The 144,179-nt window shown below is 42.1% G+C and overlaps 1 long non-coding RNA gene across 3 annotated transcripts; it reads left to right on the top strand.

Moving 5' to 3' along the window:
- Nucleotides 1-53,786: 53,786 nt before the first annotated feature.
- On the top strand, nt 53,787-116,147 carry LOC134347068 (uncharacterized). Of its 3 annotated transcripts, XR_010018068.1 has the most exons (5): nt 53,787-53,869; nt 53,965-54,032; nt 55,895-56,005; nt 112,618-112,676; nt 113,676-116,147. It is a non-coding gene; the product is annotated as an uncharacterized LOC134347068 (long non-coding RNA). The 3 variants fall into 3 exon arrangements; XR_010018067.1 differs by lacking the exon at nt 112,618-112,676; XR_010018066.1 differs by lacking the exons at nt 112,618-112,676; nt 113,676-116,147 and having other exon boundaries at nt 55,895-56,087.
- The last annotated feature ends 28,032 nt before the right edge of the window (nt 116,148-144,179 follow it).

The following is a 144,179-nucleotide window of genomic DNA, read 5'->3' as shown; positions in this document are numbered from 1 at the left end:
TTTTCTTGCACCTCCATTGAACCCTCCCCAATTTCAGCAGATGCGTTCTAAGATAAGGGGCCCAAACCTTACAACCTTACCCTCCTGTAAACTGGTTTTATGGATGCTCTTAACCTTAAACTGGTCGGAAGCCTCTTTGGCCAAATGACTTACTACATGTGAGTCCCATTTGTAAGCTAGCCAGCAGTCAGTTTTTGAGCCAATGACTATAAGAACCAGGAACATAACAGGTTACCTTCATCATTGCCTAAGTCCTTGACTTTTTGTAATAAAAAAAATGCACAGTGTGAGAAGAAAGGCAATTTAGGGTACACACCTGCACTTTCCGCAGCTTGCAATAGACTGCAGGATGCCATAAAATGAGACAGGTATGAGTATACTGCAATCAACATAACTGATTTATGAGCAACTTCAAATGTTAAGTGCAAAAGAAAAGAAAACAATTTGTGCAAGTCAATTGAACTTCATGATATTAAAGATAGACGTCATTGCAGGGCAGGACTGAATACAGTTCAAAGGTCTCTCTTCCCAGCTCATTTGCAAAGAATGGTTCTGTCAGACATACACTAATTTGTTTCCCTTCATCCGTTTCATTCACTAAATAAACATTTAATTAAAGCCCATTTTTATGAAGAGTTTTTAAAAATGTTTGTACGGCTTTACAGTCACCGTAAATAAAGTCTGGGGATCAATATTCTCATCTCGTCATGGTTATCTCATATTACTGTCTCCAATTAACAATGCCAGAGACAATACTCAGCCACCAAATACATCAAATGCAGGGCACCTTTACAATCAAAGAAGCAAATAATACATGGTTATTATAATTATTTTGCTTCTGTGCTTTGTGATATGTTCTAATGCACTGAGCCCATTTGCAGTAACATTATACCAAGTGCATTAATTTATTTTTCCTTTTATTCAGTTAATTCTTTCTTCATGCCTTTCCTCTGATTAATTTACCTAGTACATGATGCTGAAGATTTAATTACTTGTTATCTGATGAGGCGGTGTACTTTTCAATAGAAGAAAAAATGATTCAGATACAAGATATTCCATTGTAAATTTGCATCTAGGAGCTCACTTACGGTCAATTTTATTCTGTTTTTTTTCCAATTTTCGTGTATGTAGTGCCTGTCCATTGTGAAGTGCAGAAAGAATTTTTCCAACATTACCTGCAATACGATTTCATGAGTAAAACCAGAAGGCAAACTGACAACCTTAATTATAGAAGCTAATGGATTTGTTTTCAGAGTTAATTATGTGGTTGTATATGCAAAAGTTGTGCATCGAACTTAATAAAATATGGCGATTCCAGAGGGTCATGTTCGTGCGTCAGTGAAAGCAGTTGACTTTTGCGATAGGGTTTGCTCAGATGACTATAACTACAATAGGACAGATAACTACCCCAGTCAAGACTTATCCTTTTGCATCGCTTTCCACCACAACCACTTACTTCATAGCTTTCCCTTTAATGTTTCTTCAAATCCTCCTCATGCGTGCCACAGTAGCATAGCGACTAGTGTGGATGCTATTGCAGCTCAGAGCGGTGGAATTCAGAGCTCAATCCCGGTGTCCTCTGGAATGAGCTTGTATGTCCTCCCTGTGGAATCTGGGGTTTTCCTCTATTAGCTCCGGTTTCCTCCCACAGTCCAAAGACGTACCAGTCAGCAGGTTAATTGGTTATTATAAATTGTCCTGTGAGTAGGGTAGGGTTAAACTGCAGTTTGTTGGCAGTACAGCTCAAAGGGGCGGAAGGGCCTACACAACATAGAAAATTTTAAAAAAATTAAGAAAATTTTCTACATATACATTGCTTTTATAAGATGAAGGGAGAAGATTGAGTCCTATTTACATATAGATTGTCCCATCAAATACAAATTGGCATTTGTCTTTACTTGAACAGCATTCTTAACCTAGTGTACATGGCCTGTTTCTATAACTCTATCTATCCTTCTAATTATCTTCTTATAACTACAGATGGAGTACCCCGTTTCAGATTTTGGAATATATAATGAGGATAGCTTGTGATCAACGTCATTTCTGACTCTGAATTTATGTGCTACCAGGAAGCAGTCTTTGCCTTACACTTGTTCATCACACATACGTACTGATTGTGTCAGTCAACGTGTTAGATTTTCATCCTCGATGATCTTGGCAAATTCATCAATGAATTTTTCTGCTGCTTTGTGATCAGCAGATGCTTTATCACCACCAACCTTTCAAAATTTAAAGCTGTGCCTATTCATAAATTTCTGGAACCAGAATATTCACAATTACCTTCAATTTTTAATTTGTTGTAATAGATCTTTGCTTGTTTGATGGTCAGCATACTGTTAAGTGGCATACTGCAGGTTCACTCCAGCACTGACGAATGCACTCTTTCAATACAGATGGAATACAGTGTCAGGAAATGTGTGATAAAGCATTTTTGTAAAGGAACAATAGTGCGGACTATTATCTGAGTAGGGAGAAGGTTCAAACATCAGAGGTGCAGAGGGACTTGGGAGTCCTCATGCAAGATCCCCTAAAGGTTGAAGGTTAATTTGCTAGTTGAGTCTGTGAAAGGATGCAAATGCAATGTTGGCATTTATTTCAAGGGAAACAGAATATAAAAACAGGGAGTTAATGCTGAAACTTTATAAGACACCAGTCAAGCTGCACTTGATGTATTGTCGCAACACACATCAAAGTTGCTGGTGAACGCAGCAGGCCAGGCAGCATCTCTAGGAAGAGGTACAGTCGACGTTTCAGGCCGAGACCCTTCGTCACGACAAACTGAAGGAAGAGTGAGTAAGGGATTTGAAAGTGGGAGGGGGAGGGGGAGATCCAAAATGATAGGAGAAGACAGGAGGGGGAGGGATGGAGCCAAGAGCTGGACAGGTGATTGGCAAAGGGGATATGAGAGGATCATGGGACAGGAGGCCCAGGGAGAAAGACAAGGGGGGAGAGGAACCCAGAGGATGGGCAAGGGGTATAGTCAGAGGGACAGAGGGAGAAAAAGGAGAGTGAGAGAAAGAATGTGTGTATAAAAATAAATAACGGATGGGGTACGAGGGGGAGGTGGGGTATTAGCGGAAGTTAGAGAAGTCAATGTTCATGCCATCAGGTTGGAGGCTACCCAGATAGAGCATAAGGTGTTGTTCCTCCAACCTGAGTGTGGCTTCACCTTTACAGTAGAGGAGGCTGTGGATAGACATGTCAGAATGGGAATGGGATGTGGAATTAAAATGTGTGGCCACTGGGAGATCCTGCTTTCTCTGGCGGACAGAGCATAGGTGTTCAGCAAAGCCATCTCCCAGTCTGCGTCAGGTCTCACCAATATATAGAAGGCCACATCGGGAGCACCAGACGCAGTATATCACCCCAGCCGACTCACAGGTGAAGTGTCGCCTCACCTGGAAGGACTGTCTGGGGCCCTGAATGGTGGTGAGGGAGGAAATGTAAGGGCATGTGTAGCACTTGTTCCGCTTACAAGGATAAGTGCCAGGAGGGAGATCAGTGGGGAGGGATGGGGGGGACGAATGGACAAGGGAGTCGCGTAGGGAGCGATCCCTGTGGAAAGCAGAGCGAGGGGGGGGAGGGAAAGATGTGCTTAGTGGTGGGATCCCGTTGGAGGTGGCGGAAGTTACGGAGAATAATATGTTGGACCTGGAGGCTGGTGGGGTAGTAGGTGAGGACCAGGGGAACCCTATTCCTAGTGGGGTGGCGGGAGGATGGAGTGAGAGCAGATGTGCGTGAAATAGGGGAGATGCGTTTGAGAGCAGAGTTGATGGTGGAGAAAGGGAAGCCCCTTTCTTTAAAAAAGGAGGACATCTTCCTCGTCCTGGAATGAAAAGCCTCATCCTGAGAGCAGATGCGGCGAAGACGGAGGAATTGCGAGAAGGGGATGGCATTTTTGCAAGAGACAGGATGAGAAGAGGAATAGTCCAGATAATTGTGAGAGTCAGTAGGCTTATAGTAGACATCAGTGAATAAGATGTCTCCAGCGATAGAGACAGAAAGATCTAGAAAGAGGAGGGAGGTGTCGGAAATGGACCAGGTAAACTTTAGGGCAGGGTGAAAGTTGGAGGCAAAGTTAATAAAGTCAACGAGTTCTGCATGCGTGCAGGAAGCAGCGTCAATGCAGTCATCAATGTAGTAAAGGAAAAGTGGGGGGCAGATACCAGAATAAGCACGGAACATAGATTGTTCCACAAAGCCAACAAAAAGTCAGGCATAGCTAGGACCCATACGGCTGCCCATAGCTACATCTTTAGTTTGGAGGAAGTGGGAGGAGCCAAAGGAGAAATTATTAAGAATAAGGACTAATTCCGCTAGACGGAGCAGAGTGGTGGTAGAGGGGAACTGATTAGGTCCCCTCCCCCCACTTTTCCTTCTCTCTGGGCCTCCAGTCCCATGATCCTCTCATATCCCTTTTGCCAAACCTGTCCAGCTCTTGGCTCCATCCCTCCCTCTCCTGTCTTCTCCTATCATTTTGGATCTACCCCTCCCCCTCCCACTTTCAAATCCCTTACTCACTCTTCCTTCAGTTTGTCGTGACGAAGGGTCTCAGCCTGAAACGTCGACTGTACCTCTTCCTAGAGATGCTGCCTGGCCTGCTGCGTTCACCAGCAACTTTGATGTGTGTTGTTTGAAATTTCAGCATCTGCAGAATTCCTGTTGCTTGATGTATTGTCAACAGTTTTGGGCCCCATATCTTAGAAAGGATGTATTATTATTGGAGAAAGTCCAGAGGTGCTTCACAAGGGTGATTCCTGGAATAAAGGGGTTAACATATAAGGAGTGTTTGGCAGCTTTAGGCCTGTACTCACTGGAATTTAGAATAATGCTAGGTGATCTCATTGAAACCCACTGAATGTTGAAAGGACTAGGTAGGGTGGATGCGGAAAGGATGATTCCTATGTTGGGGATATCCAGAACTAAAGGGCATTGTCTCAAAATTGAGGGGCGACCCTTTAGAACAGAGGTAAGGAGGATCTTTTGTTTTAACCAGAGAGTAGCAAATCTATGGACTGCTCTGCCACAAACTGTGGTGGAGGCCAAGTCCAAGTCCATGGGTATATTTAAGGTGGAACTTGATTGTTTCCTGATCGGTCAGGGCATCAAAGGATATGGCGAGAAGACAGGTGTATGGTGATGAGTAGGATCTGGGATCAGCCATGATGGAATGGCAAAGTAGATTCAATGGGCTGAATGGCCTAATTCTGCTCTCATGTCTTATAGTCTTATACATGATTGAGATTTTCATTTTTCACTTTACGCAGTGATTTTCTATTTTTCATTAACTTCTGTTCATTATGTACGTGAGGTCACTTCACAGAACTGTCTGTGGTGTGCAGAGGCCTGTGCATCACCTAGGAACCTTCCCGGTGCCTTGTGGAATTTTCCATTTGTGACATCGTGTAAGCGCTCAAAAAATTTTCAGATTTCAGAGGTTTTCAAATTTTGGAATTTCAGATAAGGGGTGCTCAACCTGTAACTATCTGAATGGAAACTAAATATTGGACTGACACCAGCATCAGCTACCAACTCTGGAGAGTATTTAAATCCTCTAGATTGAAAGTTGGTCCTGTGCTTTCTCCTAAATATTTTATATTTAAGCATATGTCTATGTCATTTATTACCAGATCCCTCTGTGGGAAAAGTGGCTTGAAAGCTGAAGTAAGTTTTCATTAAAGTGATGACTTGTATTAAAGTTGTCTGTAAAATAAAACTGTTTAATGACTCTTAGAGCCTTAAAGCAAAACAACAGTCATTTTGACCCACCATGTCCAAACTTTTCAACAAGTACCAGTCTATATTAATACTAAAGCTTTCTGTGCCATGGCAATCCAAGTGCTTGTCTCTTTGGCTGTGTTCCAGATTCCAACTATCTTCAGGCCAAAATGTTCTTTTTCAGTTCCCCTCTAAAGCTCTTACCCTTTACCATTATATTCTACAGATTTTGGCTGTGAGGTTTCCCACTACTCATTCCCTCAAATATCCATCTATTACAGATAACATTTTTTTTCTGTTTGTTTCTATCTCAACCATTTCCTAAACTGCTTTCCTTTTATGCACAGCCAAACAGGTATCAACCAACATACATCAAAGTTGCTGGTGAACGCAGCACGCCAGGCAGCATCTATAGGAAGAAGCGCAGTCGACGTTTCAGGCCGAGACCCTTCGTCAGGACTAACTGAAGGAAGAGTGAGTAAGCAGGTATCCCCTGTTTTTCGAACGTTCGCTTTACGACACCTCACTGTTATGAAAGATCTACATTTTCGCTAACAGAAGGTGTTTTCACTGTTACAAACAAAGGTAGCGTGTGAAAAAAGGCGGCACGTGCCCTGAGCAGCCAAGCTCCTCCCCTGGAACTGCATTCTAGCTGGTATTGCTTAAACATGTGCCTGTGAGCATCTGTGCTTTATGTCGATTTATTTTGAGCATCCGTTAGCAAGATGAGTTCGAAGGTATCCGAAAGGCCTAAAAGAGCCTGTAAGGGTGTCACACTTAGCATAAAACTAGACATAATTAAGCATTTCGATCGTGGAGAACGAAGTAAAGACAAAGTGACACACATCAAAGTTGCTGGTGAACGCAGCAGGCCAAGCAGCATCTGTAGGAAGAGGTGCAGTAATCCTAAGGGATTACTCACTCTTCCTTCAGTTAGTCCTGACGAAGGGTCTCGGCCCGAAACGTCGACTGCACCTCTTCCTACAGATGCTGCTTGGCCTGCTGCATTCACCAGCAACTTTGATGTGTGTTGCTTGAATTTCCAGTATCTGCAGAATTCCTGTAGTTTGCGTTTAAAGACAAAGTGAGTTTGGCTTGTGGAAGTTGACGAAGATGATGTTGAAGAGGTTTTGGCATCCCCTGACCAAGAACTGATAAATGAAGAGCTGATGCAATTAGAAGAGAAAAGGATAACAATCGAAACCGAATGCAGTAGCGAACAAACCGAAAGTGAAGTTGTCCAGGAACTGAAAGTGAAGCAACTGCGTGAGATTCTCGCTGCAATTGACAACGCTGAAATGATTGCAGAAAAGTATGAGTTTAATTTTGAAAGGGTACGTAGGTTGAAGGCATATTTGCAGGATGGTTTGTGTGCTTACAAAGAACTATATGATAGAAAGATGTGCGAGACTAAGCAGTCAAGCATACTGTCGTTTTTCAAGCCTTCCTCATCAGCCACAGCAGATGACGAACCTCAACCTTCGACATCGAGGCAGGCAGACATAGAAGAAGATGACCTGCCTGCCCTGATGGAAACAGACGACGATGTGATTACACCCCAGTGTCCCACCACCCCAACCTCCGACGACTCAGCTTAACACACCATCATCAGTGTGCTTGCTGTCTTCCCGATTCCAGTAAGTGATACTACACTGTACATACATTATTTCTACTTTATATAGGCTGTGTATTTTTAAGTGTTATTTGGTATGATTTGGCAGCTTCATAGCTTAAAGGTTACTGGAGGGAGTGCTTCTGCCGAGAGCACTTGCGCTGAGTGATTCTGCCTAGAGTGCTTGTGTGAGATTTTCACTACGGTGGACAGTGCGGCAATGATTGTGGAAAAGTATTTCTACTTTATACAGGCTGTGTACTTAACATATCATTCCTGCTTTTACTATATGTTACTGTTATTTTAGATTTTATGTGTTATTTGGCATGATTTGGTAGGTTATTTTTTGGGTCTGCGAACGCTCACAAATTTTTTCCATATAAGTCAATGGTAATTGCTTCTTCACTTTACAACATTCCAACTTGCAAACCGTTTCATAGGAACGCTCTACCTTCCGATGGTAGGGGAAACCTGTATAAAGTTTCGTCAAAATCTCCCCTGAGCCTTAAGAAGCATCACCTAATTTAAGGGTTTACATTAGACTCACTGAAATATTAAAGAATTGAAAGAGCTTACTCGGGAAAGCAGAGAAATTTGATCCTATCAAAGCAACAGGAGAACCCACATTCCTCTGCATTGTGCAATCGGTGCATACTGTAAGCATCAAAGCATAAAAACAATATACTCAGGGTCTTTACCTAACATATCCGCTGCAGCCTCTGAATTTGAAAATAAGGAAAATAACTTTAGAAATCATTAGAAGTTAGTTTAGCATCCTCTTATTAAAACTGAACTACACTTAGTGGCCACTTTACAAGTATCTCCTGTACCTAATAAAGTGGCCACTAAGTATACGTTTGAGGTCTTCTGCTGCAGAAGCCCATCTATTTCAAGGTTTGACATGTTGATGAAATCTAAGAAATGTCAGTATCAAAGAAAGATGCGAAGTTTATCTATTCCTCACACACAATCACAAAGAGGACAGTGCTATTGAACTATCCATTTCTCAGCATCGGTAAATCTTTAATTCTGAAGATGCCGGAGCTGTTGATTATTAACACAAGAGTAGTACCTATGAAATAAAGCGACTGTACATTGAGAGAGAGTTAGGAATGTGTAAGCATGAAAAGTTGGAAAGAAGTATGAGCAATGTCAGCAATTTCATTAAACAATGGGGGATATCACATATCTGCATTTCTTTCCATTTTTCCATAAGAAGAGTCTACATCTGATTGAAGTGAATGTGTGCTTTTATGTTAAGGTTTGCTTTCATGTGGTTACATGCACTTCAAGTTGTAGGACACACAATTGTGTTTCAAGTTCCAGGCAAGATATATGATCTTAACATGCTTGAGAAAATGAAAGATTAATTTCATCCGACCAATGCAGGTGATTCAAAATATTTAAATATTTTGGTATGAATTAAAGTATCAACAAAGATAGGAGAAACAACAAGACAGGAAGAGCAAAAATGTAAACAGGAAAATTGCCGATGGCGGGAACCTATGGGATAAGGCTCTGGAGAGAAGTTCTACAAAAGGGTGCTGAGTGTTTGGAATGCATTTCTAATACTGCACCTGCAATAGGCATAACAGCAAATTCAGAATATCAAACAAGGGATGTCAATGTGCTATTATTTTGAAATCTTTAGCTTGCTCCTTCTAATTAACTCAGAATTTTATTTCTGTCTGGCAAAACTCAGCAAGTGCATTTCCTGATTTGTCTTGATCAAATCCTGAAGTAGCTGACAAGCAACTTGCACGCCTAAGGACTTTGTAGCACATTTCAAAGTTCAAAGTACCCACAGGTGAAACAATTAACATGGTAATAAATAAATAAGCAGTAAATATCGATAACGAAATGAAGAGCTCTTGAAAGTGGAATCATAGGTTGTGGGAACTGTTCGGTGTTGGGGTTAGCAGAGTGAAGTTATCCCCTCTTGTTCAAGAGCCTGAAGCTTAAGGGGTAATAACTGTTCCTGAAGTTGGTGGTGTGGGTTCTGAGGCTCCTGTACTTCCTACCTGATGGCAGCAGTGAGAAGAGAGCATGACCTGGATGGTGGGGTTCCCTAATGATGGATTCTGCTTTCCTGCAACAGTTCTCCATGTAGATGTGATCAATGGTAGGGTGACCTTACCCGAAATGTACTGTGCTGTATCCATTACTTTTTAAAGGATTTTCTGTTCAAGGGTATTCGTGTTTCCATACCAGGCAATGATGCAACCAGTCGATAGAATCACCACACATCCATGGAAATTTGTCTAAGTTTTAGACGACATGTCAAATCTTAACAAATGTCTAAGAAAGTTGAGGCTCTGCCATGCTTTCTTTGCAATGGCACTTCTGTGTTGGACCCAGGACTAAACCTCTGAAATAATAACATCGAGAAATTTAAAGTTGCTGACCTCTCCACCTCTGGTTCTCTGATGAGAACTGGCTCTCGGATTTCTGTTTTTTCCCTCCTGAAGTCAATAATCAGATCTTTGGTCTTGCTGACATCGAGTGAGGGGCTGTTGGTGTGAGACCACTGCACCAGATTTTTAATCTTCCTTCTATTTGCCGACTCATCACCACCTTAAATTTGGACAACAACAGTGGTGTCATCAGTAAACTTAAATATGGCATTGGAGCTGTGTTTAGCCTCATATTCATAAATATAAAGTGAATAGAACAGGGGCTAAGCACACAGCCTTGCGGTACACCTGTGCTGATTGGGGTCTTCAAGTGAGAAAATAAGGATCCAGTTGTACAAGGAGGTATTGAGGCCTAGGTCTTGGAGCCTAATGATCAGCTTCAGGCTTATAGCTTTGAATCCCTATTCATGGCAGGAATAAATAAAAATATGAATGCCAAAGGAAGAGGAACATGAATGCATAGAATATCTGTTCTTATTTGATCATATCCAAGAATAACAGGGGTAACATTACTAGTTTTAGCTCCAATTATGTGTACTGATGGTGCCATTTTAATGAATTACCTTGACTTGTATTGAAATTATAAGAAGGTTAAATCCAAAAATTTATTAAAGAATTACTGTACCTATTATTATTATTTTATCTCAACTCAAGCTGATAAAACCTGAGGTACAGGCAAAAGACAAGCACACATATTTCTCTATTGCTATGAACTTTCAGACTATTCTAATGCTGTTTAATTTCAAAGGTTTCAAAGGTACATTTAATATCAGAGAAATGCATACAATATACATCCTGAAATGCTTTTTCTTCACAACCATCCATGAAAACAGAGGAGTGCCCCCAAAGAATAAATGACAGTAAATGTTAGGAGCCCAAAGTTACTTCCTCCCAGCTTGCCTCCCTCTCTCGTGTAAGCAGCAGCGAGCAGCAATCCCCCCCCCAGCAGCAAAAAAAACATCGATGCCCATCACTGAGCACTCAAGCATGAAGCAAAACAACAGCAAAGACACAAACTTGCAGTACCCCAAAGACTATTCATTCACCTGGTATTCAACATACCACAGTCTCTCTCTCTCTCTCTCTCTCTCTCTCTCTCTCTCTCTTTCTCTCTCTCTCCTCTCTCTCCCCCCCTCCCAATAACAAAGAAAGGGATGTCTCCATTTCACAGCAAGAGGGGAGACATAACAAACAACTCGCTGGTTTATGATGTTAAAAGTCCATTGCGTTGCTCTTTCTGAACTCTGTGCCCAAAGACCTCAGATCTTTCAACTCCCACGACACACGGATCTTTCAACTCCCATGGCACACCATTCTCCTGCTGGGACACTGACCTTCGATCCACCTGTCTCCCAAGCCACGAGACCTCAGAACTCCGAAGGTGAGCTAAGCTCTTAGGCCATGTCCTTGGCATGTCAAATAACAGCTAGTCGTGAAACCCTGAGAGCAGATCCCATTGCCGCAAGGAACCGAAGTGAGCGTGTAACTGCAGGTCAAGGTTTTCAAAAGAACCCTAAAAGGGAAAAATAGAGATACTAAAGATGGAAATAGAGCTGTTTCTGAAGATGCAAGCAAAGGAGTCACTGTTTAGCACCATCTTGACTAAACTTCGCCCTTCAGAAAGTATAGAGGTTTTCTGGAGGTTTGCATAAATGCTGCTGTGTAGGCCTAATTGCTTAACACTATTGTGTAGTGACCTTGGGATGATAACAATTGTAGATATTACTATTGGAACAATGTATATCCTGTTCATGTTCCATAGCCTTTCAATTACCTCTTTTAGTTCAGCATATTTCCGATGTTGTTCGCTTATTGATTTCTGGAAGTTATGTGTTTTTAGAATGGCTATATCTATTAAGTAAGTTGTTCTTGCTGGTTTATACTGTAATATTATATCATGACAATTATTCTGGATTTTCCTATCTGTAATAATGGAAGAATTGTAATATAATTTGTAGAATTCTGACTCCAAAACTGGATCAGGCTTGTATTTATAGTAAGGTATGGTGTCTTTTGTGAGTTTGTATTTTAAAGCAAGATTTTGGTGAATGATGTTTGCCACTTGTTTGTGCTTTCATAAGTAATCAGATTGAGTTAAACTGCTGCAGTATGTAATGCTGTAAAGTGTTGGATTGTTTCTAGCTTCTCTTGGTATTATCTACATTTATCATCTTGAAATTGTTGGTATTTTATTATCAATTTTTGATATTTTTGTGATAACCATCTGTTCCTGTATTATCATAAGGAACTCTTCTGTTTCTGGGAAGAGGTCTCCAGCTCCTTGCCAGGTGTTTGACACTTCTTTATCAACATCTAGTCTGCTCAAGTCATGGGGATGTCTTCCGTGAAGGGTTATGCTCTTCCATTGGTTCACCTGTTCTTCTATAGTGATAACTTCTTAAGACTTGGTTATCCGACCAGAAGGTTTTGTGGTTTTCAGAATGGATTGGACCTGGAGTTCTGGTAAGGAAAGAGGTGGTACCGTATGCTTTTCAGTCAATTCTCATTGGTGCACGGATGTTGGGGTTATGTCCCCTTGTATCCCTGAGTTAGAACAACTAACGATCAAATGTAGACTATTCCATTTGCCCCAAGAGTTCTCATCCGTGATCCTGACGACTATGTATATACAACCAATGGCTGATTATAGGCAAGCACTCACAAAACTGTACAATGCAGTCTGTAAACAAGAAACAGCCCATCCCACTGCATTTCAAATTATAGTCAGTGCCTTTAACCAGGCCTGTTTGAAAAAATTCCTGCCCAGTTATCACCAGCATGTGACCTGTAGCACCAGAGGTCCCAACACACTACACCACTGCTGCACTATGATAGGCAATACCTATCGTTCCTTCCCAAGACAACATTTTGGCAGTCAGATCATTTGGCTGTACTCCTGCTACCTGCATAGACAGAGAATAAAGAGCAAGGCCCCTGAGATAAAGACAGCCAAGAAGTGGTCACGAGAGCTGAGGGATGGTTACAGGATTGCCTGAGTCAGTGGACTGGGCCATGTTCAAGAATTCATTTGAGGACCTGAATGACTACACCAGGGTGGTTACAGATCTTATTAAAACAGCTATGGATGAAGGTGTCTTCACGAAATTGTTCAGGGCTTTCCCCAATCGGAAGCCCTGAAATCCAATCTGCTGAGAGCCATGCTAGCCTGGAGATCAAGAATGCTACAGGAGGTGTAGGTATGATCTCCAGAAAGCCATCTTTCAAGAAAAGTGGAGATTCTCTCTTGGAATCAAAGAGAGATGCTCAACAGCTGTGGCAGGGTTTCATTTCTATAAACTCCTACAAAGCTAAATCTTGCGACATAGGGGACAGCAGAGCTTTGCTTCCAAATGATTTCAATGCCTTCTATCCTCATTTTGACCACCAGAACAGGAAGGAACCATCGCGCACCCCTATGTTTCCCGATGAACCTTTCATCTCACCATCTGAAGATGACGTGTGGGCTGCCTTCAAGAGAGTGAATCCAATGAAAACATCCGGTCTGGATGGAGTATCTGGCTGAGTACTGAAGACTTGTGCCACCCAACCAGCTGGTGTGTTCACGGATATCATCAAACTCCCATTCCGGCAGTGTGTGGTACCCACCTGCTTCAAACAGGCTTCAATCATACCAGTGACTAAGAAGAGTGTGGTAACCTGTCTAAGTGACTATAGCCCAGTGGTTCTTAAATCCACAGTGGTGAAGTATTTTGAGAGGCTGGTGTTGAAGCTGTCTGGTCCCAGTATTAGTTTCTCAAGAAACGTATATCTTTCCCATCTATGTCAAGATCTTAAAGCATTTCCAGAAGATCTTGGTGTCTGACAGTGTAACAAGCTTTAGTATAGTCGATGAAACATAGGTGGAGTCTTTTTGTATCTGGAATGGCTAGTTCACAGATCATCCATAGCATGAAAGTTGCATTTCTGGTTCCAGTGTTTTCCACAAAGCCGCATTGTTCTTTACTGATTTCTGGTTTTATACAGTGTCTTGCTCTCATCATGCGGGCATCAAAGCCTCATAGAGCGGGCAGCGTAGTTTGCGGGCGACGGAGTGAGCCGGGAGCAGAGTGAAGACCTAAGGGCTTCGGCTCACCGGGCTCAGGCGGAAGCGGGCGAGGCGAGGAAGGTTTGACATTCATTTTCTGTTGTTATTTGAGGAGAGGGGCATTATGAGTGAGAGGGCAGTTTGCTGTTCTCGGTGTCGGATGTGGGAGGCCCTGGAGTCTCCAAGCCTCCCGGACGTCTACATCTGCGCCAAGTGCATCGAGATGCAGCTCCTAAGGGACCGCGTTACGGAACTGGAGCTGCAGCTCGTTGACCTTCGTCTGATCAGGGAGAGTGAGGAGGTGATAGAGAGGAGTGGAAGGCAGGTGGTCACACCGGGGCCACGGGAGGCAGACAAGTGGGTCACGGTTAGGAGGGGGAAGAGGAAAGTCAGGTGATGGGGAGTACCCTGGTGGCTGTGCCCCTTAACAACAGGTACTCCTGTTTGAGTACTGTTGGGGGGGACAGCTTACCCAGGGGAAGCGACAGTGGCCGTGCCTCCGGCACAGAGTCTGGCCCTGTAGCTCAGAAGGGTAGGGCAAGGAAGAGGAGGGCAGTTGTGATAGGGGACTCGATAGTAAGGGGGTCAGATAGGCAATTCTGTGGACGCAGTCCAGAGACCCGGATGGTAGTTTGCCTCCCTGGTGCCAGGGTCCGGGATATTTCTGATCGTGTCCAAGATATCCTGAAGTGGGAGGGTGAGGAGCCAGAGGTCGTGGTACATATAGGTACCAATGACATAGGTAGGAAAAGGGATGAGGTCCTGAAAGGAGAATATAGGGAGCTAGGAAGGGAGTTGAGAAAAAGGACCGCAAAGGTAGTAATCTCGGGATTACTGCCTGTGCCACGCGACAGTGAGAGTAGGAATGCGATGAGGTGGAGGATAAATGCGTGGCTGAGGGATTGGAGCAGGGGGCAGGGATTCAAGTTTTTGGATCATTGGGACCTCTTTTGGCGCAGGTGTGACCTGTACAAAAAGGACGGGTTACACTTGAATCCTAAGGGGACCAATATCCTGGCAGGGAGATTAGCGGGGGCTACTGAGGTGACTTTAAGCTAGAATGGTTGGGGGGTGGGAATCAAATTAAAGAGGCTAGGCGTGAGGGGGTTAGTTCACGACAGAGGGATGGGAACCAGTGTAGGGAGACAGAGGGGTGTAAAGTGAGGGTAGAAGCAAAAAGTACAAAGGAGAAAAGTAAAAGTGGCAGGCCGACAAATCCAGGGCAAGCATTAAAAAGGGCCACTTTTCAACATAATTGTATAAGGGCTAAGAGAGTTGTAAAAGAGCGCCTGAAGGCTTTATGTGTCAATGCAAGGAGCATTCGTAATAAGGTGGATGAATTGAAAGTGCAGATTGTTATTAATGATTATGATATAGTTGGGATCACAGAGACATGGCTCCAGGGTGACCAGGGATGGGAGCTCAATGTTCAGGGATATTCAATATTCAGGTGGGATAGACATGAAGGAAGGGGAGGTGGGCTGGCGTTGCTGGTTAAAGAAGAGATTAACGCAATAGAAAGAAAAGACATAAGCCGGGGAGATGTGGAATCGATATGGGTAGAGCTGCGTAACACTAAGGGGAAGAAGACGCTGGTGGGAGTTGTGTACAGGCCACCTAACAGTAGTAGTGAGGTCGGAGATGGTATTAAACAGGAAATTAGAAATGTGTGCAATAAAGGAACAGCAGTTATAATGGGTGACTTCAATCTACATGTAGACTGGGTGAACCAAATTGGTAAAGGTGCTGAGGAAGAGGATTTCTTGGAATGTATGCGGGATGGTTTTTTGAACCAACATGTCGAGGAACCAACGAAAGAGCAGGCTATTCTGGACTGGGTTTTGAGCAATGAGGAAGGGTTAATTAGCAATCTTGTCGTGAGAGGCCCCTTGGGTAAGAGTGACCATAATATGGTAGAATTCTTCATTAAGATGGAGAGTGACATAGTTAATTCAGAAACAAAGGTTCTGAACTTAAAGAGGGGTAACTTTGAAGGTATGAGACGTGAATTAGCTAAAATAGACTGGCAAATGACACTTAAAGGATTGACGGTGGATATGCAATGGCAAGCAGTTAAAGGTTGCATCGATGAACTACAACAATTGTTCATCCCAGTTTGGCAAAAGAATAAATCAAGGAAGGTAGTGCACCCGTGGCTGACAAGAGAAATTAGCGATAGTATCAATTCCAAAGAAGAAGCATCCAAATTAGCCAGAGAAAGTGGCTCACCTGAGGACTGGGAGAAATTCAGAGTTCAGCAGAGGAGGACAAAGGGCTTAATTAGGAAGGGGAAAAAAGATTATGAGAGAAAACTGGCAGGGAACATAAAAACGGACTGTAAAAGCTTTTATAGATATGTAAAAAGGAAAAGACTGGTAAAGACAAATGTAGGTCCCCTGCAGACAGAAACAGGTGAATTGATTATGGGGAGCAAGGACATGGCAGACCAATTGAATAATTACTTTGGTTCTGTCTTCACTAAGGAGGACATAAATAATCTTCCAGAAATAGTAAGGGACAGAGGGTCCAGTGAGATGGAGGAACTGAGCGAAATACAAGTTAGTAGGGAAGTGGTGTTAGGTAAATTGAATGGATTGAAGGCAGATAAATCCCCAGGGCCAGATGGTCTGCATCCCAGAGTGCTTATGGAAGTAGCCCAAGAAATAGTGGATGCATTAGTGATAATTTTTCAAAACTCGTTAGATTCTGGACTAGTTCCTGAGGATTGGAGGGTGGCTAATGTAACCCCACTTTTTAAAAAAGGAGGGAGAGAGAAACCGGGGAATTACAGACCGGTTAGCCTAACGTCGGTGGTGGGGAAACTGCTGGAGTCAGTTATCAAGGATGTGGTAACAGCACATTTGGAAAGCGGTGAAATGGTCGGACAAAGTCAGCATGGATTTGTGAAAGGAAAATCATGTCTGACGAATCTCTTAGAATTTTTTGAGGATGTAACTAGTAGAGTGGATAGGGGAGAACCAGTGGATGTGGTATATTTGGATTTTCAAAAGGCTTTTGACAAGGTCCCACACAGGAGATTAGTGTGCAAACTTAAAGCACACGGTATTGGGGGTAAGGTATTGATGTGGGTGGAGAATTGGTTAGCAGACAGGAAGCAAAGAGTGGGAATAAACGGGACCTTTTCAGAATGGCAGGCGGTGACTAGTGGGGTACCGCAAGGCTCAGTGCTGGGACCCCAGTTGTTTACAATATATATTAATGACTTGGATGAGGGAATTAAATGCAGCATCTCCAAGTTTGCGGATGACACGAAGCTGGGTGGCAGTGTTAGCAGTGAGGAGGATGCTAAGAGGATGCAGGGTGACTTGGATAGGTTGGGTGAGTGGGCAAATTCATGGCAGATGCAATTTAATGTGGATAAATGTGAAGTTATCCACTTTGGTGGCAAAAATAGGAAAACAGATTATTATCTGAATGGTGGCCAATTAGGAAAAGGGGAGGTGCAACGAGACCTGGGTGTCATTATACACCAGTCATTGGAAGTGGGCATGCAGGTACAGCAGGCGGTGAAAAAGGCGAATGGTATGCTGGCATTTATAGCGAGAGGATTCGAGTACAGGAGCAGGGAGGTACTACTGCAGTTGTACAAGGCCTTGGTGAGACCACACCTGGAGTATTGTGTGCAGTTTTGGTCCCCTAACCTGAGGAAAGACATCTTTGCCATAGAGGGAGTACAAAGAAGGTTCACCAGATTGATTCCTGGGATGGCAGGACTTTCATATGAAGAAAGACTGGATGAACTGGGCTTGTACTCGTTGGAATTTAGAAGATTGAGGGGGGATCTGATTGAAACGTATAAGATCCTAAAGGGATTGGACAGGCTAGATGCAGGAAGATTGTTCCCAATGTTGGGGAAGTCCAGAACGAGGGGCCACAGTTTGAGGATAGAGGGGAAACCTTTTAGGACCGAGATTAGGAAAAACTTCTTCACGCAGAGAGTGGTGAATCTGTGGAATTCTCTGCCACAGGAAACTGTTGAGGCCAGTTCATTGGCTATGTTTAAGAGGGAGTTAGATATGGCCCTTGTGGCTACGGGGGTCAGGGGGTATGGAGGGAAGGCTGGGGCGGGGTTCTGAGTTGGATGATCAGCCATGATCATAATAAATGGCGGTGCAGGCTCGAAGGGCCGAATGACCTACTTCTGCACCTATTTTCTATGTTTCTATGATTGCTCTGAGAATAATTTTTGCCACGTGGCTCATCAGGCTTATTGTACGATGTAACTCACATTCTGTTGCTTCCTCTTTCTTTGGAAGTGTGATGAACACTGATTTACTTAAATCATCAAGAATCTCCCTGTGATCATAGATTTCATTTGCTATTTCTGTTATTTTCTCTATTCCAAAATCATCTAAGGCCAGTATCATTTCAACAGCGATGTTGTCTGGACCAGTTGCTCTATTATGTTTTGTTTTATTTATGGCTGCTCGAATTTCTGATTTCAGAATGCTAGGTCCTTTAAGATTCTTCTACATGTTCGGTTTTTCTCCTCTTTGGTCTTCAATAAGTTCTTTTATATATTCTGTCCATGTGTTTAGGATTTCCTCTTTGCTCAGAATTAAACTGCTGTCTTTTGCCTTGATGCATCCATTTGCTGAACAAGGTAATTTCCCTGTTAGTTTTTTAATCTTACTGTCCATCAACTTTGTTCCAGGGTTATGGGTTTGTAGCATTTCTATCTCTGAACAACAGGAATTCTGCAGATGCTGGAAATTCAAGCAACACACATAAAAGTTGCTGGTGAACGCAGCAGGCCAGGCAGCATCTCTAGGAAGAGGTGCAGTCGACGTTTCAGGCCGAGACCCTTCGTCAGGTCTAACTGAAGGAAGAGTGAGTAAGGGATTTGAAAGTTGGAGGGGGAGGGGGAGATCCAAAATGATAGGAGAAGACAGGAGGGGGAGGGATGGAGCCAAGAGCTGGACAGGTGATAGGCAAAAGGGATACGAGATGATCATGGGACAGGAGGTCCGGGAAGAAAGACAAGGAGGGCGGGGGGGAGGACCCAGAGGATGGGCAAGGGGTATATTCAGAGGGACAGAGGGAGAAAAAGGAGAGTGAGAGAAAGAATGTGTGTATAAAAATAAGTAACAGGTGGGGTACGAGGGGGAAGTGGGGCATTAGCAGAAGTTAGAGAAGTCGATGTTCATGCCATCAGGCTGGAGGCTACCCAGACGGAATATAAGGTGTTGTTCCTCCAACCTGAGTGTGGCTTCATCTTTACAGTGGAGGAGGCCGTGGATTGACATGTCAGAATGGGAATGGGATGTGGAATTAAAATGTGTGGCTACTGGGAGATCCTGCTTTCTCTGGCGGACAGAGCGTAGGTGTTCAGCAAAGTGGTCTCACAGTCTGCGTTGGGTCTCGCCAATATATAAAAGGCCACATCGGGAGCACCGGACGCAGTATATCATCCCAGCCGACTCACAGGTGAAGTGTTGCCTCACCTGGAAGGACTGTTTGGGGCCCTGAATGGTGGTAAGGGAGGAAGTGTAAGGGCATGTGTAGCACTTGTTCCGCTTACATGGATAAATGTCAGGAGGGAGATCAGTGGGGAGGGATGGGGGGGACGAATGGACAAGGGAGTCGCGTAGGGAGTGATCCCTGCGGAATGCAGAGAGAGGTGGGGAGGGAAAGATGTACTTAGTGGTGGGATCCCGTTGGAGGTGGCGGAAGTTACGGAGAATAATATGTTGGACCCGGAGGCTGGTGGGGTGGTAGGTGAGGACCTCCACTATCAACTCTGCTCTTAAACGCATCTCCCCCATTTCACGTACATCTGCTCTCACTCCATCCTTCCGCCACCCCACTAGGTATAGGGTTCCCCTGGTCCTCACCTTTTATATATTGGCCTTTTATATATTGGCGAGACCCGATACAGACTGGGAGACCGCTTTGCTGAACACCTACGCTCTGTCCGCCAGAGAAAGCAAGATCTCCCAGTGGCCACACATTTTAATTCCACATCCCATTCCCATTCTGACATGTCTATCCACGGCCTCCTCTACTGTAAAATGAAGCCACACTCAGGATGGAGGAACAACACCTTATATTCCATCTGGGTAGCCTCCAACCTGATGGCATGGACATTGACTTCTCTAACTTCCGCTAATGCCCCACCTCCCCCTCGTACCCCATCTGTTACTTACTTTTATACACACATTCTTTCTCTCACTCTCCTTTTTCTCCCTCTGTCCCTCTGAATATACCCCTTGCCCATCCTCTGGGTCCCCCCCCCGCCCTCCTTGTCTTTCTCCCCAGACCTCCTGTCCCATGATCCTCTCGTATCCCTTTTGCCAATCACCTGTCCAGCTCTTGGCTCCATCCCTCCCCCTCCTGTCTTCTCCTATCATTTTGGATCTCCCCCTCCCCCTCCAACTTTCAAATCCCTTACTCACTCTTCCTTCAGTTAGACCTGACGAAGGGTCTCGGCCTGAAACGTCGACTGCACCTCTTCCTAGAGATGCTGCCTGGCCTGCTGCGTTCACTAGCAACTTTTATTTCTATCTCTGAGCATTTCTCATTCAGCCATCTGTCTTTAGTTTCTCTGCATTTTCTTTTTATTGTCTTATCAAGTTGTTTGTATTCTTCGCTGTCTCTTGGTTTGGTGGTCTGTTTTTGTTGCATCAATTGTATTATATCTTCAGTTATCCATTTCTTCTTACCTCTCTGTTCTTTTCGTAGGATGGTTTCTTTTGCAGCTTCAACTATGGATTCCTTCGGTATGTCCCAGGAAGATTTGCCTCCTTCATCCTGCAGCAATTGAGAACAGTTTTTCACTTTGATTCTGTATTCTGTTTTCAGATGAGGGTTGTTTTGTAGTTGTTGATAATCCGGTGGTTCTGATTTTTTTCGTTTCTTATACTGGGACCAGACAGCATCCATCAGAATAAAAGGAGAAGTGAGTGAGTATGTGAATATCATGAGAGGAGTCAGGCAAGGTTGTGTCTCTTAGCCAGACTTATTCAACCTGTATAGTGAAAATATCTTGAGAAGTATCAAAGACATCAAAGGATTCACAATTGGAGGCCATAATATAAATAACATCAGATATGCTGATGACATCGTACTAATAGCTGACTCAGAAACAAAACTTCAAGAACTACTCACTATAGCAGCAGCAGAAAGTAATCGCAGAGGCCTCTCAATCAACACCAGGAAGACAGAAAGCATTGTCATCTCCAGAAAGACAAACATCCCACAATGTGTGATCAAGATCGGAAATACAAACATCAAACAAGTCAACGAATCCAAATATCTTGGCAGCCTAATAAGTGATGGCAGGTGCGACACAGATATCAAATACAGAATAGCAATGGCGAAAGAAGCTTTCTAAAAAATGAAGAACATATTAACAGACAGAAAGATAAGCATGTACACTAAAAACAGAATACTGCAGTGCTACATTTATTTTATCCTGAATTATGGCAGTGAATGCTGGACCATTTCCCCAGCAATGGAAAAGAGACTAGAAGCAGCTGAATTATGGTTCTACAGGAGAATGTTAAAAATATCATGGACCACACACACATCAAATGAAGAAGTTCTCAGAAGAGCCCAAGCAGTTCGATCACTCATACCAACAATAAGAGAAAGACAACTCAGATTCCTAGGACACATCATGCAGAAAGATGAACTAGAAAAACTCATACTCTCTGGAAAGATTGAGGGGAGCAAACCTAGAGGAAGACCTCGGCTTATGTACATCAAAAGCCTAGCCAAGTGGCTACACATCGAGGAAATGGAAGTCATCCAGAAAACCATGGTCACCAACGTCCGCGTCAGATATGGTACCTAGACAGACAGACTGGTGTTGAAGCATATCAGCTCCTGTCTGAATAGTCACTTGGATCCACTCCAATTCGCCTACCGAGGCCACAGGTCTACAGCAGATGCTATCTTATTGGCTCTTCACACAACCCTGAAACATCTGAACAGCAAAGATGCATACATTAGCATGCTCTTTGTCGATTACATCTCAACATTTAACACCTTCAACCCCTCAAAACTAATCAGTAAGCTCCAAGACCTGGGCCTTAAAACCCTTTTGTGCAATGGGATCCTGGATTTCCTCACTTGTAGACCACAGTCAGTTTGAATTGGTAAAAACAGCTCCTCCACAATCTCCACCAGCACAGGAGCACCACACCAATGTGTACTTAGCCCCCTGCTCTACTCGCTTTATGCCTAAGACTGTGTGGCTAAGGTCAGCTCCAACACCATATCCAAGTTTGCTGATGACACCCTGTTATGGGCTGTATCAAAGGGGGCATTGAATCAGCATACAGGAGGGAGTTTGAAACTTGGCTGAGTGATATAATAACAACAACCTCTCATTCAATGTCAATAAGTCCAAGGAACTGATTGAAGACTTCAGGAGAGGGAAACCAGAGGTCTGTGAGCCTATAATCATCAGAGGATCAGAGGTGGAGAGGGTCAGTAACTCTAAATTCCTGGATGACATTATTTCAGAAGACCTGCCCTGGACCTATCATGTAAATATTATTGTGAAGAAAGCACCACAGTGCCTCTACTTACTCAGGAGTCTGAGGATGTTTGGCATGTCATTGAAAACATTGGCAAACTTCTATAGATGCGTGGTAGAAAGTGTGCTGACTGGCTGCATTACAGTTTGGTATGGAAACACCAATGCCTTTGAGCAGAAAATCCGACAACAGATAGTGGATTCATCCCAGTACATCATGAGTAAAATCCTTCCAACCATTGAGAACATCTACATGAAACGTTGTCGTGGAAAAGCAGCATCAATCATCAAAGACCCCCACAATCCAGGCCATGCTCTTTTCTCGCTGTTGCCATTAGGTAGAAGGTACAAGTCCCTCAGGACTTGCACCACCAGGTTCAAGAACAGTTACTAACCCTCAACCATCAGGTTCTTGAACAAAAGGGGATGTCACACTTATTTAAAGACTCATTTAATGACTGTTATATTGTTATTTTATGATTGTTATTTATTGCTGTTTATTTATATCTGCATTTGCACAGTTTGTTTACAGCTCCTGATGTTTACAGTTATTGTTCTGTAGATTTGCTAATTATGCCCGCAGAAAAAGAATCTCATGGGTTGTATGCGGTGGCATGTATGAGCATTGATAATAAATTTTACTTTGAACTTTTCTCGTTTCTCTGGGTTGTGCTTTTATTCAACTTCATTCAACTTTCATTCAACTCTGATACTTCTTATCAGAGTTGTATATGCTTGCATGGAGTGCTGAATCCTATTTTCATTGATGAAAATACATCCTGAAGTTTTATCTGACTGTTGTGTAATTTTTTAAAATATCTGTTACTCCTCCTCCTCCTTCTCTTCTAGAAAATGTTCATCTAAGACGCTTCATGTGAAGTTAGTGTTTTCTAAAATTTGTCATTTCAGTACTTATTTTTCCTTGTAAGTTTTTCAGATTGGTTTCGGACTAAGATATTTTGCCAAAAGAATATGTTAATATGCATATAGCAAAACTGTTTATTGTCTTTGTTATATTTTTACTTTTGAGTTCTGTTTGGCAGATTTTCTTAAGCATTGAAGAAAATTCAATCGTAAGTTTTCCCTTTATCACGCTATGATCTATTTTTGTTGCTTGTTGATATTCCAGATTTTTATATAATTAATATTCATCCATTGTTCGTATTGTATCCTGCTGCTCTGTTTTGTATTCTATTAATTCTATTGCACCTTCCTTTATGTTTAGTGTTCTGTATTTATCAAGTCTAAATTCATGTTTATATCTTTAGAAAATAGGTCTACTATTAGAATTAGTTGCTTTCGCTTTACTGATGAAGGAACATATAATTTCAAATCATCCATCTGTAGAAGGTGTGTCAAAGTGTACTTTGTGTGGTTGTCTCTGATTTGATACCCCATTTTCAGCTGATTCAGTAAATTGGAGAGCAAGTTTAAAGCTAGAGTGAACCACAGTAGGCTTCGGTGGTCACTTGGAATATGCCTCTGTTTATTTTGATAAGGGTAGTTATTCTTTTTAATGGATAGGGTGATTATAGTAAGCAAATGGTTCATCAGGTGTTGTAGGAATTTCATAAGTATTGGGTGTAGTTTATATATATTAAGAGCTTCTATTAAATATGAGAATGGGACAGAAGCAAATGCTTTTTGTTGGTCAATATAATAAACTGCATGTCATTTATCATCCTTCCAGCAGCTCCTCCAGCCAAACTGATGCCAAGCATAGTGTTTCATAGAGGATGCAGGGTGACTTGGATAGGTTAGGTGAGTGGGCAGATTCATGGCAGATGCAATTTAATGTGGATAAATGTGAGGTTATCCACTTTGGTGGCAGAAAATGAAAACAGATTATTATCTGAATGGTGGCCAATTAGGAAAAGGGGAGGCGCAACGAGACCTGGGTGTCATGGTACACCAGTCATTGAAAGTGGGCATGCAGGTACAGCAGGCGATGAAAAAGGCGAATGGTATGCTGGCTTTCATAGCAAGAGGTTTCGAGTACAGGAGCAGGGAGGTACTACTGCAGTTGTACAAGGCCTTGGTGAGACCACACCTGGAGTACTGTGTGCAGTTTTGGTCCACTAATCTGAGGAAAGACATTCTTGCCATAGAGGGAGTACAAAGAAGGTTCACCAGATTGATTGCTGGGATGGCAGGACTATCATATGATGAAAGACTGGATAGACTAGGCTTATACTCGCTGGAATTTAGAAGATTGAGGGTGGATCTTATTGAAACATATAAAATTCTAAAGGGATTGGACAGGCTAGATGCAGGAAGATTGTTCCCGATGTTGGGGGAAGTCCAGAACGAGGGGTCACAGTTTAAGGATAAAGGGGAAGCCTTTTAGGACCGAGATGAGGAGAAACTTCTTCACACAGAGAGTGGTGAATCTGTGGAATTCTCTGCCACAGGAAATAGTTGAGGCCAGTTCATTGGCTATATTTAAGAGGGAGTTAGATATGGCCCTTGTGGCTAAAGGGATCAGCAGGTATGGAGAGAAGGCAGGTACAGGGTTCTGAGTTGGATGATCAGCCATGATCATACTGAATGGCGGTGCAGGCTCGAAGGGCCGAATGGCCTACTCCTGCACCTATTTTCTATGTTTCTATAAGTTTTCCTTTGGACTGCACTGGTGAGGCCAAGAGGGGGATGTTAACAAATGGTCATCTCAGGATCTCCCTACCTACTGCCCAGGCATGTGATGATGACGATCATAAGACCATGGACCATAAAACAAAGAAGCAGAATTGGCCCATTGGGTCTGCTTGGTCTTTCAGTTATGGCTGATACTTTTCTACCCTCCTAAACCCCATTCCCTGACCTTCTCCCCATAACCTTTGATGCGTGTCCAACCAAGAACCTATCAGTCTCTGCTTTAAATACACCCAATGACCTGGCCTCCACAGTTGCCTGTGGTAACAAATTTCACAAATTCGCCACTCTCTGGCTAAAGAAATTTCCTTGCATTTCTGTTTTAAATGGACACTACTCTATCCTAAGGCTGTGCCTTCTTGTCCTAGAATTCCCCACCTTGGGAAACATCCTTTCCACGTCTACTCTGTCTAGGCCTTTGAACAGGGTCAGGGACATCTCTGATTGTGTCCAGAGCATTTTGGAGGGGGAGGGAGAGCAGCCAGATGTCTTGGTACATATTGGTACCAAAGACATAGGAAGGAAAAGCAAAGAGATCTGAAGACAAAATTGCAGCCAGCAGGGTGAGTATCAGTGCATTGAAGATGTAGAATCAAAAATGGTAGCAAATACAGCATTCAAAATGTTATATGTCAATGCATGGAGTATAAGAAATATGGTGGATAATCTTGTTGCACTATTACAGATTGCCAGATGGTGTTATGGCCATCACTGAATCGTGGCTGAAGAATGATTGTAGTTAGGAGCTGAATGTCCAAGGTTACACATTGTACCAGAGGAATAGGAAGGTAGCCAGAGGGTGTGGTGTGGCTCTGCTGGTAAGGAATGTATTCGAATCAGTAGAAAGATGTGACATAGGATTGGAAGTTTTTGAGTTCTTGTGGGTTGAGTTAAGAAACTGCAAGGGTAGAAGGACCTTGACGACAGTTATATACAGGCCTTCCAACAGTAGCTGGGATGTGGACCATAGATTACATCAGGAAATAGAAAATGCATGTCAAAAGGGCAATGTTATGAGATTTTAACATGCGGGTCAAATGGGAAGATCACGTTGGTAGTGGATCTCAAGAGAGTGAATTTGTTGAATGCCAATGAGATGGCTTTTTAGAGCAGTTTGTCATTGAGCCTACCAGGGGATCAGATATACTGGATTGGGTATTACATAATGAACTGGAGGTGATTAGGGAGCTTAAGGTAAAAGAGTCCTTAGGAGCTAGTGATTACAATATGATTGAATTCAACTTGAAATTTGATAGGGAGAAAGTAAAGTCTGATGCAGCAGTATTTCAGAGAGGGCAAACAACAAAACAAAAATTAGCAGGAAGATAGAGGATTAGAAAGCTTTTAAAAACCTACAGAGAGCAACTAAGAGAATCATTAGAAGGGAAAAGACGAAATAATAAAGCAAGCTAGCAAATAATATCAAAGTGGATACTAAAATTTTTTCAAGTATGCAAAAAATAAAAGAGAGTTGAAAGTGGATATAGAACCGCTAGAAAATGAGGCCGGAGAAATAATAACAGGGGACAAGGAGATTGGAGATGAACTAAATGAGTATTTTGCATCAGTCTTCACTGTGGAAGACACTAGCAGTGTGCAAGTTACTGAAGGGTGTAATGAAGAGAAGTAAGTGCTCCTACTATTACAATGAAAAAGGTGCTTAAAAAGCTGAAATACCGAAGTCACCCTGACCAGATCTGCATCCTAGGGTTCAGAAAGAGCTTGGGGTGGCATTATCAAATATCAATGGAATCTGGCAAGGAGCCAGAGGACTGGAAAACTGCAAATATCACTCCACTCTTTAAGAAAGGAGGAAGGCAGCAAAAAGGAATTTATAGACCAGTTAGCCTGACCTCAGTGTTGGAAAGATTGTTGAAGTCAATTGCTAAGAATGAAGTTATGGAATACTTGGAGACATAGGACAAGATAGGACAAAAATGTCATGGTTTCCTTAAGGGAAAATATTGCCTGATGAACCTGTTGGAAATCTTTAAGGAGAGCACAAGTAGGATAGATAAAGGGGAAGTAGTAGATATTGTATATTTGGACTTTCAGAAGGGCTTTGACAAGGTGCCACACATGAGGATGTTTACCAAGTTAAAAGCCCATGGTATTTTTGGAAAGTTACTCATATGTTTAGAGTATTGGCTGATTGGTAAGAGGCAGCAAGTGGGAATAAAAGGACCCTTTTCTGGTTGACTGCCTGTGACTAGTGATATTACCCAGGTGTTGGTATTTGGACTGCTTCTTGTTATGCCGTATATCAATGATTGAGATGATGGAATAGATGGCTTTGTTGCCAAGTTTGCAGATGATATGAAGATTGGTAGAGGGGCAGATAGTGTTGAGGAAACAGGCAGGCTGTGGAAGAACTTAGACAGATTAGGAGAATGGGCAAGAAAGTGGCAAATGAAATACAATGTTGGAAAATGCACGGTCATGGGGGCAGTGTGGAATCCGACCAACTCCCCAACAAATCAAGAACTTTACACCAAAATGGATGCATCATGGAATACTCCCAACTCCTGTGAAAGTATGTGCCCACCTCATTTTTACATTTCCAGCATAAAGAGCATTTCCACACTGCCCTTTTGCCCATGGCTTTATCTCCTGGGTGATAGGACAATGATACCTAATGTAAACAATGACAAGTTCACTATTTTAAAGGTGGGTCTCATCACAGCTGCAAGAATTATATTGCAAAACTGGAAAAAACCCAGATGTCCCACTGAGAAGGAATGGACAGAGGAAATGATTAAGATTTCATCATATGAACACATGTTGTGAAAAATTAACAGTGCAAGACACATGGAATCAATTTTGATTGTATGTTAATTTAATCTTAAATTAGAACTTCTTTCTGTTTCTAAGTTTTACTTGTTTTCCTGTCATGGGATGGCTGTGTAAATATGCTGTACTTTATCTGCTCTATGACATGCTACGCTGCTTTGTAAAATAAGAATGAATAATAATAATAATAATTTGAATTACAAAAAAAAAGAAAAGAGTGCATGATCATACACTCTGGCAGAAGAAATAAATGTGCAGACTATTTTCTAAAAGGAGAGAAAATCCAATACTCTGAGATACAAAGGGACTTGGGAATCCTCGTGCAGAACACCCCAATGGTGGTGAGACAGGCAAATTTTCAAGAGGTCTAGAATACAAGAGCTGGAATGTGATGCTGAGGCTTTATAAGGCACTGGTGAGGCCTCACCTTGAGAATTATGAACAGCCTGGGCTCCTGATCTAAGAAAATATGTGCTGGCATTTGAGAGGGCTCAGAGGAGGTTCACAATGATAATTCCAGGAATGAAGGGTTATCATACAAGGAACATTTGATAGCTCTGGGTCAGTATTCACAGGAATTTAAAAGGATGAGGCAGATCTCATCGAAACTTTTCAAATAGTGAAAGGCCTAGACAGAATAGATGTGGAAAGGATGTTTCCCATGGTTAAGGAGTCTAGGAAAAGAGGGCACAGCCTCAGGTTAGAGGGGCATCTCTTTAAAACAGAAGTGCAGAGTAATTTCTTCAGCCAGAGGGTGGTAAATTTGTGGAATTTATTGCCACAGGCAGCTGTGGAGGCCAGATCATTGGGTATATTTAAGGCAGAACTTGATAGGTTCTTGATTGGATACAGCATCGCATGTTACAGGGAGAAGGCGAAGGGGCTGAGGAGGGGAAAAAATCAGCCTCGATTGAATGGTGGAGCAAACTCGATGGGCTAAACAGCTTAATTCTGTTCCTTTGTCTTATGTTCTCATGGTCTTATTATGGATTGTCCTATCTGTAATAATGGGTCAGTTATAACAGGGGTGGCCAACCTTCTACATTCCTTTCATCAATTTTTTTCACGCACATGTTCTATATTAACATATTTTTACAAGAATTGAATGGGGGTACAAGAGTTGTATGGTGCATCTGAACTCGTGAGTGAAAAAAATGACACATGGAATGTAAAAGGTTGGCCACCCCTGAGTTATAACATCATTCATAAGACTCTGACTCTAAAATTGAATCAGGCTTATATTTGTAGTAAAGTATGATGTCCTTCATGAGTTTGTATTTTCAGGCTAAATTTTGGTGAATGATCTTTACCACTTGGTTGTGCCTGTGTAAAGAATCAGATTGAGTTAAACTGCTGCAGGATCCTGTGATACTTATATGTACTGCCTGTTTCATATTCATCCATCGGTCATATTGTATCCTGCTGCTCTGTTTTTCATTCTACTAGCTCTATTGCACCTTCCTTTATGTTTAATATTCTGCACTTAATTAGTCCAAAGTTCATGCTTATATCATTCAAAAATAATTCTTCTCTTTGAATTTGTTTATTATTATTATTTATTTTTTCTCAGCTCAAACTGGTAAAGCCTGAGATAAGGGAATAACCAAGCACACGCGATTTCTCAATTGCTAGGAGCTTTCCGACTATTCTAGTGGTGTTTAAGATTGTGTTATGTCCTTGAGCAAGGTAGTTAATCAAACATTGCTCTGCGACCACACTGGTGCCAAACTGTATGGGTCCTAATGCCCTTCTCTTTGACAACATTGGTGTCGTCAAGAAGGGAGACTTGCAGCATGGGCAACTGCTGGTCTTCCATACAACCTTGCCCAGGCCTGCGCCCTGGAGAGTGAAGACTTTCCAGGCGTAGATCCATGGTCTCGCAAGACTAATGGATGCCTTTAAAATTGTGGCTTTCTGAAGATTTACGTAGATATTGCTGTGTAGCCCTAATTGTTTAATACTATTGTGCAGTACCTTTGGGATGATACCAGTAGTAGATATTGCTGTTGGGACAATGTATACCCTGTTCATGTTCCAAAGTCTTCCAACTTCCTCTTTTAATTCAGCATACTTCTGGTGTTTATCACTTATTGATTTCTGTAAGCTATGTGTGTTTGGAAGGTCTATATCTAATAAGTAAGTTGTTCTTGCTTGTTATCTTATATTATTATATTCAGGTGGTTGTTATGGATTGAGCTATCAGTAATGACAGATCAGTCATAATATCATTTGTGGGACTTTGATTCAAACACTGGATCAGGCTTGTATTTATAGTAAAGTTGATTTCTTTTATGAGTTCATATTTTAAAGCAAAGCAAGGCTCTGGCAATTAATGTCTTCCATTTGATTATACCTGTGTACGTAGTCAGGTTGTGTTAAATTGCTGCATGATCCTGTAATGTGTTGGATTATTTCTGGTTTCTCTCGGCATTATCTATATTTATCATCCTGAATTTGTTGGTTTTGGGAATGCCTAAAGCAGCAGCGTCTATTATTAAGGACCTCCAGCACACAGGGCACGTCCTTTACTCACTGTTCTCACTGTTACCATCAGGTAGGAGGTACAGAAGCCTGAAGGCACATACTCAACAATTTAAGAACAGCTTCTTCTCCTCTGTCATCCAATTCCTAAATAGACATTGATATTGAACATTGAACCCTTGGACACTACCTCACCTTTTTAATAGATATTATCTCTGGGGGTTTTTTTGCACAATGTTTAATCTATTCAATATACTTACACCGTCATTTAGTTATTTATTAATTATTTTTCTGTATTATGTATTGCTTTGAACTGCTGCTGCTAAGTTAAGAAATTTCACAATGCATGCCGGTGATAAATTTGATTCAGGTTCTGATTCTGAATATATACTGGGAAATAATATGTAGGCTTTACTGAAGCACACTGGTTCAGAGATGATGAAATTGAAGTTAATGTTGGGTAATGTGAAATAAGAAGAGGCATTCTTACCAGTGAGATTTGGGTGGTGGTGGGATGGAACGAAAAGACTGAGTTCAAATGGTCACAATTGTAATGTTATGCTCCCCTTTTGTACATGATTTTCATAAGCACCATCACCACCTTCTTATATTTCTTGTCATTATAGACTCTTGCTAATCCCTGTTCAGAGTTCGAAACAGCTTTGCAGAATTGATTGACCTTGAAATAGCCCTGAATGCAGCTTTCTGCAAATCAACAGTTTAAGCAACTGTCAATTACTCTCAGAAATAACTGGTTGTGATAAGCATGATTGAAAAAAAATCAACATTTGTTTAAAAGTAGCGCTGTACTGCTTTACGTGTGCTGCACTGGTATTCAATAAAATTGCAGCAAGGCTTCGATTAATGAAAATGGTGACTGAATTTAATAGCATTAGAAAACTGGATGTAGGGATTGTAATGTGTGATTAACCCATGCCCATTCAGTGCTTTGGAGGCATCCTGCCAATTTCTTGTTGTTTGTTAATTATAATAATCCTAGCACATAGCTAGTGTTAATCACACTGTTCAATGATTTGATGCTTCAACAGCAAGCCAGTAGCACAGCTGACATCAATTAAAGGCAAACTTTACTGTTTAAACCAGTTTGCAGTTCAAAGCAGTGGGTCACTATAGCACAGTTCTCCCTGGGTTATAAGAGGATTCCATTCCTGTGAACAGTCCGTAACACAAACTGGTCACAAGAGGGAAATGTGGCCACAAACCATGTTCCCACATTTCCGAAGATACCTATAGCCTCATAGCAGGGTGAAAATCCAGCCCTCTGGTCTCCTAAATGCCTGTTTGCAGGATCAGGCCTTCTTAAGCTGGGGCAGATCTATATCCTTGTGGGCCATCTACCAGCAGGTCCATATCCTCTTTGCATTGCTGCCGTCAGGCAAGAGGTACAGGAGCATGAAGACCCACACCTCAAAGTTCAAAAACAGTGCCTTCCCCCATTGCCATCAGGTTCCTGAACTGACCTGAAAAACCCTTATGCTACTTTGGACTATAGTTCCCCTAACTCGCACTAATGTTGTTGTGGATACCTTTGTTTATTTTGTCAAGTAAGTTCTGTATAATTTATGTAATTTATGTTAGTCATGTTTGTACCATGTTGTTGCTGCAAAAAGCTAATTCTCGTGGCATTTACACTATAAAATCTCTATTTCTCTTCATCAATCTTGGACTGCAAACAGAGAGAATGTAAATACCTCCCCCTTCAGTTAGAAACAAGAGGTTCAACAGTCCTTTGCCATACTGACAACTGAAAAAATTGAAGTCCATATTCTGTTCCGTGACAGATGTGTGACAGTTCCTCATAATACAGCAAGGATTTACAAATATGAATCCAGAAATAAGAAGTATGACTGTAGGGAAAGTTTATGACTGGGTACATTTCAGTGGAAGATGTTCCTAATAACTTATCTTTAAAATAATGAAAGGACTGGTCCTCTAAGACCAGAGGGCATGACCTCAGAATAGAGGGGCATTTTAGAATGGTAATGAGGAAAAATTTCTTTAGCCAGAGGGTGGTGAATCTGTGGAATTCTTCGCCACAGGCAACTGTGGAGGCCAAGTCTTTGTAGAGCAGAGCATAGTCATGATGGCACTATATGGTGACTCCTTTGCTTGTATCTTTGGAAACAGCTCTATTTCTATCTTTAATGTCTCTCTTTTTTCCCTTTCAAGGTTCTTTTGAAGACCCTGACCTGGAGTTACACGCTGACTTCGTTTCTTTACGGGATTGGGACCCGCTTGTAGGGACTCACAACCGGCTGCTTTTTGATATCTCAAGGACGGGGCCTGGAAGACTAGCGCACCTTCAGGGTGGGGTGCAGGATCTTTGTGGCTCTGGAGGAGGGCTGATTCAAGGCTGGTGCCCCCAACTGAGGCACCGCGGGAGAACACAGAAGATCGGAAGGAGCAGGCTAGCTGCCGTGGGTTATTTGCCCAGAGTTCTTTGGGCACAGAGCTTGAAAAAAGCAATGCAACAGACTTCTAACACCATAAATCAGCAAGTTGTTTGTTATGTCTCCCCTCTCGCTGTGAAACATGAAATCAGGACACCTTTTTTTCCCTTATTAGGAAGAGAGAGAGCCTGTGCTATGTAGAATTACCGGGTGAACAAGTAGCCTTTGGGGTACTGCAAGTCTGTGTCTTCATTGATGCTTTGCTGCATGCTGGAGATCTTGGTGGAGGCCGATGCTTTTTTGCTGGTGGGGAGGGGGCGTCGTTGCCTTGCTGCTGCTTGTGCATGGGAGGGGGGAGCAGGTGGGACAGGCTTCGGGATTCTAACGTGTTAACTATTATTCATTCTTTCGGGCGCTCCTCTGTTTTCATGGATGTTTGCGAAGAAGAAGAATTTCAGGATTTGTATATTGTATACATTTCTCTGACATTAAATATATCCATTGAACCTATATTTAAAGCAGAGGTTGATATATTATTGATTGGTCAGGGATAAAGGGATAGGAGGAGAAGGCAGGAAATTGGTGCTGAGAGGAAAATTGGATCAGCCATGCTGAAATGGCAGAGCAGACGTGATGGGCCAAATGGCCTAATTCTGCTCCTATATCTTATGATCTTATAGCATCAATAGGGATCATAAGTGTAAAATTATCACTAATGCATTCTACAATGAAGAGGATGAGACTTGTAGCAGGTAAATCAGTGTGTAGATGTGGGAGAAAGTAACAGCATGGTATGTTTAAAGACTGAGGTGAAATAAAACTGCTGAATTAGTGTGGTGACAAGATGCACTTCCTGACATACCATATACAATGCACAAGATAGGCATGCAATGGAATACTCTCAAAGCTTGGTATCATCACTTGATTGACAGCCCATCCACTATGCACAGTGTTCATTCCATAACTACAGGGTACACAATGCAGTGTAATTTTTCACCTGGGATATGCTGGTAGCACCTCCCATGCCATCAGTATCAGCATCATGAAGAAGAATCAATGGGTTGATGGTGATCAACACAATATACAGATGCTCCTGCAAGCAACACACTATACTGACAGAGATATATCACTGTTTTTCCTTCTTTACTGGATCAATGTTCTAGAAATCTCCACTCAGCAACACTGTGAGAGTAACATCGGGAGATGAAATGCAGCAGTTTAAAGTGGCCTACCCCACACTCTCGAGGGGAATTAGAATGGGCATGAAGTTCTGTGCTTGCCAGTGACACAAGCATTCCAAAATAAGTTTAGAAATGGTGTAGAACTAAAGGATCCATCCACCCTGCTCACGGTCTGCTTGTCCTACTCCAATCAGGGAGGAGGCTACATACCATCGACACCAGGACCACTGGATTCAAAGACAGTTACTTTTCCCAAGCAGTAAGGCCGATCAACACCTCCATCCACTAACCTTCCATCTCCACACCCGTCACCACCACTACTTTATCATTTCCTGTAAGATGCACGGTATGTACAGACAATCCTGTACTAAGTGTCAGTTTATGTACATACAATCAAACTATGTATATAAGCTATTTTATGTATTTATATTTGTTGTGTTTTTATTAGTGTTCTTTATCTTATTGCGCTGTTTTGTGCTGCATCAGATCCACAGTAACAATTTTTTTTTAATTCTCCTTTACAATTGTGTACTGGAAATGATATTAAACAATCTTGAATCTTGAATCGTGAAATACTAACAAGAACAGTGGAGTATAATGTCCTGTTTCTCCACTGCATAATTCACACAATTCTATGTAAACTTTTATCAGGCTTCAGAATTTTTCTTTATGTGACTTCATGACAAATGTTGTCCAATAAGACTCAGTTGCATGTCTTGGAATTTTTTATACCCTATTATACAATTGCACATTGCAAGTTGTTGAATTTTGTCAGCTTAAATAATCCACCATGTCCTTTCAATTTCAAACATTCTGATCCAATGTGCAGAATTGCTAAACCCTGTCTGACTTAATCCAACCCAGAACTTTTTAATACAACTGAACCCTTCTTTAGCAAAACAGAGATGAACATTAAAAAAAATTTAGTACATAACAGGCTTATTTTAAACACAAGATAATCTGCAGATGCTGGGGTCAAAGCAACATTCACAACACGCTGGAGGAACTCAGCAGGTCGGGCAGCATCCGAGGAAACAATGAGTCGACATTTCAGGCCGGAACCCTTCGCCAGGACTGAAGAGGGCAGGGGCAGAGGCCCTATAAAGAAGGTGGGGGAGGTCATGCCAAGGAGCTGGAGACTACCTAGATGGTATATGAGTTGTTGCCCCTCCAACCTGAGTTTAGCCTCATCATGGCAGTAGAGTTCCCGCTGCGGCCTCCTCTACATCAGTGAAACCTAACACAGATTGGGGGACCGCTTCGTCGAGCACCTCTGCCACAACAGACAGGATCTCCCAGTAGCCACGCACTTCAACTCTGCTTCCCATTCCCATTCAGATATGTCCATACATGGCCTCCTCTACTGCCATGATGAGGCTAAGCTCAGGTTGGAGGAGCAGCACCTCATATACGGTCAAAGTAGTCTCCAGCCCCTTAGTATGAATATAGAATTCTCCAACTTCTGGTAATTCCCTCTCCCTCCCTTCCTCTATCAACATTTCACTCTGCCCCCTCCCCCAGCTGCCTATTACCTCCCTCATGGTTCCGCCTCCTTCTACTACCCATTGTGTTTTCCTGCCTATCGCCTCCCCGCTTCCCCTCCCTCACCCCTTTGTCTTTCAAATTACTGGTTTTTCAACTGAACCTACCAGCCTTCTCCTTCCACCCCTCCCCCACCTTCCTTATATGGCCTCTGCCCCTTCCTTCTTCAGTCCTGATGAAGGGTTCCAGCCCGAAACGTCGACTCATCATTTCCATGGATGCTGCCCGACCTGCTGAGTTCCTTCAGCGTGTTGTGAGACAGGCTTATTTTGTTACTTTAAAATTAGAACCTAATAATTTGAATGATAATTTCAAACTACACTACAGCACACGATGGCCTGTCCTAAACTAGCATCTTGGTGACTTAATATGTTGAAGAGAACATTCTCTTTCAGATGAGATTCCAAATATTTCCCTTTGGTTACACTTTAAATAAATTTAAACACTGGATTTGGCTAGAATGGACAAATAAAATCATGTACGTGCACATCAGTGCTTTTGAAACAAGATCACTGATGATTCAGATTAATCTACTGATCTCAGGTTACTGATGTAATGTTGTAACATGGTTTAGATCTTCAGTGTTATGTTAAGTCAGCTGTAACAAGTGAAGTCTGCACAGCGGTTTCCACAAAACCGCCCATTTGAGGGTTTCAGTTGTGAGAGCACCAAGTATTCACAATGGCACTCAATAACTTTTGAGTGAAATTTCAAATTTCAAAGAAAATTTATTACCAACGTACACGTATGTTACCATATAGCACCCTGAGATTAATTTTCCTCAGGCATTCACAGTAGAATAAAGAAAGAAAGAATAGAAAGAATAATACAATTGAATCAATAGAATAATAGAATACAATTTGGTATCTAAACTAAAATAACAAGTATATAAGTGGTCCATTTTTTGTGCAGAGGAAGCATCTGGCTGAAAATACTAGTTCTCTATTAATCTGTAAATGAATACCCTGTTTTGACATATATTTATGCCATACCACAACATCAAACTAATATGTCCTTCCTAAGTATTTACTGCTCGTCTTCAGTTCAGGTGAAATCCTGTTGTGATTTCTGTAACGTGTTTGAATATCTTCACGCATTAGCCATTCAAGAACTCCATTCACATTTGCCAGCGTAATGTAGTCACATGTAAAGAAGTCTACAGCATAATATAAAAACATGTAGATACATGTAGTTTGAAATGTCAATGTGGTGTGTTTATATGCGCATTTCAAGGTAGATGTTGAGCATTCCTAATCTTAAGAATTTGTAAATCTGAAAGAGCAGAACTGCAGTTTATATGTGACTCAGAAATATTATTTAAATAAAAGTTTCAGCTAAACTATTTATCTGGCCAGAGTCATTGAGGTAGATCAAGTAATGTCATCTCATCTGCACCAACACTTTACACTTATTACTTGTGCAACTTAGAGACCATGCCCCTGCAAATTCACACTGTACACAACTGCAAACTAACACCAGCAAGTGAATTCATGCAAGTACACAGCAGTGCTTTTGAAACAAGCTCACTAATAAATTCAGACAATTGCAGGATTAAACTGCTGACTGCAGATTACTGATAATGTAATGTCATGACAAAGTTTGGAACTTGGGTGCCACGTTAAGTCAAGTGTAACATGTGAACTCCACACAAGTGTTCCCACGAATCCACCCGCTTGAGGAGATTTCAGTTATGAGAGTACTGAGAATTCCCAGAGGCACTCAGAAACTTTTAAATTAAATAAGGTATGTAAACTAGCCTAGCAAGTATATAGGTGGTTCAGTTTCTGTACAGAGGAAGCCACAGGCTGAAAATATTACTTTTTTTTATTAATTTGGTAAGTTAATTTCGCTATTTTAATGACCTTAAACTAGTACTGAACTCTTTCTTTAATAAGTGTGCAGGGGAATATCATCAGATTGCATATTACATTATTTAGAGGTACAGTATAGAAAAAGCCCTTCCAGATCTTTAAGAACCACCACCCACCAACCCACCTATTTAGCCCGAGCCTAATCACAGGATAATTTGCAATGGCCAACCAGTCTACAAGCTGGTACATGTTTGGATTATGGGAGGAAACTAAGGTGCCCAGAGAAAACCGATGCACACATGGAAGTACCGGTGGTAGAAGGTGAAAGGCGGGCTAGTACTGCACAAAGAACCTGTAAGTCTGTTCAGTCGCACTTTTACTCAGCCACCTTATTATTTTGCTCCCAGCTTTCCATGCAGATGGCAGAGATGTCACCAAAATGCTGTTAATGTCACAATGGGGGTGCAGGTAGCGGACCCAAATGCAAGACACAGACACTGAAGTACAAGGAACAGGACTTGACTAGAGTAGGGACGTGACAGAATACAGACAAGGAGCAGGGACAAGAACGCATCCTCGGGCTTGGACCCTGAGCCAGAGACTGGACAAGGACCCAGAACCTAGGTCTTGCCTCGGGCTCAGGCCCCAGAACCAGACAAGAACATGACATGACTGCAGAACTGGAGGCTAGAAGCTTGAGGCTTGGAGAAAGGCTTGGGGTCTTGAGGCTTGAGGCTTGCAGACAGGCTTGGGGTCTTGAGGCTTGGAATGCAGAGGCTGATAACTCTGAGGCTGGAGCTCGGAGACAGACTGGAAACTGTACAACAACATGGAGCCGGGACTTATTCTTCGAAAAGCCGGGACTCATCTTCAACACAACACCAACAAGAGACAGGACAGTACATAGATAGAGCTGGGACTTATCCTTCGAAAAGCCAGAACTCAACTTCATCTCCACACCAAGGTGGGACAGGACCACCTGTCGGGTAATGGCAGAATGGCCAGACTTACCCAACAGAGGCAAAGACAAGACAGATCCCCCAGCAGGGCAACAGCAGAACAGCCAGACTTACCCCACAGAGGCAAGGACAAGACAAGGCAGATCCCCCACAGGGCAATGGCAGAACAGCCTGACATACACCACGGAGACAAGGACAAGAAGAGACAAACACCAAAGAATGACAGACAGTTCCATCTTTGCTTCGGCGATTGAACTTGACAGTGGTGCAGGCGAGGTATCCAGGCAGAGAGCCAGGCGAGGGGGGAAAAGACAGGGAGGGGAACAGAACAGTTCAGCAGGGAATCACTGGTTTGCAAACGTATTTAAGTCTCAGCCCCAAAACAAGAATCATGTGCCCACAACAGAAACTGGGGAAAACCAGAAACCCGGAACAAGGAACCATGGTCCGGATCGTGAACCGGAACACAGACTTCACGGACCGGACCATGACAGTTAACTCACCTCTGGTATTAAAGGGGAGTGTCAAGTAATGTAAACTGGAGGATTTGGAGTAGAAGGGGAAGTTTCTTTCTGGCATCTGCCTTGGGGACCTGCTGATGAGTCAGAGTGAAATATACTTTCTAAGTCTGAGTATGTTTTGGAGTCAGAGTATATCCTGGAATCAGAGTATGCTGTAAAAAATAGCAGGTATAGTCATAGTATTGTAGAGCACAGAATTTGGTTTGTCAACTCAATAAATCCTTACCAACCACGATACTTATCTGTGCTAATCCCATCTGCCCACTTCACTCTCCTACTTTCCTATCCATTCACCTGCTCAAATATCTTTTAGTTGTCGGTGTAAATTCACACGCAGAGGTCCTTAGAGATTCTGCATGATGAATACTCAGAGGAGATGTCAGGGGTAAGTTTTTTACGCAGATTGGTGAGTGCATAGAATAGTCTGCCAGCGACAGTCGTAGGGGTGGATATGATAGGGTCTTTTAAGAGACTCCTAGATAGGTACGTGGAGCTTAGAAAAATAGAGGGCTATGGGCAACCCTTGGTAATTTCTAAAGTAAGTACATGTTCAGCACAGCATTGCTGGCTGAAGGCCTGTATTGTGCTGTAGGTTTTCTATGTTTCTATGAGTAGAGTACTCAAGGTGCACTAATGTAATAGTCAAACAATCCATGCATTAGTGGATCATGTGCTGAGCCCTCATCTGTACTCACTTTTCACCTACGACTGCGTTCTGGTACATGGTTCTAACTTCATAATCAAGTTCACAGACGACACCATGGTGGTTGGCCTGATCAGAGGGGATGGCGAGACGGCCTACAGGGACGAAGTCCAGCACCTGGATGCATGGTGTGTCGACAACAATCTGGCACTTAACGCTTATAAGACCAAGGAGATCATTGTGGACTTCAGGCATGCCAGGAGTCACACTCACATCCCCATCTACATCAACGGAACTGTAGTGCAGTGTGTATCAGGTTTCAGATTCCTTGGTGACCACATTTCTGAGGATCTCACCTGGTCCCTGAACTCCTCCATCCTGATCAAAAAGATGCAACAGCGCCTTTATTTCCTGCGAAGCATGAAGAAAGCTCACCTCTGTCCCAGGATACTGACGGACTTTTACCGCTGTACCGCTGAGAGCATACTCGCCAACTGCATCTCAGTGTGGTATGGCAATTGTCCTGTATCGGACCGCAAAGCACTCCAGCGTGTGGTGAAAACTGCCCAGCAGATTATCGGCACCCAATTGCCCACCATTGAGAAATCTACCATAAACGCTGCCTGGGCAGGGCAAAAAGCATTATCAAGGATGCATCTCACCCTAACCATGGACTTTTTACTCCCCTCCCATCCGGTAGGTGCTACAGGAGCCTCCGCTCCCGCACCGGCAGGCACAGGAAGAGCTTCTTCTCTGAGGCTGTGACACTGCTGAACCTCTCATCACAGCACTAAGCAGTATTGCATCCGTATTGTACTGTCTCAGTACTTTTATATTTGTGTGCTGTAGCACTTTTTTATTTGCAGTTATTTTGTAAATAACACTATTCTTTGCATTTCTATGCTAAATGCATTTCATTGGCTTTGTATCTGTACTCGGCACAATGGCAATAAAGTTGAATCTAATCTAATCTAATCTAATCTAATCTTACAGTGACACTGGTAATGCAGTGAGGGGCTTTCCATCTCACAATTTACAAGAAACAAAAAAGTGGATCATGATGATCCAGGCAGCAATAAAACCTCTCTATTAGAGTTTTGTAATGTGCAATATAACATTCCAAATCATATAACCTATGGACCAACCTTGTAATGTTTTGTAACTCCAAAACATAAAACTAATTGAAGAAAAAACATGGAGCCAAGAATAACGTGTCTACTTTGTTCTTCCTTAGTGAGGTGCACAGATGTGATATGGTGGTGTGATGACGTATGCCATTCACATACTTTTACATATACCCTATCATGAATTACATAAGCAAACAAAGAATGCTTAATCAAACAATATATTTACAATATTACTCAAATATTACTGAAATATTAAATACACAACACTCATCCCTGCTTAGCTATAAGTTCCAACTCAATATAGAATGCATCTCAACTCAATATGTAACATTTTGCTCTCTAGTCATCTATATACTGTATACGCACACAGTAGATTTCAAACTGTCTAATTCAGGTCACTGGGGTGGATTTTGTACTCTTGTGGGATAATATTTTTCCTGACAAGGGAGCTAACTCGCCTTAGCTGTTAAATCATCTCAGATTCTGAGGCCTCCTCTGTGCTGGTTGTAAGAATTGACTTAGGGACTGCAAGAATTGATTTTGACAGCTTTGGACAACTCTCTTCCCTAACAGTTGACATGGCTCTTCTCAACTGATCAATATGTCATCGCCAGATGATATCAGACATAATGTCCACTGTGTAGGAGAGTGGTTCAATTCCGTTCTCATTCTTTCCAATTATCCACATTTGATTATCTCTGTAGTCCCTCTCCAGGATTCCTTGTTTAGGAGTGAAACATCGAACTTCCTTGTTTGAAGAGCCCTCAGTTTACTCCGCTGTTTGTCCTGCATACTCCTTCTGAGACTGGGTTTGAGAAGATCCAAGTATGACCTCGAGGGACGACCCAGGAACAGAATAGCTGGTGATTTATTGGTTATGGATTGTGCTGCATTGCAATATACAAGGAGGAAATTGGCAAGCTTCGTATTCAGTGTTAGTGTAGTGTGTTCTACTGATAGCATTCACAATGCATTCCTTAGACTCTGGACATACCTTTCCACCAAGCCACTTGTAGTTCGGTGATACAATGTAGATGTAATATGTATTATTCCATTCACTTTCAGGAGTAAATGAAACTGTCTGCAAAAAACAGTGGTCCATTGTCACTGACTGGGTGCTCTCAACACATCAATGGTGTGCAATGCGGTAGTGAAGGGTATTGGAAGGCTTCTGGACACCTTATAGCTGTATCCACTAATACCAAGAAATTATCCATCCATGAATGGTCCTGCAAAATCCACAAGTCCTGTGCCAGGACAATGCAGGCTATTCCCAGGGATGGAGAGACGTTGCTCTAGGTGTCTTCTATCTGTTGGCATCTGCTCAATCGGCTGATCTATCCCAGACCACCAGACAAAATGAAGAACCAATGCTATCATTTTGACCATGCCTAGATGACCAACACTTTAACTCTCAGCTTGAACATACAACAATTCTCAATCCTCACATAAGGCAACCTCAGTCAAGGGCAAGTTTATCCCAGCGCTGGTAAAAATGGGGGAGCTGAAGTTTATGCTGCACATTCTTGGATTTTGGGTGGCCATGTAGACCTGAGACAGAGTTGGATCTTTTATGGTTTCCCTTTGGATCATCTCTGCCGTAATAGGGAGACTTTCAATTTGTATTAAGGGAGAATACATCAAGAGGAGTATCCACTTGTGTAATTTTTTCAGGTATTTCCTTTTCTAAGCGTAAACAGGACAATCTATCAGCATTTCCATGATCAGTTGACTGTTTGAATTCAATCTGGTAATTGAGTCCTCCAGGAAACATCCCAGCATTTGTGCTACTGCTGTTAGTGGAACACACTTCTGTGGACTGAAAATGGACATTAGCTGATTAGCTGTTGATGATCAATGATGAGGGTAAGCTCTCTCCCATGCAAGTACTGCTTGAAATGTTTTACACCCCTAACCTGGCTCTGCCATGGTCCGGTCCATGAAGTCCGTATTCTGGTTCACAGTCCGGTCCACGGTCCAGTCTGTGGACTCAGGACTCTGGGTCTTCCAGCTGTCCTTTGTTTCGGTTTGGTTAATCATAGGCACCTGATTCCCATCTTAGGGCTTGGAATATAAGTAGCTTTGGGGTTGAGTGTGGGCTGCTGGTTTGTCTTGACAAGATTCCCTCAGAGTAACCTGCTGGTGGAAGGCTAGAGCGGCCACTTGACATCTTTAGGCTGTGTTGGAAAACCATTGCTTCATGGAGCCTTGCTGTTGGTAGTTGGAGCTGTCTTTGCGGTATGGATTTGGCCATTTCCTGGGCCAGCCCGAGCTAGATAGGTATCTGACTGTTTCTGTAACCAGCTGACGTTGCTGGCCGTAACTGCAACTCGGAGCAACCCCGATGCAGAGATGGAACTGTCTGTTGTTCTTTGCTGTTTGTCTTGTCTTGCCCTCACCTCCGTGGGGTAAGTCAGGCTGTTCTGCCGTTACCCTACGGTTGGATCTGTCCCCGCCTCCATGGGGTAAGTCAGGCTGTTCTGCCATTGTCCTGTGGGAGAACCGGTCTTGTCTTTGCCTCTGTTAGGTAAGTCTGGCCATTCTGTCATTACCCAATGGATGGACCTGTCCCACCTTGGTGTGGAGATAAAGTTGAGTCCCGGCTTGTCTAAGGATAAGTCCCTGGTCTATGTCTATGTACTGTCCCGTCTCACGTTAGTGTTGTGTTAAAGATGAGTCCCGGCTTTTCAAAGGATAAGTCCCGGCTCTATGTTGATGTACAGTTCCCAGTTCGTCTCCGAGCTCCAGTCTCCAAGTTATCAGCCTCTGCATTCTGAGATCCCAGACTTGGGCCTCGGGCCTCGAGACCCCAACCATATCCAGTCCTGTCACCTTTTCATGTTCTCGCCTGGTTCTGGGTTCCAAGCTCGAAGCAAGACCCAGGTGGTGGGTCCTTGTCCAGTCTCTGGTTCGGAGTCCAAGCCCATTCTTCTAGTTCATAGTTCCCTTCCAGGTTCGCTGTCTAGTCCTTGTCCTAGCCCAAGTCTACGTTATTGTCCCTGCTCCTTATCTGTATCCTGTCATGTCCCTACTCAGGTCAAGTCCTGTTCCTGGTTACTTCACTGTCTGTGTCTTACATTTGGGTCTGTTTCCAGCGTCCCCCATTGTGATAAACTCAAAGCCTTTCTGTCAATCTGTAAATATTTTTCTCTGCAGCTGTAAGAGAACGTGATGCAAAGGTTATGGGGTGTCCACTTCTATCACTCATAACATGTGATAGGACTGCACTTATAACATAAGGCAAGGCATCACAGGCAAGCTTCACTGGATGATGTGGATCGTAATGTGTGACTACAGTGTCTGTTATTACTATTTCTTTAACCTTTTGGAAAGCAAGCTCACACTGCTTTGTCCATTGCCACTTCTTCCCAATCTGTAGTAATGAGTTCAAGGAGTGGAACACAGTACTGGGGTTTGGCAGCAATTTGTTATAGTAATTAACCAATCCTGAAAAGGACCTCAACTGTTGTACCTCTTTTGGCCTTGGGGCATCCATCATTTTTTGAATTTTCTCAGCACACTTGTGTGAAACTTGTGCATCAATGGTGTGACCACAGTAAGTGATTTTTGGTTTAGAAAATACACACTTCTTGCATCATACTCTGAGTCCATAATATTCTAAACTTTTTAACACTCAGTTGAGAGTTTGGAAATGCTCCTTGTCATCCTTACCAGTAACAATGATGTCATCCAGTTAATACTGAGTGCTGGAATGCCTTGCAACACCTGGTCCATCGCTTTCTGCAAAAGTGCAGGTGCAGTTGTGACTACTAAAATAAGCCTATTATTGTGATAAACGCTCACAATGGGCTTTATGTTGAGAAACAGTTTGGACTCTTCTTCCATCTCCATCTATAATAGGCCTCAGCTAAGTTCACTTATCTTAAGTTTTCCCTCCAGAAAGGTTTGCAAAGATACCCTCAATCCTGAGCAGAGAGTATTGATCTTCTTTCAGTACTGGGTTGTTGGTGATTTTAAAGTCACCACAGATCCTGACAGACTCATTTCTCTTGGTTACTGGGACCACTGGCATTGTCCATGGGCTCTACTCAAACTTAGAAAGAATTCCTTCAGCTTCCAAGCAATCTAACTCACTGGGTACTTTATTATGAATAGTGTAAGGAACTGGCTTTGCAAAACTTGAGTAAAGCATCTTCATTTAACATTTTTTTTACCCTTGACATGTTTAAGTTTTCCAGTGCCATCCTTGAACACTGCTGTGGCATCATCCATACCTTTCTTAATTCACTTTCAGTTGACTCTATTGCAGGGGAAGTGGCATGCAAATGGTGGATGGATTTCCAATCAAGTTGTAGTTGTCTCATCCACTCACTGCCCCTCAATGCTGGCCCTCCTGTTTTTACCACATACAAACTCAGTCTGGCTTGTTGGTTGTTGTACTTCACTGTTACAAATGTCATTCCCATTACATATTTTCTCCGGTATAAGTTCTTTGTTGTATATCTACTGGTTTCAGTTCAATATCTTTGAAACACCATTCAAACCCCTTTTGTGAAATGACTGAAACAGCTGAACCAGTGTCCAATTCCATTTAAATGAATTTCCATTCACTTCTGGTGGAAGCTATATTGCTTGTCTCTTGTTAGTTTTCACATTCTAAATCTCAGTCCTGTGTTACTCTGTCATCAGATTTTTCATCAACAGCTTGGAGATTAGTGCTCTTTTTGAAACTACAACTTGACTTTTTTTCTTTTACTCTTCCCTGTGCAGTTCATTTATTTTGGTCTGCCCAACATGCTCTTTATATGTGTTCCACTTTGTTGCATTTTCTGCACGTTATTTAATTCTGCATTCGTCTGGTGTATATAAACCCCTACAACAACGGGTAACACAATTTGTTCAGCCAGGATGACCTCTGTTTCGACAATGCAATTTTGATCTCGCACTTTTATTCCTGACTGCAATTCAATTATTGCTGGCTGCTTTTTCTATTGATACAACAATTTCAACTGCTCTTTTAATTGAGTTGTGCTTCAATTGTCAATTGTCAATGGTTCCATTTAATATCAGAGAATGTATACAATATACAAACTGATACTCTTACTCTCTGCAGATATCTTCAAAACAGAAAAAAGCACCAAAGAATGAGTGACAGAAAAAAACTTAAGAACCCCAAACTCCCATGCCCCCTTCCCACACATAGGCAGCAGAAAGTAGCATCAACTCTCCCTTCACTTATTCTAGCAGAAAGCATTGACACTCCCAGCTCCCACCATGCAAGCAACAGCAACAGCGACTGTTCATCCCAACAGTTCAATATCCCGCAGACTCTCTCTCTCACTAACGAGAGAGGGAGGTATCTCTCCTTCCACCGCAAGAGGGGAGACAAACAGTCCCTACTCCAATGTTACAGTCTGCATCGCCACTTGTATTTCAAATTCCTCCAGCTTGAGAATTGGCAGCAAGCTCTTACTCACCTTCGAGAGAGCGAGAGAGAGAGAGAGAGAGAGAGAGAGAATGACCACCTGAGTGCAGAGTCCTCCAACAGCCACACACTGTCTCAATGTTCCAGCTCCCTGCTTCAGTTCACGACACCGGTGAGAAATTCAGTCCACAGGGCCGCACCAGGCCGCACTTCAAAGGCGCTGTTTTCCAGGCTGTGGAGATGTCAAAAATGCAGCAAATCAATGAGCTCCAGGAACAGGAACACGCAGCCGTGAGAACTACAATTTGAGTGCAGCAGTAGATATGTGCAGCTGTTAGGAGCCATTTTTGAATGCTTCCTTGTAAGATTCCACAAACTAGATGATCTCTGTGTATTATTAAGCCCATCACTGAACTGACAATGCTCAGACAACCTCTTCAATTCAGCCACGTAAGCTGAAATCAACTCCCCTTGCTTTTGATTCCACTTCTGGTACCTAAATTGTCCTGCAACGAACAATAGTTTTAATTCTAAATGTTCCTGCAATACTTTCATGATATCAGCAAAGCTCATAAAACTAACTGAAAGAAAAATACATTCCTACTACATTCTTACTTTGGTGTGGCGTGCACATATCACGTGGTAGTGTGATGCCGTATGCCATTCACAAACCTTTACATATAACCCTTAATGAACCTTATAACCCTTATAACCCTTCAGCACGGACTAGAAGGGCAGAGATGGCCTGTTTCCATGCTGTAATTGTTATATGGTTATAATTGAGTAAACAAACGAGGTATGCTTATTCAAGTAATATATTTACAATATTACTCAAATATTACTAAAATATTAATTACACAACAGACCTTTCTACTGGTGTTGCTATTTTCAGGAAACTATGGACTCAGGTGTCATACCCCGCAAGCCTCTTCTTAGAAAGGAAGAATCATTCAAACTCTACAGATAACATATGGTAATATAATTAACTGACTTCATGTGGACTCTGACTGCCATTGACACTCGTTATTTTAGACAAATAGGATTACAGTAAGCACAGTGGTTGATGAGCTGAATAGGGCTGAAGGGCCTGTTTCCATACTGTATGAAAAGCATGTTCATACTTTACACAAAAGTACATTTCTCTATGTCAGGATGCCGTTTATTGACTACACCTCTGCGTTCAACACCATCATTCTTACAGCTCTGATGGAAAATCTCCAAAACCTGGGCCTCTGTACATCCCTCTGCAACTGGATCCACAACTTCCTAACTGGAAGACCGCAGTCTGTGCGGATCAGAAATAACATCTCCACCTCGCTGACAATCAACACTGGCACACCTCAGGGACGTATGCTTACCCCAATGCTATACTCTCGCTACACCCATATCTGTGTGGCTAGGCACAGCTCAAATGCTATCTATAAATTTGCTGATGACGCAACTATTATCGGCATAATGTCAGATGGCGACGCGTGGGCATACAGGAGCAAGATATATCAGCTAGTTGAGGGATCAGAGCAGAAAGAGTGACAAATTTCAAGTTCCTGAGTGTTAGTACCTCTGAGGATATATCCTGGGCACAACATAATTGATGCAGCTACAAAGAAGGCATGACAGTAGCTACATTTCATTAAGAGTTTGAGGAGATTTGGTTTGTCAACAAGGACACTCACAAATTTCTACAGATGTACTGTGGAGCGCATTCTAACTGGCTGCATCACCATTTGGTACGGAGTGGCTACTGCACAGGATCAAAGTAAGCTGCAGACCGTTGTAAACTTAGCCAGCTCCATCATGGACACCAGCCTCCGTAGTATAGAAACATAGAAACATAGAAAATAGGTGCAGGAGTAGGCCATTCAGCCCTTCGAGCCTGCACCGCCATTTATTATGATCATGACTGATCATCCAACTCAGAACCCCGCCCCAGCCTTCCCTCCATATCCCCTGACCCCCGTAGCCACAAGGGCCATATCTAACTCCCTCTTAAATATAGCCAATGAACTGGCCTCAACTGTTTCCTGTGGCAGAGAATTCCACAGATTCACCACTCTCTGTGTGAAGAAGTTTTTCCTAATCTCGGTCCTAAAAGGCTTCCCCTCTATCCTCAAACTGTGGCCCCTCGTTCTGGACTTCCCCAACATCGGGAACACAAGGAGCGACATCTCAAAAAGGTGGCGTCCATCATTAAGGACATGCCTTGTTCTCATTGCTACCATCATAATGGAGGTACAGAGGCCTGAAGGCACTGACTTGGATATTCAGCAACAGCTTCTTCCCCTCTGCCATCCGATTTGTGAATGGGCATTGAACCCATGAACACTACCTCACTACTTTTTTATTTCTAATTTTTGCACTACGTATTTAACAACTATTATATATATAAAACAATATTAAAACTGATTCTAATTTTGATTCTGATTTTGATTCTAGCCTTAACCTTACGGAACTCACTAACCTCCAGCTAAAGTGTTCCCCAACACAAAAGTTGTGGTGAAATATGGCCGCAATATGCAAGATAAAGAAGTTAATGTCTACAGGGAGAAGGCAGGAGAATGAGGCTGAGAAGAATTGGCCATGATTGAATGTTGGAGCAGACTGAAAAGCCTAAATGGATTAATGGTCTTAAGTTAAGGGAGTGAGAATACAAATGGAATTTAACTTACTAAGAGTCAGTACAATTGCCAAGGGCAGACAGGCCTTCTCACTGCTATACATCTTTATGATTACATCATTCATAATGTAGATTACATCATTCATAATGTTAATGATACATAATGTAAATGCAGCATAAGCACTTTCCGCCTGCAGCTCACCTCTCAATCCCAGTGTGTTTGAATAAACCTTCAAATTATACTCTCAAAGTTTAGAAAATAACTGATCTTCAAACAAATCAAACAAATCTTTTCACAATCAACATGCACAAAATGCTGGAGGAACTCAACAAACCAGGCTGCATTTATGGAAAAGAGTACAGTTGACATTTCAGGCCCAGACCCTTTAGCAGGACTGAAGGTTTTTCATAATAATCAGTGCAAAAGTAGTTCTGAGCACAAGGTGTTCACCAGCATTTCACTTTGGAACTGCTCCGGGTGCTTCAGTTGATTTCATAGGGAATCAGGAAGCAAACTTTAAGTTTGGGTTTATTTATTGAATGCCTCTTCCAAAATAGAGGGAAAAATATTGGAACCTAACAATGCAACCATATCTTGACCTTGAGGTGCATAAATGTAACTGGGTGATCGTCGGATCTTATTCAGTATTGTTAAAAGTGTACTTAGACATCCATCTGGGTAATGCTAGAATAATTGTCTGTGCCTTTAAGGGAGACAGTGATGTCATTACGCACGTGCAGGATAGTGGGGAGACCATTTTGTTTCTGCTGAAGACGCTGCTGGGGCGTTGGAATTGAGTTCCTCCCCAAGACTCGGCATGGTGAGGAAAGGTGAGCATTAATTGACAATATCCATGTGAATTCGTTTATACTTGTTGGCGAATTGAGAATATCAGTAATTTGACATGATTTACATGTGGATGCTTTAGATTTCCACGGGTGAAGAAATCGACGCTGACTTTGCCTGACTTATGCAAAGTTCCTCACCAGCCAAGTAGGTCAGCCTTCCTATAATTTAACTACCAAGCAATACCTTGTAAAAGTTGTGCCAAAGTGTACCTTTTGTCTAACTTTATTGTATTAGGACTGATTGTGCATGTAACCGCGTAATGTGAATGTTTAGTCTCTGTTCAGAAGTTCAGCACATGTACGTCTTAGATGAGATGCATTCGCTTACATTTTTGTTGCTATGTATAAGATGCAGGGTTGGTGGGATTCTAACGTTGTTTGTATTGTGTTCCTTCAGAATTGCCACTACCTTATTAGTTCTGGTATTTTTATACTGCATACGCAACTCTGTCCATACACAAGGGTGTGGATCGAAAGTTGAACTGAGATTGTAATGGCAAGAACTGGTTGTAAATTTGTTCGTTTTGTTTTGCAACCCCCTTCTGAAACTTAAACATCTAAAACAGATAAAACAGAATTAAAACCCGAAAAAGTATTTGTTGTCTTGAGTGTGTACTTTACCCCAGGCTACAAAATTTGGTACCAGGAGTGGGGCTAATTCCAAGCCAGTTTGGCTGGTCTCTGATTGTTGTATGCAGTAAAATATACAATACCTAATATGGTAGTGGTGAAGACAGGACTGTGTTCCCATCGGGCTGAAGGAGAGAGCGCGGTAGAGCCTCGTGGAGAGTGCGGTGAAGCCTTGGGACTAGGCCGGGACTTCAGCGACTGACGTCAGGACGCAGAGCGGAGACGTCAATACAGGAAACTGCAGGCCCTGAAACTATCGTGTTTGCAGCAAAGGACGGCAGCAACTCCCTTTTGCAGGCTTGTGAAAACCTTAAAGACTTGAGCTTTTACTATGTCACATTCAGAGGACACACCAGTTGATCTTGATTTGAGTGAACAAATTAGGGAATTGCGTAGTAGGTATGATGAAGCCATGACAACCATCGATAAATTAAGCAAAAGGTCCTATGTATATGTCCCAAGGGAAAGACACATTATTCCATTTACGGGGGATGTTGTGAAAAATGGGAGATGTGTTGATGACTTTTTTGAAGAAATACAACGTGCACTTCATAGTAGAAATCAGTCTGACCAGGATCAGTATGACTTTGTTATGTCCCTGCTCAGGGGTGCAGCCTTAGAGGAAGCACGTATGCGCAGTGATGCTGGGGAAGACCGGGCTGCTGACTTGTTCACCTATCTCAGGGAAGCCTTTAGAGACGAGCGTAGTGCACCCCAGCTGTGGCATGGCTTCTACAGTCGCAAACAGCGTGAGGGTGAAGAGAAAGACCCACATGCCCTAGCCCAAGCTCTTAACTCAATACTGAAGCACTTCCCCGATGCTGTGACTGATAGGAGGGTGGTGCTAAGAGATCAATTTATAGAGGGGATCTGGGATCCTTCCCTCAGAAGGGAGCTCCACAGATTCGTGAGGGGCCACCCTGAGTCCTCAATGATAAAAGTGCAAGAGGAGGCTTGTCTGTGGCTCGTAGAAGAGCCCCTGGGAAATACAAGCTCTGGAAAGTCAAAGTGTAGCAGGGGCCAGGCACAGTGCTCGATTCTTAAAGCTCGGGAATCTGAGCCTGTCACACTAGATGACGTCCTTAAAGTGGTCGCAGAGCAGGGCAAAGCCCCTTGTGATTTGACTCAAGCAGTGAAAGATCTCTCTGCACAGAGGGATTTTACACGTGCTACTAGTGGCAGACGTAATTTACAGCCAAGGTTCACAGTGGATGGGCAACCAATATGTTTCAAGTGTCAGGTGGGAGGACATTTGGCCAAGAATTGCCCACAGAAGTGGGGTGCAAGGGAAGTGGAGCCTGCATCCTCCCGCCCTCAAGAGGTTGGGAGTCAGGCAATTTGGCGGAACCTCATAGATACAGATAATGTACAGCTATCCCGTGGCCAATTGCTGCAACGCACCATAGAGACATGTCCAGTTGTGGAGCTTGAAGTATCAGGTGTCACTGTCCATTGTCTGTTGGACACAGGTAGTCAGGTAAGCACCCTCACTGAACAGTTATTTCGAGAACATTTGAATGGAGAGGATGAGGGTATGTTGTCCACTGTTGGCTGGCTTAGGCTAGCAGCTGCAAAGAGTCTTGATATTCCTTACCTTGGGTATCTAGAGCTAGAGGTTCAAGCAATGAGCATGAAGATCCCGAATTGTGGCTTTCTAGTAGTCAGGGATCCTGTTAGCACTGAACCACCCATCCCATGTATTGTAGGCATGAACATTATCAGCCAGTGTAGGCAACTTGTCTACGCAGTGTTTGACTTTGATGTCCAGTACTATATTGTCTGGGTCAGAGCAATACCGTGGCTGATGCACTCTCTAGGCAGCCATTTGCAGGGGAGCCTGAGCCTGTCTCAGAGGATGCGGAGTTTGATGGGGCTGTGGCAATCTGTAGTTTGATCAATCGCGGCACTGCCCTTGACCAGGCACTGGTTACCACTGGTCTTAACAGCTGTAGGGTTAAGCAAATTCGAGCCTGGGAAGCTGGTACTAGTGATGTAAGTGGTCCAATGCAAGGGAACACTTCAACCCTCCCAGGTTATTCTAATGGAGACTTGCGTACTTTTCAGCAGCAAGACCCTGTGTTAGGTGTCTTAAGGGACTTATGGGATCGGAAAAGAAAGCTGAGTGGCCAGGAGCGTAAAACTCTGCCTAAACCCGTTTTGTCTCTGTTAAGGTACTGGGACAGTATCAGGGAGCATAAAGGGTTACTGTATAGGGTAGTTGAGGATGAGAAGCTTGGGGAGTGTTACCAGCTTCTGGTAACTATCAGCTTGAGGAGCAAAGTGTTAAAGTATGACTCTATGGGCCATCAAGGTATAGAACGTACTCTGCAGTTGTTGAGAAGCCAATGTTTTTGGGTGGACATACATGAGGATGTAGCACGGTGGGTCAAAAATTGTCCACGTTGTGTACGAACTAAGATGCCGCAGCCTAGGATCCGTCCCCCCATGATGTCATTTCTGGCTGTAGGCCGCTTGAAGTTGTAGCGGTAGATTTCACTGTGTTGGAGCCGGCAAGTGACGGGCATGAGAATGTCTTAGTGGTCACAGACGTTTTCACTAAATTCACCCAAGCATTTCCGACTCGGGATCAAAAGGCGGATACCACAGCAAGAGTGCTCTTGAGGGAATGGTTCATGAAGTACGGTGTTCCTGAGGGATTGCACTCTGACCAGGGCTGTAATTTCGAAAGCGAGGTCATAATGGATCTTTGCAAACGATATGGGCTAAAGAAAAGCCATACCACACCTCATCATCCTGCTGGAAACGCGCAGTGCAGGCTTTTCAACAGGACAATGCATGATTTGTTGCATATGTTGTCTCCAGAAAAGAAGCGCAGATGGCCAGAACATCTACCCAAGTTGGTGTTTGCATATCATGCGATGCCTCACGCAGCCACCGGGCATTCACCTTACTGTCTGTTGTTTGGGGTGGATCCCTACTTGCCCATGGATGCTCTGCTGGGGCAAGAATGGACTGCAGACCAGAAACATGACTGGCTAGCTGTACACCAGAGCCAACTGAGGAATGTGCATGCCAGAGCAAAAGAATACTCTGAACAGAAGGCGGCAGAATGCATTGCCCGGCAGGAGGACAAAGTTTACTGTCCCAAAGTTGATGGGAATGCGCTGGTTTACCTGAGGAACAGATCATTAGGCCGTAATAAGATCCAGGATGCTTGGAACTCAACCGTCTACAGGGTGGTAGAGGTACTGGGCAACACGTACACTGTGGAACCTTGGGAGGGTGGGCCTAGCAAGAGGGTGAACAGGGTAGACATCAGGCCCTGTGAGAACCATCCCACTCCAGCTACCCAAAGGAGACTGCAAACTCCAGTATCTCAGGTCAGCTCCCCCCAGGGCATGAATCAGATTCTGAGGATTCAGAAAATGGTGTGATATTGGTAGAAAATATGTCAGAACAGGATGTACAGAGTCTTGACCCTAGCATAGACAGCATATCTTCCAAAAATACGACACCTTCTGGAACTGAGACTGGGGACCCAACGATGGCTAATGCAGGGGCAGAGGTCGGTAGCCCTCTTGTAGCAGCACCACACAGGAGTAAATGAGTAAATGCTGGACAGCACCCCAACCCACATCGCGAACCAAGGTCAGTCCTTGACGAGGTTTCCATAAGTCCAGCAGCAATGTCTGAGATACTGGCTGGTCTCAGTTCAGTTCTCTTCAGAGAAGCAGTTAAGGAGGTTAAAAGTACCCTTGCAGTGAGCGAGTAATCGAGGACGATTACTTGAATGCAGGGGAGAATGTAACCGGGTGATCGTCAGATCTTATTCATTATCATTAAAAGTGTATTTAGACATCCATCTGGGTAATGCTAGAATAGTTGTCTGTGCCTTTAAGGGAGACAGTGATGTCATTACGCACGCACGGGATAGTGGGGAGACCATTTTGTTTCTGCTGAAGACGCTGTTGGGGCGTTGGAATTGAGTTCCTCCCCGAGACTCGGCATGGTGAGGAAAGGTGAGCATTAATTGATGATATACATGTGAATTTGTTTATGTTTGTTGGCGAATCGAGAATATCGGTAATTTGACGTTTTCATGTGGATGCTTTAGATTTCCACGGGTGAAGAAATCGACGCTGGATAGCCTGACTTATGCAAAGTTCCTCACCAGCCAAGTAGGTCAGTCTTCCTGTAATTTAACTACCAGGGAATACCTCGTAAAAATTGTGCCAAAGTCTAACTTTATTGTATCAGGACTGATTGTGCATGTAACCGCGTAATGTGAAAGTTTAATCTCTGTTCAGAAGTTCAGCACGTGTGTACGTCTTAGATGAGATGCATTTGCTTACATTTTTGTTGCTATGTATAAGATGCAGGGTGGGTGGGATTCTAATATTGCCTGTATTGTGTTCCTTCAGAATTGCCACTACCGTATTAGTTCTGGTATTTTTATTCTGCATACGCAACTCTGTCCATACACAAGGGTGTGGATCGAAAGTTAAACTGAGATTGTAACGGCAAGATCTGCTTGTAAATTTGTTCGTTTTGTTTTGCGACCCTCTTCTGGCACTTAAACATCTAAAACAGATACAGGAATTAATACCTGAAAAAGTATTTGTTGTCCTGAGTGTGTATTTTTCCCCAGGCTACAAAATAAATTAGAATGTTTCTGCCCTGGGTTTGATGGGAATTCTGGGTGAGTAAATGAGAATCTGCCTGAAAATACAGCCAGAAAACAAGCTGCTTGTGGAACTCAGCACCTGTGGAGATAAAGTGGTAGTCGCCATTTTAGTTGAAGCACTGCAACAGAACTGAAAATTGGACAAACTAAAAACAAAAAACACTTATTGCGGGTTGTTTGCTCATCTAATTTTCCATTTAGTTTTTGATCATCTGTTGAATTTTACCCTTGTTACAGTGCTTCACCTTCAGGCATTAGAGACTGGTTGGAGGTCACAGAAATTTATCACAGAGTACACAGTACATTCATTCAATTCACCATCGAGATTTTTGTGGTGATGTAGGCATATACTTCCTGAAGTTCTTGTCTTCTTCTTGTTTTCATTCCTCTTCTTCTACAGTCCAAGATTAGTCTTTTTCATTCATGTTCTGTGGTTTGTTAAGTGTCTGAATAGTCTGAGTTAAACTCCGTAGACTGTAGGACAGGCGGTGGTTGATGGCATGGATGGGTGACTTTTTTGGGACGTTTACTGTCTTTCAGTTGATAATGCTTGGAGTCTGTGTTCTCCCATCCTGGAGACACTCATTCTCCATTTTTAGGGAACACTGGCCAGAGAATGGGTGGGGATATAACTTTTTTTCAAGGAGACTTTGAGAACATCCTTGAAGTGTTTACTCTGACCTTCTGGAAAACCCTTGCTGTGCCGGAACTCAGAGATCTTTCTTTAAGAATAAGATCATAGTTCTTTAGAAACCCCTCTCCTATTTCCTGAAAAGAAGTAGAATGTGTCTTTTAGCAGCAGGAATGCACTTTTGACTTTCAGACTGGCCAGAACTGATGAAGTCTGCAAAAATAACAACAGTAATTTAGCTCAGTTTTACAAAAAGGCAAAGAGATTTGATTTCAAAAAGTTTAAAGCTCAAAGCTGCCGTGAAGGTGAGTATTTCATGGGTGGTCCACTCAAAAAAACCTAATGCATTGCAAACTTAATACTTCCTTTGTTGGGCATCGGTCAAGAGCACTAAGCCCCTTGGACCTTGTCTTAAGCAAATAGTCATCAATCCTCTGTCAGTGGATACTGTCTAATGGCTGCATTCAAGCTGAACAATCTGGTGGTTCAGCTAACATCTCTCTTACATCTGAACATTTTTGATGTTGCCAAAACAACAGAGCATCCATTAGGATTAAGTGGCAATTGCTCACAAGATGGCATCAGTTGTGTTTATGTAAAGGAGATGGTGCAAATTGTGATACTACTGTGGCTGCAAGTGCATTGCAAGGAGAACCTTAAGAGGCACATGTAAAACATAGCTCCTTCTAAATTGTTGCAAAATAAACAGTATCATATGTCTCATTTCAGCAAAAAAAAAACACATGAGGCTCAATGATCACAAAATGCTGGAGAAGCTCAGGCAGGACCTATGGAAATGACATTTCGAGCTGAGACACTCCACCAGGATTGAAAAGGAAGGTGAAGAAGCCAAAAAACATATGAAGCTCAGTGATTATGATTTCCTTCTAATTTGTCCAGTTTTGTAACAACCTCAAAGATCTAATGCTTCAGTCTTAATTTCATAATCGTAAATTGAGGGTGATATGTATAACCTAAACCAATCATTGTCTTTTAATGTGCTCATTTATGTCAAGAGCCTAACGATCAGTTGTATTCATTTAAAAGTTTTAACATTAACACATCATATTATAACTATTAGAAGAAACACTCAGTGGTCACTTAATTAAACCATAAGACATAGGAGCAAACTGAGTCCATTTAGCCCATCGGGCCTGCATTGCCATTCCATTATGGCTGATATATTATCCCCCTCAACCACACTCTCCTGTCTTCACCCTGTAACCTTTGTTGTCCTGACTAATCAAGGATCTATCAACCTGGGTTTAAAATATACACAGAGACTTGGACTCCAAAGACTTCTGCGGCAATAAATTCCACAGATTTACTACCCTCTGGCTAAAGAATTCCATCCTCGTCTCTGTTCTAAATGGAAATCTTTCTATTTTGAGGCTGTGTCCTTTGATCCCAGGCTCTTCTACGAAAGGAAACAATCTCCACATCCCCTCCATCTAGACCTTTCAATATTCAATAGAATTCTATCAGATCCTCTGTCATTCCTCTAAAGTCTACATGCCCAATGCCATCAAACACTGCTCATACATTAACCCTTTTATTCCTGGAATAAATCTCTTCAACCCTCATCTAGACCCTGTCCAATGCCAGCACATCTTGTCTTAAATAGAGGGCCCAAAACTGCTCACAATACTCCAAGCGAGGTCTGAACAATGCTTTATAAAGCCTCAGCTTTGCATCCTTGCTCTTATATTCCAGTCCTCTCGAAATGAATGCTAACATTGGATTTTCCTTCCTTATCACCAACTCAACCTGTCAGTTAACTTTTAGAGAATCCTACGCGAGAGCCCATAGGTCCCCTTTTAAATTTTCTCCCTATTTGGAAAATAGTCTACCACTTTATTTTTTCTACTAAAATGCATGACCATACACTTCCCTACACTATATTCCATCTGTCACTTCTTTGCCCAATTTGTCCAGCTCCTTCTGCAGACTCCCTGCTTCCTTAACATTACCAGCCTCTCCACCTATCTTCATATTGTCTGCCAATATAGCCAGAAAGCCATCAATGCTATCATCCAAATCATTCACATATTACATGAAAAGAGATGGTTCCAACACTGACCCCTGCGAAATACCACTAGTCACCGGCAGCCAATCAGAAAAGGCTCCATTTATTCCCAATTTTGTCTCCTGCTAATCAGTACTTCTGTATCTTCTGTACATGCTAGTATCCTTCCTGTAATAAAATGGGCTCTTGTCTATTTTAGTAGCCTCATGCCCAGCACCTTGTAAAAGGCTCTCCGAAAATACAAGTATACGACACCCACTGACTCTCCTTTGTCTATCTTGCATGTTATTTCTTCAAAGAATTCCAACAGACTTGTCAGGTAAGATTTTCACTTAAAGAAACTATGCTTACTTTCACCTACTTTATCCTGAAACCTCATCCTTAGTAATGGATTCCAATATCTTCCCAACACTGAAGTCATGCTAATTAGCCTACAAGTTCCTTTCTTCTATCTTCCTCCTTTCTTATAGAGTGGAATGATATTTGAAATTTTCAATTCCTCCAGAACTATTCCAGAATCCAGTAATACTTGAACTTTCATTACCTATACCACAATCTTTTCAGCTACCTCTTTCAAACCCTGGGGTGTACTTCATCTGGTCTAGGTGACTTAATTACCTTCATATCTTTCAGCATTCCAAGCACCTTCTCTTTAGTAACAGCAACTACACTCAGTCTACCCCCTGACACTCTCAAATTTCTGCCATACTGCTAGTGTCTTCCACAGTGAAGTCTGATGCAAAATACTTATTTTCATCTGCCACTTCTTTGTCCCCCACTACTACCCCTCAAGTATCATTTTCCAGTAGTCCAAAATTCACTCTCACCTCTCTTTTACACTTTACATATCTGTAAAAAAGACTTCTGGATCCTCTTTTATATTATTGGCTAGATTACCTTAATATTTCATATTTTCTCCCCTTATGGCTTTTTAGTTGCTTTCTGTTGGTTTTTAAAGACCTCCCAATCTTGTAACTTTTCCCTAACCTTTGCTATATTATATGCCCTCTCATTTGCTTTTATGCTGTCTCTAACTTCCCTCATAAGCCACAGTTGTGTTACCCTCCCTTTAGAATACTTCTTCTTTGGGATGCATATATCCTGCACCTTCTGAATTGCTCCCAGATACACCTACCATTGCTGTTTTGCCACCATCCCTACTAGTGACCCCTTCCAATCACCTATGGTCAGCTCCTATCTTGTGCCACTGTAATTCCCTTTACTCCACTCTAATATGGATACATCTATGTTTAGCTTCTCCCTCTCAAACTGCAGGGTGAATTCTATCATATGATGATTACAGCCTCCTAAGGATTTTTTTAAACCTTAAACTGTCTAATAAAATCTGCTTCATTACACAACAGCAAATACAGCCTTTTCCTAGAAGATTCAACCACAAGCTGCTCTAAAAAGGCATCTCATGGGCATTCTACAAGTTCCCTCTCTTGGTATACAGTACCAACCTGATTTTCCCAATTTACTTGCATATTGAAATTTCCCCTATCGTAATATTACCCTTTTGACATGACTTTCTATCTCCCATTGTAATTTGTATCCTACATCCTAGTTACTGTTTGGAGGCCTGTATATAACTCTCATCAGAGCCTTTTTACCCTTTCTTATCTCTACCCACAAAGATTCTACATCTTCTGATCCTATGTCATCTCATTCTAAGGAATTGATTTCATTTTTTACCAACAGAGCCATGTTATCCCCTCTGTCCATCTGCCTTTCTTTTCCATACAACAAACTCTTAACTATGATCTTCTTTCTGCCACAACTCAATGATGCCCAGAATGTTACATCTGTCAATCTCTAACTGTGCAACAAAAAAAGATCTCCCTTATTCTGTATACTGCCTGCATTCAAACATAACACCTCAGTCCTGTTTTCATCATCCTTTTTGATTTTGCCCCCATTTTACACTTCAACTCATCCCACTGACTACAATTTTGCCCTGTCATCTGCCTGTCCTTCTTCACACTCTCACTACAAACTGCACCTACTTGCATATCCTCATCCTCAGCCCTATGAATTCAGTTCCCAGCTCCTGTCAAATGAGTATGAACCTCCCCAACAGCTCTAACATAAGAAAATATATAAGAAATAGGAGCAGGAGTAGGCCATCTGGCCCATCGAGACTGCTCCACTATTTAATAAAATCATGGCTGATCTGACCATGGACTCGCCTCCACCCACATGCCTTTTCCCCATAACCCTTAATTCCCCAACTATGCAAAAATCTATCCAACCTTGTCTTAAATATATTCACTGAGGTAACCTCCACTGCTTCATTGGGCAGAAAATTCTACAGATTCACCACTCTCTGAGAAAAATAGTTCCTCCTCATCTCTGTCCTAAGTCTACTCCCCCTAAATCTGGCAAACATGTCTGCAAGAATATTGGTCCCCTCAGATTCAGGAGTAACACATTATTTTGGATAGGTCATACTTTCCCCAGAAGCGATCCCAATGATCCAAAAATTTGAAACCCTGTACCAATTCTTCAGCACACATTCATCTGTCGTATTATCCTATTCTTTCCCTCAATGGCACATGGCACAGGCAGCAATTCAAAGATTACTAGCCTTGAAGTCCTGCTTTCTAGCTTTATGCCTAGCTCCCAATATTTTCTCTTCAGGATTCCTCCCTTTTCCTCTCTATGTTGTTGGTACCAAGATATATCATGATGTCTGGCTGCTCACCCTATCTCCTTAGAATGCCATGGACAACATGAGACATCCCTGATTCTAGCACCTGGGAGGCTACATTCCATCCAGTTGTCTCTTGCATATCCACAGAATCTTCCATTTGGTCCTCTAAATTTGGAATCCTCTAACACTACTTCACCTGTCTTCTCCCCGCTTCTCTTCTAAGCCACAGAGCCGGACTCAGTGCCAGATAGCCAGTCACTGCAGTTGTCCCCTCAATAATATCCAAAGTGATATACTTCTTACGAGGGGAATGGCCACGGGGTACCCTATGCTATTCCCTTTTCTTCTCTTGACAGTTACCCAGACACCTGCCTCCCTGCAAATTAGGGGTGACTCCTTCCCTGTAGCTCCTATCTATCACCTCCTCATTCTGCTGTATGTGCTGAAGGTCATTAAGCTTCAGCTCCAGTTGCTTAACATGGTCTCTAAGGAGCTGCAACTCGATGCACTTAATGCAGATATAGTTATCCAGGAGACAGAAGGTCTCACAGACTTCCCAAATCTTACACAAAGAACATACCACGAACTCTGTACACATTCTCTGCACTAATAGACAGAAAAAGATAGAAAAAACTTACTAGAAACTTTCCAAAAGCCTTCACCTGTTCTCGCCCAAACCTGTTGAGCCAAAGCCTGTAACTCTAACAATGCTCACTCCAAAAATGGTTGCACCTCCTATAGCTATTAAAGTGGGCACTCAGTGTACACTATAGCCCATCCACTTCAAGGTTCGACATGTTGTGCATTCAGAGATGCTCTTCTGCACACCATTGTTGTAATGCACAGCTGTTTGAATTGTTGTTGCCTTCCTGTCAAATTGGCCATTCTCCTCAGTCCTCTCTCATTAACAAGGTGTTTATTGCCCACAGAACTGCTGTTCAATGGATGTTTTTGGGGGGGTTTTTTGCACCATTCTCTATAAGCTCTAGAGATTGTTGTATCTGAAAATCCTAGGAGATCATCAGATTCTGAGATACTCAAACCAACCCGTCTGGCACAAACAAGCATTCCACAGTCAAACTCACTTAGATCACATTTTTCCCTTGATGTTTAGTCTCAACAACTGAACCTCTTGAATTCTACATACTTTGATGCATTGAGTTCCTGCTTGATGATTGCCTGATTAGATCTTTGCATTTACGAGCAGGTGTACAGGTAAAGTGGCCACTGAGTGTACTATATGTTCAGGTTTAATTGATCAAAGGTGTTAATTTTTGACCTTTGATTAACATCTCCATTGCCCTGTAGCTTTATTATGTACAATCAGTTAGAAATAACTCCACAGAAGTAACAGTGTGCCTTGTAAACTTTTGGGAATTCTGGAGATAATATCTCTTCTAATAAACAAACAAATCCAATAGATATAGCTTATTCTTTATACATCAATCAATATAATTTCATTTCTGAGAAATTTATTGAATATTTTGCTGCTTGTAATTATTAACAAACTATCTGGCTGAATTGAAGACTTTCCCGTTAAAACAAGAAAAGCAGATGAGAATGCAGGTTCTATTATGTTGTTATAAACAATAGTCACAACTTCAACTTTCCCTCCCATTTAACAACTATCTCTTCAGATTTGCTGTTCTCTCAGTTGCAACAGTGTCTTGCAAAAATTTCAACAGTGTGTAAAAAGTATGTAAATAGAGTACAGACTTTCAGCTTGTCATTTCTCATTAACATTCATTTGTACACTCTGCAATAGACTGCAAGGTTAGGAACTCACTAACCACATTACAAGCAGTGATTTCCCCTTTGTTACCCTGTAGAAACAGTTGACAAGAAGCAGATTGCATTGTAGTCCTTGAAAATAATACCAATAATTACATAAACAGCTAGGAAAGAGGCAATTTGGCCCAAACTATATCATTATGTTAAAAGCTTTCTCCCAGACTTTCTCATTGAATTCTCAACAGCAAATAAATTAGTAAATTGGTAAACTGTGGAGATTCGGCATGAAATCTAAAACATTGACAAACTTCTATAGACGTGTAGTGGACAGTGTATTGACTGGTTGCGTCATAGCCTGATATGGAAACACTAGGCTCATGAGTGGAAAATCTTACAAAAAGTAGTGCATAGGGCCCAGTCTATCAGGGTTAAAGCCTTCCCAATTACTGAGCACATCTACATGAAATGCTGTTGCAGGAAAGCAGCATCCATCACCAGGTACCCCCAACACCCAGGACATGCTCTCTACTCCCTGCTGCCAAAGGAAGAAAGTATAGGAGCCTCAGGACTCACCACCAGGTTCAGGAACAGTTACAACCCTTCAACCATCAGGCTCTTGAACCAAAGAGGATAACTTCCCTCAACTTCACCTGCCCCATCATTGAATTGTTCCCACTTTCAAGGATTCACTTTCAAGGATTCTTCATCTCATGTTCTCCATATTTATTGCTTATTTATTTATTTATTATTATTACTTTCTTATTGTATTTGCACAGTTTGTTCTCTTTTGCACACTGATATGACACCCTAGTTTGGCGGTCTTTTATTGATTCAGTTATGGCTATTATTCTATAGATTTATTGAGTATGCCCACAAGAAAATGAATCTCAGGGTTGTATATGGCGACATATATGTACTTTGTTAATAACTTTACTTTGAATTTTGATTTATTTTGAAATTGGTTTATTGAGAGGACATTTCCCATGGTGAGGGGGGTGTCCAACACTAGAGGACACAGACTCAGAATAGGGGGGCATCCTTTTAGTATGCAAATGATGAGGAATTTCATTAGCTAGAGAGTGGTGAACCTGTGGAATTCATTCCCACAAGTGGCTTTGGAGGCCAAGCCATTGGGTATATTTAAGGCAGAGATTGGTAGATTCTTGATTAGTCAGGGCCTGAAGGGATACGGGGGAAAAAGGCAGGAGATTGGCACTGAGAGGGAAAATGGATCAGCCCTGATGAAATGATGGAGCAGACCTGATGGGCTGAATGGCCTAATTCTGCTCATGTATATTATGGTCTTACGGTCTTATGTACGGAAGTGTGGTGAAAAGCTTTGTCTTGCATGCTATCCTTGCAGATAATTTCATCAATCAATATACTGAGGTAGTACAGTGGAAAAGTATTATCAGAGTGCAAAATAAAGTATTACAGTTACAGAAAGAGTGCAGTGTAGGCAAGCAATAAGGTATAAGGACATGATAAGTTAGGCTGCGTCCACACTACGCCAGATAATTTTGAAAACGAAGCTTTTTCTCTTCATTTTGACCCTCTGTCCACATTGAAACGGCATTTTCATCCCCCGAAAATGGAGCTTTTCTAAAACACTCTCCAGAGTGTGTAAATTTGAAAACAATTGTTGCGCGCTGTAGTATGGACGGGGTAAACAGAGAGATTTAAAAACGCTGTCATGACAACACCACAACAATGCTTTTCCTGCTTCTGCTTGGTACTGCGCAAGCACTGGCGGACAGCTGTTATAACGCGCAGTCGGTGTGAATGGCGTGAGAGTTAAAATGTAAAGTGAGCTTTTTGACTATATAAAAACGCTGTCATGACGTGCCGGAACAGATGGCCGCAGCGCGGCATTTCATTGTTTTCTTGAACGCAACCCCCCACACAACCTAGCAATTTCAGAACAGATGGCAACGAGACTGAAGCCAGAAGAGTTAGAAATGTACTCACCAAATACTTTGACCCATAGCTTACTGAATAAATAAGTATACTCACTTTGCCCGGTTTTCTGTCCTTGCTTGTATGAAGGTGGTTTACCTATTTACGCAAGTACTTCTCTGACAATAGATGTGTAACAGCCGAATGTAACATTGTATGGAAATACAAGATAACACTGATGCAGACATGTCGTATACATTTAACAAGATGCTTTATTAATGCAACAGAGTTAGTCAGTTTTTCAATGTTCGTCGTCAGCGGGTCATACTGTCTGTGAACTCCCTGTCAGTTGCCTCCATACGCTCCAGTAATTGTTGTTTTTTAATTTTAAGATCTCCTGCACAAGAGCCAACAGCAATTCCTTTAAAGTGTTTCTAGTCTGTAACTGGACAAACGCGCGCCAAGTATACCGTTTCCTCTTTGCTTGTTTTCTGTGTGTCCTGCGCATGCCCAGTAGGAGGAGATTCACCCAAATATCCGTCTAATGTGGACAGAGATATTTTGAAAAACGCTTGGTGTGGACGCCTATCGTTTTTACTCGAAACCGACATTTTCAAAATTATCCTGTCTAACAGAGAAGATTTATTAGAATGTTACCTGGGTTTCATCACCTAAGTTACAGAGAAAGGTTGAACAAGTTGGGTCTTTATTCTTTGGAACGTAGAAGGTTGAGGGGGGACTTGATAGCGGTATTTAAAATTATGAGGGGGATAGATAGAGTTGACGTGGATAGGCTTTTTCCATTGAGCGTGGGGGAGATTCAAACAAGAGGACATGAGTTGAGAGTTAAAGGGCAAAAGTTTAGGGGTAATATGAGGGGGAACTTCTTTACTCGGAGAGTGGTAGCTGTGTGGAACGAGCTTCCACCAGAAGTGGTTGAGGCAGGTTCGATGTTGTCATTTAAAGTTAAATTGGACATCTATATGAACAGGAAAGGAATGGAGGGTTATGAGCTGAGTGCAGGTCGGTGGGACTAGGTGAGAGTAAGAGTTTGGCACAGACTAGAAGGGCCGAGATGGCCTGTTTCCGTGCTGTAATTGTTTTATGGTTATATATAGTGTGGACGTAGCCTTCGATTGAGGTCAAATGTCCATCTTATACAAAAGATGCATAGAAGGGTTTTATAATAGCAAGATAGAAGCTGTTCTTGAGCTCTAGTTCTTAACACCTCATACCTATTCAGCATCCATTGAAAGTAATTATAGTGTTTACACAATCACTTTTTGTGGTAACATATTTTACATTCGCTTGCTGGCTGGATAAACTACTTATTTTGAATTTCCGTTATGATTTCCTTTGGCTTTGCTCCACGGCACAGGCTGCAGCTCCATCTGTCTAGTCTAACATCATTCATAATCATTACGATATTTAAAATATCATCTCTTTGCCTTTTCTTTCAAACTGAAAATAACTCCACCCTGTTTGGTTTTTCTTAAGAAACACAACTTTTTATTTCTGGTGTAATGGTTATGAATCTTATCTGCACCTGCTGCAGTATTCTTATCTCCTTTAGCTAGTATGACACATTTCCAGATCGCCTATTAAAAATGGAGGCATGGGAGGCTGAAAATGCTGGAAATCCAGAGCAACACACATAGATACAGGAGGAACTCGGCAGGTCAGGTATAATTGATGCAGGGAAATGGACACTCAGATTTTTGGATAGAAACCATTCATGTGATCTGGATTAAATTGATAATGGTGAAGGACCACATGATTAATATTAAAGGTGGATTCCCTGCCTTGCAAAGGGTATCTTCATAAAGAGGAGCAAAAGGTTTAGTGTTAGATCTTGACCTGATGTTGTCCAGAAGTTTCTTTGGAAGTCAAGTTTGTGGTGAAAATCTGATGATTAAAGCTGTTCCATCCGATGTTCATCATAGTACAGGTCAGACAGGACCAGTCTGTTCCTGCAATCAAAGCATTAACAAAAGGACTTGAACATGTGCTTTCCTTTTATACTGAAAACTGGTCTGAACCAGTTTTGACAAGAAACTTGTGAACATGTACTGAGTGAGTCACTCTTCAGCCTTGCAGGCAAAGAATGTACAGAAGTGCAGAACTAAATATACTAAAGGTTGCTACAAGTTTACAGACAAACAGATTAATAACTAAACATATAAGGATACATTAAAAAAAGTAAAGTTACAAGGAAAAACAATAAAAGGAACAATCTGGGCCCAAATCCAACATTAGTATGATAGGGAAAGCAAAAGATAACAATAAATTGCAAAATAATCACCACATCAGTGTATTTTAATACAATAGTTCATATTTCAAGTTTATTGTCATTCAATCATGCATGAATAGAGCTAAACAAAACAATGTTACTCTGGGGCCAAGGTGCAGAACACAGTATCAACATTCACACTCTGCTCAAAGCACATATAGCACATATAACACATATAACATATCAGTAAAATACAGTCACACAAAAATATATAGTCCAAGACTCTTGAGTACATGAATGTTGCAGAATTCTGCAAACACAAAACAGCTTGTCTTCTGCTGAGTGAACACTAGGGGCAGCACTGACTCCAGCTTGGATGCCATGCCAATCCGCCTGCAGTGGAGCGCACTGACTCTGACACCTCTCTACTGGGAGGCTGTAAACAGGTGACACCACGGCTTGAGTCTTAGTCCGCACTACGATCAAGGCCACGCAGCACCCCCCAATTACCCGCCAGTAAATCAGTGAATCGGACTTGCAGCATTCCACATTAATAATGTCCGACAAGGTCTTGCGATCTTAGGCTGTGTAGCTCCTCTGCACATTGATGCCTTCAATACCTCTCTGACACATGCAGCAGCACAATCCACACCAAGTCCAGCTCCTTCACTTTCTCTGCCAACAAGCAACTCACTGATGCGATAGACCTGCAGTACTTTAAGTTCTTACTGTCCAGAAGGGTCTTGTGATCATGAAAAAAAAGATTTAAAAAGACATTAACACTTTTGTTTGACCCCATAGAAGCCGCTATGATCAAACACACCACCATCTCTCCAGATGGATAGGGATCTGATTGAGAATAATTACTATCAGATTTCATGGAAGAGGCAAAGATTTTAATGACCTTTAGTGAACTATCAGCATTTCAAAGCTACTCGCCTCAAACAGACACTCGATGATAGGCAATGAGGGTTGCTTAAATCTGAATATGAGAAGCACAAAATTCATGAAGATTTAAAGAAGTTCAGATTTCTGGTATGGTATGAGAAAAGGTCAGCCAAACCTCAGAAATTTCCCCATTTATTTACACAAGCAGGAAGTCCAGCAGTGAAATCACCCAAGAGTAAAAAGTCTCAGAAAATATATTATTCTTCATAAAGTAACTTAACTATTCAATGTAAATCTTACAAATATCAATTGCATTACTTGGTCCTGGCTATTTGAATTCCACAAATTTTCCATCAAACCTTTAATCATCTTGTTTAAATTTTCCAACGGGATGAGATTCCCTCCTGGGGTAGATTGAATTGTTATCCACAGTAATTTCTCCAAAGGTCTCATTGTACTATTTCAACAAGTGTCAGCCATCAGCATTGTTTCAGAAGAGAGTTTTCATTGGGCAAGGACTTAAAGGCCTATAATGGCTTAAAATTTGCATCTTTGTTATTGACAAACTAAAACCATGATTGAAAGTAAGTGCCTGGAAGGTGGAGCCCCCAGAATACTTTGTTGTTACTGAAGGGATTGGGAGTTAATCTCAGCAGCAATGGAGGGATCACTGCACAGGATCAGAAAAAGATGCAGGAGGTTTAAAACTCAGCCAGCTCCATCACAGGCACGAGCCTTCCTGGCATCAAAGACACCTTCAAAAGACAATGCCTCAAAAAAGTGGTGTCCATCATGAAGGACCTTCATCACCTACGACATGCTCTCTTCTCTTTTCTACCATTAAGGAGGAGGTACAGGAGCCTGAAGACACACGCTCAGAAGTTTCTGGAGCTCCTTCCCCTCAACCAGCAGATTTCTGAACGGACAATGAACCCATGTATACTCCCCTCCTTTACGTTTTTTTCTTTATTTTGCTCTCTTCTTTGCACCCCTTATTTAACTGAAATGTTGTTATATATATTTCCTACTTTAATTTATAGCTTGTTAATTATTATGTATTGCAAAGTATTGCTGCTGCATAGCAACAGATTTCACTGCATGTGCCAGTGATATTAAACCTGATTTGATTCAGATTCTGGCAGTATATCTAGTACATATTAGCATCCCATACTAGTGGACAATATGAGACACTGTGAATGTGCATGTGTGTATGAGTAGACATAATGGAACTGGTAGTGTCAAATGACAGATAACAGATGCTCCTATCCTACATTTTGCTGCTAAGATTCCTACCTGGCTTTTTGGAGATCTTTCAGGACAGAAGGAAATAAACAGATACTTAAACTTTTTAAACAGGTTCTTGATCAGCCCACCCTAACACATGAGAGGGTACAAGAAGTTTACATGCATGTAGAAGACTAATAATAATCTCTTGCAATTGGTTGTACATTCGGGGCCAATAATTTTAAGGAAAGTTGAAGGTTAAGTTTAATTTTCTTTTGACTCTAGTGATGGTGCTGAATATTGACTGTTCCTCTAGCCATTTGCACTTTCCACCTTGAGGCAATGCATTAACATTGGGATGGAATGATTAAAACCAATGATTTTTTGTGAGGTTATCGGTTTCCCCATAGACCCCTGCAGCGCTTTGGTTTTGCATAGTCTGTGTTGGGTTGATTACCCACAGTTTTCCTGAGTCACTGTACTGCAATGGTTATCATGTACAAGCTTTGCAATTTTGGTCTTGTCTCACTGTGATGGGGAATATTAAACTCCAGCCAGAAACTTAATTTTCAAGGTATATATTCCATTTCTGCACGTGACCATTCAGAAGATTGATGCTGCATATACTAGTTGACAAGGACTAAACACAGTTTTGAAATATTTTTCAACATATTTGGATAGTGAGGAGGAGGAAGAGAAGAAGTCAGAGAGTCACCTTGAAGTAAAATAAACGAAAACTGAAGATAGATACAGATTCTGGAGAAAACTTAATGGGCAGAACTTCTCCATCATTTGACAGGTTGTGAAAAGGGACATGGAAGTTCATTAAGACAGGGTATTTTTGTCTGCTCTGATGCTTCCTCTCGCTTTCATTTATAAAATCTAGTTTGATGGAGATGTCCCAATAGTCCGGACTATACACAATTGCACAGACATCTCAACATCCGCAACATGCTACATAGGCAAAGGAATTTAACTGCCTCTTAGTAGCATTAATAAGGTCAAAGTTAAAAGTAAAAGTTATTATCAGATTCATACGTACCACCACATCCAACATTGAGATTTGTTTTCTGCAAGCATACTTCACAAATCTATAGAACAGTAACTGTAAACAGTATCTGTAAACTGTAAACAAACTGCGCAAAAGCAGATAATAAATTAGTAACAATAAATAAATATCTATTATTACTAATTTATTATTGTTATTATTATTAACTAATAATAAATATCTCATCCCCTCAGCAGGAAGTCCCTTTGTTCTACCTACTGTCCACCCCCCACCTGCCCCCCACTGCCCAATCACATTCTCTCCTACCCACACAAATCTTCCTCTCCCTTTCCCAGTCTTTCTCTTTCTACAGATGCTTTTTCACCGATTGAGTTTTCTACCACTTTCTGCGTTAATTTGTGAAGTGGAAGATGTCTACAATAAAATAGAAGATTATGCTTGGAATTCCAGAATATCCTTATCTCAGGATTTCACTGGGCAGGCTTTTCTATCCTGGCTATCTTTCCGTTGCACTCTTAGTTGTAAAGCAGGTTCTGAACCCAAAATGTTTATCATCCCTTTACCACCACAGGCACTGTTTGACCCATTGAGTTCTTCCAGCAGTTTATTACTTTCTTTTTGCTCCAGATTCCAGCATCTGCAATCTCTTGTGTCTCCTGTGTACCCAAGATGGTTATATATTTACAGATGACCAGTGGTATGGCCTCCTAGATGTCTTCGTATCCTCAATTTGATTGCAGGAAATACTCAGTATTTCAAACAATATCTGCAGTTAAAGAAAGAGTTAATATTTCAAAACCCCAGAAATTGGAAAAGTTTAGAGATGAATGTTTTAACATGGAGAGATTGAAAAACCAAGAAACAAACAAGATCAAAGTTCTTTGATACCTAGACCTTGGCTTGCCCCTCTAACCATTGCATTTATATAGCTATTCAATGAAAATAATCGGTTGTAGAGCACTTCAAAGAGAATCAGCTCAGAGTTGAGGCAAGTGAAGTCATCCATACTGGTTCAAGAGCCTGATGGTTGAAAAGTAATAACTGTTCCTGAACCTAGTGCTGTGGGACCTAAGGCTTCTTCCCAATGATGTCAGTGAGAAGTGAACATGGTCTTGATGGTGGGGGTCCTGCAAGTCTATCCATGGTGGTATTACCAAGCCACTCTTGTTGTCATGAGGTCCCTCCTCAAAGTATATTCTGTGTCTTTTTTACTTTATATTTCCAGATATTTTTAACTTCTTCCTGCTTCAGGCCGTAGTTTGACTCTGAAATTTGCTTATCACCAAAGTAGGTCTATAGTACATGTTCTACACTCATCTCTGGAAAATCTGGACAGTAAAGTTATGTTAGACTATGTCAAACTATTGTTTACTGACTACGGCTTTGCCTTCAGTATTATTATTCCAAGCAAACTCATCATCAAACATTTGACATTGGGAGTTAATGGCCCCATCTGCAACTGGCTCTTTAATTTTCTGACCAACAGATCACAATCAATAAGGAGAGGCAGCAACATCTCTGCTACGATTGTTCTAAACACTGGTGCTCCACAAGATTCCATCCGCAACTCCCTTATCTATTCCCTGTACACTCATGACTGGGTGGACAGATTCTTCTTAAGCTCCGTCTGCAAGTTTGTAGATGATACCAGCATACTGAGCCACATCTCAAGTAACAATGAGTCTGAGTACAGGAAAGAGATCGCATGCTTAGTGACCTGATGTCATGACAACAACCTTATCCTTAATGACAATGACTTCAGAAAGGGGAATAGTGCACATGCTCCTATCTACATCAATAGCATTAAGGTTCAGAGGGTTGAAACCTTCACGTTCCTACATCTGAACATCATCAATAGCCTGTCCTGAACCAACTACATTGATGTCATGATCAATGTTCCCTCTAATTTTTAGTAGTCAATGTGCGCAAAACTCTTAAGTTGTGCAAATTTTTTTCCTGTGACAAAAGTATGTGTGCACTAAATGCACACATGCGACAGTTTATGTAGGTTTACAAAATACTTGACATAAAACTACGCAGAATAACAACAAAATAACATACATATTTAAGTCACACACACAAAAACTGCTGGTGAATGTAGCAGGCCAGGCAGCATCTATAGGAAGAGGTACAGTTGACGTTTCGGGCCAGGACCCTTCGTCAAGACTAACTGAAAGAAGAGCTAGTAAGAGATTTGAAAGAGGGAGGGGGAGGGGGAGATCCAAAATGATAGGAGAAGACAGGAGGGGGAGGGGATGAAGCTAAGAGCTGGAAAGTTGATTGGCACAAGGGATGCAAGGCTGGAGAAGGGAGAGGATCATGGGCCTAGGGAGAAAGAAAGTGGGGGGAAGCCTAGAGGATAGGTAAGAATTTATAGTGAGAGGGACAGAGGGAGAAAAAAATAGAGAAAAAAAGGGGGAAAGAAAAAATCACAATGATGATAATAAATAAATAAATAAATAAATAAAGGGATGGGGTACGAAGGGGAGGAGGGGCATTAACAGAAGTTAGAGAAGTCAATGTTCATGCCATCAGGTTGGAGATATTTAATTTTTATCATATTTAAGTCACTCAGTTATTTTTTCTCTCTCCTGTCTTTGGCATTTACCCATTCTTTGTAAACTCTATCTCGACTAATAGAACTTCCATCGCATTGATAGCTTTTGATTTTCATTAACATATCCAAATGACATTCACCTAAACGGTTTCTCAGATTGTTTTAGAGTTGATTCATTAGGCTAAAACCTCGCTCACAGTCCGCACTAGACGCAAGAAAGGTTCCCCACGTCCGTCAACTGTGCAAGGTCGCAAAACTGTTCATTTTGAAGTACAAATGCCACCATTTGACAAAAGTTTGAAATCGGTTTGGATTTAATTTTTTCTTGCATGGAAAATTTGAAATCATTAAACTGTCTAACTATTACAATATTTTCAGCTAGAAAATCATGATATTTTAGACACAAGGCATTAACTTGTTCATCGCCAAATGTGAAGTCACAACTTGCAATTGCAGTGAAATCAAAAGCTGACCATTCTTGTACCTCAACTTTGATCTCCTCTGAGTTTGATCATTTTCACTCTCGCTCATCTGCACTCAACCGTAACATGCGTAGCACTCCTGTAACGGGTAATGACGGGTTCTGTCGCCTGAGCTTTTGTACACCAAGTGCGATTTATTTGCCAAATGACGCTTCAAAAAGTCAAGTTCCCAAATATCATCCCACTTCTTTCCACTAGCAAATTCTCCAGCAAATTTCGCACCACGACAGTACAAACAGATAACTCCAGTTTCCGAATCATACATAAAATATTTCTCGTAGCTGAACGTTCATGATCTCATGAGCTTTCGGTGTAGCAGTTTCTACTATTTTGTTAAGCCATTGAACTTTAAACAAATTTGCAGTTCTTTTGCACTTCACGCCCTTCACTTCTTTTGAATTCGACATAGTGAATCAATATTTTTTCCAATAAAAACTTAGTAAGCTACCTACAGGATACCTACGGGGGAAGCGACAGTGGCCCTGCCTCCGGCACAGAGTCTGGCCCTGTAGCTCAGAAGGGTAGGGCAAGGAAGAGGAGGGCAGTTGTGATAGGGGACTCGATAGTAAGGGGGTCAGATAGGCGATTCTGTGGACGCAGTCCAGAGACTCGGATGGTAGTTTGCCTCCCTGGTGCCAGGGTCCGGGATATTTCTGATCGTGTCCAAGATATCCTGAAGTGGGAGGGTGAAGAGCCAGAGGTCCTGGTACATATAGGTACCAATGACATAGGTAGGAAAAGGGATGAGGTCCTGAAAGAAGAATATAGGGAGCTAGGAAGGGAGTTGAGAAAAAGGACCGCAAAGGTAGTAATCTCGGGATTACTGCCTGTGCCACGCGACAGTGAGAGTAGGAATGCGATGAGGTGGAGGATAAATGCGTGGCTGAGGGATTGGAGCAGGGGGCAGGGATTCAAGTTTTTGGATCATTGGGACCTCTTTTGGCGCAGGTGTGACCTGTACAAAAAGGACGGGTTACACTTAAATCCTAGGGGGACCAATATCCTGGCAGGGAGATTAGCGGGGGCTACTGAGGTGACTTTAAACTAGAATGGTTGGGGGGTGGGAATCAAATTAAAGAGGCTAGGTGTGAGGAGGTTAGTTCACAACAGAGGGATGGGAACCAGTGCAGAGAGACAGAGGGGTGTAAAGTGAGCGTAGAAGCAAAAAGTACAAAGGAGAAAAGTAAAAGTGGCAGGCCGACAAATCCAGGGCAAGCATTAAAAAGGGCTAAGAGAGTTGTAAAAGAGCGCCTGAAGGCTTTATGTGTCAATGCAAGGAGCATTCGTAATAAGGTGGATGAATTGAAAGTGCAGATTGTTATTAATGATTATGATATAGTTGGGATCACAGAGACATGGCTCCAGGGTGACCAGGGATGGGAGCTCAACGTTCAGGGATATTCAATATTCAGGAGGGATAGACATGAAGGAAGGGGAGGTGGGGTGGCGTTGCTGGTTAAAAAAGAGATTAACGCAATAGAAAGGAAGGACATAAGCCGGGAAGATGTGGAATCGATATGGGTAGAGCTGCGTAACACTAAGGGGCAGAAGACGCTGGTGGGAGTTGTGTACAGGCCACCTAACAGTAGTAGTGAGGTCGGAGATGGTATTAAACAGGAAATTAGAAATGTGTGCAATAAAGGAACAGCAGTTATAATGGGTGACTTCAATCTACATGTAGACTGGGTGAACCAAATTGGTAAAGGTGCTGAGGAAGAGGATTTCTTGGAATGTATGCGGGATGGTTTTTTGAACCAACATGTCGAGGAACCGACTAGAGAGCAGGCTATTCTGGACTGGGTTTTGAGCAATGAGGAAGGGTTAATTAGCGATCTTGTCGTGAGAGGCCCCTTGGGTAAGAGTGACCATAATATGGTGGAATTCTTCATTAACATGGAGAGTGACGTAGTTAATTCAGAAACAACGGTTCTGAACTTAAAGAGGGGTAACTTTGAAGGTATGAGACGTGAATTAGCTAAGATAGACTGGCAAATGACACTTAAAGGATTGACGGTGGATATGCAATGGCAGGCATTTAAAGGTTGCATGGATGAACTACAACAATTGTTCATCCCAGTTTGGCAAAAGAATAAATCAAGGAAGGTAGTGCACCCGTGGCTGACAAGAGAAATTAGGGATAGTATCAATTCCAAAGAAGTAGCATACAAATTAGCCAGAGAAAGTGGCTCACCTGAGGACTGGGAGAAATTCAGAGTTCAGCAGAGGAGGGCAAAGGGCTTAATTAGGAAGGGGAAAAAAGATTATGAGAGAAAACTGGCAGAGAACATAAAAACGGACTGTAAAAGCTTTTATAGATATGTAAAAAGGAAAAGACTGATAAAGACAAATGTAGGTCCCCTGCAAACAGAAACAGGTGAATTGATTATGGGGAGCAAGGACATGGCAGACCAATTGAATAATTACTTTGGTTCTGTCTTCACTAAGGAGGACATAAATAATCTTCCAGAAATAGTAAGGGACAGAGGGTCCAGTGAGATGGAGGAACTGAGCGAAATACATGTTAGTAGGGAAGTGGTGTTAGGTAAATTGAAGGGATTGAAGGCAGATAAATCCCCAGGGCCAGATGGTCTGCATCCCAGAGTGCTTAAGGAAGTAGCCCAAGAAATAGTGGATGCATTAGTGATAATTTTTCAAAACTCGTTAGATTCTGGACTAGTTCCTGAGGATTGGAGGGTGGCTAATGTAACCCCACTTTTTAAAAAAGGAGGGAGAGAGAAACCGGGGAATTATAGGCCGGTTAGCCTAACGTCGGTGGTGGGGAAACTGCTGGAGTCAGTTATCAAGGATGTGATAACAGCACATTTGGAAAGCAGTGAAATGATCGGACAAAGTCAGCATGGATTTGTGAAAGGAAAATCATGTCTGACGAATCTCATAGAATTTTTTGAGGATGTAACTAGTAGAGTGGATAGGGGAGAACCAGTGGATGTGGTATATTTGGATTTTCAAAAGGCTTTTGACAAGGTCCCACACAGGAGATTAGTGTGCAAACTTAAAGCACACGGTATTGGGGGTAAGGTATTGGTGTGGGTGGAGAATTGGTTAGCAGACAGGAAGCAAAGAGTGGGAATAAACGGGACCTTTTCAGAATGGCAGGCGGTGACTAGTGGGGTACCGCAAGGCTCAGTGCTGGGACCCCAGTTGTTTACAATATATATTAATGACTTGGATGAGGGAATTAAATGCAGCATATCCAAGTTTGCGGATGACACGAAGCTGGGTGGCAGTGTTAGCAGTGAGGAGGATGCTAAGAGGATGCAGGGTGACTTGGATAGGTTGGGTGAGTGGGCAAACTCATGGCAGATGCAATTTAATGTGGATAAATGTGAAGTTATCCACTTTGGTGGCAAAAATAGGAAAACAGATTATTATCTGAATGGTGGCCGATTAGGAAAAGGGGAGGTGCAACGAGACCTGGGTGTCATTATACACCAGTCATTGAAAGTGGGCATGCAGGTACAGCAGGCGGTGAAAAAGGTGAATGGTATGCTGGCATTTATAGCGAGAGGATTCGAGTACAGGAGCAGGGAGGTACTACTGCAGTTGTACAAGGCCTTGGTGAGACCACACCTGGAGTATTGTGTGCAGTTTTGGTCCCCTAATCTGAGGAAAGACATCTTTGCCATAGAGGGAGTACAAAGAAGGTTCACCAGATTGATTCCTGGGATGGCAGGTCTTTCATATGAAGAAAGACTGGATGAACTGGGCTTGTACTCGTTGGAATTTAGAAGATTGAGGGGGGATCTGATTGAAACGTATAAGATCCTAAAGGGATTGGACAGGCTAGATGCGGGAAGATTGTTCCCGATGTTGGGGAGGTCCAGAACGAGGGGTCACAGTTTGAGGATAGAGGGGAAGCCTTTTAGGACCGAGATTAGGAAAAACTTCTTCACACAGAGAGTGGTGAATCTGTGGAATTCTCTGCCACAGCAAACTGTTGAGGCCAGTTCATTAGCTATGTTTAAAAGGAAGTTAGATATGGCCCTTGTGGCTACAGGGGTCAGGGGGTATGGAGGGAAGGCTGGGTTCTGAGTTGGATGATCAGCCATGATCATAATAAATGGCGGTGCAGGCTCGAAGGGCCGAATGGCCTACTCCTGCACCTATTTTCTATGTTTCTATGTTTCTATGAAACAGATCTTTGTAAACTTTATGATATGAACACTATCCGCCAAACATGGCTGACGCCGTGATGCAGCTGTACAAACCGGAACAGGCTAGGTAAGGTGACGTAAATTAGTGACGTGCATTGTGGTATTTGAAAAACCGACTAACTATTTAACAGAAACAGTTAGCTAAAAGATTATTTTCAATAAGTATAATTATTAACTACTACATTATTTTAGGTAACTAACCTTCTGTGCGCACATTAATTTCCTTTGTGCACTGGATGAAAAACATTCGTGTGCGTGCACACGCGCACAGCTTAGAGGGAACTATGGTCATGACCAACAAGATTCAAGATTGTTTAATGTCATTTCCAGTATACAAGTGTAAAGGAAAACAAAATAATTGTTACTGCAGATCTGATGCAGCATATAAAAAACACAATAAGATCAAGATAAATTTAAGGATCTCGGAGCAGAACAGGAAGCACAGTTTGGTTCAGAATGCTATTGGCTTGCTTCTATCATTTGCATGATTTGTGTTTTTTCTCTCTCTCTTCCTCTACGCAATGGTTTTTGATCTTTTCTTAATTGGGTTATTCGAGTTTCTTCCTTTGTGGCTACCTGTAAGCAGACAAATTTCAAGGTGTATAATTTATACATTCTTTAATAATAAATGTGCTTTCAATCTTTGAATCCTTGAATTAAAATCACAATAAATAGAAGTACATAAGATAGCTTTGACAGGGAAATGATAAAGTAGTGGTGATGGGGGTGTGCAGGGATGGATTATTGGGTGGGGGTACTGATCAGCCTTACTGCTTGGGAAAATAACTATTTTTGAGTCTGGTGGTCCTGGTGTGGATACCATGTAGCCTTCTCCCCAGTGGGAGTGGGTGATGCCGGTGAATCATTGAGCAGTTTTAACTATCTGTTGTAGAGCCTTCTTGACCACCACAGTGTGGTTTCCATACCATGCAGTGATGCAGCATGTTAGGATGCTCTCTGTTGTGCATCTGTAAAATGTCATGAGTATTGAAGTGCATAGTCCAGCTCTCTTCAGCTTTCTCAGCAAGTAGATACATCGGTGAGCTTTCTTGATTGTGTAGGATGTGTTGTGAGAGACATGCACTCCCAGGCCTTTGAAAAAGTTCACAGCTTCAACTGCTGTTTCACAAATGTAAAGAGGGGTATGAGTGATGTTAGTTCTGATGAAATCAATAACCACCTTCTTTGTGTTGTTGACCTTGTTGTTTCCAATTTTTATCAATGCATCAAATAAAGCATTTTGACTGGATGTATGACAGCTTGGTATGTGACCACAAGAAATTGCAAAACCTAATAGATACAGCTCAGCGTATCACAGGAACAAACCTCCCTCTATGAACTCTGTTCTTACCATCTCAATAATGCAGCCAACAAAGATTTCACTCACGCCAGGTATTCTCTCTTCTACCTTATCCCATCAGGAGAAGGTACAGAAGCCTAAAAGCAAATACCACCAGGCTCAAGGACAGCTTCTATCCCATTGTTATCAGACTCTTGAATGTAAAATAAGGTGCACTCTATCCCATAATCTACCTCATTATAATCTTGCACTGTAATGTTTACTTGCATTGCATGTGTTTTAAACAAGAGAAAATCTGCAGATGCTGGAAATCTAAGCAACACACACAAAATGCTGGAGGAACTCAGCAGGCCAGGCAGCATTTATGGAAAAGAGTACAGTCAACATTTCAGGCCGAGACTTTTTTGGTAGCTTTTACACTTTATTCTGCATTGTTATTGTTTTACCTTATTCTAGCCTAGTGCACTGTGTGACGATTTGATCTCTATAGACAGTTGTCAAGACAAGCTTTTCATTGTATCTTGTTACATGTGACAATAATAAATCAATAGTTTCAATACTGAGTACTATTCAAACAATGAGGAGTCTGTTTCATCAGCTGAGGGGAAACAATGGTTATTATTAGCTAAATGTTTCCTGCTCAATATCATGAGACTTCATGAGTTCTGAATCATCTGAGAACTTCCGGGGGCATTCACACTTCATTGTACATGGTGCTATGACTTCTAAGATATCAGTTCCACCCATTAGACAAGGTATGCTTAAACTTAGTGAAAGAGAAGTGTGGATTATTGGCTAAATCCCATTACTTGACTCATCATTGAGACTACATCAAGAATAGAAGATTCAATATTTGTCTGAAGTACAGTATGGTTTCACCCAAAGTAAAGGACATTATTGAATGTGTACAACTCCCCCCTCCCCCAACAATACAACGAAGCGAAAAAAAAACACAACAAATTGCATCAACTCCTTGTCCCTTCCAGAAGATTTGACACCTCAAACCTACTTCCTGGAAGAAAATACTCGATCATTGAACACTCAAATCTATCTGTGCAAAGAATTTACCATCAGAGTAGCAACACTAATCACCCCAATTTTAGATAACTTATCTTGAGAATTTTGTTGAGTACTTCCAGGATCACTAACCATCTCTTTAAGCACCCACACTGTAAAACTTTACAAAAATATTGTAAATTTCAATGAGCTCATCTCACTCCAAGAAAATGTTGCTCAATTTAAATCCATCATTCCCCTCAGGATAACTCAATTATCATCCAAGTCAGTTTAGAGACCGCTTTACACTAGTTCTAAGGTTTTTATCTCAATAAACTAAAGCTGCAAACCTGCAATGATGTCCACAATTGCTACATAGGTGTAGCAAGACACCCTTAGTTATATAGTCTAGTTTCCTTGCATCAACATAATTTATCCTGTTTCAGTATTTGCTCTGTAGGTCACAGGTCTTTTTAATAATTAGTTGTGAATTAGATGGCATGGACTGTGTTATTTCATTTAATAGAGTATGTTGCAGCAAAGTTGTCTTTTTTCATGTAGAATTATTTCACACAGGAAATATTAACCATTTTTCAGGGGAACCTAATCAATAGTTTACTTGATAATTAATTCATAATGAATACAAGGTGGTCCATTGCTGCTTTAATTTGAAAGGATTGATGCCATCCATACTTTCTGAATTAGGCTTGTAAAGTTATTTTTCTGTTTTGCACTTCCTCTTTCTTTTCATTGTACTTACATCACATTGATGTAATTTAAACAGTCATAACATGCTCTATTGAAATATATTTAACATTATGATATAATAAAAAGATAAACAACTTGATAAAATCCAAAAATATGCTATTCATAGCTTCAAAGAGCTCTTTTACAATTAATTCTATCATACAAACATCAAAATAGTTTGGTTTACTAGAAACGGATATTTGCAATAAGTCTAATCTTTCTATATCTGGTTTGACACCTGATTTATTTTGGATGTCTTCATTCTCTCTGAATTCTGTGTGATTTCCACTTTTGTGTTTCACCCACCACTAAGATTTGAGATTGGTATCACAACGACTATCTTTTGATCATGGATGAACTTTTGCTTAGGTTCCCAGTCAGGTAAATCACAATATTCTGCAGAAGTGTGTGCTCATGTGTCAGCAACTCCTTTGAAGCCTTTCCCTATTGTTATTTCCACTGATTGCACACACTGGTACTAGTTTAGTCACTTGCAAAATTCACAATTAATTTCTTTAGCTTTCTAACAATAGCAATTTTGCAAATGCAAATTTTTGCAATTTTGGCATTCTTAAAAGTTAGCTTCCTTGAAAAGTTAAAGACGTGGTTGGTCACGCACAATAGTACATCTGCAAAATGATTGCTTCCCTGTTTGGTGCTACCAGGTTTTCCTGGCAGAAGTTGATAAATGAACAATCTCTCAAACAGAACAAAGTGAATGAACTTAAGAGTGTGGATCAGTACTTGGAGCTATGATGTTGCGGTCATTACAGAGACTTGGATGGCTTAGGGGCCGAAATGGCTACTTGGAGTGCCAGGCTTTAGATGTTTCAGAAAGGCTAGAGAGGGAAGAGAAAGAGTGGGAATGTGGCACTGCTGATCAGAGATAGTGTCACGGCTGCAGAAAAGGAGGAAGTCATGGAGGGATTGTCTACTGAGTCTCTGTAGATAGAAGTTAGGAACAGCAAGGGGTCAATAACTCTACTGGGTGTTTTTTATAGACCAGCCAATAGTAACAGGGACATCGAGGAGCAGATAGGGAGACAGATTCTGGAAAGATGCAATAATAACAGGGTCGTCGTGGTGGGAGATTTTAATTTTCCCAATATTGATTGCCATCTCCCTTGAGCAAGGGGCTTACACGGGGTGGAGTGTGTTTGCTGTGTTCAGGAAGGTTTTCTGACACAATATATAGATAAGCCCACAAGAAGAGAGGCTGTACTTGATCTGGTATTGGGAAATGAACCTGATCAGGTGTCAGGTCTCTCAGTGGGAGAGCATTTTAGAGATAGTGATCACAATTCTATCTCCTTTACCATAGCGTTGGAGAGGGATAGGAACAGATAAGTTAGAAAAAGTGTTTAGTTGGAGTAAGGGGAAATATGAGGTTATCAGGCAGGAACTTGGAAGCATAAATTAGGAACTGATGTTCTCAGGGAACTGTGCGGCAGAAATGTGGCAAATGTTCAGGGGATATTTGTGTGGTGTTCAGCATAGGTACGTTCCAATGAGACAGGGAAAGGATGATATGGTACAGGAACCATGGTGTACAAGGGCTGTTGAAAATCTAGTCAAGAAGAAAGGAAAAGCATACAAAAGATTCAAAAAACTAGGTAATGATAGTGATCTAGAAAATTATAAGGCTAGCAGGAAGGAGCTTAAGAATTAAATCAGGAGAGCCAGAAAGGGCCATGAGAAGGCCTTGGCAAGCAGGCTTAAGGAAAACCCCAAGATATTCTACAAGTATGTGAGGAGCAAGAGGATAGGATGTGAGAGAATTGGACCAATCAAGTATGACAGTGGAAAAGTGTGTACGGAACCAGAAGAGATAGTAGAGGTACTTAATGAATACTTTGCTGCAGTATTCACTACAGAAAAGGACCTTGATGACTCACAGCAGACTGAAAAGAGTGAGCACATAGATATCAAGAATGAGGATGTGCTGGAGCTTTTGGAAAGCATCAGGTTGGATAAGTCAGGCCAGACGAGATATACCCAAGGCTACTCTGGGAGGTGAGGGAGGAGATTGCTGAGCCTCTGACAATGATCTTCCCATCATCAATGGGAATGGGAGAGGTTCTTGAGGATTGGAAGGTTGCAAATGTTGTTCCCTTATTCAAGAAAGGGAGTAGAGATAGCTCAGAAAGTTATAAACTTGTGATTCATACCTCAGTGGTTGGTAAGTTGATGGAGAAGATCCTGAGAGACAGGATTTATGAACATCTGGAGAGGCATAATATAATTAGGAATAGTCAGCGTGGCTTTGTCAAAGGCAACTCGTGCCTTACTAGCCTGTTTGAATTTTTTGAGGATGAGACTAAACACATTAATGAAGGTACAGCAGTAGATGTAGTGTATATAGATTTTAGCAAGGCATTTCCGAGGGAACCTTGCTTTGTGGATCCAGAATTGGCTTGCCCACAGAAAGCAAAGTGTGGTTGTAGACCGGTCATAATTCAGCATGGAGGTTGGTGACCAGTGGAGTGCCTCAGGGATCAGTTCTCGGACCCCTACTCTTTGTGATTTTTATAAATGACCTGGATGAGGAAGTGGAGGAATGGGTGAGTAAATCTGATGATGACACAAAGGTTGGGGGTGTTGTGGTTAGTGTGGAGGGTTGTCAGAGGTTACAGTGGGACATTCATAGGATGCAAAACTGGGCTGAGAAGTGGCAGATGGAGTTCTACCCAGATAAGTGTGAGGTGGTTCATTTTGGTAGGTCAAATATGATGGCAGAATGTAGTATTAATGGAAAGACTCTTGGCAGTATGGAGGATCAGAGGGATGTTGGGGTCCATGTCCATAGGGTACTCAGAGCTGTTGTGCAGGTTAAGAAGGCATATGGTGCATTGGTCTTCATGAAACATGGGATTGAGTTCTGGAGCTGAGAGAACCCTGGTCAGACCCCACTTGGAGTACTGTGCTCAGTTCTAGTCGCCAAACTACAGGAAGGATGTGGAAACCAGAGAAAGAGTACAGAGGAGATTTACAAGGATGTTGCCTGGATTGGGCAGCATGCCTTACGAGAATAGGTTGAGTGAACTTGGCCTTTTCTCCTTGGAGCGATGGAGGATGGGAGGTGACCTGATAGAGGTGTATAAGATGATGAGAGGCATTGATCGTGTGGATAGTCAGAAGCTTTTTCCCAGGGCTGAAATGGCTAACATAAGAGGGCACTGTTTTAAGGTGCTTTGAAGTGGTTACAGAGAGGGGATGTTAGAGCTAAGTTTTTTTACGCAGAGAGTGGTGACTGCATGGAATGGGCTGCCAGCGACTGTGGTGGAGACTGTGGTCTTCTAAGAGGCTCCTGAATAAGTACATGGAGCTTAGAAAAATAGAGGGCTATGGGTAACCCTAGTAATTGCTAAAGTAAGTACATGTTTGGCACAGTGTTGTGGGCCGAAGGGCCTGTAATGTACTGCAAGTTTTTCTATGCTTCTATGTTTCTATGTTTCTATCTCTGGCCGTAACTTTTGACATACAGACTTAATCTCTATTATTTCTTTGCCTAGTTCTGCATCAGGCTGTCTTACATGTATTTTTTGTGTAATCTACTTAGACCTAGATGCAATAATATTTTCACCTTTGAACCCTTGTTTAATTCAGCTACTTTATTAGCCAATTGGTTGCTACATGGTACAGACCCCTCATGTGTTCCTTTGTCCTTTTATCCAATCTTTAGATTCTTAAGAGCAAATGCCTTTTTTTTGATCCATGTTGGTCATTTAAGTTTGACTTAATATATTTTCAGATCTTCAATTGTGCTGTTTTAAAGATCTTACTGTATATTTTTTCACTCATCTGAAACATGAAGCTTCCATGTTGACCAGCCCCTCCTCCCCCCATACAGAGTTACCTATATCATCTTGCCTTTTCCATTGGCTTATAAGTTTGGTAGCAGATGAAAGCTGTAAACCACATGTTTTGTTATAATGGAAGGTCGCAATACCAAACCAATTAACTGTTGCTTCATCTCAAAGTATTGTAAATTTGATCATAGAGATTCTACAAACAGTTGCTTTGTTTTTCAAAGGCATTGTGCAGTTGATGAGGCATTGAAAGAGATTGCTTTTCCATTGGATGGCATGATATTCTGATACTTGTTTAGAGAAACTTCCAGACAATATCTTGGCATATCCATTGATATGTCAATTACTGCTTTTGCTTTGGATAGGGCTTCACATCTGAAAATATTTTAACCTTTCTAGGATCCAGCAGAAAACACCTAGCTGTGATTGTCTCTCAAATAAATTACATTTGGAATCTTAATATATCATTTTCTTTTATTGGATCTCATTTTGTCTTCAAAATATTACTTAAGTAATACCCAGAGGTTTTTGTATTTGGCATGTTGTGTGACCTGATTCGTTAAAATGTTATTTACCTGCCAGTACTTCTTTTCATAGGCCTATTCAAGATGAAATATATATTTTTAGTGGATAAGTTTCTGAATTAAAATATTAGGTGTGTATATCTTTGACTTCTAAAGAGGAATTATTGCTTAATTTAGCAGAACCGTGTGAACTTGATATCTTGAAATTGGGTTGGAATTTGGCTGAGGAATCAAAGAATCCAAAAAGACGCTCAAATATATAAATCCCACAGAAATTCATCTTCATGATATTTACCCTACCATCTATTTGATTATTCCATTTGCCCATGAATTCACGTTTTTCCTCTGTTGTTTGAAGTTTACTAAATGTATTCGCAAACTTGGGGATTTTTGGAACTTTTTATCAGCATTATTTAATAAGCATCTAAATAGAACTGTAATCATCAATCAGCTGACAGTAGCCTCTGTTTATAAGTAAGTTTCCATACTGAGTCTAGTTGTACAAGTTTGGTCTTACAAGAATCAGTATAGTATCAAGGTTAATCACTTCGAGCTGCTTTTTCCCTTATAAGATATTGCTTTCCTGGTTTAATATTGTCCAGTTAATTGTGACTGGCACACGTTTCCTGCATTCTATGATTCTTAAAAGAGGACTCTCGTTTAGTACCTTAGTGGAGTCATGGTGCTGGAGAGAATGATTAGGCTTGTAGTGTCGCTCAGTCATCCCTCCAAGCCTCTTTTGGTATTCCTGCAGCTAACGTCTTGTTTCTGTCTCTTCATGGGGATTCTGCCATTCCTCTGCTCTTGGGTCCAGTCTGCCATCTGCCACTCCTGAGTTGAGTCAGTGCTAGCGAATCCTGTGACGGAGAAAGCCGGCTGTTCCTCCACACCTGGGTACAGTCCAGCAAGCATACACCATGATGCTTATAATTTCCCAATCATGTAATAATTGTTATTTGCAAAAATGTATTTTTTTCCTTTCTTCATGACTGCTGTCAAAATCTATCCTGAACTTACAGGACTGAATTTTGTTCTCAAAACAAACAACCCTTTATTTTGAGAGTTTGCACTGAACCCAATGAGAAGAGAATAGTGTTCTTTCTAAGTGCTTTATAGGTTCACAAAAGGGGTTTCTGTAATCAGTTCATTTCTCTGTAATCAGTTAGTTTGAAGAAATTCTCATGAAGAACAAGAAGTTCTAAACAAGGAGTAATCACTTTGAAGGAATAATGCAATATCTTATCGTGTGCCCAAATATAATGAAAGAATGTTGTGGTTTTAGAGTAAAAGATCAAAGGAATAGAAAGAAAATGTTGAAAATATTAGTTAAAATAAGGAAGAATGAAAATCTATATCTGTAAATGTTAATACTCTGTCCTTGAGAAGTTGGTTGGCTGCATTTGAGGTTTAGCAAACTAAAATGGATAAGATTTTCAATTGAGTTGAGTGTCTATTTATCACCTATATACAAATTCATTTTTAAATACTATGCAGGATATTGTTATGGTACATGTTCTGGAAGCAAAAGGTAATACGCAGACAGCAGCTTACTGATTTCTGTGCTGAACCTCCTTGCATCTGTGGTCATGGGAAATTTCAGTCTAGTTTTGTAAACGCTGACTGAGTACTGTTATCCTCACTAGTGTTTCAAATGCAAAATTATACTTTGTGCAAGAAATAACGTACTTCATAATGAATCCACTGATTGCATCTTTAAAGCTAAATCAATGCAAGTTGCTGTTAAGAATGTGCATTATTTTATTTCAGCAATATTTGCTGCATTCTTCCTTTCTAACATTTACTCTTCACTGATGTTTTTACTGGATTTGTATAAGCTACATCTAACGTACAAGTATTTGTAATAAAAGTTTGTTTTTGTTAATTTGCTCTTCTGTGAAATTTCATTTTAAAGCTATTATAAACCAAAAACTGTTTTTTTAATAGAACACATAAACTTTTAATGTGATATAGCCCACAAGCATTCCTAACATTGAAAATAATTTTATGTTTATTTTCTTTAAAGTTAAGTACCATTGAAATATCCTCTACTCCCTACTGATTATTTATCTAATATAAGGCGTGAGAGAAGAATTGGCCAGAACTGATTTGAAAAGAACACTGACAGGGATGACAGCAGAGCAACGATGGCTGGAATTTCTGGAAACAATTCGGAAGGCACAGGATATGTACATCGCAAAGAGGAAGAAGTATTCTAAAGGAAAGATGCCACAACCAAGACTTACAAGTGAAGCCAAAACCAACATAAAAGCCAAAGAGAGGGCATATTAGTGGGAAGTTAGAGGATTGGGAAACTTTTAAAAACCAACAGAAGGAAACTAAATAAGTCATTAAGAATGTAAAGATGGAATACGAAAGTAAGCTAGCTAGTAATATTAAAGAGGATACCAAAATTTTCTTCAGATACATAAAGTGTAAACGCGAGGTGAGAGTGGATATTGGACTGCTGGAAAGCAATGCTGGAGAGTTAATAATGGGGGACAAGGAAACAATGGATGAGCTGAATAAGTATTTTGCATCACTGTGGAAGACATTAGCAGTGTGGTGGATGTTCTAGGTGTCAGGGGTCATGAGTGTGTGAAGTTACCATTACTAGAGAGAAGGTTCTTTGACTGAAAGATTTGAAGTTATATAGGTCACCTGGACCAGATGATGTACACCCCAGAGTTTTGAAAGAGATGGCTGAAGAAATTGTGGAGGCATTTGTAATGATCTTTCAAGAATCACTAGATTCTGGCATGGTTTCAGAAGAATGGAAAATTGCAAATGACACTCCACTCTTCAATAAGGGAGAGAGGAAAAAGAAAGGAGACTAGACAAAGGAGAATTGTTTGATTTTATGTACATGGATTTTCAGAAAGCTTTTGACAAGCTGCCACATATGAGACTGCTTAACGAGTTATGAGCCAATGGTATTTCAAGAAACAATCTAGCATGGATAAAGTAGTGGCTGATTGGCAGGAAGCAAAGAATGGGAATAAAGAGAGCCTTTTCTGGTTAGCTGCCAATGACTAATGGTGTTACATAGGGGATTATGTTGAGACTGACTCTTCTTACGTTATATGTCAATGATTTGGTTGATGGAATTGATGGCTCTGTTGCAAAGTTTGCAGATGATATGAAGACAGGTGGAGAGACAGGTAGGGTTGAGGAATTAGAGAGGCTACAGAAAGGCCTTAGACAGATGGGGAGAATGGGCAAAAAAATGGCAGGTGTAATACAGAGTTGAGAAGTGTATAGTCATGCACTTTAGTAAAAGAAATGAAAGGATTGACTTTCTTCTAAATAGCGCAAATATATGAAAAACTGAGGCACAAGAGACTTGGAAGTCCCTGTGCAAGTTTCCATAAAGGTCAATTTGCAGGTTGAGTCTGTGGTAAGGAAGGAAAACGTGGTGCTAGCATTCACTTCAAGAGGACTACAGCATAAAAGCAAGGATATAATGTTGAGACTTTATAAAGCACTGGTGAGGCCTCACTTGGAGTATTGTGAACAGTTTTGGGCCCCTTTCCTTAGAAACAATGTGTGGAAACTAGAGAAGATTCAAAGGAAGTTCACGAAAATGATGCCAGGATTGAATGACTTGTTGTATAGAGAGCATTTGATGGATCTGGCCCTGTATTCACTAGAACTCAGAAGAATGAGAGGTGACCTCACTGAAACCCATCAAATGCTGAAAGGCTTTGATAGAGTGGATGTGGAGAGGATGTTTCCTATTGTAGGGGAGTCTAAGACCAGAGGACACAACCTCAGAATAGTGAAGCATCCTTTTAGAATAAAGATGAGGAGGGATTTCTTTAGCCAAAGAGAGGTGAATCTGTGGAATTCTTTGCCTGTGTGGCAGCTGTGGAGGCCGAGTCTTTATGCATATTTAAGGAACAGGTTGGTAACTACCTGATTTGTCGGGGCATGAAGGGATATAGGGAGAAGGCAGGAGACTGGGGCTGAAAGAAAAATTGGATCAGCCATGATGAATTGGCAGCACATACTCGATGGGCCAAATGGCCTAATTCTGCTCCTATATCTTTTGCTCTTATGGTCTTAAGTTAGCAATATTAACTTCTTCTGTAATAATGTGCTGGTACTATTAATCATCCTTGCAGCTGAGCCATTCCTCAAGATTAGAGAGTTAGAACAGTATTGAAGGGATTGGGGCAACACATCTTCACTTGGGAGTGTAAGCATTAAAACTCAGTTTCAAAATATTCAAGAGGTCTCACATGGCTTTTAAATTATTGCTACTGAGAGCATTTCAACTCTTTGGAAAAAATTTACAGAGTGTTGTCCATCACAGAAGCCAGCCTCCCCTCCGTTGGCTCAATTTATTCTTCCTGCTGCCTCAGGAAAGCAGCTGATATAATCAAAGATGACACCCAGTCTAGTTATTCTCACTTATTGCCCCTTGTCTTAAGCAGAGGATACAAAAACTTGAGAGATTAGCTATCATCTGGCTCCAGGACTGCTTCTATCTCAGTTTCCTAACTCTTGAATTGGGGAAGAGAAGATGGTGGCGCGACGCAGCGCGCACGGCCGCTCCGAATTGATATTGTATTTGTGAAGTAGGATGCCGTGCACAGTCCTGATTTGATGGAGACAGCGTGAGAACCACGGAGGAACATCTGGAGAAACTTCTGAAATGCCTGCTTTGCTGCCGCTGTTACTGTGCGATTGAGAATCTCCGGAGGGGAAGGCCCCAAGTCCTCTGCTTTGCCTATTGCCTATTGCCGAGGCCGGGGTCGAAGCACTTGGCAGAGATGGTGCTCGGTGCTCAGTGTAGGAGAGCTGGTCAGAGGCTCGAAGTTTTCGGCCTGACTCAGAGTCGGACTGTGGTCGGGTGCTTCCAGGATGCTACATTGGCAAGTTTGCGGCGCTGGAGGCTCATAGCAGGAAGAGTTTTCTTCATTCAACCATCTGCATGAGATGATGGGCCTTCCGAGAGACTTTGAGATTTTTTTTACCGTGCCCATGGTTTGTTCTTCTATCAAATTACGGTATTGCTTTGCACTGTTGTAACTATATGTTATGGTTATGTGGTTTTTGTCAGTTTTTTTTTAGTCTTGGTTTGTCTTGTGTTTCTGTTTTATCATTCTGGAGGAACAAATTCTATCATTTCTTAATGCAAGCATTACTAAATGACAATAAAAGAGGACTGCGTGTCCTCATAATCTAGTCTAATCTAATCTGTACAATATCAATGACCTTGTGATCTCTCAACCTCATCCTGGCCTTTGCACTTTGTCTACCTGTACTGTACTTTCTCTGTATCTATATTCTACATTTGTTTTGTTGCTTTTTGTAGACCTTGAAGCACATTTGCATGAAATTATCTGTTGGTATGGCATGTAAAATAAAAATGCTTCTCATTGTATCTCAGTACATGTGACAATAATAAATCAATTATCAATTACAAACAACTATGTGTGCAATAAATAAGCTCAATATTCAGATATTATGTCAGATTTAACAGTGCATCTTTTGATAGCATCTAATAATACAAAATGAAATACTTACAGTAGTTTTATTTCCAAGGAAAACAAATCAGTCAAAGAAACATACAAAATTAATGCGAATTCAAATGCAAACTAAATCAAAACAAATATTAGGACGCATATTTTCATTTTCTTTTTCAAAATGAGTTACTCATTTTGATTTATACACATCCTCCCAGTCTCTCTTCATTTAGATAATAATCTATTTGCCCCTCCACTCAATACATCAATGAGATTGTATTCCATTAGTATAGATAGGTATTTGAGAGGCAGCATAAGCACAAAGGACTAAAGGGGCTGTTTCTGTACTGGGTGACTCTATGAATCAGTGAACATTTTTGAAAGCATGTAAACTAACATCAGCTGGTAGATTTTTAAACAGTGGAGTTATGTATTCTCGGGATAAAATTATGGCACATGGAGTTGGAAGAATGCACACATTACAATAAAGTTGCGAGTGTAACTAGTTTACCTGAGAAAAAAAGTGATAATCTGCTCTGATATCCCAATATATATTGTTCTATTGGAACAAAACACTGAAGAAGAAAATTAAATATTGAGAAGGGCGCTCTCCCAATTTATTCCATTAAGATGCGAGTACTGGAGTGAATTATTCAATCATACAAGTAATGTTAATAGGTAATACAGTTCATTTTACCATATTTCAGCTATATGCAAAATGTTTTCTTTTGCGCTAAACTTGATTTGACCTTAGCGGTTTTCCTTGCCTTTATATTCTATTCTACTCAAAATGCATGCTGACTATTCTGCCTTTATCTCAATTTTTCCAGCTACTGCTACTCCGTGGTTTTCAACAGCTTTTCAGAATTGCTCTTACAGAATCAATCAGAAGGACGAAGGACTTCCAAGACCTCAAGCTTTACCCAAAATCTGTATAAAGGTGGTGGAAAGGTGTGTGCTTAATGTAGCAGTAAATCCAAAATGTGTGTTGGCGTGTGGCCAACTAGTTAAGGCGTTCGTCAAGTGATCTGAAGGTCACTAGTTCGAGCCTTGGCTATGGCAGCGTGTTGTGTCCTTGAGCAAGGCACTTAAACACACATTGCTCTGCGATGACACCGGTGCCAAGCTGTATGGGTCCTAATGCCCTTCCCTTGGACAACATCGGTGGCGTGGAGAGGAGAGACTTGCAGCAGTCTTCCATACAATCCTGCCCAGGCCTGCGTCCTGGAAACCTTCCAAGGCGCAAATCGATGATCTCGCGAGAATAACAGATGCCCATAAAATCCAAATTCAATCACTGAAGTGATTAGCTACCAGTTTTTTTGTTTCCAAATAGGAGAATCTAATAAAACCATAGATACTTCAGAAAACCACATGATGTCTAAGAGGCATAACCCAGCTAAGAGAAGAAAAACAACAAAAAGAGCAAAATTTCTAGGATCTCAGATGGACCCTTTTGAGAAAGGAGATTGTCCTTGTTTGTCTTCCACACTGGTCAAAGCCATCTGTAGTTCTACTCTCTGCCTTCTTTGTGCTCAAGAACTGGGCAGATTACAGCAGATCAGTTGGCTCCCTCCATCTGTGCCACATAACTATCCAGATAGTCATTTTAAAATGTTTTTTAAAATATTTTTCATTCTCCTATCTTTCCCCATTTATTCCCTTCAGGCATTTTTCAAATGGCCTTTCAAGAGTTACTAGTAAATGTATTCAATCCCTAAATTAAATTGGAAAATGGAAATTCCTGAGTACCTTAAAGGAAGAAGACTCTGCTGAGACTTCTTCACAAAGTTTTGTATGATGTAATGTCACAAATTTTATTGGGAGTGGTGCTGCAATTAGACACTAAGTATTGCTGCTACTTAGCAATGTTTTACTTGTATATTGATAAACAGGAGACCAACAAGATTGCAGCACACCTTAGTTTAGTGGATTGCCTTGGCAATTGTTAGTAATCACATTCAAAGACACATGATCAGGGAGATGATCCTGACCAATCATTTCAGAGTTTCTAATATTAAAGTGTTTATATCATTGTTCAAAGTTATGTATCGTAAGACTACCTAAAGTAGATATACAACATGAAAGTAATCTATTAAGTGACAGAGATATTATACAAAAGATATGGAACCCACAGCCAGTCAGCTCTTTCCAGCTAGTATTTTTGATTAATGCCCAGAATAGAAAGCTTATCACTAATTCTATTTACACTAAACACTGGTCCTTGTTGAGGAGCAGGAAAACTCATCCACATCAATCCATAAAACAACAAAGCATCCACTTAATGATTTGAGTCACCCAGATTATATTTCAGGTAAGCAAACAAGGTGACGTGACACATTTTCCCGCACGCTTTCCAAATACACTGTATTCTAAACATTTATGTTGAGAACAGAGCTTCTTTTGATAGGTGCGACAGAATGCTATATCTCTGACCTTTCCAACATTCTTACTAGACCTGTCCTAGTTATTCACAGGATCACAGGTTCACAGAGTGGCTACTCCAAAGAAGAGAGAAGATTAGCCTTCCATGCCTGGGGTGGCTGTGTGTAAGCACCATCCAGCAGTCCAAATTCCCTGCTTCTCTCCTGCACTACTTTTATTTTCAGATTGTCATCCACTCTCCTTTTCAGTGTCATAATTGAAACTACTCTTGGTGGTAAAATCCAGGTCCTCTACACTATCTGCATTAAACAATGTTAAATGTAATCTTAGGTCATGTTTCTTCTTTTGCCAAAAAGAAATTCTTTCTCCTCTGTCTCTTGATCACTCTTCCCCTATACTCAGAATACTTTGTCTATCCTTAATGATTTTGTATACATCCATCAGAACTCTTCATCACAACTCTTCCATACAACGGAACTTGCTCATCCTTGTAATTTGTTTGTATGTGCCATGTCGTACGACATGAGCAACCATGGTCTTTCCATGACCATGATTGTTCTTACCGAATTTTTCTGCAGATGTAGTTTGCCATTGCCTTCTTCTCAGCAGTGTCTATACTAGACGGGTGACTCCAGCCATTATCAATACTCTTCAGAGATTGTCTACCTGGCATCAGTGGTTGCATGACCAGGATTTGTGATATGCAACAGCTGCTTATATGACCATCCACCATCTGCTCCCATGGCTTTACGTGACCCTGATCGGCAGGCTAAGCTGGTGCTACACCTTTGCCAATGGTCAACTCAAGGCTAGCGGATGGAAGGAGTGTCTTACACCTCCTTTGGTAGAGACATACGGTATCTCCAACCTGCCACTCCTTCACCCTGGAATTCTGTGACAGCATTTCATGTAGATGTGCTCAACGTTTGTGAGGGCTTTACCGATGATGGACTGGGCTGTATCTATTTCTTTCTGCAGGATTTTTGATTTAGGGGCTTTGGTATTCCCATACTAGGCTGTGATGAGGCCAGTCAATCTACACTCCACTACACATCTATAGCAGTATGTCAAAGTTTTAGATGTCATGCCGAATTTCCTCAAACTCCTCCCTTGGAGGGTCAGACACCCTGAGCCAATAGGCTGGTCCTGGACTTATTTCCTGGCATAATTTACATATTACCATTTAATTATTTATGGTTTTATTACTATTTAATTATTTATGGTGCAACTGTACAGAAAACCAATTTCCCTTGGGAACAATAAAGTATGACTATGACTATGACTATAAGGAAGTAGCAGCGCTGCCATGCATTCTTCGTAATTTCATTTACGTGCTGGGTCTATGACAGGTCCTCTGAAATAATAACACCTAGGAATTTAAAATTGCTAATACTCTCCACCTCTGATCATCCGGTGTGGACTGGTTTATGGACCTCTGGTTTCCTTCTCCTGAAATCTGTAATCAACTCCTTGGTTTTGCTGACATCGAGTAAGAGGTTGTAGTTGTGACACCACTCAGCTAGATTTTCTATCTCCAATCTACCTGCTGATTCATCACCACCTTTAATTCAGCCTACAACAGTGATGTCATCAGCAAACTTGAATATGGCATTGGAATTGTGCTTAGCCACACAGTCATAAGTGTAAAGCAAGTAGAGCAGGAGAATAATCACACAGCCTTGTGGTGCACTTGTGCTGATTGAGATCGTGGAGGAGATGTTGTTGCCAAGCCGAACTGACTGGGTGTCATAACAGGGGACGCTGGGAGCGGACCCAAATGCAAGACACAGACACTGAAGTACTAGGAACAGGACTAGGTGAGTCAAGCAAGCAAGGGAAGTGGGGAAGAAATGACGCTGGAGAAGACACAAGTCCTGGATGAGGCTAGGATACAGGGCCTGGGCTAGGACTAGACTAGGGCAGCGGGACCTGGACAAAGAACTAGGAACTTGAAACCTGGACAAGGACTCTGAGCCAGAGACTGGACAGGGACCCAGAACCTGGGTCTTGACTTGGGCTCGGACCCCGGATGTAGGCGAGGACAAGACGTGGCTACAGGACGAGGAGTGACAACAGGACTGGACATGAGACTCCTGGACAGGACGAGGGAACCCCAGAACGGGGCTGGGCGAGGTACACCTAGGCTGGGCGAGGCACATGAGCATGATGAGAACACGAAGCCTTGACTTGGTCGAAGGAGACAGGAATGCAGAGCCTTGGTCGAGGGAGAACAGGAACACAGAGGCGGGACCTCTTCCTGGGAACAGGACTTGGGACCAGGGCTCTACACAGAGTCAGGACCCCTCCTAGGGAGCAGGATGTAGGGCCAGGACTCATACACAGAACACTGAGAGACAGATCTCCACTCAAGGTAGCGGCAAACGGCCAGACCTACCCAGCGGAGGCGAGGGCACAAAGAGATGGTTCCCAGCACAAGGTAGCGGCAAACGGCCGGACCTACCTGGCAAGGCGTGGACACAGAGACAGTTCCCAACTGAAGGTAGCGGCAAACGGCCGGACCTACCTAGCGAAGGCGTGGACACAAAGAGACAGTTCCAAACAATGAAAGACAGTTCCTTATCTAGATACAGCAAGGCTCCGGTCTTGCTCCAGCAGTAAAACTTGTCAGTGATACAGGCGAGAACGCAGGCGAGGTTGCAGGCAAGTCGTCAGGGCAAGGCTTCAGGCAGACGTTGCAGGCAAGGCTTAAGGCAGAGGCTTCAGAAGGAAGGGGAAGGGAACAGTCCAGCAACTGAAGCTGAGCCCAGGAGCTGTTTATGTAGCCACCCCAAAATGAGAATCATGTGCCTCAATTAAGGCACACAACAGGACAAGGGAAAACTGGAAAACCTGGAATAAGGAAAGATGGACCGGAATGCGGACTTCACAGACCGGACCATGACACTGGGGTTTGCAAGTGAAGAAATTCAGGATCCAATTGCACAACAAGGTATTGTGGCCAAGGTCTTGAAGCTTATTGATTAATTTCGAAGGGATGATGATATTGAATGTTGAGCTGTATTTGGTAAAAGGCATCCTCAGTTTTGTTCTCCAGCAAATGCACATTTGCCAACAAGATGTTGGGTAGAGGAGGACTCATCTATCTGTGTTTCAGCCTGGTTATAGCACCTCACCCAAGCTTCACTTCCAGCCATGACGATGAAACTTTGTCCTCTTAAAGTTATTGTACCTGACTGGTCCCCTGAGCCCTTCATTGAATAGTGAGATCTGAAGATCATTAAGTTGATTTTAAAACATATTGCTCAAGAGGAGGTTATATGCAGTAAGAGTAATTCAAAAGGGGTATATTTAAAAGTATATCTGCAGCCCACAGAACATCGTCGATGACCACCAGTGCCATCTTGTACCAATGCCCTTGAATGGAAATTCCTACAAAAAGTCTTGGGTACAGCCCAGTCCATCACAGGTAAAGCCCTCCCAAACACTGATCACGTCCACATGAAATGCTATTGCAAGACAGCAGCATCCATGATCAGAGACACACACCATCCAGGACATGCTCTCTTCTTGCTACTGCCATCAGGAAGAAGATACAAGAGTCTTAGGACTCTTCCTGTAGGTTTTTTGCAAATAAAACTGAGTGAGGCATTTTATGTTTAAGAAAAACCGTAGCAACTCATTTATTGTAATGAAAATACCGAACACAAAACATGGTAACAATACTTCATGTAATTATCACGTCAGACCAGCCTCTTAAAGTGAGCCCCAACTCAATGTCGGTGTTGTGAATTATGCATGTTTCCACCAATTACCTCACTCTACAAAGGCCCCGTCAGAATTCACTAAACTGGCATTGTGAGTCTGTCTGGAGCTTGGAAGAGCCACCTGACTCGGGTCAAATTCCATAGGTGGAAGAACAGAAGGTACCTCTGGCTATCCAAAGGTGTGTTGACATGCTCATGGTCATGTCATGACGACAGGGGCATGGTATCAGAATCCTCCAAATCTTGGTGGGCCGGTTTAAGGTGATCTACCGGAACATATTCAGGTTTACCCCTGATATCTATGGTAAAATTTTCTTCTTTCCATTCCGAAACACAGAACGGGCCATCGTACGTGGGCCTAAGGGGATGTTGGTTTGCATCATGGCGGACGAAAACAGACAATGCAGAATGTAGGTCGATAGGAACCAAGAGAGTGTACGTCGTGATGGAAGGTGCAAAGGAATTGAATTTACTGAGGAGGATGGAACACTGTTTAGAGGCCAACAGTTGTGGTGTCAGGAATAAAACACCTGACACTCGCAAAGGCTACCTGTATACCAACTCAGCAGTGGACAGTCACAAGTCCTCTTTGTTCTGAGCCCCAGCAGGACCATAGGAGATGATCATGCCAACACTCATCCAGCAGGGAAGCCCTCAGAGCGGTCTTTAAGGAGCAGTGAGACCGCTCGCACAGGCCATTGGACTGTGGGTGATAAGCCTGATGCCAAGGTTCTGGGCCATCGCTGCCCAGAGGTCTGATGTGAATTGGGGACTGTGGTCAAAGGAAATATCTGATGCGCTGCCAAACTGAGCAACCCGGTGCTAATGAACACCTGAGCCATGTTTGCGGCTGTCATCGATGCTTGAGGGATGAAGACTGGCCACCGTGGTAAGGAGGTGCACGGAGGGTGGGGTGGAGTGGGTGGTGTAGAAAAGAACCAACAATGTCCACACTGATATGGTCAAACTGTCGCTCAGGGACCTCAAACAGTGACAATGGCACCTGGACATGACGGTTAATTTTCGCCTGCTGGCACTCCAATCACACATATCCTTTCTAAAGCCATGCCACACAAACTTTAGTGCAACTAGTTTCTGTGAGGCCTTCTGGCCCGGATGCCAGAGGCCATGTATGGAGTTAAAAACTGTCCGCCTCCAGTTTGCAGGCAGTCTGGGGAGAGGGCGACCAGTTGAAACATCACCATAGCTTCCCCGAACTTAATGTCAGCCAGCCGCGGGCCTGTGACTGCTGTTCGGTAAGCCTGGGTCTCTGGGTCAGTAGCTTGGTCAGCTGCCATGCTGGTACACTCAACTCCAATGTGTATGGCTTCAACAGCTGGACGTGAGAGGAAATCAGTCGCACCATTATTTTTCCCCTGATATATATATATATATATATATATATCAGTTGTGAGCTCAGATATGTAGGCCAAGTGGTGTTGCTGCCATGCAGACCAAATGTCTGATAGTTTGGCCATTGTGCACACGAGGGGTTTGTGGTCAATGAATGCTGTGAAATGGCAACCTACTAGAAGAAAAGAAAAATGGCAGACAGTGAGATAGAGACCAAGAAGCTCACAGTTAAAAATGCTGTACTTCCATTTCATTTTTAAATCTTTTTATTAATATATAATCTACAGCTATAAAATACAGAAATTCAACAAATTAGTATATATATAATTAATAAAGCAGAAACAAAAACATATATACGCTAATGAAAAAAATTTATAAAAGAAAAAGAAGGAAAAAAGAGAACCCCAGCTAACTAAAAAAAAACCCACTAACTATAAAACAAAAAAAAAGAGAAAAAAAAAACATTAGGAACCAACTCCTGGAGCAATACATCTTACAATCATTTATATATATAAAAGAAGAAAAAGAAAACAACAACTACCAAATCACATTTATGTAACATAAAATTGGAAGGAAACCATGTAAATTGATTCAAATTAAATGATAATATTTAGCAAAAGAGCCCCATCTTCTCTCAAAATCAAATCGGGGATCAAAAGTTCTACTTCTAATTTTTTCCAAGCTAAGACATAACATTACTTGGGAAAACCATTGAGTTAGTGTCGGAGCAGTGGTATCTTTCCAATTCAATAAAATAGCTCTTCTTGCCAACAATGTAACGAATGCAATTACATATTGGTTTGAAAATGAAATACCCTGAATATGATGCGGAACTATTCCAAATAGAACAGTCAATGTATTAGGTTGTAAATTAATTTTCAAAGCTTTAGAAATTTAAAAATGCTGTACTTCCTTTTGAGGTGATGGAGCTACTGACTGAAAAAGGTAAGCGGCTGCCACACGCCTCCAACCAACCGGTCATGCACAGCACCCACAGCATAGCCTGAAGCATCAGTAGTAATGGTTATAGGTACATTGGGGAATGGGTGTGCCAGTAGGGTCGCATTGGAAACAGCTTGTTTGTTATCATCAAATGCCCTGGTCATGTCCACTGATCTGTCAAGCACTTGATTAGGGATATTGCCTTTAAGTGTACTGTGCAGAGGAAGCTCACAGAATGAAGTGGTGTCAGCAATTCACCATACCTTAAAAACTCCTGTAGTTTGTTAGTAGCGGCTACTTTTGTTGGGAAGTGTTTCAGACCTTCTACAGAGATGCGATGGCCAAGAAAGTCAATGGCCGACAACCCATACTGGTATTTACCAGGGTTAATAATCAACCCGTGTTGGCTTAATTACTCGAAGAGAGTGCAGACATGAGATACATGTTTGGATTTGGATGCACTGCTGACAAGTATGTAATCCAGGTAAACTAAAAAAGGAGAATTTGTCTTTTACTACAGAGTCCATCAGCCATTGGAAAGCCTGTGCTGCATTTTTCAGCCCAAATGGCATGCACAGAAACTTAAAGAGGCCAAATGGGATTATCACAGCCATTTTAGAAAAGTCCTCCGAGCACTCTGGTGCATTATAATAGCGCCTCACTATATTGACTTTGGGAAAAATTAACTTTCCAGCTAAACATGCTGAAAGGTCTTGGAGGTGTGGGACCATGTAACGATCAAGGGTGGTGACCTCGTTAAGGTGTCGGTGATCACCAGCGGCAACCAGGGACCGTATTGAGGGATGAAGCCCAGGGTCAATTCAACTGGGATGCAATTTCAAGTCTTTCCAAGCTGGCAAACTCAACCTTTGCGGTTGTCAGCTTTTCTGGATCTAGTCTAGGCACGTGGGCATGGACTGGTGGGCCACTTGTGGAAATGTGGTGCTCAACGTCATGTTTTATGACTATAGTGGCGAAAGGGGGCTTGGTAAGATTTGTACAAATCGAGCAAAAGCATTTTGCTCCCAAAGCTCCAAAAGTTTCAAAGTGACTGCACTGGCTGACATGTTCAATAACTCTGGAATTGTCCTAGAGTTTTGGGTTGCCAATGCAGTTTTTCGCAAATAAAATGGGGTGAGACATTTTATTTTTAAGGAAAACCGAAACAACTCATTTATTGTAATGAAAACACTGAACACAAAGCGTGGTAACAGTACTTCACATAATTACATCATCACGTCAGACCAGCCTGTTAAAGTGAACCCCAACTCAATGTTGGTGGTTGTGAATTATGTACTGTTTCCACCAATTACCTCACTCTACAACCCCTCCAGGTACAGAAACAGTAATTACTCTTCAACCATCAGGCTCCTGAATCAAAGGGGATAACTTCACTCAGCTTTATTTTTCCTCATTGCCAAACTGGACTCAACCTCTGGACTCAATTTCAAGGACTCTTCATTTCATGTTCTCGATATTTATTGCTTATGAATTTACCATTATTGTTATTTCTTGTTTTTTTCTTTATTTTTGTATTTGCACAGCTTGCTGTCTTTTGCACATTGGTCGTCCACACTGTTGGTGTGGTCCTTCATTGAATCTATTATGGTTATTGGATTTATTGAGCGTGCTCACAAGAAAATATTTCTCAGGGTTATATATGGTGGCATATATGTACTTTCATTATAAATTTACTTTGGACTTTGAACTGCAAACGCTTTCCAAGAATTCTACCACTTCTCTACTCTCCAGGAGTAATTTACGGTCCAAAATTCAAAGTAAATAGGTAGTAGATTCCGTTTAATTGGGCCTTCAGTTCAGCAGAGCAGCTACTTATTTGGGACACCTCTTCAATAAAAACTAATGGAGAATGTAGCCAGGATTCCCTCCATTTATTTGGGACATTATGCCACTTAATTGGGGGAGGAGACTTTTGCCGAACAATTTCTTACTGGCATCAGTTGTTATGTTCTTGCGTGGCCATTGGATACTACACTGTGCTTAGAGTGAACTGTTTTTAAAGAGCCTCAGTTATGTATGCCTGTGTTCAAAAAGCGGTGATTTTTGTCACTAATAGTTGGTGAAAAATAAGTAGGAAGAAAATTTGGAACCGTTTTGCTCACTGTGGTTTCAAGCTTGGAGAAACCAGAAACTACCAGGAGTTAAAATGAAATGATTTCAGTACTTCAACTCTTCTGAAATCTTCACTGAACTATGCATCAGAAATCTTCTGTTCTTCTTTTAGGAACTACAAAGAATTTGAATGTATTCACAACCAGCTTGAATATTACATTGAAAATAAAGGTTTGGAGGATGCAATTGCCAAAAATATTGTACGATGGTAGTCCCCTATCTACACTAGATGCCTATGCTGATTTTGTTCATTTACAGTCAATTAAAATAACATGGCAGCATACACTGGATGAATTCCTCCGTAATTAATTATTACAAACTAATACAGGATTATAGCACCATAGTAGCAGCATTGAGAGTGTTTTAATTTATTCCGTATTTCACTTAATACATAATTTGTTACTTGGTTAAATGGTAGTTTGTCTTAATTATACCTATTTAATCATTTCCATGGAAGTCCAGCAGATTGGGGAAGCCACTTAATTAGGCCAAAATGTACTCATTCCTGTATGTCCCAAGTAATCAGAATCCACTGTATTATCAAAGTATGTATATGTCCCCATATACTACCCTGAGATTCCTGAGATGCTTTTGTTGCAGGCATTCATAGTAGAGCAAAGAAATACAATGAAAATCAATGTAAAACTACACACACACAAAGACTGACAACCAATGTGCAAAAGAAGACAAACTGTGCAAATAATAAATAAATAAATACATACATACGTACATACGTAAATAGAGAGAGAAAGAAAGATAGATGGATATATAGGTAGATAAATAGATAGATAAAGAAAGAAATACATACATACATAATACATACATACAGTTGAAGTCAGAAGTTTACATACACATTAGCTAAATACATATAAACTCAATTTACATACATTTCTAAGAGACAGAATGTGTCTCCTTCCTGAGCAGTATGACGGCTGTGTGGTCCCGTGGTGTTTATACTTGCACACTATTGTCTGTACAGATGAACGTGGTACTGTCAGGAGTTTGGAAATTGCTTCCAGGGATGTACCAGACTTGACATCATTTTTTGACCTCAATCCGATAGAAAATTTGTGGACGGAACTGGAAAAGCGTGTGCGAGCAAGGAGGCCTACAAACCTGACTCAGTTACACCAGTTCTGTCTGGAGGAATGGAACAAAATTCCAGCAACTTACTGTGAGATGCTACCCAAAACGTTTGGCCCAAGTTAAACAATTTAAAGGCAATGCTGCCAAATACTAACAAAGTGTATGTAAGCTTCTGACTCACTGGGAAAGTGATGAAAGAAATAAAAGTTGAAATCAATCATTCTCTCCACTATTATTCTGACATTTCACATTCTTAAAATAAACTAGTGATCCTAATTGACCTAAGACAGGGAATGTTTTCTAGGATTAAATGCCAGGAATTGTGAAATACTGAGTTTAAATGTATTTGGCTAAGGTGTATGTAAACTTCTGACTTCAACTGTACATACTGAGATCATGAGTTGAAGAGCTCTAGAAATGTAGTCCACAGTGGACAATTAACCAAACAACCTGCACGAGATTCAGATGTGCAAGGAAACCAGAGAACCCAGAGGAAACTCACAGGGTGACAGAGAGCATGTGCAAACTCCATATAGAGTGTGCCCAAGGTCTGAATTGAACTCTGGACGCGAGAGCTGTGAGACAGCATCACTACTAGCTGCACCACTGTGCCACCTTGTGTTTGAAAATGTTCAGGACTTCTTTGCTCTTGTACTCTATATATTACTTTATTTATAAAGCCATTTACTTTCTGCACATTATCTTGACCGTTTCTGCCACCTTCACTGAACTAGGCATCAGAAATCCCTCTGTTCTTCCACCCCTCTTACAATTGTGCTCTCTAGATCAGACATTAAACCATCTGTCACCTATACTTCTGTTCCACCAGCCTATCTCTATCTACCTGAAGGTTATTACTACCCTCCTCATGATTTATACACCTCCAGATACTGAGTCATCTACAAATTTAGAAATTGTGCCCTGAACATCCAAATTAAATCATTCATATATAATAAGGAAACTAATGGTCCCTGAGCGACTCCACTCTATAATTCATAATAATCTTTTATAAAAATATTTTACTCTCTGTTTGCTGACATAGCTGATTTTCTATACATGCCAATATGAACTATTTTGTTCAGTTCTGATGATAATACCTAGCACCTTGCCAAATCAACCAGAGTGACAGGTGAGGACCGGAGGTTTGGAGAATAGCTAATGTTGTTCCTCTGCTTAAGTAAAGCTTTGAAAATAAATCAGGAAATTGTAGGCTGGTGAGCCTGATATGGTAAAGTTATTGAAAGGCATGCTAAGGGACCAGATATATGAATATTTGGATAGACAAGGACTGATTAGGGATAGTCAGCATGGCTTTGTGCATGGTAGGTCATGTCTACCCAATCTTACAAAGTTTTTTGAGGAAGTTACCAGGAAAGTTGATGAAGGCAAGGCAGTGAATGTTGTCTACAGGGACTTTAGCAAGGCACTTGACAAGGTCACATGTCGGAGGTTGGTCAGGAAGGTTCAGTTACTTGGCATTCAATTTGAGGTAATAACTTGAATTAGACATTGGCCTTGTGGGAGAAGCCAGATAATGGTAGTAGATGGTTATCTCTCTGACTGGAGGCCTGTGACTACTGGAGTGCAGCAGGGATCAGTGCTGTGTTCATTGTTGTTTGTTATCTCGATCAGTGATCTGGATGAAAATGTAGTAACTGGATCAGCAAATTTGCAAATGACTCCAAGATAGGGAGCGTAGTGGACAACGAGGAAGACTATCAGAGCTTGTAGCAGGATCTGGACCAGCTGGAAAAATAGCCTGAACAATGGCAGATGAAATTTAATACAGATAAATGTGAGGTGTTGCACTTCAGAAGAACCAGCCAGGGCAGGTCTTAATCAGAGAACAGTAGGGCACTGAGGAGTGTGGTAGAACAAGGGATCAAGGAAAACAGGTCCAGAAAGTAGTGGTGCAGGGAGGTAGAGTCATAAAGAAAGCTTTGGGCACGTTGGTCTTCATAAATCAAAGTACTGAGTACAGGAGATGAGATGTTATGTTGAAGTTGTATAAGATGTTGCTAAGGCCAAATTTAGAGTATTGTGTGCAGTTTTAGTTAGCAACCTATGAGAAAGATGTAAATAAGGTTAAAAGAGTACAGAGAAATTTTACAAGCATGTTACCAGGTCTGGAGGACCTGAGTTATAAGTAAAGCTTGAATAGGTTAGGACTTTATTCCTTGGAACACAGAAGAGTGAGGGGAGATTTGATAGATGTATACAAAATTATAAGAGGTATGGATAGGGTAAATGCAAGCAAGCTTTTTGCACTGAGGGTGGGTGGTGTTAGAGCTACAGGTCATGGGTTAAGGTGAAAGATGAAATATTTAAGGGGAACATTTCTTCACTCTGAGAGTCATAAGAATGAGGAATAAGCTGCCAGTCCAAGTGGTGCATGCATCAGAGAAGTTTGGATAGGTACATGGATGGGAGGGGTTTGGAGGCCTATGGTCCAGGTCGATGGGACAAGGCAGCTTAAAAGATTTGGCATGCACTAGATGGGCTGAAGTGCATGTTTCTGTGCTGTACTTTTCTATGACTCTATGACTCTCTGACCACAGCAGCCCATTTTATAGGTACCCCATTCTGCGAACATTAACTCACTCCACCACCATTTAGTCTGTACTAAGACTCCTTAGACAGCACCTCCCATACCCATGACCCGTACCAACTAGAATGACAGGGGCAGCAAAAGCATGGGAACAGATCACCTGTAGTTGCCCTCCAATCCGCACACCATTCTGACATGGAAATGTATCACCGTCCCTTCACTGTCACTGGGTCAAATTCTTGGAACTCCCTCCCGAACAACATTGTGGATATGCCTATACCACCTGAACTGCAGAGGTTCAAGAAGGCAGCTCACCGTTAATCTTCTCAATGGCAACCTGTAATAGGCAAGGGACTGTTGTCTCAGCTTGTCAAACCAAAATTCATTGACTGAATAGAAATACTAGTTGAATAAAAGGGATCTCGGCAATCACAGTGATCTGTTAAAGAGTAGATTACTCCACTGCAGAAATGTGTAGAGTTGAATCTAATGAATAATGGTGATTGATCCAACCACAGTAGCAAAATGGATTGCAATACTACATGGATATTCACTGGTAAGACCTTAAGACTCTTATGAAGCAGGAAGAAGAGTAGAGACTATTCAGCGTCTCAAGCCTATCTGTTATTCAATGATCCAACATTTTTTATGCTCACTTTCCTTTCTAATCCCAGGATCATCCCAATGAAACTACCTTGAAATAATGTCTTTCTTTAATTGGGCGGCCAGAATAGTTCACAATACTCTGGATGTGGTCTCTCTAGTGCCTTGAAGAAAATCAGTAAAACTTCCCTACTTTTATACTACAACCTCTTGAAATAAAAGCCAACCTTCCATTAGCCTTCTCTATCACCAACTGCGCTTGTGTGCTGTTTTCTATGTTCATGCACAATAACCCTAAATCTCATAAGGCTTTGCTTTCTGCAACTTTTCTCCATTTAAACAATATTTCATTCCTTTGTTCTTCCTCTCAAGATCAATAATTTATCTTTTTCCACAATAATCTTATCCTATTCTTTCACCATCAATGGTATCTCCACATATTCCGCCAAATATATTTTGTCAAATGGCTGGCCATTTTCACAAAGGTCTTCAAAATTTCTTTTTATTTCAATCTAATTAAATCAACATTATGTGAGAGAACATTGCATGGAAGCTTTAAAGAGTTGCATGGCATCCTACAGAGGAGTTTTAGGTTACGTGGCTATGGACAACTTCTAGCAGCTGTCTGTTGTCCATATTAATATTTCAGTCATTTCAGAAAATGAAGCTAGGCTTTCAGAACTGGCAACACTACAGGTACTGAGATTGTTTAATGAATTGGAACTCTATTTCAGAAACAAGACCTGTCATCCAATTAGCTAGATTTGAACTAAGTCAAACAATGAAGCTTATTAATACCTTTAGAAATCAGTCAAGTGAGCAGTTTATAGCCTAAGCATAAATTAGTTACAAGGTACGTTCCCAGGACTGAAGCTAAAACAGCTATGAGACTAGAACTCTGGACAAAGCTATGCTTCTCTGCAAGTCATAAAGCTCCTGGATTTGTTTTTAAGTTACCATAGAAATTTGAAAGAATCACAATACAATCCGTCCGTTAGAGAAACAATGCTAAATCCCACTATTCCTAGCTACTTACCTACCTAAGGGCTTAATATTATCTTCAGTGTTGTAATACAGGACTTTTAATGTACCTGCTGTGAAAATAGCCATAATATTAATAACATTCACAAGATTTGGCAAAGCTATTAGTTAGCATACAGCTATATTTAAAGGCAATTTCTATTTCAAATCATTAACTAAGGGGTCTATGCACCCTAGGTTGGAACCTCCTGCTCTAGGTGGATGTGACCTCCTGAGGCATTTTCTCCAATCTATTCCCTGACTGCTGTCCTGTTCCGCCTCCCTCACCACCAAAACTCATATTTGCATTTGATCCCAAAAAGTAGGTTCCCAGGTGCATTCAACTTGGTTTGAGTAATACACTTGAATAATCTCCAAAAGCTTCAGACTGTGCCACAGACATTTACAATATACAAGAATCATGAAAAGCACTACACAGTTGTAGAGATCTAACAACTGCCGGAAGAAATCAATCAGCAACTTATCTATAGGTAGTGGACAGCAGAGGAGATGAGGCTGTTTCACTATTGTGTTGAGAAACTAATATGGTTGAGAATCAGAATGAGAATCAAATTTATGACCACAAATTTATAACGTGAAGTTTGTTGTTTCGTAGCAGCAGCACAGAGCAGACTAACTTGCTAAAAGAAGTAGTGCAAAAAAGGAATAGTGAGTAAGTGTCCATGAATGTTCATAAATCTGATGGCAGAGAGGAAGAAGCTGTTCCTGAATCATTGAACATGGGTCTTCAAGTTTCTGTTCTCCTCCATAATGGTAGTAACAAGAAGAGGGCATGACCCAGGTAGCAATGGGCTCCTAAAAAGTCCAGGTTGCTTTACATTTGAAGCCATAGTCTACTTCCTTCTAGTAGATGTGCTGCAGTCTCTTTACCACAATGTCACCAGGCTGTTTTGTGCTGGGGTTGTAGTCTATGTTGATGATGTAACTGAATTATTATCATTAGGAGAGATCCAAGACATTGTTATATACAAGCAAAATAAATGCTAGAAAGCGAGGGGGGTTACTTTCTTTTCATCTGCCAGAATATTTCAGTCTAAAGTTGACTGTAACCATTTTAAGTTTTTGAACATCTCATCTCCTAAACTCATTCATTATAGGAAGATAGGTAGAAAATTTCCAAGGGTGAAGAATGTAACATTATTTAGGGATAATAACAAGGCTAACCTTGAGTTTATTCCCTTTCACAAGGCAAGAGACTACCTTAAATGGTCAATATAATGTGATTGCTATAAAAATCAGTGATATATATATATAAAATGAACCTGATTTTTTAAAAATGTCATATTACAAAATCAAATCGGTCAACTGTTGTGACTTCCAGACTATTTAATGAGGCATTGTTTATAAAGTTCCTACTACCTGCACTACTATATCATGTAATATAAATCTGTCACAAAAGTAAACACCCACACATAAAAGGACAGCTGTAAAATTTATCAGGGTATTATATATTGAAAGATGAATGGTTTGGAAGGAATAACAGATGTGCATGCAGGTAGAAGTGGTTTTGTACAGGTTACTGCTTGCCCACATGCAGACCTCAGACGTGACTATAATTCACTCCCTGAAACCATCTGTTAAACTACCCAATGTAAATTCCATTTCTGTCTTGTCTCCACAAATGGAAAATAGATAATGCTATGACCTAATAGTTGCCTTGAGCATGTAGTGTATATGCATAAGATATTTAGATAATAATGGCTAGATGCACATGGTTAAATTATCTGAGTGGATATCCCATGTATAAAACCTTACATACCAAGAATGATATGCATGTCTCCATCTCTGGAGACAGACTGTCCACTGACATCTTCTATAAGCCCACTGACTTTCATAACTACCTCGACTACACCTCTTCCCACCCTGCCGCATGCAAAAATGCTATTCCCTGTTCCCAGTTCCTACGTCTCCGCCGCATCTGCTCCCAGAATGAGGCTTTCCGTTCCAGGACATCTCAAATGTCCTCTTTCTTTAAGGATCGTGGTTTCCCTTCTGCCACATCAATGATGCCCTCACCCGCATCTCCTCCATTTCCTGCACTTCCACCCTCACCCCATCCTCCCGTCACCACAACAGGGACAGAGTTTCCCTTGTCCCCACCTACCACCCCACCAGCCTCCGGATCCAGCAGATTATCCTCCACAACTTCTGCCACCTTCAACAGGACCCACCACTAAGCACACCTTTCCCTCTCTACCCCTCTCTGCTTTCGGCAGGATTTGTTCCCTCCGCAACTCCCTGGTCCATACGTCCCTCCCCATGGATCTCCCACCCGGCACTTATTCTTGCAAGTGTAAGTGCTACACCTGTCCCTACACCTCCTCTCTCACCACCATTCAGGGTCCCAAACAGTCCTTCCAGGTGAGGCAACACTTCACTTGTTAGTCTGTTGGGGTCATCTATTGCATCCGGTGCTCCCGGTGTGGCCTCCTCTACATCGGTGAAACCCGATGCAGATTGGGGGACCACTTCATTGAGCACCTCCACTCCGTCCGCCACAACAGACAGGATCTCCTGGTTGCCACCCACTTCAACTCTGCTTCCCATTCCCATGTGGATATGTCCATACATTGCCTCCTCTACTGCCATGATGAGGCCAAACTCAGGTTGGAGGAGCAACACCTCATATACAGTCTGGGTAGTCCCCAGCCCCTTGGAATGAACATTGAATTCTCCAACTTCTGGTGATTCCCTCCCCCTCCCTTCCCCCATTCCAGTTTCATTCTGCCCCCTCCTCCAGCTGCCTATCACCTTCCTCATGGTTCCGCCTCCTTCTACTACCCATTGTGTTTTCCCCTATTCTTTCTTCAGCTTTCCTGCCCATCACCCCTCCCCCCACCCCCCCCACCCCTTGATCTTTCCCCTTATTGGTTTTTCACCTGGCGCCTACCAGCCTTCTCCTTCCCACCCTTCCCCCGCCTTCTTTATAGGGCCCCTGCCCCCTCCCTCTTCAGTCCTGACGAAGGGTCTCGGCCCGAAACGTTGACTGTTTGTTTCCACAGATGAGTTCCTCCAGCGTGTTGTGCGTGTTGCTTTGATCCTAGCATCTGTAGAGTATTTTGTGCTTATGATATGCATGTTAATTTTAATTGTCAGTTTGTCACCCAGCATCAAACTCCACAGCCTCCAGGCACCCGATATCTAATGGTCCTCTTTACCTGTTCTTTACACCGCTCATAAACTTCCAACGCCCAAAGGCCCTTGATATCTTCAATGTTTGCAGGCCCTGCATGGCCCACAAGTTGCAAACCTTCAAAATATGGTCTTGTGTTAGAAGTCGCAACCAAAATTTTGGGACTGTATTTTAAAGACAAGATTTGATTCAAGAGGTGAATTCCAGAGACTACTGCTTCAACAGCCGAAGACCTGACATCTGTTCTGAGATTAAAGAACGTGGACTTGCACAATGCTCTTGAGCTGAGGGAGACAGAGCTTTCAGAGCATTGAGGAAGATATTTGCAATGGGGAATGGTGGACCCATGAAAGGTATTTGCAATTAAGGGAGGTTGGACAAGCCTTTGAGGTAGAAAGGAATAGATGATTGTTGCTGCGATTTAGATGCAGAAAGGTGTATTGATGGAACAGGACTACCTGTATCAACTAATTTGGACAAAGGGCAGAATGGCGAAATGGTCAGAACTGCTCGACGAGCAGTCAGCATGGACTTGATAGGCTAAGCAGGCTTATACTTTATCTACTGAGCAGTTTCCACCTTCTTCCAAAATTAACCGGTGCATCATTTCACTTGTAAAGTGAAAACAAGGATGTCATTCATTTGGGAGAAGCTCCATTCATAGAGTCAAGATGGGGCAGCATTGCTGTAAGATCAGGGTTCAGTTCCCATCGCTGTCTGTAAGGAATGTGTGTGTTCTTCCCATTACATCACAGGTTTCTTCCAGGTGCGCCAGTTTCCTCCCATATTCTGGAAAGTTAGGGTTAGGGTTAGTAAATTGTGGCCATGCTATGTTGGTGCCAGAAGCATGGTGACACTTGCACATCCTCACGCAAACAACACATTTCACTGTCTCAATGTACAGTTCATGAGACAAATAAAGTTAGTTTATGTAATATTTTATCTTTATAACTTCTTGACCGTATTTAGTGCTTTGAATGACTTATTTGGTGCTACAAATGAGGTAAATAAGCCAAATATTCTTCATTTCACAGGCAACTTCTGAGGCACTGGAGTAACATTGGTTTACATTGTTATTTTGGTTAACACTGGTTAATATTGTTATTTCTGTTCAACATTTCTGTTGTGGGGAATGGGTAATGACATCAGTTTTGTTCAGTAGAGATGGTTGTGGTCGGGTACTTGCCACTTGAAATATCAAGTTTACATAGTATTAATGAGTTCCCTTGTTCAGGAGACCACTCCCTCCATTAAAGATCTATCCTGAGTTTAATGGATTAGCATTTTTAAGTGACCATCTGACCATGATGTCCATAGAAGTTCACTTTTTTTTAGATTATGAAGACATGCAGTCCTCTTTTATTGTCATTTAGTAATGCATGCATTAAGAAATGATACAATATTTCCTCCAGTGTGATATCACAAAACACAGGACAGACCAAGACTGAAAAAAACTAACAAAACCACATAATTTTAACATATAGTTAAAACAGTGCAACAATACCATAACTTGATGAAGGACAGTCTATGGCACAGTAAAAAGTTCAAAGTCTCTCAAATGTCTCACATCTCACACAGCCGGGAGAAGGAAGAAAACTCTCCCTGCCATGCCCGACCACAGTCTGACTCTGAGTCGTCCGAAAACTTTGAGCCTTCGATCAGCTCTCCAACACCGAGTACCGAGCACCATCTCCATCCAAACGATTTGACCTCAATCTCGGTCGCCAGCATCAGGCAAAGCCGGGGATTTTGGGGCCTTCCCTCGGAAGATTCTCAATCACCCAGTAACAGCGGCAGCGAACCTGCGTTTCAGAAATTTCTCCAGATGTTCCTCTGTGCTTTCACATCTGTCTCCATCAAATCAGAATTGCCCACAACCCCTATTTAACGGATATGATATCATTTTCACCGGAAGGCTGTGCGCACACGGCGCGCTGCTATCTCCTCCTCCCGCCTTTTCCTATCAGAATGAGTTCTGCCTAATTTCCATGTTGTGGGAAGTACCAAATGATTTAAGATTTCTCAAGAATAATGCCATATGACATCCCAACAGTTGTCCTTTTCCCTCCACAGATATTGCCTATCCTGTTGAATTCCTCCAGCAGCTCGTTTCTTTTTGTTCCAGATCCCAGCAGTATTTGCATTCTCTTGTCTCCATAAGAGCCTCTGAAATGAAGGTTAAAAAATTAAAAACTACAATGTAGTACTCTATTTCATGAATTGAACTCAAAAGGTTTGCTCAGAATCAGGCAACAAATTGCATCACAGGAATTCTTTCCTTACAGTTTTGTTTTAACGGAAATGTCTAGAACCTGCAGCTATGACCAAATTAAATCAATTGAACAAACTCCTCAGTTAGACTACTTGTGGGTATTCAACTGTATGGGAGGATCCTACTGGACGATCTCAGTGAGCAGCCATGACACTGTAATTTAGAACGTGCATTTCTTATTAATCAGAACAGATGCAGTTGTATTTCAATGGAAGCTGCTGGCAGACATCAGTGGATTTACTGGTGCTTGCTGTTCCGTTTGTTTAGTCAACTTGTGGTTAAGGAAAACACAGATGCTGCAACAGCTGCAATTGCATTTGTACATACCATCTGAGTGATTAATGGATACAGTTGTTTCTGTGTTTTTAAGCTTGAGTAGATAATATTCTGGAGGCAAAGGGAGTTCCATTTGATAAACATTTCTTCAAAATTCAAAATAGAATTTGAGCTGTGAATGCTGTATCTAAAACAATCTATGCCATTTAAACTAAGTACTTTTTCAAGTATCCATTTCTCAGGAGGGTAGAAAATAAGCATTTGAACCTCTAGGCCACTATTTAAGTAATCTTTAGATTGTGCTAAGGCTGCTTTGTCCTGTGTTTCCTGAGCATTTGTTCCTTTCACCAGAGCTACATTCCCAGCTGGAAACCCAGTGCAGGGAATTAGCTGTTTTCTACAAGGCTTTAATAACATTTGATCCCCGATTTCCTGTTCATACAAAAATATCTCCCATTGTTAACATCGGTGAAGTTTAATAATCATCCTGAATTCATTCTTTACCACAGTATTTACCCCACCGTTTCAAAAATTGATCTCACACAACTGCTGTCATGTCAGAATTACTGTAATGAGTCAATAAACTGTTTAAGTATAGATTTAAATAAGAAATGCTTGTGGTCTTATGGAGCTCAAGAAATGGCAGATACTGGAATCTGAAGCAACAAATAATCTTTTGGAGGAACTTTGTGTGCTGAACAGTATCTGAGGGAAAGAAAGAAATGTTGATTATTTATGTTAGCATTCTGCATCAGCATTTAGACTTGATGCAGGGTTTTGACATAAAGTGTCAACAATTCATCACCTTCCCACCCCCACAAATGTTGCTCAACATGCTGAGTTGTCCAGCGGATTGTTGCTTGCTGTTTTATATTTGCACATTTTAGGCCGATCAGTTGCGTTCAAAACAAAAAAAGAACAATAAGATTGCAGCAACACACACAAAAAATGCTGGTGAATGCAGCAGGCCAGGCAGTATCTATAGGAAGAGGTACAGTCGACGTTTTGGGTCGGGACCCTTCGTCAGGACTAACTGAAAGAAGAGATAGTAAGAGATTTGAAAGTGTAAGGGGGAGGGGGAGGGGGAGATCCGAAATGATAGGAGAAGACAGGAAGGGAGGGGTGGATCTAAGAGCTGGAAAATTGATTGGCAAAAGGGATACCAGGCTGGAGAAGGGAGAGGATCATAGGACGGGAAGCCTGGGGAGAAAGAAATGAGGGGAGGGGAGCCCGGAGGGCGGAGACCAGGCAAGGAGTTATAGTGAGAGGGACAGAGGGAGAAAAAAGAGAGAGAGAAAAAGAGGTGGAAAAATAAAAAATATATTAAAAATATATTAAATAAATAAATAAGGGATGGGGTGTGAAGGGGAGGAGGGGAACAAGTGCTACACCTGCCCTTATACTTCCTTTTCACCATCATTCAATGCCCCAGATAGTCCTTCCAGGTGAGGCGACACCTCACCTGTGAGTCGGCTGGGGTGATATACTGCATCCGATGCTCCCGGTGCGGCCTTTTATATAATGGCAAGACCAGACGCAGGCTGGAAAACCGTTTCACTGAACACCTATGCTCTGTCCGACAGAGAATACAAGATCTCCCAGTGGCCACATATTTAATTCCACATCCCATTCCCATTCTGATATGTCTATCGATGGCCTCCTCTACTGTCAAGATGAAGCTACACTCAGGTTGGAGGAACAACACCTTATATTCTGTCTGGGTAGCCTCCAACCTGATGGCATGACTATTGACTTCTCTAACTTCCGTTAATGCCCCTCTTCCCCCTTCACAGCCCATCCCTTATTTATTTATTTAATATATTTTTTAATATATTTTTTTATTTCCCCCCCTTTTTTTTGGTCTCTCTCTCTCTTTTTTCTCCCTCTGTCCCTCTCACTATAACTCCTTGCCTGCTGTCCACCCTCCAGGCTCCCCTCCCCGCTTCTCTTTCTCCCCAGGCTTCCCGTCCCATGATCGTCTCCTTTCTCCAGCCTGGTATCCCTTTTGCCAATCAACGTTCCAGCTCTTAGATCCACCCCTCCCCTCCTGTCTTCTCTTATCATTTCAGATCTCCGCTTCCCCCTCCCCCTCCCACTTTCAAACCTCTTACTATCTCTTCTTTCAGTTAGATCCTGACGAAGGGTCCCGGCCCGAAACGTCGACTGTACCATTTCCTATAGATGCTCCCTGGACTGCTGCGTTCACCAGCGTTTCTTATGTATGTTCCTTGAATTTCCAGCATCTGCAGATTTCCTCGTGTCTGCGTTTTTAAATAAGATTACAGCTGAGCTTTCAAAGGTGAGTAGATGGAATATGGTTCTATTAGGAAAGTGGCTATAGATCTGCAGTACTAGAATGAACATAGAACATAGAACATAGAAATCTACAGCACATTACAGGCCCTTTGGCCCACAATGTTGTGCCAACCATGTAACCTGCTCTGTAAACTGCCTAGAATTACGCTTCCGCATAGCCCTCTATTTCTAAGCTCCATGTACCTATCTAAGAGTATCTTAAAAGACCTTATGGTATTCACCTCTACCACCATCGCCAGCAGTGCACTCCATGCACCCACCACTCCCTGTGTGAAAAACCCTCTGTACCTACTCCCAAGCACCTTAAAACTGTATCCCTTCATGTTAGCCATTTCAGCCTTGGGAAAAAGCCTCTGGCTATCCACATAATCAATACTTCTCATCATCTTAAACTCCTCTATCAGGTCACCTCTCATCCTTAGTCACTCCAAGGAGAAAAGGCCAAGTTCACTCAACCTATTTTCACAAGGTGCACTCTCCAATCCAGCAACTTCCTTGTAGATCTCCTCTGCACTCTTTCTATATTATCCATATCCTACCTGTAGGGAGGTGACCAGAACCAAACACAGTACTCCAAGTGGGGTCTGACCTAGGTCTTATATTGCTGTGACATTACCTCACGGCACTTGAATTCAATCCCATGGTTGATGACTACCAGCACACCGTACGCCTTCTTAACAATATTGTCAACCTGCGCAGCAGCTTTGAGTGTCCTATGCGCTCGGACCCCAAGATCTCTCCGATCCTCCACACTGCCAAGAGTCTTACCATTAATACTATATTCTGTCTTTAAATTTGACCTACCAAAATAAACCACTTCACACTTCTCTGGGTTGAACTCCATCTGCCGCTTCTCAGCTGCATTCTGCATCTTATCGATGTCCCACTTGAACCTCTGACAACCCTTCAGACTATCCAAAACACCCCCAACCTTTATGTCATCTACAAACTTACTAACCCTCCTTTCTGCTTCTTCATCCAGGTCACTTGTTAAAATCACAAAGAAGAGGAGTCCCTTAACAGATCACTACAGAACACCACTGGTCACCAACCTCCATGCAGAATACGAACCATCTACAACCACCTTTTGCCATCTGTGGGCAAGCCAATTCTGGATTCACAAAGCAAGGTCTTCTTGGATCCCCTGCCTGATTACTTTCTGAATGAGCCTTGCATGGGGAACTTTTAACAAATGCCTTACTGAAATCCATATACACTACATCCACTACTCTGCCTTCATCAATATGTTTTGTTACATCCTTAAAGAATTCAATCAGGCTCATAGTGCATGACCTGCCCTTGACAAAGCCATGCTGACTATTCTTAATCAGATTATGTCTCTCCAAATCCTCATAAATCCTGCCTTTGAGGATCATTTCCAACAACTTGCCCACCACTGAATTAAGTCTTTCTGGTCTATTATTTCCTGGGTTATCTCTACTCCTTTTCTTGAAAAAGGGAACAACATTTGCAACCCTCCAATTTTCCGGTACCTCTCCCACCCCTATTGATGATGCAAAGATCATCAGCAGGGGCTCAGCAATCTCTTCCCCCACTCCCACAGTAGCCTGGGATATATCGCATCTGGTCCCGGCGACTTATCTAACTTAAAGCTCCAGCACATTCTCTTTCTGAATACCTATATGCTCAAGCATTTCAGTCCACAGTAAGTCATCACCACAGATGCCAAGGTCCTTTACCCTGGTGAATACTGAAACAAAGTATTCATTAAGTACCTCTGCTACCTCCTTTGATTCCATGCACACGTTTCTACTATCGCAGCTGATTGGTCCTATTTTCACATGGGTCATCTTCTTGCTCTTCTCATATTTGTAGAATGCCTTTGGGTTCTCCTTAACCCTGCTCACCAAGGTCTTCTCATGGCCCCTTCTAGCTCTCCTAATTTCATTCATAAACTCCTTCCTGGCAACCTTGTAATTTTCTAGAACTCTATCAGTACTTAGTTTCTTGAACCTTTTGTAAGCTTTTCTTTTCTTCTTAACTAGATTTTCCACATCCTTTGTACACCATGGTTCTTTTACCCTATCATCTTTTCCCTGTTTCCATGGAACATTCTTATGCAGAATGTCATGCAAATGTTCCCTGAATATTTGCCACATTTCTGCCATCTGCTCCCAATTTATGCTCCCAAGTTTCTGCCTAATAGCATTATTTTCCCCTACCCCAATTATATGTTTTTGCAAATTGTCTGCTCCTATCCCTTTCCAGTGCTATGGTAAAGGAGACAGAACTGTGATCACTACCTCCAAAATGCACTCCCACTGAGAGATCTGACACCTGACCATGTTCACTCCCCAATACCAGATCAAGTACAACTTCTCCCCCAGTTGGCTTATCTACATATTGTGTCAGGAAACTTGCCAGAACACACCTAAGAAACTTTACCCCATTTAAACCCCTTGCTCTTAGGAGTTGAGAAAGTGGAACTGCCCCAGTGCAACTGCTTTTCCCACTTTAAACCCTCTCCAGTACAGGTTCCTGTCATTGTCTGATACAATGGACAACCACCAGACAGACCTGACTAAGCCTCTAGGCAGTGTTACTTTTTGGAATTTCTGTTCTTTTGATGATATTATTTATATTAAATTAGCCAGTCTGCACGCTGAATTGTCAATCTAAAGTGGTGGTTCCTAAATTTAATTCCAACATTAGGCTGTGTACATCATTCTAAATAACCCAGTAAAAATTCTTGCTTTTTTTTTTGCTGAAGTGACCATCATTCAAGTAAGCAGCTGAACAATTCTCCAGAAGCCAGGACTTTCCCTTCAGTATTGTCCTAGAGGGATGCGAAAGGGTCAATTTCTGAGCTTCCATTAGTAGAAATTAGCTGAGCAAAAACATGTCCACAAAACAGAGTAAGGTAACAAGGCACATTTTTTTTCCAAGTCGCAACTAATTCCAGAGACTGAAAGGCAAAACTGTAGAAATTGAAAATCCGAAGGTAAAAATAGAATATCTTCAGCAGGTGAGGCACCAGCTGTGGAAATAGAAACAGACCACACTTCAGTTCAGATACCTTTTGTCAGAACATTAGACTCTTCAGTTGTGTCTATGCAACTACATTTCAACTAAATAAAGATATACACATGGAGGTGACCTTAACTGGTGTATTCACATTACAATGAAAGAGAGAAAAGAACAGATTAATACGCATACATAGACAACAAATCAGTGCATTTGTGTAGTTATCAGTTCATAATCAGTGCTAAGGGGAGTCATTGTGCTAAAAGAAATAATTCATACATTACACTTCTTCCTGCTTTAGACTAATGTAACATAAAGCTATATGTACTAAAGCATTCAATTTCTGTTTAACAGATTATGCTAAAATAAACATGCTTTCACAATAACAGTTCCATAACTAACTTCACTATATGAAAGATTTAGTCTTTTGGCTAGCACTCTGCTTCTTTCAGGATAGGACTTTGGACCTGTGGAGTGGCATCAGGATAGACAGATACCCTGTCAAAGACAACTTTCTCTTTTGCAGGTGTCACGTTGCTGTCAGTGATGTGATCATCACTGAGACATAAGTTCAGTGACTGTAATGTGTCAGCTTGTTGGATGCAGTTCACTCAGGTATCCAGTATCTGGTCCACATGATGTCTAAATGTATGATCTCTAACATCCACTGTGTGCATCAATGGTCCGGTTCTTGTAGCTATCCTGCTAGGTGTCCACCTGTCTTCTCAGTCATCATGCACTAAGACTTCCTGTTCAACCTCAAAATTCCTTGCTGACTCACTTGGTTAACTGGCTGAACCCTAGGTTCTGCAGTTTCCACCGTAGATCTGGCTTCAGGAAGTATATGCAAGATCTTGGTGGTGAGGAAGGCAAATGCAATATTAGCATTCATTTCAAGAGGTCTAGCATACAAGAACAAGGATAGTGATGCTGAGGCTTTATAAGGCCTCACCTTGAGTATTGTGAACAGTTTTGGGCTCCTCATCTAAGAAAAGATGTGCTGGCATTGGTAAGGGTCCAGAGCAAGTTCACAAGGATGATTCCAGGAATGAAAGGGTTATCATATGCAGAACTTTTGATGGCTCTGGGTTTGTACTCGCTGGAATTTAGAAGGATGAGGTGGAATCTCATTGAAACCTTTCAAATGTTGAAAGGCCTAGACAGCGTAGATGTGGGAGGATGTTTCCCATGGTGGGGGAGTCTCAGAAAAGTGGGCACAGCCTCAGGATAGAGGGGCATCTATTTAAAAGAGAGATGAGGAGAAATTTCCTTCACCAGAGGATGGTGAATTTGTGGGATTTATTACCACAGGCAGCAGTGGAGTCCAGGTCATTGGGTGTATTTAAGACAGAGCTTGATAGGTTCTTGATTGGGCTTGGCATCAAAGGTTACAGGGAGAACACTGTTGAGTGAGGCTGAGGAGGGAAAAAAGCATCAGCCATGATTGAATGGTGGAGCAGACTCGATGGGCCAAATGGCCTAATTATTTTCCTATGTATTATGGTCTTATGATGTTAGATTCCTACTCATGACAGCATTGCTGGTGTTTGATTTGTTGTCACATGGGCAGAGTTCTGATACACAAAAAGCAAGTTGCCCACCTTGTCCATAGCTTTAGTAGATTTCTTGAAGGTTTGGATAAACCTGTCGGCTAACCCATTCATTGCCGGGTGGTGACGAGCTGACTTGAAATGTCCACTGCCATTTTTCTTCATGAATAGTCTGAACTCTTCTGTTGTGTATTGTGGTCTGGTGTCATTCCTTTGATCAGGTAAGCCATTTCTGAAGAAGATGGTCCTCAGAGTGGAAACAGTCTTTTCTGAGGTGGTTGACTTTATTGGTATGACCTCAGGCCAATTCAAATGAGCATCTACAGCATTCAGAAACATGGAGTCCATAAATGGCTCAGCGATGTCAATATGTACTCCTTGCCATGGTGACGATGGCTACTCCCATGGGTGTAATGGTGCCTGTGCTTTGTGGGATCTCAAACAGCTTTTGGTCAAGCCTTCAATCTGTCTATCTATTCTCGGCCACCAGGCATAGTTCCCACCAAGACTCTTCATCTTGATTGTAGCCAGGTGTCCTTCACGCAGATTCTTCAACACACTAGTGCACAGTTTAGAGGGAACCATATGAGATCCACACATCAGGGTTCTTTGACATACAGATAGTTGGTCTCATCTCACTGAGAATTCAGGAAGCATAGGGTCACCATGAGCTGGCCATCTTTGCTCGAACCCACGACCTTCAGATCGCTAGTCCAACGCCCTAACCGCTTGGCCATGCGCCACACTGTTGTTGTGTTTTGTGCTCGTGTTTTATATTGAAGCAAATACAATCAGAAGTTCACATCCATCTTCCATAGTGTGTGACAAAATGGCACCAATGCCATAAGGGGATGAATCACATGCCAATCTGATGGACAGAGATAGGTCATAATGGGTGAGCAGTTCATCTGATGTTATTAGTCTCTTTGGTTCCTTGAATGTTCATTCAATCTTTCTGACTGTTTCCACTTTGCTCCTGTCTGCAACAGTGCATTCCCAACTAAGGCCATTGGCGCGTTATTTTTACTTTAGCTTTATTGGTTGTGCGCCTTTGTGTACTGTGCATTGTTACTTATGCGAACTATTGTTAGCTTCTCTGTCCACCTTCTCCGTACTGATTAACTCTTTCCTCTTGCCGTCTCTCCCTTCCTCCAAAGTCTGTCGTCTTGTAACTGTTGGTGCAATTAGTGATATTCACTGATATTCAGGCTTATATTCGTCACTAATTTGTTGTGTCTGTACAACTACATATTGATTAAATAAAGGCACACACATGGAGGTGATTTTAACTGGTGTATTCACATTGCAGTGAGAGAGAGAAAAGAACAGATCAATATGCATGTGTAGTTAACAGATCATAATCGGTGCTAAGGAGAGTCATTATGCTAAAACAAATAGATCCATACATTACATCGCCTACCAACTAAAGTATCCTTCATCAGCTAAGAGATGCGATATGGTATTGTTTGTTTGCTTGTTACTGGGAGCCTTACAAACTTAACAAACTGAGAAAGAGTGAAAGTACCAAGTGATGAGGTAGGAGTGAGAAATACTCCAAATATGTGTTCATCATATTTAATGTAATCCAGTCTATTTTGCATTTGGTCTTGCATCTCTTAACTGTCAGTCAATCCCCTAAATCCATTGAATGCCAAATGAGGATTGTTATAGCAGGAAGTAAAACAAGGAAAGCCTACAGTTCAGCAATGTAATTTCACCACTTCATCAACTATCTGCATCAGATTTCCTTTGGTAAGATTGCCAATTGCACAAGGTGCTGTTCTCAATTGGCAGACAACTCGAGAACTTTCACTTTAGGTAATTAAATCTAGTTAGTGGTAGCAGATTGACAATCTCAATCTATCCCAAACCCACAGATGCATGCCATTTCAGTACCCCCATCTATCCTATACTGCCCTTCATGCTTCCCTTCCCCCACCTCTCCATCTGCCTCTCATTATTTTCCTTCTCTCTTTGTCTGGCTCCATCTATCATCTACATGCCACTGTATCCTGGCTCTACCTCTTACCCTCCCATACTGGTGCAACCTTCCTGTGAACATCCCTCCTCAGTCCAGCAGTCACCTCAGAATGCAGTCTCACCTCTCCCCTTCTTCTCTGTACTGGCCATCTCCCATCTCTAGACTCAGTCCTGATGTAATTTCAATATGAAATGTCGGCAACTCTTCCTCCCCACCCCTCCTAGATGCTGCTTGACCCACTGGGTTCCAACAGCAGATTATGTGTTGCTCCAGATTACATCCGTGGTCTCTTGTCTCAGCTGGTGTTAGTTTCACTTCCCTGGCTAATTTTCTAAGTAAAACGTGAACTCCAGCACAGATGCAGCTCCTCCACTCCCACCCCACTATCTGGTGCTTTCACTTCCAAAAATATTCTTTGCTCCCTCTCTAATTCTCACCTTGGAAGCAGTAAGTGGCAAAAAATAGTAACTTTTGAAAATAAAGTTCGGTTTTGAGACCCTGTATTTTGGCTGTTTTGAAACCAAACTGAAGGCCTCAAGCTTCATTTCAAAATATTAGCTGAATTCCCAAGCCTGCCCAGCTCCACACACATCTCTCCCAGCTCAAACAATTAATCTTGTCCTGCTTTAATATTTGATAACAAGTCTCTAAACACCAACACCCACAGGACAGCAGAATGGCACAGCTGGTAGAGGTGCTGCCTTGCAGCTCCAGATATCCAACTTCAATCCTGACTTGTTGTGATGTCTGTATGGAGACTGCATGTTCTGTGACTGTGTGGGTTGTCCCTGTGTGCTCAGGTCTGTATGTGCACTGTAAATTGTAGGTAAGTACAGAGAGTTAATGAGAAAGTGGGGAGAATAAAAAAAGCAGTTAATGTAGGATTGGTGTAAGTGGGTTGGATGGTCGGCACTGACTTGGTGGACCAAAGTACCTGTTTCTCTGCTACATCTCTCTGACCTTTTAACCCTTATTGATGGCTTTAGGGTAAGTTTGTGGGTGATGCAAAGTTAGGTAGAGTGGCAGGTAGCTTTGAGGAAGCAGGGAATTAGCAGAGAACTTGGACAGATTAGGGGAATGGCAGATGGAAATTGTATGGCCATGCACTGTAGTAGAAGGAATAAAGGAGTAGACTGCTTTATAAAAGGGGAGAAAATTCAGAAATCATAGATGCAAAGAGAATTGAGAATCCTAATTCAGGTTTTCCTAAAGATTAACTTGCATATTGAGTCAACAGTAAAGAAGGCAAAGATTGTTGGCGTTGGAGAGGGTCCAGAGGACGTTTATGAGAATGGTCCCGAGAGTATGAGTGTTTGATGGCTCTGGATCTACACTCATTTTAGAAGAATGAGGGGAGGGTGCATCTCATTCAAACCTACTGAAAAATGAAAAGCCTAGATAGAGTGATATGCAGAGAATGTTTTCAACAGTGTAAGAGTCTAGGATTAGAGAGCATGGCCTCAGAATACAAGGGTGTACCTTTAGAACAGAGCTGAGAAATTACTTTATCCAAAGGCTGGTGAATCTATCGAATTAATTGCCACATATAGCTGTGGAGACCAAGTTATTGGGTCTATTAAAAGTGGAGGTTGATGGGTTCTTGATTAGTAAGGGCATCAAAGATTACGAGGAAAGGGCAGGAGAATAGATTTGAGAAAGAAAGTAAGTCAACCATGTTTGAATGATGGAGCAACTCAATGCATAATTCTGTTTCAATGTCTTATGGTCTTACTGTCTTATTTGAATAAATATGCAAGGAAACCATGGGCCTAGAGCAGCTACTTCAAGCAATTAAAAATCTGTCTGTGTGTGTTGGAATCTTTTTCCTGTAATTAAGATGCAGAGTCAACTTGCAAAATGAGCCACTTGACATTTGATATGGAGGAAGCAATAAAAATAATTCTATCCTTTATGCTTCTTATTGGAACTGCAGTGATAATTTTCTGCTAGAAGTTGCCAAATAGAATTATCAAATCATAAAACATTCATTGCTGAACAGTTGCGTTTGTATAAAACTTATTTGCTTTCCTGTTTTGAGTTGCTCCCTGCCTTGTGGAAGCTGGGAAAATGAGTGGTTTGCTTTATATCGTGTCATTATTTGTAGTGTATCTCCACAAAGAGTTGGAAATCAATTTCCTTACAATCCAATACATTCCAGTTGATTGGCCCTACAAGATCTTTTTATCTAGGTTTGACCAGCTAGTTGTTTGGAAAGGAAATAATATTATCTTATGTACAACATTCAATATTAGACCTTAAGATGTAGGAGCAGAATTAGAACATTTGACCCATCGGGGCTGCTCTGCTATTTCTTCATGGTGAACCATTTCCCTCTCAACCCCATTCTCTTGCCTTCCCCACAGAACCTTTCATGCCCAGACTAATCAAGAACGTATCAACCTCTGCCTTAAATGCACCCGGTGACCTGAACTCCACAGCCATCTGTAGTAACGAATTCCACAGATTCGCCTCGCTTTGGCTAAAGAAATTCCTCCTCATCTCTGTTCTAATTGATCGTCCTTCTATTGTGAGGCTGTGCTATCTGGTCTTAGACGCACTACCAAAAGAAGCATTCTCTTCACATCCACTCAATTTAGGCCTTCCAACGGTCAATAAGTTTCAATGAGATCCCCCCCCCCCACCATTCTTCTACAAACGTAAATTCCAGTGAATACAGGCATAGAGCCTTCAATCGCTGCTCATATGATCACCCTTTCATTCCCAGAATCATTCTCGTGAACCTCCTCTGAACCCTCTCCAATCTCAGCCATTGTTTGTGCCATGCATAAAAAAAACAAACAGTTGAAGAGCCTGTACTTTACTCTCTCTATAAAATCAAGTAACTACCTATGATTTAATGCTCACAATGTGTCAAAACTAAACTGGATTGTGTTAAACCAACACAGATGGTCATATGCAACACTAAAATTGAATTGGATTAAAAATAATTTGGTCCAGCTGACACACTAAGTAACTCTGTCCATTTAATTCTAGGTCCTGATGCAGGGTTGTGATCTAATGTATATTGTTTAAATCAGATTTGTTTTAGATTGGGGGTGTGTTGCTTGTGGGTTAATCTAATCAGCAGTAAGCCCCTAGATAACGTTAAAGTTTAAGCTCAAGCGCTGAGATTTTGTTGTGATGCTATTAAATTATCCCCAATTTCAGCATTACTGATAGAAATAGGTGAAGTAACTTTACATCTATGCAGGTTACAGCTAGGAATTGTTTATTGAGTTAACATAAGCGGACATAAAGTTGATCATCCAATATTGGCAACATTAGTAGAGATTTGGGAGTACTACATCTGTAAGGTCTTCAGTGTTTGGTGGATGGGAAATGAATGGGCAGAAAATCTTGGGTTGTTTAATATGGAATATGGTCCTAATGTACCCCTTTCTGTCACTCCTCAAAGGTTTCTCCCTTTGCCCGTAGCTGTTTTAAGCCTTCAAAAAATATCAAGATGAAGAATGATTGTGTATCAGTGGGACAGGTAGTTCAGTAGTATTTGCAAGGTAGATATTATGGCTCCTTACATATCTGCACAGATGGTTCAAAAGATCCAGTGACAGATTGTTCAGGTGTTTCTGTTTATGTTTCAAAGTTTCAGGTGACTGTTCAGAAAAGATTATCAGACAAAGTATCAGTATTCACATCTGATATGGTTGCTGTCATTTTAGCCTTGGAATGGGTTGACGAAGTATGCCCTGATTACGTACTTCTGTGCTCTAATTTGTTCTTGGTTTTGGCACCTATTAAAACAGGTATTTCGAATTGTAGACCAGAGAATCTACTTGAGATTGGACAACTTCTATGGGACTGCAGGGTCTAAGCTTGTGTAAAGTGCATGGCCTCTGCCCATGTTGGGGTTGAAGGATATATGGTGGCAGACTTTCTAGCCAAGCAATCAATTAAAATTAAGGGCATAAATGTAGTTGGTGCCTTCACATAAAGGGGAGGTGAAAGTCATAATTAAGATGTCTATTCTATCAATGTGGCAACAAAATTGGGACTAGGAAAAAGAATGGCATTTACGTAAAATTCAGAGGATGGTGGGAACTCAACTGGGAGATGGATATAAAAAGAGGGAAGAAGTTATATTTACACATTTTCATATTGGACATACTAGGTTGAAAAGTTCCTTGTTCAGAATTAATATTCTTGATAGGGAGTGTACCTGTCAAGAAACAATGCAGCTTCTAATGTTTGAATGCAGTTCCTATGAGGTGTAAAGGAAACATCTATTTGCTGAATTGAGATCTTTGGAACAGACAGTTTAACAAGGAATGTTTGTTAGGATATCGTTTCCATCGTAATGTAAAAACATTAGACTTTTTGATATTATTTGAGGTTTTTTTTTCGGGGGGTGGTGGTATTTAGTGGATATACTTCCTGTCTTTTTGCTCCACATTCCTACTCAGTAGCTGATGGTAGTGTACCTCATGTTGGTCTGCTAACTGTGATTAAACTTTATAAGGGTTGTAATCTGACCATCCACTTCCCTCCACAGGTGCTGCCTGACCGGATGAGCTCATCCAACACTTCATTTTTACTCAGATTTCAGCATCTGCAGACTCCTGTATCTCCACTCTGTCCATGATAACTTGTCCTTAAATACAGAAGAGCTTCTGCCTTCAAATAGATTTAAATTGGAGTAGAAGAATATTGTATGTTATGGTTTATGTAAACTTCAAAAGATAGGCCCCATTCCATTAAATTGTAATCACATTATAATGCACCGTGTGTTGCCTGTAGCCTTGAATTTACAGCATAGGTAGAGTAGACAACAGAGATACAAATCCTTATAATATGCTGATTTGTTATGGGACCTTCAAATTGGAATTGAGCACTTTTTAATTCCTTCTTGGCATCTAACTATCATACATTTTCTCCTAATCCATTCTCTCTTTTGCCCATTAATTGTCTGTCCCTCTGATTTTCTGGTCACCCACTTACTCTATAAGCAATCTAGAATAGATAATTAATAAACTAGCAAATCACTGGGTGCACTTGATTCTCTAAGACTTCAGCCAAGGAACATATTTCAATGATTGTAGCTGCATCAGAGGTAGTATGAGGTCAAATTCTGGAAGATCTTGCCAGGAATGAATGAGAATTGTAAGGCTGCAGTTGCTCTTCTCAAGAATATTTGAATAACTAGATCTTAATGAACAATGTTTTCATTGTCCAGTTCAACATTTTCAACTTTCTGCAAAACACGAGCAAGTGGGATTAGCTTAGATAGGAATCTTGGTCAGCATGGATCAGTTGAGCTGAAAGGTCTGTTTCTATGCTGTATGATTCTATAACAGTACAGCACTGAAACAGACACTTTTATAGTCATTCATGTGTGGAACCTGAGTAATTCAATGTCCTCAGTCTGTTTCCTAACTCTCTAATAACTGCCTACATTTACACATGGGTCAGGTAACAATCCAGAGGTTATTACCTTTTTGGTCTGTGTTTTAATTTAGTTCCTAGATGCTCAAATTCCTTCAGCAGAACCTCTTGTTCTTTCTAAATTATTTGTATCCACATTTACCACTAGAAATTGGAAATAACATCTCCACCTCAATGGCAATCAACACTGGTGCACCTCATGGATGTGTGCTTAGCCCACTGCTCTACTCGCTCTGCACCCATGACTGTGTGGCTAGACACAGCTCAAATGCTATCTGAAATTTGCTGATAATACAACCATTGTTGGCAGAATCTCAGATGGTGACGCAATGGCATACAGGAGTGAGATATACGAGCTGGGTGAGTGGTGTCACAGTAACAACCTTGCACTCAACGTCAGTAGACCAAAGAATTGATTGTGTACTTCAAAAAGGGTAAGACGAGGGAACACACACCAGTCCTCATAGAAGGATCAGAAATGGAGAGGGTGAGCAATTTCAAGTTCCTGTGTATGAATATCTCTGAGGACCTAACCTGGACCCAACATATCGATGCAACTATAAAGAAGACAAGACTATGGCTATATCTCATAAGAGTTTGAGGAGATTTGGAATGTCACCAAAAATACTCGCAAATTTCTACAGATGTACTGTGGAGAGCTTCCTAACTGGCTGCAGCACTGTCTGCTGCAGGGTGGGTGGGGGTTGCTGGAGGGGAAGAAGCTGCTGCATAGAATTGAAGAAAGCTTCAGAGAGTTGCAAGATTAATCAGCTCCATCATGGGCACTAACTTCCATAGTATTCAGGATATCTTCAAGGAGATGTGCTCAAAAAGGCAGCATCCATCATTAAGGACCCTCACCATCCACGACATACTCTCTTCTCATTGCTACCATCAGAAAGCAGATACAGAAGCCTAAAGGCTCACACTCAATAATTCAGGAGAGCTTCTTCCCCCTCTGCTCTCCAATTTCTGAAAGGTCATTGAACACATGAACACTACCTCACTACTTTTTTTTATTTCTATTTTTTGTACTACTTAGTTAATTTAAGTTTTATATATATAAAAATAAATACAGTAATTCGTGTTTTTCTATAATCAGGTATTGCATTGTACTGCTGCCGCAAAGTTAACAAACTTCAGGACCTATTAAACCTGATTCTGATTCCCACAGCAAATTCCCCTGCAGATCAGATGAGGTGTTCTGAACCTAGGCACTAGGCAAACAACACATCCTTTAAGTCTCTTGATCCTTACAATGGAGAATTGTGTCTATTCTCCTGACTATACTGTCCCCAATTACAACTACATTTCATCCTTCCTAGAGCCCTCATTCTCATCCTCACTGGGTGCAACAATCTCAGACTTGTTGGGCAAACTCAAGGGCTGAGGCTCCTCCAATTCTTGTCTCTTGGATGCACTTACCTGCCTCATTCATAGTCACACCCTCCGTCGCTGGACACCGATCAAATTTGTAGTTAATCTAATGGGTGAGACTGCCTTCTAAAACACAGTATCCGAGTTACTGCCCTCTCCTTAATGCATCACAATGTTTGAAGCTCAGATTCCAGGTCATCAAGCTTGAGCATGAGCTCCTCGAACTAACAATGCTTGCTGCAGATGTGGTACCAGGAAACCCCAGCTCCCATATCATGCAGCTGCAACAGATCAGAATCAGATTTATTAACACCGGCATGTGTCATGAAATTTGGTAACTTAGCAGCAGTACAATGCAATACTTTGATAATACGTTTAAAAAAAAGTGAAGTAGCGTCCATGGGTTCAATATCCATTTAGGGCTCATGTACTGAGGATGATCCTCCCATGGGTGAAGCGATGCTCGTGGTGTTCCTCAGGGGAGAGTAGTCAATGCTTTTCCTCTAATGTCCTGCACTGCTTAATCTGAAACATCCACCTCTCTAAACTGGGGTGTGCCACTTGCAGGGCTGCTCCTGGATTCCTGGAGCTGGGAGCCACTGGCTTCTCTACAGATACCGGTTCCCCAGAGCTGGTATACAGTATTGGACGTGATGCTGCTCCTAGTCTCCAAGAGTTGGGTGATAATGAGCTCTGTGCTGCATTCAGTCTCCATGGTTCAGGGGTGATCAGCAGATTTCCTTCTTCATCTGTATTTGCCTTTTGGTTCTCTTCCAGTTTTTCCTCTCCTGCTTAGTGCTTTTTTTTCCTGTGTTGTCTGTTTCCCACACTTGCTTCATCCTCCGACAAGGCAAAGTTGCTGGTGTCTTTTGCTGCTCTGTGTTGTGTATTTAACATTTATGTAATATTTGAGTAACAATTGTAAATATATTGTATGATTAAGCATTCTTTGTTATGTAATTCATTATGGGTTATATGTAAAATGACATGAATAGCATACATTATGTTGTCAAACCATATGTGCATGTTTCACCAAAGTAAAAATGAAATACACACTTTTATCCCTGGGTTTCCCATGTTTTTCTGTCAATTAGTTTTATGTTTTGGAGTTACAAAACATTACAGTGGTGATAAGGAAGCTTTGAATGAACCCAATGTCTACCTAGCAGTTGAAGTGCAGTGAGATTTGAGTAAAAAAAAGACAGAAAACAGACAAAATTCAAGGGTTCATAAACTGTGAGTACAGGGTGATAATTATAATAATAATTTTTTTTAAAGCAGAAATGGCTGGCTACATTAGAAAGATAGATGCACTCCATTGCACAAAAGATAACTGGGTGATGTACATGGAACAAATTGAGCATTATTTTAAAACAAATGGAATAGCCGATGAGAAACATGTGCCAGTTTTACTGAGTTCAATAGATGGAAGAGCATTCAGTTTGCTTAGATGTTTGACTACTTCAACCAAACCAGCTAAAATGAGTTTTATGGATATTGCGAATGTAATGCAGGAACATCTAGAACCAGAACCATTGTGATTGCAGAATGTTTTAAGTTCCATAAGTGGGATCAAAAGGAAGGGGAATACATTCAGCTTACGTTGCTGAATTGAAGAGATTGTCTGAGTGTTGTCAGTCTGTCATGGGCTTAATAATGTATTGAGAGATCACTTAGTCTGTATAATCTTGTGAGGCTTCACTGGTCGGGATCAACCATGGATGTTGCATCCTAGCCATCTACATACGCAAACCTGGACAGTATAATATAGAGAGTAAACTGTTGCCCCTGTATCCAATGAACCCAAAGGAACGGCAAAGACCAATACACTTTGGTATCGGCAGCATCACAGGAGTTGCCAGTCAGTATTGAATTCAACTTAGGGACTCTAGCTCTGGATTGTTCCCCTCAGGGTTTACTCCTGAAGCCTTTCCAATGAGTGGGCCATAAGGCAGAGGAGGTTTGAGATCAGAGTTTTCCTTCTCTTAGATGAGCTACCAACCAAGGCTGATGAGCCCCATCTACTCGATGTGGAATCTTACAACATTCAAATATGGTTCCTAACTGAAGCACAACTCACATTTAAAAGAGCAGTTGAAATTGCTGTGTCAATGGAAATAGACAGAGAGGTAATCGAGTTGCAGTCAGGAATGAAAGTGAGCGTGAACAAAATTGTAACGTCTCCAAAAAATCTTACCTGGTTGAACAAATTGTGTTACAATTGTGGCGGGATCAGATACATCAGACCAAAGTAGGTTTAAAAGTAAAACTTGCAAAAAAAAATGCAAAAAGTAGGTCGCATACAAAGAGAATGTCAGCAGACAAAAATAATGGACTGCACAGGGAAGAGAAAAACATAAAACGTTAAGCTGCAGTTTCAAAAAGAGCACTAATCTGCTTGCTGTTGATGAAGAATCTGATAATGATGAAAGTGACACAGAACTGTGTAGCCTTGGGAGTTACAATGTGAAAACTAACAATAGACAAGTAATATGGCTTACACCACAAGTGAACAGCAAATTGATTAAAATGGAATTGGACAATGGCTCAGCTGTTTCAGTTATTTCACAAAATAAGTTTGAACAGCATTTCAAAGATACTGAACTGAAGCCTTAAGATATCCACCAAAGAACTTACATTGTAGAAAACGTAACTCCCATGGGAATGGGATTTGTAACAGGAAAATACATCAACCAACAAACCACTTCAAGTTTGTATGTGATAAAAAAATTGGAGGGCCAGCATTGTGGGGACATGAGCTGAGACAACTACAACTTGATTGGAGATCCAACCACAATTTGCATGCTACCACCCCTACAATAGAGTTAACTAAAAGTGAATTAAGAAAGATATTGCATGATGCCATAGTAGTGTTCAAGGCTGGCATTGGAAAACTCAAACATATCAAGGGTAAAATAGTGTTAAACGAAAATGCCACACCCAGGTTTTACATAGCAAATATGGTTCCTTATACTATCTGTGATAAAGTGGCCAGTGAGCTAGAAAGCATGGAGGCTGAAGGAATTCCTTCCAAGGTTGAGTGGAGCCCATGGGAATACCAGGCGTCCCAGTAGCTGAGAAGAATGGATCTCTCAGGATCTGTGGTGATTCTAAAGTGATCATTAACCCAATACTGAAATAGATCAATACCCCCTGCCCAGAATAGAGGATACCTTTGCAAACTTTTCTAAAGGAAAACACTTCAGCAAAGTGGATTTAGTTGAGGCCTATCTGCAGATGGAGATTGAAGAAGTGTCCAAACTGTTTTTCATCATAAGCACTCACAGAGGACTTTATCACTACAATATGCTTATCTTTGGAGTGGCATTTGCGCCTGCACTCTGCAAGAAAGCTATAGACCAGGTGCTGCAAGTTACCCAGGCACTCAGTGTTACCTGGATGACATTATTGTTAATGCTGAGTATGACAAGGAACAACTCCAAAATCTCAAAACGGTGTTAAAGTGATTAAAAGATTATGGGCTCAGAGCATGACACAAGTGTGAATTATTTAAACCAAGCATCACTTACAGTGGTTCACAGCATTGATGCACAAGGATTACACAAGTGTGCTGAGAAAATTCAAACTGTGGTGTATGCCCCAATGCCAAGAGACATTTCACAGTTGCCAATTACTATAACAGGTTCCTGCCAAACCTAGCTACTGTGCTCCACTTAAACTCGGTACTACAGATCAGGAAGAATTGGTAATGGACAAAGCAGTATGAGGTGGCTTTCCAAAAGGCAAAGGAAATAGTGATGCCAGACACTGTTGGTGCACATATTGTCCAGTGTAGTTTGCCTGTGACAATCACCTTATGATATAGGTGCAATCATGCCACATGTTATGAGTGATGGAAGGGAACATCCTATAGCCTTTGCATCATGTTCCCTTACAGATGTAGGGAAAAATTATGCACAAATCAGCAGAGTGGCATCGAGTCTGGTGTGGGGTATGAAATGTTTCAACCAGTACCTGTATGGGAGAGAGTTTACACTCCTTGCTGACCATGGTGGTTACTGGTGTGCATTTTCAATCCACAGAAGGGTGTTCCACTAAAAGCAATAGCATGTGTAGAGATTACCTCTGTTTCTTGGAGCACACAATTACAAGATTGAATTCAAGAGAACTAATCACTGAAATGCTGATGCATTCTATCAGTTACTCTTGAACAAGGAAATTTCTGAAAAATTTACAAAAGAGGATACTCCTCTTAACACATTCTCCCCAATGCAAATTAAATGTCTTCTTATTAAGGCACAGATTATCTAAAGGGAAACCAGAAAAGACTCCACACTGTCTCATATCTATATGGCAACCCAAAATGGCTTGAATGTGCAGCAGAAATTTCAGTTACCCCATTTTACCAGTGCCAGGATGAACTTGCCCTTGAGTTGGATTGCCTTATGTGGGGATTGAGAATTGCTGTATCATCCAAGCTGAGAGCCAAAGTATTGGAGGAGCTAGATGAGTGGCATGTAGATGTGGTCAAAATGGAAGCATTGTCTAAAAACTTTGTCTGATGGCCTGGGATACATCAGCAGACTGAGCAGCTTGCTAGCACTATTCGAGCTGTCATCACACCTAGAAGATGTCAAGAGCAGTGTCTCTCCATCCGTGGGAAGCCCTGCATTGTCCTGGCAGAAGATCCATGTGGATTTTCCTGATGATTTATGGGGCCAAATTTCTTGATAGTAGTGGATGCTGCTACAAAGTGACTGGAAGTGTTCCCAGTCGACTCCACTACAGCCTCACATCCTGTTGATGTGTTGAAAAGTCTCTTTTCAAGGACTAGTGTTCCAGAACACTTAGTTAGTGACAATGGACCACAGTTTGTTGCAGAACAGCTGCAGTCATACCTGAAAATTAATGGAATAAGACATTACATGTGCACTGTACCATCCAGCTACAAATGGCTTGGTGGAAAGATTTGTCCCAAGTTGAAAAAGTGCACTGCGAGCAATGTCAGCAGAACACACTACATTAACACTGAACACTGCCCAACTTCACGCAGTATGTAAGCTGTACAACCAGAGGGGAGATGACTCTGGATTTGATGTACGCTAACATTAAGGATGCATACAGCAGCTCTCCCCTCCCCCCATTGGGAAGGTCAGATCACAACCTGGTGCATCTCAAACCCTGCTACATGCCTCTGGTGAAGAGTAAACCTGCAACCTTGAGGACAGTGAGGAAATGGTCGGAGGAGGCTTATGAGGCGCTCCAGGGTTGTTTTGAGGTGACAGACTGGCAGGCACTCTGTGAGCCACATGGAGAGGATATTGATGGGCTCACAGAGTGCATCACTGGTTACATCAACTTCTGTGTGGACTGCTATGTTCCGACAAGAACTGTCCTTTTTTATTCAAATAACAAGCCATGGGTATCAAAGGACATTAAGGACATCCTGAACGCTAAAAAGAGGGCGTTTAGAGATGGAAATAGGGAGGAGCTGCAGGGAATACAGAGGGACCTGAAAGTCAGGATCAGGGAGGCTAAAGACAGGTACAGGAGGAAGCTTGAGTGGAAACTCCAGCAGAACAACATGAGAGAGGTCTGGAGGGGGATGAAGACCATCACTGGGTTCCGGCAAACTAGCAACAGAGAAACTGAAGGCAGTGTGGACAGGGCCAACGAACTTAACCTGATCTTTAACAGATTTGACATTGTGGCCCTTGCCCATCCCCTACATGATTCATCTGTTGTCGGCCCCGAACCAACACATATTCCACTCTCCCCTCCTACCCTTCCTCACAGTCCCCCACCCTGCTCTCATGACTATACCCCTTCCCCACACGAAACCACCACGGTGGGCTTCACAGCTGAACAGGTGAGAAGACAGTTGAAACGTCTCAACCCAAGCAAGGCTGCAGGCCCAGACGGTGTCAGTACCAGGGTGCTCAAAGCCTGTACCCCTCAGCTATGTGGAGTACTTCACCATGTCTTCAACCTGAGCTTGAGTCTTCAGAGGGTTCCTGTGCTATGGAAGATGTCCTGCCTCGTCCCTGTGCTGAAGACACCGCGCCCCAGCGGCCTCAATGACTACAGACTGGTGACAATGACCTCCCACATCATGAAGACCCTGGAGAGACTTGTTCTGTAGCTGCTCCGGCCCATGGTTAGGCCACACTTAGATCCCCTCCAGTTCGCCTACCAGCCCCGACTAGGAGTTGAGGATGCCATCATCTACCTGATGAACCATGTCTACGCCCACCTGGACAAGCCAGCGAGCACTGTGAGGGTCATATTTTTTGACTTCTACAGTGCATTCAACACCATCCGCCCTGCTCTGCTGCGGCAGAAGCTGACAGCGATGCAGGTGGATGCTTTCCTGGTGTCATGGATCGTTGATTTCCTGACTGGCAGACCACAGTACATGTGCTTGCAACACTGTGTGTCCGACAGAGTGATCAGCAGCACTGGGGCTCCACAGGGGACTGTCTTGTCTCCCTTTATCTTCATCATTTACACCTCAGACTTCAACTACTGCACAGAATCTTGCCATCTTCAGAAATTTTCTGATGACTCTGCCATAGTTGGATGCATCAGCCGGGGAGATGAGGCTGAGTATAGGGCTACGGTAGGAAACTTTGTCACATGGTGTGAGCAGAATTATCTGCAGCTTAATGTGAAAAAAACTAAGGAGCTGGTGGTGGAGCTGAGGAGGGCTAAGGCACCGGTGACACCTGTTTCCATCCAGGGGGCCAGTGTGGACATGGTGGAGGATTACAAATACCTGGGGACACGAATTGACAATAAACTGGACTGGTCAAAGAACACTGAGGCTGTCTACAAGAAGGGTCAGAGTCGTCTCTATTTCCTGAGGAGACTGAGGTCCTTTAACATCTGTCAGACAATGCTGAGGATGTTCTACGAGTCTGTGATGACCAGTGCTATCATGTTTGCTGTTGTGTGCTGGGGCAGCAGGCTGAGGGTAGCAGACACCAACAGAATCAACAAACTCATTCGTAAGGCCAGTGATGTTGTGGGGATGGAACTGGACTCTCTGACGGTGGTGTCTGAAAAGGGGATGCTGTCCAAGTTGCGTGCCATCTTGGACAACGTCTCCCATTCACTACATAATGTACCGGTTGGGCACAGGAGTACATCCAGTCAGAGAGCCACCGAGATGCAACACTGAGCATCATAGGAAGTCATTCCTGCCTGTGGCCTTCAGACTTTACAACTCCTCCCTTGGAGGGTCAGACACCCTGAGCCAATAGGCTGGTCCTGGACTTATTTCCTGGCATAATTTACAAATTACTATTTAATTATTTATGGTTTTATATTGCTATATTTATACTCTATTCTTGGTTGGTGCAACTGTAATGAAAAGCAATTTCCCTCGTGATCAATATTGTATGACTATGACTATGACAATGACTAATCAGATGCTCACCAATTTCTTCCTCAAGTATCATAGTGCAGCACATTTCACAATCAACAATTCACCAGACATGCTGTTCCTGGGTTGTTCCTTGCACTCACGCTTGGATCTTGCATAGAGATTGCATCAGATATCATCTGGAAATGACAGATCAACCACTTGAGGGTGGCATAGTCAATTGTTGGAGAAGGAGGGGGTCCAGAGCCATCAACCACTTCAAGCAGTAATAGAGTCAACTCCTACAACAACCATGAGGAAGCTCCTGAACCTGAAATTGTTTCACAGCTACAAGTCTCACCTGCCATATACAGTGAGCTCCTCCACCCCCCACCCGCCCTTGTTAGGAAAGATGTTATCACACAAGATTAAGAAATCCTCAGTGATTAAATCTTTAGGCCTGAATGGGACAATTTAAAATTTACTATGCTAAGATGTCTAGATAGTTGTATTATATAGTATAATGTGTATATAGCTGAGGTACATTCCACATTGAGTTAGAGTTTATAGCTAAGCCGGGAGAAGTATTGTGTAATTAATATCTCAGTAACATTTGAATAATATTGTAAATATATTGTTTGATTAAGCATTCTTTGTGGTTATATAATTCATTCCAGGTTATATGTAAAAGCATGTGAATGACATATGTCATTATGCCACCACATCATATGTGCGTACCTCACTAAAGTTAAAAAAAAAGAAATATATACATTTATCCTCAGGCTTCCCATGCTTTTCTTTTAATTAGTTTTATGTTTTGGAGTTACAAAATATAACACCCTGCCCTTTTCTTCCTGCTCCTTTTATTCCCAGCAGCCCATTGTCTCTTGCACGTTGTCTTTAGGGGCTTCTTCCTCTTCACCACCCTCCATTCTTCTTCTTGTCCATCTGCCTTCTCCTCCTCCATGGATTCCTACTCACCTTGTGGAAGAGCCTGGGGATTTTCAGCTGGGGAGTGGAAGCTCGAGGTGGATGGCCTTACTACAATGAAAGTCTCTGTTTCAGTGTGGGTCATGACCTCTGTGCTGATGGTGGATGCATCGGCATCCTTCTGGGCACTGTTGGTGCCAGCTCCTCCTCATTGTCTGTGTGTACAGGCAGCATATTTTTGGCAGGCTTTGTAGACGGTGACTGTTGTTTGAAAGGGGATACTAGCAGGGATGATGGCATCAGCTCAAGTTTGTGAGAATAGCTTGAAAGGCACAGGATTGGGTGATCCAAAAAAAGAAGCATTCTAAAGGAAGGATGAGGCAACCATGGCTGACCAGGGAAGTCAATGACAGCAGAAAAACAGAGAGGGCAAAAAATAGTGGGATACGTTTAAAAACCAACAGAAGACATCTAAACCACTGGAAATGATGCTGGAGAGGTAGTAGTGGGGGAACAAAGAAATGGCTGATAAACTGAATAAGTAGCTGGTATCATTCTTCATGTGGAAGATGACAGAAATTCAAGAATGCCGGGGGGCAGATGAGAGTGTAGTCACTATTACTAAGAAGGTGCTTGAAAAGCTGAAAAGCCAGAGGGAAGATATGTCACTTGATCCAAATGGACTATACCCTAGGGTTCTGAAAGAGGTAGCTAAAGAGCTTGGTAGTGGCAATCTGCTCCGAAGGCTAAGGAAATTTGGTGTATTCCCTATGATGCTCACTAATTTTCAAATGCACCATAGAAATCATCCTATATCGATGCATGATAGCTTGATATGGCAACAACTCTACATCAGACCACTAAAAACTGTGAACATAGACCAATCCTTCACACAAACCAGTCTCTCCTCCACTAAGTCTGTCTACACTGCCCACTGCCAGTTTAGTGACTGACACTAAATACTGTCCCCGACCCAAGCCTCAACCTGTGACCGTCACCCCAATCCCTAAGCACTATTCCTGACTCTCTGTCTGATTAGCGTTTTAACTTGTTGAAATAAACCTAATCCCTAATCTACACACCATTCCTGATCCACAGCTGACCTGTGGAATTTGAACCTAATACTAGATCCTGACTTGTACATCAATTTATAACATTAATCCACATCTCTAACCCAAGCCCTGTACCTGACCCAATGCTCAACTCCTTACCCTAACCCTTCTATTCTGACCCTGATGTGGTTCCTAACCTTATTTGTGTTACCTGGATTTTCATATGAGGCTGCCAAACAAGATTCTAAGGAATTAAAGGAAAGAAACTACATTGGATAGAAAATTAACTGCCTAGCAAGAAGCAAAGACTGAGAATAAATGGGACCTTTTCTGGTTGGCTGCCAGTGACTAGTTGTGTTCCACAGGGTTCAGTGTTGGGACCACTTCATTTCACATTATATGCCAATAATTTGATGACAGAACTGATGGCTTTGTGGCCAAGTTTGCAGACAATAGTAAGATAGGTGGAGGGATGAGTAAAGTTGAGAAACCAGAAAATCCACAGAAGAGATTAGGAAAGTGGGCAAAGAAGTGGCAGATGAGATATAGTGTAAGGAAGTGTACGTTCACGCACTTTGGTGGAAGGAATAAAGGCAGAGAAAATTCAGAAATGAGAGATAGAGGGACTTGGAGCCCTTGTGCATGATTCCCTAAAGAGTAACATGCATGTTGATTTAGTGATAAAGAAGGCAAATGCAATGTTAGCATTCATTTTGAGAGGACTAGAATATAAAAGCAAGGATGTGATGTTGAGGCTTTATAGGGCATTAATCAGACCAACCTTGGAGTTTTGTGAACAGTTTTAGGCCTCTTATCTAAGAAATTTGGGCTGGCATTGGAGAGGGTCCAGACCAGGTTCACAAGAATAATTTCAGGAAAGAAAGGGATAACGTATGAGGAGAGTTCGATGGCTCAGGCCCTGTATTCACTGGAATGTAGAATAATCGGCGGGGGGAGGGGGGGACGATCTTATTCAAACCTGTTGAATATTGAAAAGCCTAGATAAGAGTGCAGGTTTCCTATAGTGAGGGAGTGTAGGACCAGAGTACTGAATCTGTGGAATTCATTTCCACAGACAGCTGTGAAGCTCAAGTACATTTAAAGTAGAGATTGATAGGCTGTTGATTAGTAAGGGTTTCAAAGTGATGGATAGAAGACAGGATAATGGGTTGAGAGGGATAATAAATCAGCCATGATGGAATAGCCGAGCAGACTTTATGGGCCCCTTTAAAGGGGGAAGATATATTATCATTTGTGTACAGAATAACTATCTTCAATGAGCAATGAGGAAGGGTTAATTAGCGATCTTGTCGTGAGAGGCCCCTTGGGTAAGAGTGACCATAATATGGTGGAATTCTTCATTAAGATGGAGAGTGACATAGTTAATTCAGAAACAAAGGTTCTGAACTTAAAGAGGGGTAACTTTGAAGGTATGAGACGTGAATTAGCTAAGATAGACTGGCAAATGACACTTAAAGGATTGACGGTGGATATGCAATGGCAAGCATTTAAAGGTTGCATGGATGAACTACAACAATTGTTCATCCCAGTTTGGCAAAAGAATAAATCAAGGAAGGTAGTGCACCCGTGGCTGACAAGAGAAATTAGCGATAGTATCAATTCCAAAGAAGAAGCATCCAAATTAGCCAGAGAAAGTGGCTCACCTGAGGACTGGGAGAAATTCAGAGTTCAGCAGAGGAGGACAAAGGGCTTAATTAGGAAGGGGAAAAAAGATTATGAGAGAAAACTGGCAGAGAACATAAAAACGGACTGTAAAAGCTTTTATAGATATGTAAAAAGGAAAAGACTGGTAAAGACAAATGTAGGTCCCCTGCAGACAGAAACAGGTGAATTGATTATGGGGAGCAAGGACATGGCAGACCAATTGAATAGTTACTTTGGTTCTGTCTTCACTAAGGAGGACATAAATAATCTTCCAGAAATAGTAAGGGACAGAGGGTCCAGTGGGATGGAGGAACTGAGCGAAATACATGTTAGTAGGGAAGTGGTGTTAGGTAAATTGAAGGGATTGAAGGCAGATAAATCCCCAGGGCCAGATGGTCTGCATCCCAGTGTGCTTATGGAAGTAGCCCAAGAAATAGTGGATGCATTAGTGATAATTTTTCAAAACTCGTTAGATTCTGGACTAGTTCCTGAGGATTGGAGGGTGGGTAATGTAACCCCACTTTTTAAAAAAGGAGGGAGAGAGATACCAGGGAATTATAGACCGGTTAGCCTAACGTCGGTGGTGGGGAAACTGCTGGAGTCAGTTATCAAGGATGTGATAACAGCACATTTGGAAAGTGGTGAAATGATCGGACAAAGTCAGCATGGATTTGTGAAAGGAAAATCATGTTTGACGAATCTCATAGAATTTTTTGAGGATGTAACTAGTAGAGTGGATAGGGGAGAACCAGTGGATGTGGTATATTTGGATTTTCAAAAGGCTTTTGACAAGGTCCCACACAGGAGATTAGTGTGCAAACTTAAAGCACACGGTATTGGGGGTAAGGTATTGGTGTGGGTGGAGAATTGGTTAGCAGACAGGAAGCAAAGAGTGGGAATAAACGGGACCTTTTCAGAATGGCAGGCGGTGACTAGTGGGGTACCACAAGGCTCAGTGCTGGGACCCCAGTTGTTTACAATATATATTAATGACTTGGATGAGGGAATTAAATGCAGCATCTCCAAGTTTGCGGATGACACGAGGCTGGGTGGCAGTGTTAGCAGTGAGGAGGATGCTAAGAGGATGCAGGGTGACTTGGATAGGTTGGGTGAGTGGGCAGATTCATGGCAGATGCAATTTAATGTGGATAAATGTGAAGTTATCCACTTTGGTGGCAAAAATAGGAAAACAAATTATTATCTGAATGGTGGCCGATTAGGAAAAGGGGAGGTGCAACGAGACCTGGGTGTCATTATACACCAGTCATTGAAAGTGGGAATGCAGGTACAGCAGGCGGTGAAAAAGGCGAATGGTATGCTGGCATTTATAGCGAGAGGATTCGAGTACAGGAGCAGGGACGTACGACTGCAGTTGTACAAGGCCTTGGTGAGACCACACCTGGAGTATTGTGTGCAGTTTTGGTCCCTTAATCTGAGGAAAGACATCTTTGCCATAAAGATGGAGTACAAAGAAGGTTCACCAGATTGATTCCTGGGATGGCGGGACTTTCATATGAAGAAAGGCTGGATGAATTGGGCTTGTACTCGTTGGAATTTAGAAGATTGAGGGGGGATCTGATTGAAACGTATAAGATCCTAAAGGGATTGGACAGGCTAGATGCAGGAAGATTGTTCCCGATGTTGGGGAAGTCCAGAACGAGGGGTCACAGTTTGAGGATAGAGGGGAAGCCTTTTAGGACCGAGATTAGGAAAAACTTCTTCACACAGAGAGTGGTGAATCTGTGGAATTCTCTGCCACAGGAAACTGTTGAGGCCAGTTCATTGGCTATATTTAAGAGGGAGTTAGATATGGCCCTTGTGGCTATGGGGGTCAGGGGGTATGGAGGGAAGGCTGGGGCGGGGTTCTGAGTTGGATGATCAGCCATGATCATAATAAATGGCGGTGCAGGCTCGAAGGGCCGAATGGCCTACTCCTGCACCTATTTTCTATGTTTCTATGTTTCTATGTTTCTGTTCCCAGTGTGCAATGTGGGCCAGGACCGGAAGTGACATTGGTGAGCTGATCGCACGCACTGGTTGAGCTGAAGCCTATTACTACTGTAAATAAAATGTTAGTTTTTACTAATGCTGTCGGTCTTTATGATGAACATAACAGTCCTTCCCACATAGTCCAGATAAAACATACCATCCCCGCCACACATACATGCCTACGTGCTCACTGTGGGGTCCTGGCATCTCTCCAACATACAGGCTAATCCATACCTATACCCCTCATGCCATATAAAATTGCACACTTTATCCTGGTTACAGGCAGTATCATATCCCACACAGGACAGGAACACATCTGTCATCTACATTCTCTTCAGGAAACTCCCCCCCCCCCAACCCACCACATACTGGAATCCCAGGCAGCTCTTCCCACACAAACCAGTCAACACCTTCTACCTCTCATAAACTCCCATCCACCTACTGCCAGGCAAACTTGCCTGTACCCCCCAACACTCACTACAATAACTCCCACACACAGTCCTGACCCCCAAACCTATCAGAGATAAGGCGGATGGATGGGACCAATGAAATGTGAGGGAATTGTGTAGGATGGTGGGGGGGGGGTGGGGTCCTCGCATCTAAACCATAAGGGGAGGTCTGGAGGCCATTTGGTGGTGGCTGGGCAGTTCTGGCCTGAGGGGCAGGGGAACGAAGCTGAGGAAAATGTCTGACAGAGTGTGGATGAGGGATGAGGGTACAGTGGTAGGAGAGGGAAGCGGTGGGCGAGGTAGTTAGGAGGTAGGTTCAGGTAATAGCAGGTGATCGGGGTGGAGATGGTGAGCATGCAGCTACACTCATCACTACTGTAACCAGAGTTCCCTAAGTTGCCAGCGCCTCCCTCCTTGGTCGCAGCTTGGAGCTCCGCCGTGGAACCTCGCCTCACCGTACGACCGTTGGTGTTTGAAAGTGCCGCCCGCGCTCAGCGCCTCCCGTCTCCGCTCGCGCAGAGCGGCGGTTGAGTCCGTTGTCGACACTCGAAGACTACAACGTTTCCGAACGGTTGAGGTGTCGTTTCTCAAGCTGGTATGGGTCCTCACAGTCACCGTGAATAAGGCCATACACCGATGGGTCCGAGTGAGGACGGATTAAATTCATAGGAGGCACCGAAGCTGCCGGAACCTGGGGCAATAATCACCGGAGCAGCTTTGCGGGTCTGGTCGCGCCTGTGCTACACGCTACACTGTCAAATCTCTTCACGGAATGCCGACTTTGGAAGGGTTTTCCTGCTGTCTCCGGTTGTGAGACCCTTCCTCAGTGTCCCACCCCTCTGTCATTACTGCTCAATCCACTGAGTTCCTTCCAGTAAACTGATGGATGCTCCATTTCGTCTCAAACAACGGGACAGCTCGGGTCTCACACGGACTGAATGAAGATGCTACGGCAGGCGCTCACCCAATCTGTTTCTCCAGCAGAGAGGAGACTTCAATGTGAACACTGGGCTAGATTGGAAAAAGTGCGGGTGAATTACTGCTTCACCTGGAAGGAACGTTCAGGTCCCTGGATGGTGGTACGGGAAGAGGTGAGGGGACATTTGTAATGCTGTCAATATAGTGCCAAAATACCCCCACCCCATAAAAATTGCAAAAAAAAAAGTTTTATGGTCATTTCTTGTACTTTCAGGCATACTGAACAACATATCAAAAGTTGGAGAGAAACGGAGCACGGGAAAGTAAAATAATCTTACGTTAAAATAATGGCCCCCAATGAAAAGAATCAGACCAGTTCCTGTCTTATTTTGCTATATTTCACTGTTTCTAACAATGGTAGTGCCATAATTGTGGTATAAAATGTCCTTTCGCTTCCACCAGATTACACCTAGGTTGCACGGCATGCTGCATTTACTGCACAAGGAGTGTGAGCATCTTGGGTAATCCTCTGTACTGTTTCTCCCAATGATCAACATGAATCCAAAGGACAAAACCTGTATCTTGTCCACCCTAGATTACCTATGCAAACTTGCGTCAAAACACAACATGCCGGGTATCATTACCTTCGATCAGCCGCTGTTTTGGAAGGCTTCTGAGATAGCAAATGCTGTTCCTGTCATAAGGTGGGCATTGATGGCGGACCCAAATGCAAGACACAGACACTGAAGTACTTAGCAACAGGACTAGGTTTATCGAGATAGCAAGCTGAGTCAGGAAGGAACGACGCTGGACATTGACACAGGCCCTGGGCAAGGACTTGGACTAGAAACACGGGACCCGGACATGAAACTAAGAAAAAGGAGCCTGGACTAGGAACATGGAACTCTGGAATCAGAGCCTGGACAAGGTCCCAGAACCCGGGTCTTGGTTGGGACGCGGAACCTGGATCTTGACTGAGAACCAGAACCCAGGTCTAGGCTAGGACTCGGGACTAGGGTCTTGTCAAGGACAGGACGAGGGACCCCAGCACAGGACAAGGTGCCCCAGCACAGGGCGAGGAATCTCCAACGCCGGGCGAGGAACCACTGGGCTGGGCGAGGCACCAGAACTGAATGAGGACACGAAGCTTGGACTTTACCACAAGAACACAGAGCCTGGGACTTGAGCACGGGAACACGGAACACTGAACACAGAGCCGGAACCCTTCGTTGGGAAGAGGACTTAGGGCCAGGACTCTTCTTTGACACGGACACTAAACACAGGGACACAACGAGATAGTTCCAAACTCAAGGATAGATAGTTCATTATCTTGGCGTGGCAAGGCTCCAGTCTCACTCCAGCGGTTGAACTTGACGGGGATACTGATGAAGTTGCAGATGGAGGTTTCAGACAGGGAATCAGACGGGGATTTGGAGGGGAGAGAGAGAGAAAACAGTTCAGCACCAGAATCTTTGGTTTGCAGAGGTATTTATGTGCCAGCCCAAAATGAGAATCAGGTGCCTCAATTAAGGCACCCAATGAAACAAGGGAAAACAGAAAAACCGGGAATAAGGATCGATGAAACGGACCGTGAACCAGAATGTGGATTTCATGGACCAGATGATAGCCCGATCAGGAATGTGGTATAATTGCTTGGGAACTTCCATACCTTCATGAATTTGTTGGGTGCCATTGGAACCTTGATGGATAGCAGTGGACTTAAGGATATCCTGGAGACAGGGTACAGTGAAAATACCGTTGTACACATGATGAGCAGAAAGGTGGTGCAATGAGCATTTCGTGGGCACCTGTTGGTGGATCAGTGTCTTACACGTCAGATTGTTGCTAAAATCATGGAGGATGACCCTGGTTTTCAAGACCAAGTGGAGGAACTTGAGAGACTGTACATGCTGATAGAGACTAGTGCAGGTGACTTAGAGTCATTGTTGAAATCAGATTGCGTTCGCAGGATTGACAAAACTGTAACTCTCAAAAAGGATGAACTGGCAGGGACCTCCAAAACCAACACACTGTGGAACAACTACCAGCACATGGGAGGGATTGCTAGGGCACTTGTTGCGGCTGATCAAATAGGGTCATGGGAGATGCATCTCAGCTTGCTTGCCGATATTCACGACCGCTGGCAATCCGAATTATCTGAAGTCGGCTCGTCTCTATCTCCAGAAGATGCATGCATTGCAGGATGACAACCCTGAGGGTCATCAGAAGTTCCAGTCTGGGTTCCATGTAATCAGACGCAGCAGCCAATACTGGGCAGACCTTGGCTCTGATCTTATGATAGAACAGACACTAATGCGCCACTAAAAAGCCAAGGGGGCCTAACGCAATGTCAGAGCATCAGAGAGCAGTTTGGACTATGTCATCCTCTTTCATCCCTGCCATGCAAGAACTGACCGCGAATAGTTACACAACAGGTGAACAACATAAGGAGTTGTCCACCTCCAGAGTGAGTAGAGATGAGGCTGACCTTGAAAAAGTCGCAGCAAAACTGGACTGTTTCACGCCATTTTCGGATGATAAATCATTGCGCAACATCATCACAGGGTTTTATACAAATGAGGATGTCAATGTACATGACCTGTTCGCAATAGGAAATGACATAGTTAGGAAGATGGATGGACACTCTGTTTTCTCATATTCACGCAAAAGGAGTTCGAAGGTCAAGACACTAGCATCCAGCAGGGCAGTCAAAGTTGCTGAAGACCATACCAAAGATCCAGCGTTGTTATTCCAGAGGTTCCTAGTTGTGTCACAGACAGGTGATCTCCAGATTAGGTACTATGAACTATGAACTCTGACCATATCTAGTGTCTTTGTTTGAAACAAAGAACATCTTGCACCAGCCGGATAAGCCACAACTGGCAGAAACGGCAAAGAACTATGTCACCTCCAAATCGGACAATGCTGTCACACAGATGGTCCCATTGACAGATCACTATGGTCTATCGGGGGATCACTTATGCACCGCTTAAAATGGATGGAGGGGTCCACCTACAGATTAATTGCAGATGACTACGCCTCATTCACTGTCAAACACTATGCCAAAGCCTCTGTAGTGTTTGATAGTTATGGGGTTGGGCCCAGCATAAAGGACTGTACTCATCTGCGTCAAAGTAGAAATTTGAATACAAACAAGGTGAACATTACAGGGGTGACAAAATTTGTTGGAAAAAAGGACTTCTTGTTGAATGAGGCAAACAAGCAGGTAATTATCCAGATCATGGAACGTTTGCGACAGAGAGGCTGCGAAGTGATTCAAGCTGAAGGAGATGCCAACGTTGAGATCGCAAAAGCAGCCATCACAATGTCTGCTTTCAAATCTACCACCCTCACTGGAGAAGACACTGATCCTTTTGTATCTTCCTGTCTCTCAATGCCACATCCCTGGATACCACAACCTCAGCCTGAATCTCATGCTAGCCTTGATGGAGGAGGTGAGAGCAGTAGTGGAGGAGATGAGAGCCTGCAAGACGGTGGGAATGAAGCAACAGGGAGCTTGAACAAGATGGGAGAATGCGGTTGAGAGGGAAGTGACCTGGGCTGATCTTTGGAAAGCCGAACCACACCGCATCCAATTTCTCATCCAGGCAGTGTACGATGTGCTTCCAAGCCCATCAAACCTGCACACATGGGGCAAGGCAGAGTCATCTGTGTGCCCACTGTGCTCCAAGCGAGGAACCCTGGAGCACATCCTCAGCGACTGCGCAAGGGCACTTGGTGAGGGACGGTACAGGTGGAGGCATGATCAGGTCCTGAAGACCATCGCTGAAGCCGTCAGCGCAGGAGTTGAGTGGGCAAAGCGGTCCCGACCCTCCAAGCAGACCATTGCCTTTGTCAGAGCTGGG

This window comes from Mobula hypostoma, chromosome 5 (genome assembly GCF_963921235.1).
Source record: "Mobula hypostoma chromosome 5, sMobHyp1.1, whole genome shotgun sequence".
Taxonomy (NCBI): domain Eukaryota; kingdom Metazoa; phylum Chordata; class Chondrichthyes; order Myliobatiformes; family Myliobatidae; genus Mobula; species Mobula hypostoma.
Note: the sequence above shows the minus strand (reverse complement) of the source record. Positions and strands in the feature narration are given on the sequence as shown.